The sequence below is a fragment of the Cervus canadensis genome, chromosome 24 (genome assembly GCF_019320065.1).
Source record: "Cervus canadensis isolate Bull #8, Minnesota chromosome 24, ASM1932006v1, whole genome shotgun sequence".
Classification (NCBI taxonomy): domain Eukaryota; kingdom Metazoa; phylum Chordata; class Mammalia; order Artiodactyla; family Cervidae; genus Cervus; species Cervus canadensis.
The window spans coordinates 24,453,052-24,597,230 of NC_057409.1; the positions used below are offsets into that span (position 1 = coordinate 24,453,052).

Below are 144,179 nucleotides of genomic sequence, written 5' to 3' on the forward strand. Positions count from 1 at the left end.
TAAGTCAATACTAAGTAAGGATGTGTGTGCTGTGTCTGGCACATAAAAGGATCATAACTTTTGTATTTTTCTTCCTAATGTCCTTTTCTTCCTCACAACCTTTTGTATCCTGTTGTCCCCTAGTATACAACTATCCCCCCCATCACATATTCTGCAACAGTGAAATGGGGATTCAGGTCACTTTTCCCAGCACAAATGTATCCTTCAAATCAGAAACAGTCATTCTGTGCTGTCTACTATGAGCCCACCTTGACTAATGTCAAAACTTTCAAAATCAGAAATATCTTATCATGTTTCTTCAGTATTTTGTCATTTTCTCTCCCTCTCCTCTTTTCAATCTTAAAGCAATTCTCTTCTCTTCCAGGACTTCTCAATTTCTTCTCTTTTGTCTGTCTCTGAGAACTTCGATTTTCAGGGTCCTTTCCTGCTTTTTGAGCTCAGAAATCTTCTTTGATTTCCCTTCCCAGAGTGACTTGCCAATCCCTCCAGAGTTTACAGTGCCCCCAGGATCTAGCTCCCACCCCCCTGGTCATCCTGCCCAATGAAACCACACTGTTTGCTCTTTGATACTGCAGCTTCCTCACCAATCAGAGGGGAAGAATGCGCTGCACACCTCCCCTACTTGGAAACCTGACCTTGTTCTGGGGGACATGTGATGATCGTTTCTATTACAAGGATGACTCTTATGATCTCATTACACAGGGCAGCAGCCCAGACTGTCTGAGAACCTCCTCAGCCTGCTGTGGAGATAGAAAACAGGTCTGAGATGCCCCAGGAATTCTCTTTCCACTTGGGCCTTCTTACCTCTGCTGCAAGTTCACACTGTTTCTGTTTTTCTCCCCTCTCAGTTCAGTTCAGTTCAGTCGCTCAGTCGTGTCCAACTCTCTGCGACCCCATTGACTGCAGCACACCAGGCCTCCCTGTCCATCACCAACTCCCGGAGTTTACTCAAACTCATGTCCATTGAGTCGGTGATGCCATCCAACCATCTCATCCTCTGTGGTTCCCTTCTCCTCCTGCTTTTAACCTTTCCCAGCATCAGGGTCTTTTCAAATGAGTCAGTTCTTTGCCTCAGGTGGCCGAAGTATTGATTGGAGTTTCAGCTTCAGCATCAGTCCTTTCAATGAATATTCAGGACTGATTTCCTTTAGGAGGGAGAGTGCTCCCCTATCAAGTAGCTCCAAAATCTAGTAAGACTTTGCTTTATCAATCGTTTTCTGACAAGTAAGAACTGCTCCTTTTTGTTGAGCAGTATGTCCACTACTGTTCTGAGAAAACCATGGCCCCCTTTCAGACCCCCATGGAGCACTACCTGCTGTCGCCTCTACTGCATCTGCTGGTTCCCTTGATCCCAGACCTTCACAGTGGGAGTGGTGGTTCAGTCGCTAAGTTGTATCCAACTCTTTGGAGCTTGCCGGGCTCCTCTGTCCATGGAATTCTCCTGGCAAGAATACTGGAATGGGTTACCATGAAGGAAGATCCTTCTCCAGGGGATCTTCCCGACCCAGGGATCAAACCCCATTCTCTTACATTGCAGGAGGATTCTTTACTGACTGAGCTACCGAGCCTTTCTATTAATAATGTATGAAGCCCTGTGAAGACATTCTCTCCTGTATGGTCCTGCTGGTTTTTTCCCATTTATCTCACAAGGCTGGGGAAGGATGACTGCTTTGCTAGGGTCTTGGGCTCCTCCTCCGGAGTCCTTCCTCTCCCCTTCTCCTCAGAGTGGTAGCAGATGTGGGAATCATTCAGGAGGGACACGCATACCTGCCGCGTGAAGCAGGGCATGTGTAGTCGGCCCAACTCTTTCCTGCCTGCAAGGAGTTTTCTCCTAGTTAGGGAGCAGGAATGACAGGTCCAGATGACTGGGGGGACCTGGACACCAAGCACCTGGGTCCCCATTTTCTTTCAAATAAAAATTCAATTTTCGGACCGTGGGCACCGAGAAGAAGATGCTCAAGCTCATGCTGGATTTTTGAGCCAGGGACACCTGGAAATCTCAATCTCCTGACCCCCAACAATGACATCTACCTTACTCTCAGAGGTGGGGTGAGGGCTGGCTCCAAGGAAACCTCCCTCTGTTGGTGGCAAGATTCAGTCCCCCTGTCACCCCTTCAATAGTTGGAATGAAGTATCTTCGGAAAGAGAACAATGGGAAACATCTGGAGGGACTTGCAGCCCCCAAAGTTTCCTCTTCTAGGTCAGATCACCTCTGCTGGTTCTGCTGCCCAGGCCCCGCCCCTAGTTCTCCAGGATGTCAGAACGCCCTGCCCACTGGCGGTAGTAGCTCCTCAAGCTGTTGTCCACCTACTGGGTTTTTTCACCTTCACCCTTTTCCTTCCTTTAGCAATCACTCCTCCCTACCCTAGTTCTCTGCAGAAACCTACCTCTACTGAGCCTGCCCAGACTTTATCTGTTGAAATAGCAATGCACCAACCCCATCTCACCCCAGGGTTGCATACCCCTTCTCCTCTCAAGTCCTCTGAGCTTCTTCAGAGCTGAGCTGCAAACTTATAGTCAATCTCCTGACAAGTTGCATCTATTTATTTTTTGGTTATTTTCCGGGACTTCACCTCTGCCATGATGACTCTGGTTTGTTTTCATCACAAGATTAGCCCTAGCCTTTGGAACTGCACGTAGTAGAAGCTCAGTAAGTATGTGTGTATTGAATGAAAAGTTCTGGGGCGGCTCTGGGAACTCAGCCAGAGGACAAGTCAACCATTCAGTGTGTAGAGTAAGATAATCAAAACTGCCCCAGGGAAAGGCTTCAAAGGCCAGGCTTGCGTGTGTCTCAGGCCCTAGGGGACCAGTGAGTAAAGGAACCCACACATTTTAATGAAAAAATTTTTGGAGGGGGGGAATGAATGACTGAGACAGTGTGGGACCTGGAGTGTGCACCCGCACATTTAATGAAAATTTTTTCAGAAAGGGGAAGGAATGATTGAGAGACTGTGGGACGTGGAGTGCACCCAGCCTCCACACAGAAGCAGCAGCAGGAAAGAAGGCAATGATGTTCCAGAGGGTGCAGCTTAAGCCAGGAGGCTGGTGCTCGCCAGCCACCACATCTCGAACCTCTTGGCCTGGCCAGCGCGGCCCAAAGCACGATAGCACATCCCCCTTCTCCTCAGGCCTTCGTGTCCCCAGGGCGAAGGCCAGGGCTTGGTAGCTTCGGGCACCGTAATCATGAGAAAAGCTGGGATTATGTGGAGAGACGATCGGCCTCCTGGGGAAGCTCCGAAAAGCCCGCTGGCCCTGGACGCTGAAGGATGCAAGGGTGGGTGGACCAGTACTTTAGGGCATAGTAGGCTGAGGGCCCAACCCCCGACACCAGGCTTGAGGTTGCAAAAACCAAGAGAGGCAGCTAGGAGTGCACCCTACGATCCCTGAGGTCGGATCCTCACTGTTCCAGCCCAGAGAGGCCACGAAGAGGGCTTGCATAGCACCCACCTCACCTGCTTTGGCCCTGGAAATAATTACCCTATTAGATTTGTGTCCTGAATTGCCCCCTCCCCTTTAATCAGGCAGAATCTCTTTAAGGGGCTCCAGTGGAAGAATCTTATCTCTGATGGTGCAGGTTCAAAGCGCAGAGAGGATGGGACCTGCTTAGCATAGTATTGGAGGGGTGAGGGTAGGGTTGAGAGAAGCTCAGACCAAGAGACCGGTCCTGACCAGGTTGAGGGGGATGGGCTACAGACATCCTATCCCAGGACTCTTTCCTGAATGAGCCCAAGGGTCTCTGCCCTCAGAGGACAGAGTGCTGTCAAGGGCTGCTCTGAAGGAACCTGAATTTGGCGACCCCCATCTCCAGCCAGCTTTCCCACAAGGGACCTGGAGGCTTGGAGTTTTCTATTTCTCAGCCAAGAAGTAGAGCCCCCTCCCCAATCCCCCCCCCCATGCAAAGCAAACGTCCTCTTGTTACTCCCCCCCCCACCCCGCAACTGGGGGAGTTGGCCTCCTGGAAGGCTTCTAGGGTCTTCCCGCCACGCTCTCCAGGGCACCTCTCTCGGGGAAGGGGGAACGTCCTTGGGGCCAATCGACAGGGTTTTCTGCTCTCCATCCCGGTCGCTTCACCCAGGAGTAAATGAACCCCACCCCCACCCCTGGAACACGGCTCAGCCAGTGTTCCGGGCTCCGCCGAGTGGATTTTAGTCCGGCTGCTCCTGGAAGTATCCGATGGAAGAGAAGGGCGGGCAGTTGTGTGGGGAGGCGGCGGCCAGAAGAAACGGGGGCCGTGCGATGTGTTCGAACGAGTCTGCTTGTGAGTTTGTGTGTGTGTAAATGAACGAGTGCCCAGATGCGAGGAGGACGGGAGCGGGGGACATCGGGGCTCTGTCGGGGCTCCATGAACCCGGCCCGCAGCCGGCTCTGGGCTCTGGGAGAGGCCTGGCGTAGCCCCGAGGGCTGCGTCTCCTCCGGCCGCCCCTGCAGCGCCAGCCGAGGAAGGGGAGCCCGCGGCGGGCAACGGCGGCTCCTTGGCTCGCTCCCCAGAGGCGCTGTGGGAAGAGATGAGGCATCCACAGTACTTTCGCTTCGGGCCTGATGGATGCGACCGCACACCGAGGGCTGCGTAATTAATAAAGATTACGACCGTTTTGTCCAAACATCCCTCTTAATTAATGGAAAGGAGGGAGCGAAGGGTGATTCATTGGCATTTGGAAAAGTCCCTCGGCGGCGCGGGCTTTGCGGTGTGGAGGGGGCCGCTGGTATCCAGGCCACCCCCGGACCGAGGCGTTCTCATTCCGGATCGAAGTGTCCCCCAGCCTGTACCGCCTCACCGCGTCGTCTCAGGGACGTGCTCCCCGGGACTCAACAGCCCCCTTCCGCAGGCTGCAGCCACTCTAGGTTGAGGTGGCCCTCCTCTCCCTCAAAGAACGCGTTGGGACCTCGCGGGCACGCCTCTCTCTCCTCCGAGTTCGCTCCCCGCGGCGCCGCCTCATCCGGTCCGGAGAGGACTTCCAGGAGCCGGGATCGCTGATCCCTGGGCTCGGCCGGAGCTGCCGTCGGTGCTCCGCAGGGAGAGGGCTGTGGGAAGGAAAGAAGCCAGTTCCGAATCCCTAAAGCCAAGTGCGCGCAGAAAATGCCGGGAATTCACCCCTGCATGGGAACGTGCGGGTATGAGTGTGTATCACCGTGTAAACACATCTAGAGATGGCTGTTTGTGTGTCTGTGTGGCTAGTATGCCCGTGTGTGGATTTCTATGTGTCTGTGCGTGTGCGAACCGGTGTGTGAACCTGTGACTGTGTGTGTCCTTGTGGGGGTCTTCTATGTCTGTTTCTAAGTATCTTAGCGGTGCGTTTTGCTAAAATACCGCCCTCCTCCCGGCCGACTCTACACCTGCTACAGCCCCGGAAAACAGTGCCGCCTCTCTCTCGAGCTTCGCTGCATTAAAACCCTCCAGCTTTAGCCGGAAACTTATTTCCTCCTGGGGGGAGGGGGTAGTGTTCCCTCCCAGCAGGGGCTGGGGGCCGGCAGGTGGGGGACGCCGAGTGGCCTCGTGGAGGGCCCAGGAGCCGGGAAGCGGCTTCAAAGGTTTGGGGAATGACTCTTCGGCCTTTATTTATGTCCCTATTAATATAATATCCATCATGTAGATATTGATCTTTATCCTTTAAACTGATACGCTGGGAATCAATTAGCCATGCAGATTACATTTCCTACATATCCAAATGTTAATCTTTCAGACTCTGGGCCAGTGATATATATTTTTGCAGCCAGATAGTATTAGATTTCGTTTAGAAATGAAAAGAAGAAGAAAGGCTTTCCGAAGCTCATTTCTCTTGGGGCTACTTGTCTTAACTCTTGGCCCCAGGCAGGGCGTTGGGGGTCTGGGGGCCAGCATGCCTCTTGCAGGATTTTCCGGGGGTGGGGTGGGGAAGAAAGGCCACTAGGGTGACCTGAGTGCGGGACCACTGAGGGGACCCAGGACAGTTTTCTGTGACAGGACTCTGGGCAGTCCATTAGCCCTGGATCTGCACTTCTATCGAACGCTCGCTCCAGCTCAAACTTCTCCTGGCTGCCTCCTTTCCATCACTTTCAGAGTATGAGATGATTAGCTTTCATCTTTTCAGAGATTCCCCTTAGGGTTCTTCTGACTCTAAACTTCTAAATCAAAGATTTTCTTCCATTCCTCGACCCCAAACCCAAGGCTAGATTAACGGTCTGTCTCCAGAAAGAGAAACTTTGTTTGGAAGAGGGAAATAGGTGTTTTCCTGAGGGGAAGGGAAATGGAGAGCAAGTTTAAGACCTAGAAAGGAACTTGGTGTCTGTCCTAGTATCTAGAGATCTGAAGGGCTGAGGTAACCAGTTTTGGTTGTGGTGAATTCCTTTTCTGTTTTTTTCTTCTTTCTTCCTCCCTCCTCCTTTCCTTCTCCTCTTCCTCCTCTCCTCCACCTTTGAAAGGAGGGGTGATCAGGCTGTACCCCAGCGTGAGGGATCCTTCCTCCCCTCATGCCAGGGGAGCATCCAAGGGGTGGGGGTGGTCGGGAGGCAGACTGCAAGCAACCCTCTTCCTAAGAATCTCCCTCTGATCCCCACCCGTGCTCCTCAGGGTTTTAGTCAAATCCCCGAGACTGGCCTCTTCCAGCTCCCTGACCTGTTGCGTTTTCTCTGCCGAGTTGGCAGCACTGTCCCCACCCCTCGACCGGCTTAGAAAACCCAGGGACCGCAGGTCCCAGACTCACTCACAGCGCCACTGCCCTAGGCTCCCGGTACCTCACTGTGGCTCAGCTGGAAACCCTGGGTTTGAACAGCCTGCCAGATCTCTCTTGCTCTCTGTGTCACCCACCTCCCTCTTCTCCCTGTGAAATCCCCCTGGGAGAGAAATTGCTTGTGGGCTTGGAAGGGATTCAGGTCGAGAGGCAGTCACCACTGCTCACCGCGCTGGTGCTGAGTCTGAGAGAGACCTGGCCTGATCAAAGCGAAAGGCCTGCTCCGTTCCTTCCCTGCCTGCCTGCCTGCCCCCTCTGCTCTGATCCTGCCCCTGGACCCCCCACTGACACTGCACACCCCCCCCCCACACCACACCATCCGAACTCACAGTCCAGGCACCCCCCCCTGGTGTGGTCATTTGCCTTTCTTTCTGCTCCCGATGTCAAGGAAACCCCAAGACCTCCTGCTTCCCTCAGCAGTCATGGGCACATTCCCAGCCCTGCTGTTGCACCCCACTTCAGACCCCCCACTTGGCCTGTGCACCTCCTCTCTTCCTCAAGACCCAGGCTGCTCCCAATAATACCCCCTTTCCAAGACCCCTCAATCTTTATGTCCACCCGCCAGGATCCCTTCACATGGGGTTTGCACCAGCAGAGCAGTTACTGGGACTTTCTCTTCTAAATTTCAACAACACCTCCCACCCAGCCCGCAACACACTCACTCTTTCCTAGTTGGGCAGGACATTTTTTGAAGGTTAAAGAGTAGTATTCTATGAGACTCTTCTCCTGAACTCCCCCCCCCACCCCACAACAGACTCTGGCATCCTGCCTTCCTTATTTGCATAAAAAATAATTTTTGCAGAACCAAATGAACATGGATAGGAGACCAGTTGCTGTGACATTCATTCTCTCCTTCCCTCACTGCCTTTCAAAAAATACTTTTTACATCTCTCTTCTTTTTCTCCCTTCTTTTTCCTTTCCTCCTTTTTTTCTTTTCTCACAAACCATATGTTCTTTATTGAGAACCCGTTCTGGGGCAGCTCCCCCAGCTACAGGGGCAAAACCACTGCAGCTGATCCACTCCACGTTTCAGTGAGACGCCCACATTTCCATCTAGTCCATAAATTCGACCCCATCCCAACTGATTTTCTGACAAGGGAGAAGAGAGGCGCCACAGCTTTTGACGAAAAACTGCAGGGAGCCTGATGCCAGTCGCTAAGTCCGGCTCTGAGATCGGCCTCAGGTTTATTCCTGCGCAATCACCAATCTGGTGTCCGGAAGAAATGTGTGGTCAGGATCTGGTGTTTTGATTTCTTCCTGTTGAACATTTCTCAAGAATTGATGGTTTCCCATTGCATTTTCTCAAGCCTTAGGACTACCTCCTGAAATGCCTGAGACCCGGCGGGAGGTCAGATGCCTTCCCCCAGAGGTTACTCCCTCCAGATAAGGCAAAAAAAAGATCTGGGTGGCAGGCACCCTCCAGTTCAGGCACATTATATAGATCATAATTTCCTCTTAAGGCCTGTGTCCAGATAGAATAAAGTCATCGTCTCTCAGAGGCCCAAGAAGTCCATGGGTCATGAAAGACTGTGGCCTGGGGCCCACAAGTGCGGGAGCTGTGTTCTGGGTGTCACCTGGCCTGGGGCAGACTTCACTTAACCTGACTGGACTGTGGACCCCTGCAGCCAATCCTGCCAGGAGGGAGAGCTTCCTAGGAACTGGGCATTGTCCTCCCCTCCTCTGGACCTGGGAGGGGAAGCTGCTGTCTATTTCACCTGAAGGGCTTCTGAAACTGGGGGTGCTGAAGGAAGCAGTGGTAAGTCATGATCTTGTTTTGGTTGAATTATCCTACCAAGGCTCCAGTTTCATCTTGCACATGCACAGATAGTGCGGGTGGATACCACCCTCCTTCACAAAACTGAGCTACAGACTTTCTGGCTGCTTTTTGGATAATTTGTCAGCAGAAATGATGCTGCTTCCCAAACCTGGACTCGGGGCTGCACGGCGCAGGCACTCGTCTTCCAAGCCCACTGCAGGGTCACTCTTTGCCAATGAGTAGAACGGGGACTCGGTGGTCTATAGGTTCCAGGCAGGGGTGGGGCCTGGTGGAGACTCCTTTCCTGCTGCAGGAGTCAGAGGATGGGCAAGTTTTGGCTTCCAGAGAGACTTTGGAAAGAAATAAGGGGAGGCCCAAGCTTTCGAAGACAGGGAAGTAGGGGCTGGAGTGTAGAATCAGGTGCCTTCTTGAGAAACCAGGTGGGAACCAGTAACCACTCTGCCCTCTGGTGACCAGCACTCAAGTGATGCGAGACAGCCTCCCTCCCCCTGTCCCCCTCCCCCATGTCTGACTTGACTGCAGTGGGCATCACTGGCTCGGGAGTCTCAACCAACACTGCTGTCCTGGCCCTCCCAAGTCAGACTTCAGGTCTACCAATCTCAGGGAATTTGGACTCTGGGGAATTTGGAAGTGATCCCGCAAGCTTATAGGCCCAAGCACCTGAGGGTGTCCTCCCACCCATCTCTCGGTCTTCAGGTTCCTCTAGCTGTTGCCAGGGTGGGGAAGAGTCGAGTTAGCTGGTGGCATCTAAACGCCAGAGCACTCTGGTGGGTGGGGGTGGGGGGAAGTCCGGGAAAGAGAGATTCCTGGGCCACAGGTCCCCACCCCACTCTCTCTGGTTTCCATTTGTACATTTTTATAGCAAGGGGTGGTCGGTTTATGGATGTGCGTGCTGGCCGGGCACCTATGGGCATTCGAAATCAATTTCAATCAGCAGTATCCCCATTCAAGGGTCCTGCCGGCTCTACGGTTGCAAGGAGGATGCAAAACCTGGGAGAGTGAGTCTTTGGCTTCGTGTCCCTTCACGGATCCGTGGGCCCTGGGAAGAGAGAACGTCCCAGGAGAGAGTGTTGGGTCCACGGGGAGAGCTTGAAGACCAAGCCCTCGGCTCCGCAGCAAATGAGACACAGCCCTGGCCGTTCTTTAAGTTTGTTACACCGTCATTGCCGGTGGTGGGGAGTGGTTCCCCGGTTCCTTTTAACTGCGAGTTGAGTTTGCATTTGCTCCCGTGAAACGCACTTTGGGTACCTCCCTCCTCCAACAAGAACCAGGGACCCTAGAAGGTGTTCTTGCTGCTCCGCTCAAGCTTTAGTGGCAGAAAACTTGGAAAAAGCCCAGCTCTTGAGAAGTAGCGTAGGAAACAGGACACAGGCTTTGGTGGCCCTCAAGTGTGCAAGAAGGAAGTGAGAACGTTTTCCCACTGACGAACTGAATCATTTTGTGTAAAACCAAGTTAAACAGGGCTGCATGCTAATCAGCATCCCTCCAGTGTAATGCGAATGCATGGGGCCTCCCCCCTTGGGTGGGTGAGGGGGTGTCCAGACTTTTTCTGGTGTCTCCATTGCCTGTCTCCCATTGCTCAGAGGGTCAACCAAACCTTTTGACTTTGGGCTGAGATGAAAGCTGCCGGCTTTTCCCACTTGCGAGTGGAGTTTTAAAGAGCCGGCTCCCACACAGTTGAGTAGCTCTACTCCCCCCAACCCCCCATCTTGCCTTCTTAGTTTGACTTAATTAGGGGGTGGAGAGTTGGGGTTGGGGGGGGGGTGCTGAGTTCACGTAAAAACTGTCAAATGAGTTGAGGGGGAAAAGGACAAGAGAGGGTGGAGAACTCCAACACAGAAAAAAAAATCAAAAATCGTAAAAGGAAAAAGGGGGAACTTGAAGCCCAGAAGTCATTGTTTCCTTTATTTCAAAGGGAAAAACCTGCCCGATTCTCATCCTTTTGATTGATTAAGGCCCTGAATACCTCGCAGGCCCAGAGTGACAGTCTCTGAATAGACTCGAGCGAATAAAGCGCAGTGCAGAGCGCGGGGCTGGCACTCGGGGGTGTGAAGGAGGCGAGTTCGCTGGCACTTACCAAGTTATAAATAAAAGCCTATGCACAATAGCACCTTCTCTAAGGACAGACAGTCTTTACAACACTCCTGGCGTCATATCCTGCTGGGGACACTTCAGCTCCTAGCCAAGACTTTGCTCCTTTTATTTTTCCAGCAGTTTAGTCTGAATACCATAATAAATTCCTGAGAACAAACGCTGCAGCCGGGCAAAACTTTAACATATAGATGAATCTCTGCCGGAGCATTGGGGGATCTGTACCTCTAGATTTAGAGCTGGGACTTCTGAGAGGGTTTTTTTTTTTTAATCAAAAAGAGGAGATAATTTTCTTTCTCTTCCCCTTCCCAGGCTTCGGGTAACCAGGACTGGGGCCTCCAGCCACTACCTAAGTAAGCTTCAGTGTCCCGGCTGCCAGACGGTGAAGACAAAAGAACTTATCAGCACATCCTGGACTCTTTCTGGGAGGAACCCCATAGGGAAGACCCTCATAATAAGCCTAGGCCAAGGGGCATGGGCCAGAGGAAGGAAGACTAAAGAGGTCTGGGGGCTCCAATGCCTTCTCAGTGGAACTGCGCCCCCTTCATTGGCAGTAATCGGAGAAAAATGGGCGAGAGGCAGAGCCACAGGTAGAAAACCAGAGACATAGAGACACACAGAGAGACAGAACGAGAGGACGAGTCAGAGACGGAGGCACAGAGATACAGAGAGATGAGGAGACGGAGAAAGAGAAAGTCAAGGAGAGACATACGTGGAGTGACAGACAGACAGGCACGGATCCCTCCTCAGTCTCGGCATCTCCTCCGTACTGTCTCTGCCGGTTTCCCTGGGTCTACCCTTCTTTCCCCAGGTTAGAGGCGCAGCGCGGGTCCCTCTCCGGGCCGGCCGAGGCTTGGGCACCGCCGGGGATGGGAAGAGAAAGTGGCCGCTGTCGCCCAATCAGCGCGTATCTCCGCCACCCGGGACGGTCTCCCCGTCGGCCAATCGCAGCTCAGGGCTCCTGACCAAGCTTTGGGTGAAAGAACTAATAAATGCTCCCGAGCCCAGATCCCCGCACTCGGTGTCACGACGGGAGGAGACTCAGGCCTGCCACGCTCCCGCCCCCGCCCCCCCTCCCCGGCTCGTTGCCGAGCTCCGAGCCCCCTCCCCAGCGCTCCCAGCCGCGGGGCCGCCGGCCCAGACTCGCACCAAACTTTTCCGCCCTGGGCTCGGGATCCTGGACTCCAGGGGCCTCCCTGCCCAACCCCTTTCCCCGGTTCCACCTCGAGCCTCTCTTTGGACGAAGAGCGAGCAGCCCCCCTTCCCCGGGTCCCTCCTTTCTCTCCAGCCTTTTTGGGGAGGGGCTCTCCACGCTCGGGGGAGTTGCCCGGGGTCGCCAACGCCTGTCTCGTCTATTTCGCCTTCACCTGGATATAATTTCCAAGCGAAGCTGCCCCCAGGATGACCACACTGGCCGGAGCTGTGCCCAGGATGATGCGGCCGGGCCCGGGGCAGAACTACCCGCGCAGCGGGTTCCCGCTGGAAGGTAAGAAAGGGCCTCAGCGCCGCCCAGATCGTGGGTCCGCGGCCAGGCTGCTCCACCCAGCCGGGGTCCCCGCGGGCCCCTTCGGCTCGTCCAGGAGCCCATTCCCGGGGTACCCCCATATCAGGAGGGAACAGTCGGGCGAGATCCCCTCTCGATTTTCTCTGGGTAAACGAAGCGTCCTCTCTCTGTAACTCCTGCCGGAGCTTGGCGGCTAGGCCTGCTCCTGGGCCGGTATGCTTTCGCCTGTTGTTTTGGAAATGCCTTGGTGGGGCAGGGATCAACCGGCTTTTGAGCACCAGCAAGCAACTTCTCAGCATTTTGTGCCCCCGAAGGCATCTCAAAACTACCCCGGCTGTTCCTGTATTCGCTAAACTCTTGTTAATTCTGGAAGGATTTTCTTAGGGGGTGCAAAGTTGTGGTGGCACATGCCCGTGCAGAATCGTGCTGGGAAATTTTTAGTATTAATTGATTCCTTAATTAGGGCCCCATTTATCTCCATCTTCATCTGGAAGTTTCCACAACTTGTTTGGGGGACTGCCTTTCAGTTAGTCTGAAGGTTCTGGACTCCAGGGAGGCAGAAGACCTTGCTAGTCCTTTTTAGGACTTTCTAGATAGTTTGCGAGGTTGGGGCGCCCGAGCCGGGATGCTGACTCTGCCGGCGCCTGGGCTTGGCCCTCAGTCTGAAATAGGATGTATTATTAATAATAATCAGAGCACCAGAGGAGGCGAGGGGCCTTGTGAGCAGACTGGACTGTTGTCTCTGGCCCGAGGTGTAACAGGTGACTCGAGCTGACACCTGCGGCTTGCTTTCACTTGCTTTCACCTTTGGCTGCGGCACTCCTAGGCCAAAACCCAAAGGGTTGTCAACTCCTCCAAGTCTCTTAGAAAGAAAGACACCCCAATTAGACAGGGTTTAATGCCAGCCGCAGAAGGCCTGGGTGAACTTCTCTCTGCAGGGAGGCTGTTCCTTCACCAGCCTCCAGGTCTCCCTCCCTCCCCCACCCCTGCAAATTGTCCCCTTTCTTGGGTCCAGAGGGAAGACAGGTTTACTAGAGCGAGTTTATTTTGCCCTGGTTGCTCCTCTCACACAAGATTACATGCCCTTGAACTGCTTAACAGTTTGAACAAGTCTGGTTGAAGTAGGGTCTCAGGTTGGGAGCCCGAATGTAGCAATTTCAGTGCTAAGGCTGTAACATGCGGATTGGCCAGAAGAGTGTGAAATTGGGGTTCCTCTTTTGGGCTGCTCTCCTCTCTCCCCAAATGATCTTTCATTTGTCTCTCTTTTTGCCTTCTGTTCCCAGTGTCCACTCCCCTCGGCCAGGGCCGGGTCAACCAGCTCGGAGGTGTTTTTATCAACGGCAGGCCACTACCCAACCACATCCGCCACAAGATTGTGGAGATGGCCCACCACGGCATCCGGCCCTGCGTCATCTCCCGCCAGCTGCGTGTGTCCCACGGCTGCGTCTCTAAGATCCTATGCAGGTATCAGGAGACCGGCTCCATCCGCCCTGGCGCTATTGGTGGCAGCAAGCCCAAGGTGAGCTTGGCCTGGCCCTGGGGGCCTCTTGCCTGTGGGGCCTGGGGGCCTCTTGCCTGTGGGGCGGGAAAGGACTGCCAGCTGGGACTTTCTAAGGTGTTTTTTTCCCAAGTCTGGGAAGGTGTGTGTGTATGTGTGTGTGTTGGGGGAGGGGGTGCCGGTGGAGAGAAGGGTCTACAATGCTGTTTGAGTTGGTACTCCTTGATAAATGCTAAGGAAAAACTCCAGCCTTTTTGCAAAGGAGATAAAGCATTTGTTTTTTATGCCTCAGAATCCTGAAATTCTCATCAAACTGTTTTACTAGGCAGACACCCAGAGCATGCAAGCTGTAGGTGCTCACCTGTTGCTGGTTTCTTCTCCCAAGTATCTCCCCAGCTCCCAGCGACTGCACTGCCCATTCCACATTTAATCCAAGGAGCCACTTTTGGTTTTTGAATGGTTTCGCTCCCAACTCTTCTCCCCAGTTGCCTCCAGTCCCAATTGTCTTCAAGGAATCAAAAGCTAGGGTGATTTGCTTTCTTTGTAATGAGCCGATGACTTGGCTTTTAAAAGGCAGTTTGGTGCTATCCTCAAATTATTTTGGTTCTCCTTACAAAGGGATAGAGAATCACACCGGCTATGGCTGAGTGGGAGGGGATTGCCTACAGCTGTCCTTTTTTCTGGATGTGGGGAAAATCCAATATAATTTTCTGGTTGCCACAGGGCAAAACCAAAAGGAGGGTTCTGGTAAACTGAAAATTTCCAGACAACTGCCTTTCCTTGCGTGCCAGCCCGCTTTGCAACCTCTCTAAGAATCTCTGGAAACTCTTTTTCTTGGGGGTGGGGGGGCGGGAATAAACAGCCTGTCTTTCCAATTATTCATATTTGCTACCACTCTGACTTTTAATGGACACTAACTTTTGTGTTTCATTTTGCTCTTCACTTGAGCTAAAACCTTGAATTCCTTTGGAAAGGCCCAAGTTACAGATCTAACCTGATTTTTTCTGCTCCTCTTTCAAGCCTTCCTTTTTTAGTTTCATTTTCATGTTGATTCAGAGTAAGGGGTTGCCTTTCTTTATTCCCAGGATCAGAAAGTACACCCCTTCCAAGAGGTCATACCTCTTCTTATTTTATCCCAACTGTGAGAGCTGATGTGCGGAGGAGAGGGTTGGGATGGTTTCCTCTGTGTCCCTTTCTAAAGTACACTGCTCAGAGAGTTGGGGTCCTTTTGCTAACCAGGGAAAACTTGCCATGGGGCGCAAGAAGGAGCATCCCGCCAGGCTCAGAGGCGGTGAGGCTGCCATATCGGGCCCAGAGGACTGGGTACCAACGCCGGTCTGCCGGTTCTCTTAAAGCAGGTGACAACGCCTGACGTGGAGAAGAAAATAGAGGAATACAAAAGAGAGAACCCCGGCATGTTCAGCTGGGAAATTCGAGACAAATTACTCAAGGACGCGGTCTGTGATCGAAACACCGTACCCTCAGGTACCAGGCGCATCTGCGTCTTCCCAAGGCGAGGCGTCAGTCGCTATTACGCGGGAGGGCCATCTGAACCATAATCACCCCCAGTGATCGATCGGGACGATCGGGAGGCGGTCCCTCCTGGGTCTCTGAGATATTTACGAACTAGACGTTTTATGAGGGAGTGATCACCTGCTTGTCCTGGGGTTGAGAGACCGCCGCTCAGGGCTCCCCAAAGAGGGTTTCTGTCGAAGGGGCAGGGCAGGAAACGCGAGGCGGAGGCCGAGCGTTTATTAATATTGATGTTCCCTTTTAAAGAGAAACAAATGTTTTGGTAACCCTAACCGAAGGGAGATGGGGCCGCGCCAGCCGAGGCTTCTCTGTGCGCGCACGGGAGGGGAGGCTTCGGCAACGGCCGGGAGATTTTTTTTTCCGGGAGAGTCCCAGGGACCATCCGGCGCCCCCGGCGGCCAGGGGGAGGCGAAGGAAGAAGAGGGGCGAGCGCAGGGCGAGCGCGAGGGCGCGCGGGTTTGTTTTTAATTAAAAGGAAACTCCCTCCCCCTCGCCCCCCCGCGAGAACGAGATATTTCAGAGGATGGATTTGTTTACCAGACTGGAATCTGGAAAAAATAAACCGGGAAGAGTACATTTTCTTTTGATTTTTACAATAGGAAACGATTCTGCAGTTGAAATTTAAACCCTTTATGGTCTCAAAAGAAAAGAAAAAAAGTCGAATTGCAGGGGACGGGTCCGCTCTTGTTCTTCCTGCCATACCGCGAACCGCGGGGCGCAATGCCTTCAGGTTGGGGTGGGGGTGTGCCGGGTGGGCTGGCGGGAGAATTTTCTGAGACTGGAGACCTAGAGACCTGACTGTGGAGTCAGGAGGGAGGCTTCCTACTGGGGAGAGAGGACCGGTACGGCTGTTCCCGGCCCCTAACCCGGAGGTACGAGCTGTCCAGGCTCCGGTCTCCGTGATCCTAGAAGACGATTATGCAATGAGGGGGTGGGGGGAGGTTGAGTGGGAGGGTGAGGAGGGGTGTAGAAGGACAAGGATGCCCAAAGATGCAGGAGGGGGCAGAAGCAAACGGTGCAGGGCAGGCGTTTTTCACCCCCACTCCCATTAGGGGCTGGGGAGCCCCTTCCACATGGTCCTGCAAATCTCAGTCGTTTGCGCCCCCTTCTTCCTCCCGCCTCCAGTGAGTTCCATCAGCCGCATCCTGAGGAGTAAATTCGGGAAAGGCGAAGAGGAGGAGGCCGACCTGGAGAGGAAGGAGGCAGAGGAGAGTGAGAAGAAAGCCAAACACAGCATCGACGGCATCCTGAGCGAGCGAGGTAAGCGGCGGCGCGCTGGGCGGCGCCCTGCGGGCCCGCGCCTCCCGGACTCCACGCTCTGACCTTGGAGGCTTCAGGGCTGCGCCTCGCCGGCTCACGTCACGGTCCCTCCTCGCTAGTATCTACCCGGGTAAGGGCACTGACGAGAAAGACCCGAGATGCACCTTCAATTGAATCCAAAAATCTTCTCTCTCTCTTTTCTGTTTTATAAATCTTTGTTCCGCACCACTCACAGCCCCTCGGAATCTAGAACTACAAATTGCGGTCTGGCTGAGGGACTACCCTCTTGCCCACAGGCTTGCAGGACTGAATCTGAGCAGTTTGGGGCCTGGGGGGCAGTCTTTGAGCCTCCCGAGGTTAAAGGAACTTTTTGTGCCCTTAGGAAAGGCCCCAGAGTCTCCAAAGAGCTTTCTTGATTGGGGACAGGGGGTAGGCAGGGGGGAGAGGAAGAGAGACTCAAAACTCTTGAAGGCAGTAGGTTCTCCAAGTTTCATCACACTGATTGCCTTATAAATGTATATGTGTACGTCGGTGGTTTTTCCTTTGTTTTAAATTGGTTTTCAAGTGCGGTAGGGTTTGAACTGTGTGTGTCTGGGAAGGAAAACAAGCCTAAGATCTCGGTTACAAGCTGAGGGGCTCTGGGATCTCGGGTTTGCAGTGTGGGCACACTTTGTCTTCCCAGGGGTGTCTTCTCCTTGACTGGGATCTGTCAGCCTCAAGAGAAAACCTCCCCTGTGGAGCCTTAAGTGTAGCTTTGGGGTTTTCTTCAGAGCCCCACGGAAAAAGTCAACCCCATGGGAGTTGAACGGGGAAGGGATCTCTGGCACAAGGAGAGTCTCCGCAGTTTTGCCTCTCAGCACTTTTGGCCTGGGGGACAGTTGCACCTCTTCCAAGGCCCAAAGAGTCGGGAGTTGCCCGGTGTCCCCACCCACGCATGGCCTTCCCTTGCTGGGGACTGAGACTCCTGAGGCTGAGTGGACTTTTGAGTTGACCTAGAAGGGCAGGCGGTGCTCCAGGTGGGCTTGGAGCGATCACCTACTTGGATCTGAGACCCCCGCTGGTGGTGTCCTGGGTAGTATTGTGGGTCAGGAAACTGGTTGCTTCTTTTACTTCCATTGCTCAACTCCAGCGCAGACCACTGGCCCTCTGGAGCCGGCAGCTTTACAAATCAATACAAAATCTGGACACAACCTTGAAGAGACACAGACTTAGACGTTACAAATCCAAACCACAGGGCTAAACTGATGCCTAGGTGCTCTGGCACACGCAGGCAATCAAGACATAAAAATCCAGGGCAGGGTGAGCAGAGAAGACACATACCCTGTGGCTTCCCTCCTTTGAAGCAGGGGTCTCACACAGACTCAGTGTAAGCCCTTCTTTTTGGAGGGGTGCCTTTCTGCCCTGGTCATTGAGAGGATGCCTGGCTTTTAGTCCTGGTCTAACTGCTGTATTGGAGGTGCTGGGGAGGGAGGAAGGGGAGAAGCCAGCCAACCCCAAACCCACCGGGACCCTGCAGGCAGTGAACCCAGAGGGAGGCTTGGGAAGGGGGGTGGAGGTGGCCAGGCTTTGCTACTTGTTGCTGGAGGCGCCTGCGCGGCAGCTCCACCGCTCCCTCACCACACCAGCAACCGAGGGCCCAGGAGACAAAACGCCCCAAATGAGCTGGTCAAACATTTGTACAACTTTTCCAGCTTTTACAAAGAAGGCCTTCTCTACACAATCTACACTTGGAGATGAACTTGGGAGACAAAGCCGGGAGAGTCCATTGAAACTCACACTTTAGCTCGGCCCAGACAAAGCTCCCGCTCGCAGCAGCTTGATGTGAACAAAGGAAGGCAACCTTTTTATAATTCAAGGAGAAAAGAAGAGAAAACAGCCCCACAAAGGGCCGAGAATAGACATTATGGGCTTGCAATGAGGGATGAATTATTCAATGAGCCCCAAGAGCTGCTGCGCCAGGAAGTTTTATGGACTCTCCAGCCGTGGAAAAAGTGGCCATTTCACCTACAAAATGTTTCTAGTCTTTCGCCCCGTCTAGCAGGGACTGCTGCCATTCAAGGGCAATTGCTACCATTTTTAAAAGCAGAGTATTCTCCCCAGCGGGGCTGAACCGTTGAAAACACACACATACACGCACCTCGGAGGCTGAAGTCTAATTTAATTTGGGGTTGTCAAGCAAGAGGCAGCGTCAGTCTCTTCAGCGCCTCTAGCTCCTTTTCCAGATGAGCCCTGGAGGGCAAGAGGGGCCCAGAGAAAGGACAGAGTGGAGTGGAGTTGGAAGGGAAGTTTAGAAATCTCAAAAAAAAAAAAAAAAGATTCCCTGTCGTTTGGGCAGCAAAAGTCCCACGCTGCCCGGCTCGGAAAGTAGAATGAATGTTCATAAAGGGGTCTGAGCTCCCAGGCGGGCTCAAGGAGGGCCGTTTGAGCGTCCTGAGCAGAGCGCCGCGCACTCTCTGAAGCTTCCAGATTCCTTTTCGGCCTGCCGGCTGTTGCTAACTGGCTTTTCTCGGGTCCATCTTTCTACTTGTCAGAGACTAGGATATAGGGTGAGAGGCACCCTGAAAGAGGTCAGAAGAGCTCTCGTTTTTCTCCTCAGGGTCGCGTTCTTGAGGGCCCCATTCACTTTCCCAACTTTGCCTTGTGCCTTGCCCCATCCAAGAAGAGCGTGGCGGACCGACCCGGTGCGCGCAGACCAGTGCGCCCTGGCACGCAGCAGTCTCTGCGCGCCCCTCCTTGGATCTGCACCTCCAGCTGTTTTGCCAGGGTGTAAGGAGAGGGTTAGGCGGCCAGGAATCCCGCACCCTTCCCAGGACCTTCTTCACTCCCCTTCCTTCCCCTCCCCAGTCTGCACCGAGAGCCGACCCGGCGCAGCCGGAGGAACCCAGCCCCGGTCGCGGCAACTGGGGGGCTGTGGGCACGGCCCGCGCCGCGGCCACTCAATGGGCGCCTCTGTTCCTCCCCCGGCGCGGCGGAGCGGGCCCGCGGGCGCCGACCACAATGGGCACGGCCCCCACTACTGCGCCCTGAGCCAAAGCGCCGCGCCGCGCCGCCCCCTCCCCTGCGCTCCGGCCGGCTCGAAGCTTAGCTCGACGGGCTGCAGCCGACTCAATTGCCTCCTTTATGTCCTCCTCACTTTCATCTAGACACAGCCCGCCTCCCCCTCCTTCTTCTCTTTTTTCCCCCTTCCTTGCCTGAGGCTCACATTAGTGAAATTTCTGCAACCTCCCCCCATTTTTTTTTTCTTCTTCTTATTTTAAAGAAAGCCCTTAACACAAAAGCGGTGACTAATCAATAGAAACTGCTCCTTCATCAGCTCCTCCCCCCAGCCTCCTCCTCCTCCTCCTCCACCAGCGGCAGGGTGACGCTTTTCCTGTTTGTGAGTTTTGGGAAACATTTTTGCTTTGTGCCGTAATGGAATTAGAGGACAGATGAGGACTGTAAATGGACACGCGACTGCAAGACTCGCGCTTAAATATTTAGATGCAAAGTTACAATTACTGACTTGTTGCAGCAGCTTTGAAGTGGCAGCTCGGGGGTGCAGGGGGAGAGAGGCCAGATTGCCAAATTGATGTTTTGATTGGGGCTGGAGATACACTTTCATAGGACCCTAACCCTTTTTAAGAATCACCAGTGAGCGTGGGAGGTTTGCAACAATTTCAAAGTTTGAGCCAAGAGACCCAAGCATAGGTCTGTTGGAGCTTACCCTTCTTTTATATCGATCCCTTTCAGTTTGACATTTATGAAAAGCACTGTTTTGTTTTGTTTGAGAAAGTAAAAGTGACAAGTTTTGCTCGAGTTTGCAAACTTGTGAGCTTTTCTAAAATTAACGAAGACGACGTCATCTTTTCAGCGGGGCATAGGATAAAACAATTCAACACGTACTGAAGTTTTAAAGGTTCTGGAACGATTTCGTTTCCTGTGGGATCATGAACATTTTATCATTAATGGGAGCATTACTGAAATCGAGGGGAACGGAAGGCAGTTTCGTGTCTCCCCCCCTCCACCCAACCCCACCAGTTAGCGGGGAAGGACTTTTTGGCGCGAGGCAAAGGGCGGGGGGCAGGCGGGGGCGGGGAGGGGGGAAAACTTTCCCACAGATTAAAATCATGAGCTATAAGATCTTAGGTTTGTGGCATCGGAACCTTTATTAAAGTGGACAGCCCGCTCTCCATTTGTCAGAATCACGAATTTGAACCCTATGTCGTCTCTTGTCTTTGGGGGGTAAATTTCATGTTTTTTGAAGCCCTTAAAATACTCAACAAGGAAATATCACCCATTTAAAAATCTATGGGAAATACCAGAACTTGAATTAAATTGAAACAGCACGCTGTGTTCTTTTCGAGGAGGTAACGGTAACAATTTTCCCGTTGGACCGATTTGAAAGGAAGCAACCGAGATCAGATTGTAGCTTTCTTTTTCGCTGGTTGGTTTTGTCTGGTTGACTGCTGTCGGCTTACTTTATAGCCTTATTGAAAACATGCAGATTTTCTAATTAATGCTTGAAATTGTATGTTTATTTTGAAGTTTGATTTGCTGGGTGATAGCACCGGAACGGAGACGTTGGGGCTTCAAGTGCGTAATAATTACTGAAGGGTCATTTAAGAGTCCCCAGGGCTATGCAATAAAACCCATCCGCGCGGCGAGGTGGAACCAGCAAGTGCGCCTGGGTTCAAGGGGTGGAATATGCGGAAATTCATCAGGTGAATAGCAGTGTCGCCACCGAACTCAGATTCAACGTTCATGAGTATATGTATTTTGAGAACAACAACAAAAATCCTTCGTAACCATGAGGTTAAATGTTAACGTACGCAGATAGTCAGTAAATGTTAAAAGCCTCAATAACAGCAACAAACAAATGGTGAGAGTTTCGTCAGGGTTGGGGGCAGAGTAGGGTCTGTTTGGTAGGGTCCTGCTCCCAGGTAATTTATTTATGCGGGTAAATAAAGATTAAAGAACCATTAAGAATGTACATATATAACTAACAAGACAGTAAAAGGCAATTAAGCAGTCAGTGTAATGCCTTATCTCACTGGCTGCTCTGGGGTTGTTTTACAACAAGGAATTAAAATCTGAAAAGGAAGTTTTCAGCAGCTCTGGCCAAATATTGATTAAGTAGCTGTTTGTTGATACCATTGTTACGCATTAAAAGGCCAGGATCGCGGCCTCTCAGTGGCCATCTTCCATTGTGAAGGATTCTTAACCACTGAGATCAAAGCGGGATCATTTCAACTTATCTGTCTTGGAAAATCCCCCTTTTCCTCTGAAACCTCTAAGGAGGATTGACCAAATTCTCTTTGAGAAATAGGAACCGAAACCAGTTACATGTCCTAGGTTTGTAGAGAAGAGATTCATGGGGTGTTTTTAATTATCCTATGGTGATTTCTTGTTTAAAACTTAAGCTAAGATGGTGAATTTATCATCAAATAGATTCTCCTTGGCGGGGAGGTGGTGGGAGGCATGGAAGCTAAGATTCCAGTGTCCACTAAATTTCTAAATATGGAAGTTTTACTGAAGTTGCCTTCCAAGCTGGAATGATGTAAAGGCAAGATGTCAGAGTTTTATGTAAAACTAGGTGGGGAATAATTAAATACACAGGAAACTGGGAGTTAGATTAACTGCATTTCCCTACATATGTTTCCACAATTTTTTCTGTTTATGGATGGTTAGATGAGTCCCATGTATATTTTTAAACCTCCTACAATGTAGGAGCAGATATGTGTTTGTTTGTGTGTGTAGTTTGTGCATCGTTAGAGTTTATTTATAAGTCGGTCACTATGAATTATGCTGGCAGTAAACTATACCCAGTTGCACACACACACAGAAAGGTTTATTTGTCCTGTGGCTTACACTTTCTAGAGTCATCAGAATTTGAAGTAACAGCACAGCTTCTCAATTCATACTCAGCACTGCTGTTGAATGCTAGGAAAAATATTTCCCTGAATAATTTTATTACTTTTTTGGACTGTTGATTTTTCGATGAACTGCTAGACTTTTTTTTTTTTTTTGGTTTAAGAATTCAATATATTTGGAAAGATTTTTCTTTTATTATGAGAGCTAAAATTCCTGCAAAGGCTCTTTTGGAAATACCATCTCTGTGCTTAATTTGCAAATTCCAACAAATCACTCTAACTGAGGTTGTGAAATTTATGCCAGATTCGGCTTTGGATATTCAAGTGAGCATCATGGATCTGCCTGTGGGAGGGGGGGCCAGTTTTCTGAAGCCCTTTCTCTGTGTTCATTTCATCATTACTAAATAATTGTGCTTAGAGACTGATTTTTATTTTATTTTATTTTATTTTACTATGTCATTCACTCTTGAGCAAGATGAATCTTGACATACAGAGTCAGAATCATTAGTGAGTATTTTCTAACATTTTCTATTATAATTCCCAATTAATTAATAATCTATCTGTGCTCAAATGTCCTTTGAAATAGTCCCAATCGTTGCGCATTGGGACAACTGCCTGAAATAGATTAAGCTGCAAGTTTGAGTCAGTGCAGATTGATTATGACTGCCTTGTCCTGGGTCCAGATGCAGTGCTAGAGAATTCTTTGCTTCATTTTTCACGTATATGTGTATTTCATGTTTCACGTACATGTGGAGTGAAAGTGACTGTCCCCTCTTGGATATCAGGCTATGTGTTCATACACTGCCAGGGGGACACAGAGTCATACTCTGAGTGGAGCCTGACCTCAGTACCAAGGCAGAATTACTGACTTTGACAGTGGGCTTATGTTAATTATATCTCAATAAGGTTAGAAAAAATATTTGATGTTATTGTTGAAATAAGAAAGTGCTGGCTGCCTTAGCTGGAGAATTGTGATTGAAGAAAGTGAGAGGGAATTTCAGAAGTTGCTATTCTCTTGGAAGATGCACACCAAAGTGGGGACAGAGGACCATCCTCTACTCTGCTGGGAATGGTTTCCTCACCCCATTCGTCCTGCTCTCGGGTGGAGAGTGGCACAGTTCTGCTTTCAGCTTTATGTTGTGGTATTGGGCCAAATGCTAACTCCAATAGTGTTGAACTTTTGCTGGATTTTGTCTCTTTCCTAAGAAAGCATCCTCTCACATTGTCTGTGATGGAATTATGCCCTCAAATGAACAGAATATACTTTCCAGTTTGTGTATGGAACATGCAGTTATCAAAATGCCCGTTAGGATTATAAAACCTTTATTTAAGACAGATGAGTTAGAAGTTTCACCAGTGTCAAAGGGAATTATGAAAACCATGGAAAAGAGTTGTTGAAGACAGTTGAGCAATAAAAGGCTTTACGAATTTTTATCGTCAAATTCAATTTTTCTTCCTTCCTGATAAAGACCAAGGAGACTGACATAATTTCTGCCACAGAAATGGCCACTTCTCTTTAAAGAAGTAATTGTATCTTAATAAAGGATAATGGTGTAAAATTTAGAATTTGATTTGGTATACATTTGTCCTAGAAAAAAATTCCTGAGGAAGAGTTTTACCTTAGATGTCGTATATAACAAAGTTCATAACATTTAAATTTTAGCTGCAGGATTTTAAGTAAAAAAAAAAAAAACCCAAACAACAAAGAACCCCTTCTGTCTGTGGTGAAGCAACTCAATCAAAGTAGGTACTCTGAGTTTTTACTGCAGTGGCTGGGAAACGAATCTTCCCCAGTAAAACAAATTGGAACTCATGACAGGCAATAATAAACCAGCTGTGTTTGTCTCCCTCCACCCAGTTAGTGATTTCTTGATTCTTATGTACTTTTATTTGGCCAGCTTTACTGTATCTACAATAGTATATTAATATAAACTTTTGATTCTAGGAACCAATTTCCCACTCGTTCTGGATCTGATTCCATTGGATCTGTTTTAAAATAGCTGATCAAAATGCTTTGTGACAAGAGTGGAAGACTCTTCTTGGCGGACTAACATAGGTTTGAGGGAGAGAGGAAATACCACTGACTTTCAGCATTAAAAATTTTAAGGATCATATTGGAATTCAAATCGCACAGCTAAGGAGGCTTAAGTGGAAATTTAAAAAGATTTTATAATCAGATGGTAGGCATATTTCTGGAAACAACTGCAGAATTCGGTGTGCTTGGCCTTATGTCATTAGATGGAAACAATAAGTATGTTAGGATAGAATAGCTAAGAAAGGAAAGTTAATGGCTTTGTGCAATTTACCTTACAACATGGAATTGGTTTTTGTATACTTTCACAGTCAACACTTACATGGTCATGTACAAATTTACATTTTTTACAGAAAGCCTGGCTTATGATTTTTACAAGTACACAGATAAAGGAGAAGTACAGCCACCATACTTATGTCTTTTTTTTTTTGGCAAGCTCTAATATGAACTTAAACTTACCCAGTCAATAGGCACTTAGGCATTGTCTGGGGGTATTAGCATAGTTTTTATTTCTTTTATAGGGTTTATCTTAAAATAAAAATCTTATTTTTAAACAGTTATAGACCCAGAGAGTCTATTTTCAAACACATATTAAAAAATTCTTCCAGTATTCAAATATATTATCATGATTGAGAAAATCTTGGCCTCAGGGTGTGTGTGTCTCCCAGTTACCACGGTTGAGCTTAACCTGAACTAAAGAAAATTAATTGGTCCAATTCATTTTATTATAAAAAAAAAAAAAAAGCAACAGGTTCCTTCTTTCTGAATCCCCACTTGGCTGGTTTCCTGACTGAGGTTCACTAATACAATTGAGTGTTTCTTGTCTGACTTAAACACACCCCAAAGTCCTTTTTCATGTCTTTGTTTGCCTTTAAAAGCATAGCACCCAAGGTAAAAGTAGTCTGTCTTACAGCACTAATTTTGCTCTAAAATTGAGACCAAGCACATTTTGGGTATGATCCCTTGAACTTCAGTTTCGACAGCTGGTAAGATGGGGGCATGTTATACCGTACCAATTTCCCAGAGTGATATGAGAATGAAACGAGAAGGTGTAAGTTATACCTATCTCATAGGACAACTCAAAACCTTGTAGGGGGAAAAAACTCTGAACTTGCAGAAAGTGACTAGTCTGCTGGCAGATGGGCTCTGCCCAAGGGCAGATAAAAGCTTAATTCAGGCTTAGGAGCAACAATGAAGACCAATACACATAAATGCACACACTCACGCACACCACAAAATCCACTTTCACTGGGTCAGAAAAAAATGAGTTTATAAGAAACTCTTTAATAGAATAGTCTGTATTGATTTAATAGATATGAAAAATAATAACATTCAAAAACCATTTGCTGGGATGTCAAAGATATTTCTTAATTACTTTCTTTCCTGATCTGAAAGTTTATTTTTCTCTCTTAGACTAACTTGGTTGTTGAAAACTCTTCCAAATCAAACTTTGTTTTCTTTGTGTATTTGCACAAGTCTTCCCCCACTCCCCTCATTAAACTGACAAATAAATTGCTTTTTGAAAATGGATCTCATCTCTACGTTCTTACTCCTGAAATCCTGGCGCAATCCTTTGTTTGTGTTTGTATAATTCCTCATCATGTCCCTTCTTCAGCCTGCTTCCTTGTTCTAAAATGTCTTTATGGCTCCGCACGTGAGATGGTGTGCGTTCTTAAAGCTTTCTGCATGATTCTTCTTAATCTCTCTCTTTTAAAATTTGAGTTCGAAATATTAAGGAAATTTTCCAAAATAGCATTTGTTAAGCTGGGGGCAGGGGATACATTTCAATGACCTTGCTATTCAGTTTTACTCTGTCTAGTCCCCAAAGCTGGGGACTTCTATGTGACTGGGGTGCCATGCAAGAATGAAAAGAAAGTAGCCTGGTTTGTAAGACTGGGCTGGGGGATGCGGCTGGAGAGCTCCTGCCCGTGCTTCCCCCGCTGGAGCAGCTTGCCAGTGCAGCCACTGGAGAGAAGGAAGGTTGTTTTCTTATCCCCGCATGCACTGGGCTGACCTGTCTCTGAAATAGGTCAGGCTGGGGCACCGCCAGTTTATGCAGCTGTCGCGGCTTAGGCGTCTCAGCGGGCAGCCCGGCTCCTTGGCCAGTCGGCCCCCAGTGAACTGATAAAAAATTCGCTGGCGAGCCCTGGGCCTTCCTTCTGGACCGTGCTGGCCCCCTGAAGGCTTTTAGAGGCAACAGGACTCCAGGATTATGGGGGCCAATGCTCAGCCTCAAAAGGGAAGCACTCTTTTATTCCAAGGATTGCCCTCTTGTCCATCCGAACACGCAAGTGAAAAATATATGCTTTGTCAGATGGCATTTTAATTTTTAATTGTTTATTTTTTGACTGTACCATGTGGCATGTGGGATCTTTGTTCCCTGACCAGGGATCGAACCCCCACCCCCTGCATCGGAAGCATGAAATCTTAACCGCTGGATTACCAGGGAAGTCTCCAGATTTTTAAATCACATTTATTTCTGATGGGGTAAACCCTTTACTCTGTACATAATTCAAAAGATAGAAATGGATATACAGGGACAAGTTTCCTCTCACCCAAGTCACTCAATAACTTGACTGTCTTTCTAGAGAGCCTGTATAAACAAGCAATTGTATTTCTTTCTCTCTTAAAAATATTCTCTCCTCCTTTGTTTGCACAAATGGTAGCCCACTGTAGAAACTTTTCTGTGCTTTGCTTTCCCGCACCCCCTCCCCCACCTTCAAATATATCTCTGCCATCACTCACATCAGAGGCTGAGGGTCTCTCCTTGGCCTGTTTGTATAGCTGCATAGTATTCCATCCTGTTGGCAAATGATGATTTATTTACCAGCATTTAGAGTATTTCCACACTCTATTTCCACAGCACCATTTGGCACCTGTGTGAGTTTATTTGTAATTCCTCTGTGATAGGGACAAAGGGAATGACATTAGTGATTTTGATAGCTTTAGTGGAATTTGGGTTCTGCGTTGAGAACAAATGGTGAAGGAATGTTTAGTCAACATGGAGTGTGTGTGGGTTTGCCTGTGGCCACTTGTACGAGAAAAAAGAGACACTTCCTTCTACCACTGTACACAGGTAGGAACATAAGTTTTGAAATTTCTGCTTGGGAAATTCCTCCAGTATTTTGGTATTTCTCCAAATGGAACATTCTCTAAATCCAAGGAAAGGTTTTGCTTTGACTTATTGGTGCCTCTTTTTATTCTATTTTTATCTACTGTTTATTTCACTTTGCCTCCATCGAAACTGGTACACATATGTTAAGCACTTATTTTTCTTTCTATACTGGAAAAATTATTTGTAGTTTTTAGAACAATTCAGAGACAACTTATTCTGATTGTTTAGTTACAAGAGAAATTGTCTCTCAGGGTTACCAAATTAGGTTTGAACTGGTAAGAGAGCAGGTTATGAATAATAAAACAGTCTTCTATTTCTCATTTTTGAAAAAGTGCTGGCCTGTTTCTCTAGGGTTTTCTTGAGTTTGGTAAAGGCTAGTTTTTAAGTCTACAAACTTTTAGGGGGTGTGTATTCATTCCCTTCTAGGCACAAAAGACTTTTTATATTTTTGCACATACCTTGCCTCCCTCAAATCATTTCAGCCTATTTTCCCTTAAATCTGATGCTCAGGAATTCAGTTGTTGATGCTGCTGAGTACCTGGCTTACCTAAGTTGGAAGTTCGAATCTGCAGAATGAGCCAGAAAGAACTGTGTTCCAACTACATGAGAAAAACATCCATCTCCAAAGCCCCCTGAGAAAGCTGGAGATGTGAATGCCAATAAATATTTTAAGGGCAATATTTCAAGTCATTCCTTCTTAGGACTGGGCCTTTCAGAAAAAGGAGAACAAGTTAAATGTTAAGGATTTATTTTTGAAAATCAAAATCTTGATTTGGTTTTTAAAAATAACAGAAAAACAAACACAGGTCTTCCTTCTTGACTGTTCCTGCATCAGCCCCACAGCATGTAGCAGTCTTCTGCCAGACACAAGGCAGGAAAGTGGGTTTTCCTAACGCTAGAACTTTTTGTTTGTGCTTCGATAGAAATGGCTATCTGGGTGCCTTGGTTCTCTTTCTGCTTCCCCTCCAACTGGCTTATGGAACTCCAAAAGAGTCAGTTGGGGATGTAAACAGGCCTGGCATTTAGAGCATCTGCAAAGAGCTGAGAAGAATCAAAAGCAGCTTTTTTCCCCTCTCCCAGCTCTGTGCATAATTTGGATTGAATCAGGCCCATAATTTGTGACATCTGATTACTACCTGCAAAAGTATGCAGCCCTCCATGTAGGAAGGAGGATCTTGGGAGGGTTAATCCCAACGAGGAAAATTGTTGACCTGTTTGTCAGCTTGCTGTGATGCTCTCAACAGAAACTTAGACCATATAAAATCAGTGGTTTTCGGGTCCATGTCAGCAGAGTAACCATACTTTAGATTCTTCACATATCCTCACGTTCTGATCACAGAGGTGAAGAGGGTAGCAGGCTGAGGTGTTCTCTGGGGAATTGGCTTAATATTAGGGAGCAGGGGTTTCGTTGGGAGAGCTGCCCCTTCTGAATTTTAGATTTAAAACTTTTTAAAAAGAGACCCATGAATTCATCTGGAGAAACACTTCAGCTTTCCATTGCAAGAGTCTCAAGTGACTGGGATCTCAGTGCCTGAAATAATTGGATATATTTTGGAAACTTTTAGAACTTATTACATCCTTTCAGACTATTTCTAAGGGGGTAATGATAGCCCATGTCAGGAAGTTGAGCAGATAAATGGGGTCTCTCCCAGTGCATCCTGGGAACTTGCAGTCCTGGATACACAGTACATCCGGGTCGCCTCATAATACATCCGGGGAACCTGCAAGATGCCAGGGCCGAATAGGATTTGGGAAGCTAACCGGGATGGAAACTTCCCAGGTAGTAGATTTGCCTAGCTTTTATTCCTACAGGACTGCATCTGGGGCTCGTGTGCCTGCAACACGTATTTATTAGTGGCCTGTAGAAAAGCAAATTGTGTAGTCTCTTACTAGAAGCCAATGTCTGCTTGTGGTGACTGGCTAGCCCTGCCAAGCTCAGAAATCTCGCTGAAGTTTTGTCTGAAAGAAGAAAGGAAATGAAGGACTGAGGACTTAGCATCAGGTCAGAAACTGTGAAGAACATGGCTGGCTAAGAGTGCAGGGGTGAGGTGGGATGCCTGGTTCGGGGAATTTCTTCCATTTTGTAGGGAATCAGTTCCAGGTAGAGGGCCTGGATGGTAACTCAAGCCCTGACTTATTTTGGATTTAGCTCCTGGGCTTTTTTTTTTTTTTTAATTGGAGAAGGAAATGGCAATCCACTCCAGTGCTCTTGCCTGGAGAATCCCAGGGACAGGGGAGCCTAGTGGTCTGCCATCTATGGGGTTGCACAGAGTCGGGCACGACTGAAGTGACTTAGCAGCAGCCTGGGCTTTTGTCTGAACTTTTTGAGCCTTAACCTCTGTCTTCATCCTGCCTGTGGATAGTGGGTTTTCTTGGGTCATCACGAACATAAAGCCCTTTGCGGGCTGGGAAGGCTGCCTCATTTTGTTTTCATCAGAGGTTCCGTAAGTGGATGTGGAAACAAACAAATTGTGTTCAGGTCAAGTACTCATTCCCTGGCACACCTTTGTGTCATGTGGTTTGTCTTTTTAGAAAAATTGAAACCAACAGCCACTGCACAAGCTTTTATTCCTAGTGGAGTCCTAGCAGATACCTTGGGCAGATAAGGAGAGGAACAATTTCCTTCTTACAAAATACAAATGACATAGAGAGCCGAATTTGGTCTTCATTTTGCTGGTTGGCGAACTTTCATCATTTTATTGAATTACTATAATTTAATGTTACTCGTTTAAAAGTAATGATTTTTTCCCTGAAATGAATCCTTTTTATTTATTTACTTTTAAAATTGAAAGCTCAAATTAAATTCATTTGGGAAGACAATGACTATCTTTCACATTGACATTTCTGGTTCCTGGAAAGTCCTTTCGGAAAAACTTTAGAAGATGGTCACTCAGACCATAGTTTAATAAGTGATGTTCCTGGAACAAGTTTTTTTTTGTTTTTTTTTTTAAGATCATTTATTTGGCTGCACCATTTCTCAGTTGTGGCATATGGAATCTAGTTGCTTGACCTGGGATCAAACCTGGATCCCCTGCATTGGGAGTTCAGAGTCTTAGCCACTGGACCACCAGGGAAGTCCCAAGTTTGGGTTTTTTACAGGGGTGTTTGATAATCTCCCTGCCCTCAATCCTCTGTTCCCAAACTCCTTGAAAATGTTTTTGTCACTTGCGTTTCACGAAGGGCTTTACGGGCTGACCTTGGGTAACAAGGGGGAGGTCAGTCTTGGCTGCTGTTCCCTCTGCTTTCCTGTTTCCCTGCCATCCTGCTTCTTTCTGCCTGGCTTACTCTCTGCTTGTGCACCCTGATTCCACACACACACCTACCATTGCTTCCGCTGAGCTTTATTTTACCTCATTCACATGAAGACTCAACTCTTACCCTTCCTAACGATGTTTGCAGTTTCTAAAAGGCCCCTGGGAGCTGGTCTCCTGGCATAGAGGAATGAACCCCCAATGGCAGAATTCCAGGTACCCATGTAGGACAGCTTTTTGGTGGAAGCAAGGGGCAGGTTTCTGATGCCCCTCAGATCACACCCCAGCAGATACCAGCTTCACTGTGAATGGGCAGGATTAGTTCTGCTTCGAGGAAGCTCTTTGCTGGTGAGTGTGGCTTTCCAGGGCATGGTACCCCACTGAGTACCCAGGGGGAGGCAGGGCCAGGTGGGGCTCAAGAGCATCCTCCCCTGCAGGTGGATTTCCGATGCATCCAGGATGCCAGGGAAGGGCCTTGGCTTGTGTCCTTTGGGCTTTCCAGCAAGAAGCAGGGCCAGAGGAAGGACATACAGCGTCTGTTCTGGCTTGGAGCCAGGGAGGGCACTTTGGGGCTCATCCTGCCTCTGTGCTCACAACCCTCTCCCAGGAAGCAGACATCTGATTTGGGTATCCGTGCTTCTAGTGGTGCCTGGATAGTTGTCGCTGGTCAGAGGAAGTGAGGTTCTCCTCAGAACAGGTAGGGCCCAAGTGGCATTTATGATGGATCCACTGGCTCGGAGAGCTTCTGGAAAGAGCTCTGAAGCACTTCCAGGAGTCTTCCGGAATGCAAGAGTCTCCTAAAGTCTCAGTGCTGGCATTCTGGAGAGCCTCAGAAACATGTGACTTTGGAGGATGTAAGCCACTAGGGTCCCAGGGGGACCCCTGGCATTTGGTCCACATGTGATATATGGGGTTCAGAAACAGCCTGCTGGGTTTGTTGACTCTGATGATCTTGGCTTACTGCTGAGCCCCCAAAGTTGACACTTAGACTTGATTAATGTTTTGCAAGTATTACCAACGGTGCATACGAGCACCTAGAAATAGCCCCCATCTCTCCCAGGCCCTCTCAAGTGGAGGATGAGAGAGGAGTCCTGGGCAGAGGTGGGTTCACCGTGGAGCTGATGAACCTTCAGTTCCAGAGCCCTGCACCTGTGTGCGTCGCTTCCAGGGGCTCTCTGAATTATAAAAGCTTTGGGGCCCATGAAACTGCATCTACTCTTGTCCTCGTTCAGTTTAGTGTGGGAAAGGTAGAGGCTACCTGTACATAGAGTATAGGCCTGGCACAGCTGTGTTTGAGAGCAACGTGATGGTAATAATAATTCTGATACTCAGTTACCCTCCACTTGTATCTTGGCCTTTAAAAGTTTCCAGGATGCTTCCTCATTTCTTATGCCTTGCCTTGTTTATTCATGGAGCCAAAGCCTGTGTCTAGCGATCCAGAGGCGCTGAGAATTTACCCACGCGGCACTCCTACTGTACAGTATTCCCAGTGCTTGCGTGGAGACCCTTACAGGGATCACAGACCAGCTCCATCAGTCTGGAGGAACCTCCATCCACTCACTGCCTATGGGTCGGTGGGAATGACTGTAATTCTGGGGGTGGGGGCTCGGTGCCCGCACCGAGCCAGCTGTAAAGGTGTATTTGGCAATTTTTAGACATTTCTTGTAGGTCTTTACAACTATCACTGTGAACAGGTCGTGTTCCCTCTCTGGACCTCCTTCTCCCTTGCTCTTAAAGATGGAAGCATAGGCTAGGTAAAGATGATGGTCTTTCCCACCCTGGCAGCTAGTGGCAGCTGCGGTCACGTGAAGCTCTCGATAGACTTTGGGAAGGCCCGGGCAGCTGTCTGGGAGACAGTGGGGCCTCAGGCAGTCAGGGAATCGGGGCAAGGATGGCCCCTCAGCGTCTTAGAAGGAGAAGCTCCAGCCTGTTTTCCGTCTCAGGGGAAGGGTAGTGGCGGTGGGCCTTGTTGTACTCTTCAGCTGGCGGCCACACTGGCTTTTCCCCATCCATGTGGGGAAACGCTTGCTTTCTTGGACCTCCTCTCATAGCTGCAGCTTCCAGATGAGGCTGGAAAGGCCTGGGGGTGTTGGCTAGAGAACTTTGCTTCAAGTTAGAGTTACTTAAGCAGGACGGTAACTTTCCTTCTTTCACATCATCTGTGCCTCGACATTTCCCCCGACACCCAGAGAGGGACACAGCTTTCTGGCAGCCGATGAGGTCAAAGCTAGAAACTGCCTGGGCTTGAGGAGAAAATCAAGACAACGGTGCATTCACTTCATCGAATTCTGCTGTCATTTCTTAAACTTAAATGAACAAATTAGCTTCCTCACTCGTAGTTCTCAGAAACTCAATCAGATAAACAAGATTTGTTTTTTTGTTTGAGTTATAATACACATCTATACACATGCAAATTTAAAAAAAAATCATATTTGAATCAATTAAAAATTTCTATACCAAACATTTGGTGAGGAAACTCAAGATTAAATGGGAGATGGTTCACATCTAAAAACTTCTATCGTTTTTTGAGAACTTTGCTATGAAGCATTTTAGAAACTTGGAGAGGATGTAAGAAGTATTTTTTGTTACATTGAAAACAGTTCAAAGCAAGATGTCCTAGCCTAACAAGGGAAGATTTCAATAAATTTTTCCCCCTCACTTTTTTACTTTTATTTTTGTGGAGGAAAATTATTTTAGAAGTCAACACATATTACTTATCAACTTTTAAATATATATTCTGAAAATAGACAATGGTTCATTCAAATGCTACAGTCCTTAATTACAAAGACCAAATTATAAAATTAAAAATGTAAAATGTGTTGTGAAAAGTTATTTTTTATTTGAGGAATTTTTAGAGTATATAAAATAGCCAATCTAATATTTGCACTTATAACTTTTCCTATGTATCTGAAATCTGTGGCTCTAATTTTGTAGTTTTCTTTATGTTAAGCAAATAGATTTTGTAAGTGATTACTGCTACAACGTATCTACCAATCTTTAAAAATAGAAGCAGAACATTATAAAATGAGAACATCAGGAAGAGAAACTGTACCCCTTTATACATTCAGAATAATAAGTACTACTGTTTACCATATGAAAAAGTTTGTTTCTGTTTTTCTTAGTGATTATCCCAGACTCAGATCAAATGTATTGCAATTTTGAACTTTGAATCACAAATTAAAATTTTTATTTGATAGGAGAGGAAGTCACTACTTGACCTATAGATTAAAGAAGAAATCTGATCTCAGCTACTTTTAGTCAACATTAGAATTTTTATTGAGTAACTCCATACAAATCAAAACAATTCAAATTATTGACTCCCATTTCTGTATCCATAAGCAAACTTCTGACTTACATTGCCACATGAATTCAGTTCCATCAGCTTTGAAGAAGTAGAATTTGTGAGAGTTATGGCATTCATTTGTTTAACATAGCTTGAATAGCCAGATAACTATAAGTTTTAAAATGGCAGGAATTTATAATGCCAAGTTTGGGGTGGTGAGCAGTATTTGATCTGAGTATTTGATTTCTTATACTTATTTTTTTTTCATGTTTTCTTAGGGAAGTGCTAGTTGAGCTTCGAAGAAGACTTGTTATTCTATTTAACTATATAAAAACATTAAAACATTTTAGGGAATGCAAAAATACATATGCTTCAGTTTAAAATATTGAGACATCTTGGATATTTTAATAACATTTCCACTATAAAGTAGCAAAAGCAGACTTTTTAAAACTTTGTACATGAGGTTACATTTGCTGATTAAAGTAATTTGAACACTTTGGAAGGACACTCAGCTTTCTAGTGGTAAGACTTTTTACTATTTTCCATGCTGCTATTTATTTCTAGATAGAGTACCATTATGATCATTTTTGTAACTGTTCAGAGGGACAATTCTTAAAAGTCAATGTGAATGCAAATGTATACGAATGAAAGAAAATGAAATCAACAAATGCTAAAACTAAACAGTAAGATGACATTCTATAAAGTAAATATATATGCCATATAATAATATATACATTAAGTATTTATATTAGTAATACTTAAAGACTGTTATACAATTCCATTTGAATGTTCGACAGGAAAAATAATCCTTTAGGATTTGGAGAAATTGAAACTGTTGATATTTGCAAGGAAAGGGACCCAGAGAGGAGAACACTTTCTAGGGAAGTGAAAGGCATACTTAAACTTCTTCTTCAGAGGCTAAGGATTTTCTGTCTTATATACAGAATGATGAGTACTTCCTGAAGTTGATTTCTCACATTAAGATTAAAAAGATAATTTCCTAGAAAGTGAAAAACAAAACAAAAGCCCACCAAACTCCAAATTCACTTGCAGGATGGATGACGGTTTAGATTTGCTTTTACTTGAATGATGGGAATTTTTTAATGAAGGAAAGTGAACTGAGGAACAAATTCAAGGAATTATAGCACCAACTTTGTTATATTGTGGTTGAATTTTTTTTACTCTATTATAGTCCCAAGAGCTGTCAAATTACCTAAAGAGAACAATGAATTTCTCAACAGAAAACAAAAAGGAAAAAGAAAAAGAAATTACCCAGAGATGCTGCAGCTTACAAAACAGTCACTCCTGCTAGGCTTCATATAGCTTTAAATGCAATTGACTATTAATTCTATCAGACCTAGTTGACTTAAAAGCTAGGATGGATCAGGAGCTGATTTTTGGCATTCCTTCATTTTCCCACTCTTTTGTTCACTTGACACGCAGCTTTTATACACTGGCTTTGCAAGAACCACTGGCATGATCTCTGAACAATCTGTCGGAGGAGGAAAGGGCTCCTCCAACCAGCAGCCAGAGTTTTAATTAAATACTGTGCATCCCGTCTATCTCAAACAGCTGAAGAAAATGCTGTTGGCATAAAGGTACTAATGAACTTATGTTCTCTGGGGTTAATACGGCAAGGAACCTTCTTGGTGGTTTAAAAAAACCACAAAAAACAGAACTCCAAGCTACCCTCAATCATATGATTATTATTTTTTAAGTTAAGAAGACCCACACTGAAGCAACAGTGCTGATCTGTGGAGCTCAAGTCAGTATCACGTTGAAAGGGATATGCAGGTTGGAGAAATGATTTTGTTTATTAATTCAGGTTACATGTCCTGCCAGGCTGGCTGGAAGAGAAGGGAAAGAGAGGTGTAACTTTTAAACACACACTGATTTGTTCTTATTACATAACAAAAGTCTATTTCTTTATCATGTTATCATTCAGTTAATAAAAATTAGCTACAATAACAGCATCAACTTAAAAACCCCTCAAAGTCCAGGGGATTTTCTTTCACAATGAACATGAATACTGTTCAGAAATACAAACAGTCAAAGGATAACTTTAGGTCTGAAAGAGAAACCTGGCAAGGGTAATTGAATAAGCCTGGGTCCCTTGACTGTGTCATGGTGAGGGCAGTCAACATGTCATAATTAGGTTTATTGAGGGCCATTCCAACAATCTGCTCCTATTCTTCCTGCCTTATTGTCCACAGCTAGGCAAATAGCCAAGGGACAAAAGGAATCAAGTGCTGACAAAACATGAAAGAGGAAAAAGATTTAGCTGCTTTTATCAAAGAAACTGAGAAGGACTTTGTGTAAATAAAATAAGTGACTGGCCATCCTGCATTTAGGCAATGCCGTTTTCATTAGAATTAATTCTTGACATATTGGAAGAGTTCCAAGGGAAGGATTTCTACTTCTGACAAGTTTAATTTGTAAATTAAAAACAGTTGGTTAAACATGAGCCTCCATCAACAAAACTTAACCAAAGCCATACACGGCAAAGGGCTAAGCAGGTGAAAAAGAGAATTACTTTGAAAACAAAGTCTTCCCCAAAATTATGCAAATTCTTATTACTTCATAACAAATGTTTCCCATTGAAGCCTACAGCAGGATGTCTGCTCAGGGAGGTTTGTTTAGATCACATTTTCTTCCTCTTTAAGCCTCTTTAGTTGACATAACACTTACTCCTTGCTTGGGCACCGTGCTGCTTCTTGGGAGAAGTGGCAACAAGAACAGAAGAGGTAGATTGACATTTTAAGAGAAGTCACGCTAATACTACTTTTGTAAGTCTCCAGATTTCAGGACAGCCTCCTCTGCTTTTTCTTCAAGGTGAGAGTCCTCTGAGTGTGCTTTCCATTGCTAATGGGGATAAACGGTGGAGGCCGCTGTGCGGTATTTCCTAAACTATTAATAGTCATCATCAGCTCTCCGGTCAACGCTGTCTGCCTAGAGGCTTGCGTGCAAAACCGGCAGCGCTGTTGGTTAAGACTTGGTGATGCAGAGAAAGTGGAAACCTTCGGGAGAGAGATGTAGCTTGCATCTGGACAAGGCTTTAAGTCTAGAAAGCCCCTTTAATACAATAGCTATTTGTGAAGTTGTAATACCTTTTCTGTTGCATTTTTTCAGCTTGCAAATTAAGCTTCAGATAGGGGTCTTTTCCATGAACCTGAATTTCAGAAGCTGCAAAAGAGAAGGTGCTGGAAAAGAGAACTCTATCGTGAACAATTTGTCCCTTGGGGATACAAATTTTACTTGGATACCAAGTCCCCCTTAGTTTTATTGAGAGCAACAGAGGTGATAAGAAACCTATGACTGGGGTCGCTTCAGTGACTAAGCTGTTTAGATTTAAAAACTTCACATTGCTTTAATTCACCTGACATATTAGAGACTTACATTACTGTATTCCTTGGCACTTGAAATGAGAGTGAAAAAAATTTTTTTTCTCATGTCAAAGAATTATTTAATTCCATCTGATAGTGGATATGAAAGAGTTAAAGCCCTGGCAGAATGCAAGACTTCGTGGTGATCATCAGTACCCTTATCATCAGTATCAGTACCAATGTTTGAATGGAGCCTCTCAATGGTTGTATTTGTATGACTGTAGCATCCTGAGGAAGTATTAAAATACATGGTCCCAACAATTTTCTTGTGGCTCATGAAGCTGGATCTGCAGTGTCTTGAAGTTTATTCCACTTGTGGATTTCGGTTAAAAAAAAACACAAAAAACCAAAAACCCACACAGTTGGACTGCTGATCTAGTTCTGCACCAGATGTAACTGTGGTTTTTATGAAGGATTTTTTGTTGTTGTTGTTAAAAGATTTTGCTTGAGGTCCCAGTTCAATCTCTAGCTAGCTGTGTGATGAAGGGAGACTCAGTAGCCATCCCGAGTTGGATTCCTCTGAAGTGAGGCGGACAGTAAGATGCTCTGCTGTCTCCAAGGATTGTTGTGATGTGTTAGTGGCCCTGAATGCATTTCAGGTTCTGAGCAAGTATAAATAATTATTTGTTTATAATCTACCCATCACTTTTGTATTCAGCGAAACAAGATTTGGTGGCCTGTTTGCCTTAATGTGCTTTCTTAGAGTACAGTTTAACAAGAATTAAGTGGGTCTTCCTGTGGTCAGTCCAGAATACCCAGAAATAATTCTGTATCCAGGACATGCGGGGCCTGGTTGCTGGGATGACAGCGCTTTATTGCAGAGAGGCACACTGGTGTACATCTAGTGGAAAAGTGGTATGGGAGAAGCTGCTTTAAAGGCTTGGATTTGTGCAAAATAAGTCTTTTTGATTTTCACATTGTTCCGATGCCTGTTGGCTCATGTCACAAAATTGGAAGGCCCAGCAGGCCAGGAAGGAGTCTCTCTGGAAGGAGTTGGAGATTTATGCAGATTGGCTGCCTCTCTGACATTTATTTGCTGCCCTTTTCTCACTCTGTTTTGGCAACTCTGAACCAGATGGACAAGCCCATGGAAATGAAGGCCAGTGAAGAGAAGATGCTTTTGATTTCTTCAAAGATAAGGGAGAACGCTTTCTTTCTCTCTTTCTTTTAACATAGCCATGGCAATTTTTTTTTTTTTTTTTTTTTGTGCACAGATCAAAACTGGCAAGTCACTTTTGGAGACTGATTGGAACATTTGAACAAGGACTTTCCTTGTTACGTCATTGAGAGTAACATAAACTCTGTTTACCAAGGCATCCACGGAAGAGAAATGTCCAGGCAATGGTCCAAATGTTATGTCTACCAGAAACAAGCCATGTACTTTGTAGCTGGGCACCAAGAATGTTGTCTGAGTTTCGGCTAGGATGATAATTCACCAGGACTGAAATCCTTCCTTAATCACCAAGCTCTCCAAAAGGAGAGTGATGACGAGGGGAAGCATGGCTTACTGTTTCACTCTGTAATCATTTATGATTTGAGCTGTATTTTACCTTACAATGACCTCTGGTGCTGTTAGTGGATCATTCTAGGCTTGCAGCTACAGTATTACAGGGGCCACCATGAAGACAATGGCCACTAAATGGTGATTTATCCGAGAGAGTTGGAAAATATGACCTTCGTGCATAAAAAGATGCACAGAGGTATTTTCCTATTTTAGATGCAAACGACAGTCTCTGTACTGAAAGTGTTCATGAAGAATCAATTATTTAAGCACAAATATTCACTTCGAAAGTAATTATGTCTTGAGCACTGGGACATATTTTTGAAAGATACTGTTTCTTTTTTGCATTTTAAAGTCATACGCTTGTCCCTCTGTGTTACCCATGGTGCAAAATTTCAGACTGAAAATATTTCATCTCAGGCATGTGACTGAACCTCGTCCTTGGAATTTCAGTGTTGAAATATGGGATTAAAAATGGTGAATGGATTTGCTAATTAGGTGCAGCTTTTTTTTTTTTAAGGGAAGTAAGGGGGGGTTGTGCAGCTCCTGATTTTCGTCTTATTATTTATTGTATGTTGTCGCTGTCTGTAGACTTTTTCTTTTATTTGTTTACTCTTGTTTGTTTGAACTAATCACTACTTAAGAAAAAGTCCTCTCAGGAGGGACAGCCTCCTCTTCCTGAAGCCTGTAGCTTCGGTGACCGTTCAGGCATAAAAACGTGCTTATCTGCAAATGAATGGTAGCTCTTTGCTTCATTAAAGCCCCTTTCTCTTTTGGCACTCGCATTGTGACCCTTTGATATTAATTCAAAGGGCAATTAAAGAATGCGGCCCATCTTTGAAGTAAGGCATTCAGGGCAGGGGTAGGGATGAACCTGGGCCTCTGATGGACTGTGTGTATTCAACAGGCCTTTTCAAGACAGTTTGAAGTGAGTCAAAGAAAATGGGCAGGAGAAGGTCAAAGAGAAAAAAAGGGCTAAAGAAACAGTCTGTATTTGTTCGGAGTATTAGCCAAGCAAACTGCAAATAGCAACAAAATGAAACAGTTAATAGAGCAGCCAGACAGAGCCATGTCAATCACTTAACTTGAACAGCGTTAGGCGATCGGCGCTGCCTCCACTGTGTTACCTAATTATCTTGGGAAAGGCAGTAACTGGAAGTAATGGTATTGTATTTCTTTCTGCTTACTGCCCAGAAAAGGTGATAAATACTCACTGCTTCATAATTATGCAACATATATACATAAAGGAGTAGGAGGGGGTGGGAGGAGGTGGAAGGGGGCTGCATGGGGGAGGAGGTCTCGTTGAAGTTGTGTTCCTAGTCAGAGGACCAAATATGGCACAAATATGGCATTTTCCAACATAAGCATGCTGGAGAATCACTTAACTCGTTTCATCTGGAGCTGTCTGAAATATGCATGATTTCTCCTTTCACAACCCTTAAAGACAAACACGTTGAGCCATTCGAGAAAAGTTCTTTCGCGGAAAAAAAAAAACTTAACCTGCAAAAGCTGTGCTCAAATAATATGAAGGATGGGGCTGAGCATTCCCGCTGCCTCCGTGGAGACTGAGTGAAGCCGCCCTGGGACCCTTGCTCTTCCCACCGTGCCTGGCTGTTGAGACACTTTCTTGCAAGAAAAGTCCAGAATAAGCCCCTAACCTTAGTAGACGGTCTAGGGGAGGAGGCAGAACTGGAGGACTGATTGAAGGCAGAATGGTTAGGAAGGATATTTTTGGATTCCACTTTTATGGGGTCATTTTAAAAAACGAAGAGCATCAACCACACGCTTCTTTGAATGGTGTGAGGAAACTGATTTTAGAAAGATTTCCAACTCCCTCAGGGGTGGGTGAGAGAGGGGGAAACCCCAAGCCCCCCATTGGAATGTCTGCAGATAGGTCGAACTGATTTCCGAATTGCAAAAACGTGACCACCTTTTAAAGGGGCCACTGAGAACTCTATTCGGATCCTTTGTAACGGGCTGTTGCGGATTGCTGTTTGATGTTGGCTTTGTGCATAATGGGTTTTGTTTGGAGGGACAGTAATAGATCTGAAGGGTCTGTTATGCAGCTTTTTGACATACTGTTCCAGAATGTATCTATTAATATAAAAGTTTCTGCCTTTGTAAAAAGTCCATTACTGAACTAAGTACTCAATTGCTCCGCATTTTAACATACCAGTCCTGGCACTTGAAAACTGCCTTCTTAAAATCTGGTTTGAAGGTCACCCAGGGTGAATTGTAAACAGAGCTAGGAAAACAAATTATATGGTCAGGTTTTGAATATATTAATAACTTCAGCTATTTAGTAGTGTCAACACATAAATTCTCTCTTGCCCTGTGTAATGCTACATAGGATGAAACAGTGTCTGGGGGCCTAAGGGGCATTTCTACTTGGAAACAAAGTTAAAATGGAAAGCAGTAGCTGCTTAAGAAACTGGAATTCGGTGAATTTACAAATTTCCTTAGGTGACCTGCTTGCAGATTCTTTACCCTCTGGCCCACCAGCGAAGCCCAAAGGTAGCACAAGATACCTTAAATAATAATAAAAACTTAGTTAAATAGTAATTGTCAAAAAAGGGGAGACTCAGGCAATAGAAATAGAATAATCTAGGACATTTTCACCAGTAAAAAACTGTGGAAACTTTTTCACTTAGAGAAATTTTTTTCAGAAAGATTTTGAAAAATTGTTTCATTTTAGTTTTAAAATTACTCAATTTAGAGCTCAATCTTATGTTTTTCAGGATGATTAAAAATCATGGTATTTGGAAATACTAGGAAATGTCCATCATCTTAGGATGCTGAAAAGCTGACATAACTTTTGGATCAAAATCAGCTCCAGGTGGGAAGAAAGACTCGGGGCAGCTTTGTTATTCTTTGTCTTCTTCCTAACCCTGGGTGATTTGTAGATTTTCACCAACTTTTACCCTTCTAGCCTCTTTCCCCCACACAAACCCCCAGTTTTGTTGCCAGAAGTGAAGGCTTGAGAATAGTGGTGAGGAAGAACAATTTGGGTTCCCCTTTGTCTCCTGTGTTAACCTTGCTCACCCTTCCTGAACTCAGAATCCTGTGCAGTCTTCTAGGAGACTGGTTTTGAAGACATGATACATTAAAAAAATTTTTTATTTTTAATTGGAGGATAATTGATTTACAATATTGTATTGGCTTCTGCCATATAGCACCGTGAATCAGCCATAAGTATACATATATTCCCTCCTTCCTGAACCTCCCCCCAAGCCCCCACCCCATCCTACCCCTCTGGGTTGTCACAGACACTGGATTGATCTCCCTGCATTATACAACAACTTCCTATTAGCTGTCTATTTTACATATGGTAATGTATACCTACATGTCCACTAACAGATGAATGGATAAAGAAGTTATGGTACATATATACAGTGAGATATTACTTAGCCATAAAAAGGAACACATTTGAGTCAGTTCTAGCGAGGTAGATGAACCTAGAACCTGTTACACAGAGTGAAGTAAGTCAGAAAAACAAATTTCATGTATTAATGCATATAAATGGAATCTAGAAAAATGGTACTGCTGAACCTGTTTATAGGACAGGAATAGAGACACGGAGACAGACATAGAGAACAGACTTTTGACACAGCGGGAGGAAGGAGAGGGTGGGAGGAATTGAGAGAAGTTATATTTTATCATTTGCTCTTTCTATACCATAGAGAATTTGAATTGAAATGGATGAGTCAAGCTTACAGAGCATCAGTTGCAGTTACTGCACTTATAGCCCCTGCTACATTCAGGTTCAATGCCATATCCTTTCATGGGTCTGTAATGCAAAGAACTCCATTCTGTCATCCCCTCGCTGCTTCCTGGAGATACACGAGGAATTCCTAGTATCTGTTTGATCTTTCTGATCTCATGGTTTTAATGATTTCCCCCAAATCAGAATTTATCCCTATCCTTGGATCAACAGTCAGTTCTCCAGGGGCCAGACAGGTAATAAGAAAGCAGCAATATAAATGTATTCCTATTTTATGTCTAAGGATACCGAAGTGGGAGACTAACACTGCTTGTAAAGGTGGAGCTGGGCTCGGGATCCAGGTTCAGTGGACTCCAGAATTGCCACACTGTGTAACTGGCTCGTGGCTTCTGGGAAGGCAGGTGATAATAAGAAAGTATTGAGAAGGGGGTCTGTTTTCAGGGAGCATGCCTAGGAACTCTGGCAGCTAGTAGGTCTATGAAATGCGGCCAGTAATAATATTTGCCTTACAAAATTGTGATAAAAACTATGTGAGAAAAAAAACTATGAGAGACTACACAGGGATACAAGTACCCCTCAAAATAAATGTCAAGTACTGTCTTTGTTAATCTCTTTTGTGGGGCGTGGCTCAGAAGTGAGTTCCCAGGAAGCAAATAAAGCTTCACGTATAGGGCTTTTAGGTTCATGAGCCCCTGAGGGTGCTGGGTGCTGCAGAGTCCTGGGTGGGGACAGGAAATCAGGATGACTTTTTGTGTAAGAATTCCTACTAAACTGCCTTGAGAGGTAAATACAACAGGTAACTCCAGTAATAACTTACTATAATTTTCCTCCCATTCAAAATAAATATTCACTTTGTATCTGGCTCTTGTAGTTGGTAAATTTATATTCTTCTTAAGAAGGTCCCCCCAAACCTAGATCAGCTACTGGGTGTTGCCACAGCCTCTCCAAGATTGGCCCTTGGAGAGATACCCTCTCCAGGCACCAGTGAGCCAGTTTATGGTGTGAGTGGGAAATGGTTACTTTCCTGATGGGTTAGTTAAGAGTTTGATTTATTCATAGGCATTAACTGAGAACTCTGTCTGTTCTGTCAGATTCTATGTGCATGCACTAAGTTGTCAAAACCACTGTCCTACTCTGGAATTGTCTGAAGTATAGTTAGCTTAATGTTCTAATTCCCAGTATCCTGAGAGAGATGGAGGAAAAATCTTGCTGTCAGTATGAAGACTCCATAGGAGGCTGACTCAAAACAACTGGGAAGGTATAGAACCTAGGGGATTAGAAGTCGTTTTTTTTTTTTTTTTTTTTTTTAAATTTAATGATAAATACATATTGACAGAAATTAATAAACTCTTGCATGAAGACAGCATCCAAGGAACCTCTCCATTTTCATGGCTCCCAGCCCTTCCCTCCAGGCTGCTGGGGCAACTTGAGACCCACTAAGCCAGCAGACTCCTCCACTGAGCGCTCACCCTTGCCATGAAATTCCTGATGAAGGGCCACGTGTTCTCGAATGCTGCGTAGCAGGCAGAGATAGGTGGCAGCTTGGAAATGAAGCTCATGCTGGGCTCTGCACAGTTTCTCACTGGTGACCCGATGTGCACGGAAAGCTTTGACGAGGTACCGATAGGCTGCGGTGTCGCGATAGGGTCGGCCTGTGGCCGCGTTCAAGTAGCGCAACTCCGGTAGAAGGCCTCGCCAAGTGCGCAGCGGTGACCCTAAAGCCGCCATTTTCCCGTCCTAGAAGTCGTTTTAAAGCAAGAGTAACAGATCTTGTATGAATAAGGAGATGCCAGCACTTGTTCAGAAACCAATTCCGACTGTTTTATGAGAAATATAGAACAATCAGCACCAACCAACTACACTTTTAAAGTCCAGGGCACCAAGGAAATGCAGGGAAGGTTCATCTGGCCATCTCCAGGTTCAGAGATGCTTCCCGGAAGAGAAGATATCGGAGCTGAGCATTAGAGGATGACCAGGAGTTGACCAGCACAAGAACTAGAGGAAAGGTGTTACAGGCAGAGGGAACAGCATGGGCGACAAAGGCATGGAGCAGTCAGACCCACAGTGAACCTGGGGACTGGCAAGCGGCTGAAGGCAACAAGGAGTCCTGTCACATTCACTCAGTCTTAAAAGGCAAAATAAGCACCCCCTTCCATCTTTCCGCTGTTGAAAGTGACCAAGTGATACTCTGTAACACAACCCCATTCTCAAAAGGCTAGATAGATTGCTTTCTCCCTACCCTCAGCTTTACTGAGATACAATTCACATATAACATGGTGTGAGTCTAAGATGTTCGGTGTGTTGATTTGATACACTTGTATGTTGCAGAGTGATTACCAGAACATACACTTGTAACTTCATGTTAGCTAATACCTGCATCATATCACACAATGAGTATTTCTTCTTTTGCAGTGAGAACATTGAAGATCTACTCTCTTAGCAACTTTCAAGTATATAGTTCAGTATGATTAACTATAATCACTGTGCTGGACATTAGGTTTCCAGAACTTATTCTTATAAATGGAAGTTTGTACCCTTTGACCAAGATCTCCCTTTTCCCCCCACATTACAGCCCCTGCTAACTACCATTTGGGTCTCTGTTTCTAGGAGTTTGCTTGTTTTAGATTCCACATATAAAGGAGAGATCACACAGCACTTGTCTTTCTCTACCTGACTTATTTCACTTAGCATGATGCTTTCAAGTGTCCATCCATATCAAAATATGTCTCTTTAACATTTATTGTTAAGTGTTGTTTGAAAAGAAAATGGATTTCATACACTTCAGTTCTTTTTTTTTTTAAACGGGACAAAAATTTTCTCACTATAAGTGACTACTTTGAGGAGCTTTTTTTCTTAATGGAACGAAAAAAGTCTCCCACTCTGAGTGACCACTTTGGCAAGCATTTTTGGGAAGAACAGAGCCTGCTGTATGGAAGTGAGGTCCTTGGGAATGTAACAGCCTAACTCAAACTCTTCCTTCACACTTGAACAATCAAGGAGGTGATCTGAGCTTGGAATTATAAACTCTATTTTTTTTTTCTAGAGTCCTTCTTTTTGTGACTTAAATTTATATTTTGAAACGGTCATATAGTAAAATAGACTTTAGCTTTTTTTTTGCACTGAGGTGAAATTCATACAAACCATTTTAAAGTGAACAATTCAGTAGCATTTAGTATGTTCACAATGTAATGCAACCACCAATTCTGCCTAGTTGTAAAACATTTCATCACCCCAAAAAGAGACCCTGTACCCAGTAAGTAGTTGCTCCCTGTTTCCTTCCTCCCCCAGCAACTTCCAGTGTGTTCTGTCTCTTTAGATTTAAATATTCTGATTATTTAATATAAACAGAATCATATGACCTTTTATGTCTGTCTTCTGTCACTTAGCATCATGTTTCAATGGTTCATTCACACTGTAGCCTGTGTCAGAACTTCATTCCTTTTTATGGCTGAATAATACTCCATTTGTATGCATGAACCACTGCTTGTTTATCTAATCACCCACTGGTGGGCCTTTGGGCTGTTCCCACCTCTTGGCTATTATGAATAGTACTTCTGTGAACTTGTATATACATACGTTTATTCTTTTTAAAAATTTTAACAGATGTATATATTCATGTAACAACCATCATAATCAGTATACAGTATAGTTCCGTCATCCCCCCAAATCCCTTCATGCTCTCCCTTTGAATGGACACCCTCCTCCCACTCCCAGCTCCTGGCAATCACTGGTACGTTCTCCAGTTCTGTCCTTTTAAGAGATATCTTATAAATGGAATCATACAGTATTTAACTATTTCAGACTGGTTTCTTTTACTCGGTATAATTATTCTGAGATTCATCCAAGCCATTGAATGTGTCAATATTTCATTTCTTTTTTAAAAATTGACATATTCATTTTATTTTAGTTTGGAATTAGTATTTAGTTTGAAGTATTTAGTTTATTTAGTTTGGAGTTGATTAACAGTGTTGTGTTAGTTTCAGGTATATAGCTAAAGTGATTCAGTTATACATGTATATATTCTTTTTAAAATTTTTTCCTGTTTAGGTTATTACAGAATATTGAGCAGAGTTCCCTGTGCCATACAGTGGGTCTTTGTTGGTTATTTTTATTATTTATTTTTGGTTATTTTTAATATAGCAGTGCATACATGTCCATTTCAAATTCCCAATTCATTCTTCCCCTTCCCCCCCTAGTACTCATGAGTTTGTTCTCTAAGTCTGTGAATCTGTTTCTGTTTTGTAAATAAGTTCATTCATATCATTTTTAAGATTCTGCATATAAGCAATATCATATGATATTTGTCTTTCTCTTTCTCTGTCTGGCTCTGATTTACTTCACTTATTATGGGTAACTGCCAGGTCCATCCACGGTGCTGCAAATGGCATTATTTCATTCTTTTTAATGGCTGAGTAGTACCCCATTGTACATATGTGCCACACCTTCTTTATCTATTCACTTGTCGATAGACATTGAGGCTGCTTTCATGCCTTGGCGACCACTGTAGCCAAGCACTGTAATGAACATGGGGATGCATATATCCTTTCAAACCATATTAATGAATACTATCCTACTGACTGGTTGTGCTACAGTTTATTTATTTACCTGTTGAGGAACATTTAGATTATGTCCAGTTTTTGTTCATTATGAATAGAGCTGGCATACATGTTTGTGTAAAAACTTTGTTCGAACACAAAATTTCATTTCTCTTGAGTAAATGCCTGGGAGTGGGATTGCTCGGTTATATATTAAATGTATGTTTAACTTTATAAGAAACTGCCAAACCGTTTTCTACAATGTCTATATCATTCTGCATTCTACCAGCAATGGATAAGAGGTCTGGCTGCTCTATGTTGGTGCTAGCCTTGATATTGTCAGTATTTAAAATTTTACCTATTCTGAATAGATGTCTAGAGATATCTAATCATGGTTTAATTCACATTTCCCTAATGACTAATGATACTGAACACCTTTGAATGTGTTTATTTATCATCCATATATTCTCTTGGGTGAAATATCTGTTTAAGTGTTTTGCTCATTTTAAAATTATATTGTTTTATTATTGTTAAATTTTGAGAGTTCTCGTTATTCTGGAATCAACGCCTTTGTCGAATATGTGATTTGCTCTCGATCTTAGCTTGTTTGTTCATTCTCCAACAGTGACTTTTGCGGAGCAGAATCCTTTGATTTCAGTGAAGTTGTTTGTCAATTTAAAATTTAATGGTTGTGCTTTTTAGTATGATGTGTAAGAATCTTGTGCATAGCCCTGGTTATGAAGATTTCCTCCTATAAATCAGATTTTGCATTTAGGCCTGTGGTCCACTTTCAGTTAATGTTTGCATGTGGTTTTATGTTTAGGGCAAGGGTTATTTGTTTTTGCACGCGGATGTCCAAATGTTTCAACACCATTTATTGAAAAGATTATTCTTTCTCTGTTGAATTGTGTTTGCACTTTTGTCAAACTCAACTGGTGGTGTTTGTGTGGGTCTCTTTCTGAACTCTCTATTCTGTTCCATTGACTTATAAGCCAGTTCCTTTGCCAGTACCACAATGTCTTCATCACTATAGCTTTGTAGTAATTCTTTAAATTCAGTGATATGATTCCTCCAAACTTCTTTTTCAAAATTGCTTTTAGCTATTCTAATGATTTTCTACATATACTTTCACTATAGCTAATCTTATAGCTATGAAAATTCCTCCTGGGAGCAAATTATCTTTTTGAAAGGCGTTTGTTTTGGTTTTGAATAGTTTTGGAAATGAGAGAGTGAAAATAAGTCTATTTCTGTTTTACGCAAAATTAATGAAATTATCAAATTGGAGATTTCATTCTGTTACAAATTCTTCCTCTATGTAAAGTGCTCAGTTTTAGTGAAATGGTTGGCTGTAAGTCAGAGAAATTGAGCAGAGTCATGTCTACATGAGAGATAAATTTTGAATCACCACATATGTTTAACCTGCTTTTTGAATTGGTCACGCAACACTCAGAATCAGTCTCAGTCTCAAGGAAGGCATACGTAAAACATTTAATGTATGTTCATGAAGAACAGGTCAACCTGCCCTTGGCTTGTGTATCATTTATTTAATTTATACAGTTTTAGGCCTTTGGGTCCTTTCAAAACATTTGCAAATGTGCAGCATTATAGGGTTTCCAGCCAAGTGTTCTTCCCATGAATTAAAAACTAGAACACGAGAAACTCAGGAAGGGACGTAGAAGGTAGGAAGTTTTGCTTTCTTTTTCTGCTTTGAAGGAAGAAAGAAATTCATCCCCTGCCCCACTTTAGAAGAGAATTCTTAGAAAGATGTCACAATCTTTTTGGCATCTTTTCCTTAGAGTCTAGAACTTCATTGCAAAATTCCAGTGAACTTTGACTGTCATGTCCTTCTGTTTTATACAGAATGACATGCATGCCAGGTATTAGTGTGTTTGTCCTATCCATTTTCTAACACTTAGAATAAAATGAACATTTAACACTTACAAAGTCAATGTGAGCATTATGAAAGTGAGCTTAAAATATAATTAAGGATTCAACAAATAAATGTCAAATTGGGCAGAGGTTGCCCTGATGCTGTTGGTTTTTTGAGGGATGCTGTTAAAATCAATTATCTTGAAACTCTTGGCAGCTCATTATATGCATACCAGGTCTGCCAAAATAGTTCAGTTTGTTGATCTAAATTTTGGAAGCTTTGGGTTAAAGTCTGCTTATTTCAAGTTACTCTTTAAAAACTGTATATTGAGATGAATATCCAAGGTTAAGGTTTATCAGTTAAGTAATTTTAGAAATTTTACATTGAGAAGTGAAGGATGTGACTACTTGAGTTCATTCTAATCATACCAAGTCTAGGTGGCTCTTGGTAATGCTCTCACATTGAGAGCATCATTTTTAAATTTTATGTTTCCAGAAATACTTTTATCATTCCTCAACCAAGACCTTATGGTGTTGAAACATAGCTACAGGTAAATGAACATTAGTTCTTTGATTTCTTAGTTAAAGAATAGATAGGCATGTAGTTCAGTGAAACTAATACAGTTCAGCAAATAATTATAATGCTTTATTTCTCTGCGGTTCTTTTACATGTAGTTTTTGTTTGCTACTTCATATTGTGATGTGCTGCAGAATGGCATGGCTTTCCCCACCTCAGAGATGAAAGTGAGCCTCAGAGAAGTAGTTGATCTGAAGTCACTGAGCTAGGAGTACATAGCAGAATCAGCCTGAGAACCTCATTCTCCTGAGGCCATTTTACTTTTAGGTAAAACAAATTCTTATATCTGTGAGAAAAAGGAGAGGATGACTCCAGAGTACTGCAGTTCAGATTCTGTGGCAAAAGCTATTTGATATTTTTTGAGTCTTTCCATTAAAACTGAAAGGACAAAAATGCTTAATTCTGTAGCACCAGCTCTGGCTTTGAAGTATTCTAAAAAACATAGGCATTTGTATTTTTCTTTCTCTAAACACAATCAGTGTTACTTCCCAGGGGAGTTTCTCTGTTTGGACTAGTAGTTATAAACCCTTGTATTTTGATATTCTTAATAGATGTTGATTGGTATAATGCTATGCCAGGTCTTTATATTTGATATATCACATAGTACCTGCAAAGTGCTTATTTGTTTTGTACAATCTTTTGGTCTTAACCTTTTGATCTAGATATAAAACAGGCAGAAGCAATGTAATTCCTGCCTTTAATGTAATATGATGCCAGGAATCAGGAATGTCCATTTTAGAATGTGTCAGGAAGTGGGGAGTGGGCTTATTCAACAATGATGTTGTGTTGGATACATTGTGTTGGTTGTGGCCTTGTTTGTCTGCTTGTGCACAAGTGTGAGTGTTCATTTAGAAGCAGTAAGAATAGATTCTTCCTTTCCCAATAAGCCATTCTTGGAAGGGAGATCTCAGCAGCTGTAGATGAGATAAAATATAGAATAAATTAGGTTTAGGAAAATTTAAAACTTGAAGATTAATTTTTTTTTAAAGAAGGAACCCATTGAGGTGCAAATCTGCAGGAAGAATTTTTCTCAATCTAGTTTCCTTGTTGAGGCCAGTTTAGTGGCTCACTTCACAGAATGCCTCAGGGTTTGAGATTTTTATAGTGTGTATAAAATCAGTGCCATGCACTCAATCCCAGATCTGACCCAAGAGAATAAGACCCAGGGGGAAAATATCTCAGCATTACCAATAAGAGAACTACTTTTTTTTTTTTTTTAAGAACTCAATTGCAGATCCACACTTCAGAAAGATATGGTCAGTACCCAGTAAAACTCAGATTAAAAAGAATCCTCCATCTGCCCCAAATATTCTCTAATTGCAAACAATATGCAAGGGTTAGGAATCAAGTCCAAAGGTTAAAGGTTCTTGCTGGCAAGTGAAAGAGGGAGGAAAGAGGTATATTGATGCATGTCAGTTTCCAGATTCTGGGGTCAAGCTATTGTGCCTAAAAGGAACAAGGCATCTTCAGAAAAAGTGTGATTATCAAACAACAGGTCAAAGTTTATCTCTAGGTCAATGAAAAGGGTTGGGGGAGTGTCACCATTCAGATTCTGAATATAAGCTTTGTATTTAAATTTGTGACAAGGTATTCAATATTTTACAAAATTAACCTATTTGGTTTATTAAATGTCATTTAATAATGAAATCAGAAAAATTGTTCTCACTTTTAATACATATGAAGTAATTATAATAATAAAGCCTCACATACCTTATATAATTTAATCCTCAAAAGAGTGCTGTGAGGTATATATAATTATTCCCACTTTGTAGATGAAATAATTGAAACACTTCTTCTAATGTCATTTATGTTAAGAGTCACTCAGTTGTGTCTGACTTTTTGCGGCCCCATGGACTATAGCCTGCCAGGTTCCTCTGCCTGTGGGGTTCTCCAGGCAAGAATACTGGAGTGGGTAACATTCCCTTCTCCAGGGGATCTTCCCAACTCAGGGATGGAACCCAGGTCTCCTGCATTGCAGGCGGACTCTTTACTGTCTGAGACACCAGGGAAACCCCAAGGTCATAGGGGCATGTAAATATACTGTTCTTTCCGCCACTGTAGTTCTCCCTGAAAAACTGAATGGTGTGATATGATTTAGTCCTAATTTGATTCATCATAAAATATAAATGTTCTTGAGTGCACTTGGTTTTAGGATGGGAAAATGTCTCTCAAATATTCCTCTTCCTTGAAGCAGTTCTTTTTTTCTTCTCATTTCCCCAGAAGGGTTTGCTGTCCATATCGGTCCAAAGCCCCTTTTGTCCTCTGCCTGGACATTGCCCGGCCAGTCCTGGTGGTGACTCTGAGCCGGGACCGTACAGGACACCGGCATAGCGGCGGCCGGCAACAGCGGTGAAAACGGCGCAGGGCCCCAAGGACAAAAGGCCTCCGGAGGCCCGGCCTCCCAACGTCTGCGCTGCTCTCAGATGCTAATGGCCCTTCGCTCCTCAGCAGCCCTTCTTGTTTGGGTTAGAAAAATATTTTGGGAGGGCATTGGACCAGTGATTACAGGCAATCTGATCAGCATTCAAAAAGATCAACCAAGACAGTTAGTGGATAACGATTATTTTTTTTCTTCACTAAAGGAAGGATGTGTTTGAACCAATATCTGGGAAATAGTTTCCTAGTGGAAGCTGCTGAGAGCAGGCATCTCCATAATTAGGGTAGTAAAACCTCCAATAGTAATTAAAACAATTCACAAACTAAGCTGGTTTTCATTTTTCTGGTAGCTGCAGAGGCAGAAAGCAATTGTTCTAGCAAATTACTAATGCTTAAAACATAAAAGCCTATTATTAATTGGCTGTTTAGTTATATCAGTAACAAGTAAAGGGAAACAGTGTACACCTTGAATTACCCTGACCTCATAGCATCAGTAGTCAGGCAGAGAGTGTAAGGAATTAGATATTATCTGAAGGTCTAAAAATGCTGAGCCCTTTAGTCAACAAACGTGTGTGTGTGTGTGTCCTTGTTAAGAAAGAGAAAGCACATGTAGACAAATGAAGCAAAATATATATCTACATGGAAGTTTTATTTTTCCCACCATTTGGTAGTTTTTCCTCACCAAAAAAAAAAAAAAAAAAAGAAGAGCCTGTGTTATGGTGTACCTGTGTGTGTCCATTCTGTGAATATTTTCTAGATTTAACCAGCAGGCCATACCTAATATTCAACTATCAGTAGTTATTTATACTGCTTCCAATTGGCCTCATTAAACGAAACTACCTCACAATTGCAGAGCCCACTTCCCTCTTGTAGACTGAACTGAAGTTTAGAGCTGTGTGGCCACATCTGTACCTTTCAAGGTGGAGTCCGTCTAGCGATCGTGCACCATTTCACAATGGAGAGAGAACCAATCCATCAAATTCCACGCCTGCTTTCCGAGGTGGCGTCAAGTTACATTCCCTGAAACAAGTTACCTCGTTGAAGCCCAACTTAAAGAGTTCCGTATTCATATTCACTTTCTGATTTTTTAGGAAAAGGAAATTTAAAAGATAATTCGTTTAAACAGCGCCATTGCATACAGTATTTAATTTTGTATTCATGAGAAAAATGAGACTTCCAGGGTACTAGTAAAGAAAAGTTAATTCCTTGCAGTAGAGAAATCAAAGCACAGTTTCCGAGTCTCCCGGGCGGAGGGCTTGGAGGAGGTTAGGGGGTCTTTGTGCCCGGGGGATTGTCTCAGTGGGAGTGGAGAGGGAGAGGGAGAGATCAGGAAGTGCCTGCCTCGGTCCGAGCCCGAGGGATCAAGGAGGGACCGCAGGGGGCTCTGAGAAGGAGGATGGCATTAGCTGCGCGAGGAGGTCCTGCTCGGATCAAGGCATCTTCCAGGCAACGGTGAGGGGGCTGGCTGGAGGGCGAGAATGGTTTTCTGTGAGCAGAGAAAAGTCCTTCGTGGAAACTCCGAAACCACTGAAGAGCACTGCCTCCTGGAATGTGATTGATTCCAGCACACTCCTAATCCCAGAAGGAAGGAAAAAAAAAAAGAAAGCCCAGGAGCTCAGAGGCTTCCCAGGACAGGGTCCGGCTCAAACCAGAGAAGAAGTTGCTCATTCTCAAGGTAGGATCTCACAACCACCAACAAAGAATGGGATCGACTGGCCTTGTCATTGCCGCTCAAGGCTGGAACTTTCCTTAAGGGTACTTGTGCGCCTTGTAAGACCCCAGGCTCCCGATCAGCTCTCAGCAGAGTTCTAGGGCGCTCCTGTTGGGTTCTTTATGTGTAATCAGAAATTCCATCATCACAACCCCATGCAAAATAGGAATTATTGCCCCTGTTTTACACTTGAGTTCCCTGGGGTGGCAGCAGGGGAGGTTAAATAATCACTGGCAGCCACACTGGCAGTTCCAGGATTTAACCCCATGCGCCTTTTACCCTGAAACCTAGCCCGGTGGTCCGACTTCACAGAAACTAAGGGTCATACATACAGAACATGAGTTAATACTTTAAAAAAAATTCTCAGAACTTTGACTAAGTGCTAGATAAGTGTTAATATTATTATAATTGATTTCTGGGCTTCTTGCATAAGAGAATATTTCTGGAACCATCTTCAAGTGATTTTGATTGTGCATATGTGGAGTGGAGCTCAGAAATCATCATTTTTAACAAACATCTCAGGTGATTCTGATGCTTATACTGGTAGATGACTTGCATGATGCTCCCACTTAATAGCAGTGCTAAGACTTTATCTGGAGTAAGAAGAGGCAACCCACTCCAGTATTCTTGCCTGGAAAATTCCATGGACAGAGGAGCCTGGTGGGCTACAGTCCATGGGGTTGCAGAGTCAGACACAACTGAGCGATTGAGCATTAAGGCTTAATTACCTAATGGGGCCTCTCCAGCTAGGAGGTCCTCCTCCTATCTTCCTTGACCATATTTAGGCAGGGCAGACACTTCCTATCTTATAACCTCAAGAGTAGGTTCCTATCACACAAGCTAACTCATTTTCAGTATTAAAATCAGATCCCATGACTTACATATTTGAACACCACACATTCCCTCTTTCCCCAGTGAAATTTGTGAGTTTGACCACTGAACAAAATCTCTAATTCTGTTATTGTTGCAACTTGCCCAGCTGGCTAAGTTGAGAAGAGGAAGTTTAACAGTAAATCTTAAGTATATGATAAACACATGTTGATATAAACTGAGATGTTTGACATGCATTCGCTGTAAAGTGACATGAAAATAATAAGAAAAAGATCTCAGATCTCCAAGTGGTCTCAGCCAGTCACAATGCTTTCTTACATCCTAAATAAACATGGCCTTGATGGAGACATAAGTTTGAGGGCAGACGCTGAGATGGGCCTCAGAGATACCTTCGTGATAAAATAATACTCTGAGACTATGGGAAACCCAGATTTCCAAAGGTCTTCCAGGATATCTAAGAGACCCTGATTTCAGACCTCTGAGTAACCATATATGTCTGAAGTATTGACAGTACTTATGGTGGGGGGGATGTATGTCAGAAGAGACAAACATATTTCAGTACAACAAAATTGAAATGTAAGGTGAGAAAAGACTGACAAAATATAAAGTGAAGAAACACTGTGATAGCTACTCACCATACACCACCCCCCAAACCAGGCAAATAATATATCCACCGAACACCAAGTGGGATTAGAAGTCCAACTATTATTTGGTAGAACATCTAATATGTCTGACTGAAAACTTAAAGTGAAACTCCAATAAAAAAATTTGCAATTGACATTTCCTGGAGGTTGGATGTCAGATTCTTAAAAATTTGCTATTTGCTAAACTCAGTTCTGTTCTGTTCACTTTTCTGCATGTACTGCTTTGCACAGACCTGGGCTTAGAGTAGGCACTAAATAAACATTTGGTGAATAAATAAATGAGGAATTAGAGAAAAATTTTGTGATGAGGTTATTTAAAATTTCAGTCTCTTTTTCCTGGAAAGGAAAACATTATGTCCAAACGTGTGTATGGGTAGATTATGTCCTGTTATCTGACTCTGGTTATATCTTTGCCAACTTGTTTTATCGCTATTTGTGGTGGTGCATCATTTAGGGTTATTTGTATAAATAAAGCCTTGATTAGCATTAAAATTTGGATCCTGAATCACAGCCTAGAATGTCTTTAATGTGTTTGAGAAAGTTAGCACACTAATGTAAACCAGGGTGCATAGTTTATACTTGAAAATGATAACTTGTATTTTACATTTCTACAGTCCTCTACATTTTTCAAGGTTTATTCACACTTCTGTAAATCTGTTCTTTACAATCACCTATGGATTTTTTATGACTCCTTAACAGATGGTATATCTAAGAATGATACAATTTAGGCAACCTTTAATCCAACTGAACGTCTGGGTTGAGAATATAATCCTAGAGGTAGAATGTTAGTTCTTTCTTTTATGTTATTTTTAACTTCCTTGTTTACCAAATAGGTAAATTTGCTGCCTTGGTAGTGGCCACTTTGATAAAAACTATGAGAGTGGTGTGTGGGGCATCAGGGCATAGGACTGGAGAGTCAGGCGACAAGTATGGTTCTAGCATTTCTGCAGGTGTAGATGGTGGCTTGTGTCAGAAGTCACTGAGTTCATGGCATGGAGCTCCAAGACAATCCGAGACTCTAAAGTCAAAGCCAAGGTGAATATTAAGCTAAAGTAACCATAGCAGCAAGACTTGAGACCACCTGGGAAACTGTTGTCCAATTAAAAACATTTCTCCGTTTTCTATCTCCTTGTAAACGGAGTAATAACTTTGGTTTTGGGTGTAATTAATTCATGAATTAGGTTTGGCACTCAACTCTGTCAAGCTGAGTAACATCACATGGACCTGGGCTCTTGTGGGAAAAAAAAGTGCTGCAACTCTGACTTCATTCATGCCTGGAGATGGGGGAACGACAGCAGTAGGAGACAGGATGAGGAGCCCTCCACCCACAGTGCGGAGGGAGTGGGACTTGAATCATGCTGTGGAAAAATGAGAGTGTGGGTTTTATATTTTGCCTACCCCTGGGTAATGAGAGTGGTGGTGGGCTTGGATGGTAATAGGGCATGTGAAGAAGAAATTTGGCACAGAATTCATAAACATGAGCATCTGTATGAGAAAATTATTATATTGAACTTGCTTCCACTCCGTACTACTTAAGTAACCCTTTTTGTGCCTCAGATTTTTCACCCATAAAGTGCAGAATAGTCTTAATTTGCAGATTAGATGAACAAAACAAAGTAAAAATGTTTCCCATAGTACTTGGAGCATAGTAAGTACTCATAAAATGTTGACTATTGCATAGATTAGGTACTGTTGTATAGACCTTTATCTAATAAAGGATTGTATAGTGAATATGTTTGGTTCTGCGGACTACTGGTCTCTGTCACAACTACTCTGTTTACCTCTGTAGCATATAGCCATGTGCTCTGTGCTGAGTCACTTACGTCATTTCTGACCCTTTGTGACCCCATTGTAGCCCTCCAGGCTCCTCTGTCCATGGGAGCCATTTTCTTCTCCAAGCACGTAGCCATAAAAATACATAAACGAATAGATGTGGGTATGTGCCAATAAACTTTATTTATGGACACTAATATTTCATTTATTTTCTTGGACTCCAAAATCACTGTAGATGGTGACTGCAGCCATGAAATTAAAAGATACTTGCTCCTTGGAAGAAAAGCTATGACAAACCTAGACAGCATATTAAAAAGCAGAGACCTTACTTTGCCGACAAGGTCCACATAGTCAAAGCTATGGTTTTTCCAGTGGTCATGTATGGATGTGAGTTGGACCATAAAGAAGGCTGAGCGCTGAAAAATTTATGCTTTTGAACTGTGGTATTGGAGAAGACTCTTGAGAGTCCCTTGGACTGCAAGGAGATCCAACCAGTCAATCCTAAAGGAAATCAATCCTGAATATTCATTGGAAGGACTGATGCTGAGGCTGAAGCTGTAATACTTTTGGCCACCTGATGGGGAAAACTGATTCTTTTTTTTTTTTTTTAAACTATCATTTTATTTTATTTTTTTTCTTTTTATTTATTTATTTATTTATTTTTTCATTTATTTTTATTAGTTGGAGGCTAATTACTTTACAATATTGTAGTGGTTTTTGTCATACATTGACTTGAATTAGCCATGGATTTACATGTATTCCCCATCCCAATCCCCCCTCCCACCTCCCTCTCTACCCGATCCCTCTGGGTCTTCCCAGTGCACCAGGCCTGAGCACTTGTCTCATGCATCCAGCCTGGGCTGGTGATCTGTTTCACCTAGATAATATACATGTTTCGATGCTGTTCTCTTTTGAAACATCCCACCCTCGCCTTCTCCCACAGAGCCCAAAAGTCTGTTCTCTACATCTGTGTCTCTTTTTTTCTGTTTTGCATATAGGGTTATCATTACCATCTTTCTAAATTCCATATATATGTGTTAGTATGCTGTAATGTTCTTTATCTTTCTGGCTTACTTCACTCTGTATAATGGGCTCCAGTTTCATCCATCTCATTAGAACTGATTCAAATGAATTCTTTTTTAATGGCTGAGTAATATTCCATGGTGTATATGTACCACAGCTTCCTTATCCATTCGTCTGCTGATGGGCATCTAGGTTGCTTCCATGTCCTGGCTATTATAAACAGTGCTGCGATGAACATTGGGGTGCACGTGTCTCTTTCAGATCTGGTTTCCTCGGTGTGTATGCCCAGAAGTGGGATTGCTGGGTCATATGGCAGTTCTATTTCCAGTTTTTTAAGAAATCTCCACACTGTTCTCCATAGTGGCTGTACTAGTTTGCATTCCCACCAACAGTGTAAGAGGGTTCCCTTTTCTCCACACCCTCTCCAGCATTTATTGCTTGTAGACTTTTGGATAGCAGCCATCCTGACTGGCGTGTAATGGTACCTCATTGTGGTTTTGATTTGCATTTCTCTGATAATGAGTGATGTTGAGCATCTTTTCATGTGTTTGTTAGCCATCTGTATGTCTTCTTTGGAGAAATGTCTGTTTAGTTCTTTGGCCCATTTTTTGATTGGGTCATTTATTTTTCTGAAATTGAGCTTCAGGAGTTGCTTGTATATTTTTGAGATTAATCCTTTGTCTGTTGCTTCATTTGCTATTATTTTCTCCCATTCTGAAGGCTGTCTTTTCACCTTGCTTATAGTTTCCTTTGTTGTGCAAAAGCTTTTAAGTTTCATTAGGTCCCATTTGTTTATTTTTGCTTTTGTTTCTAATATTCTGGGAGGTGGGTCATAGAGGATCCTGCTGTGATTTATGTCGGAGAGTGTTGGAAAACTGATTCTTTAGAAAAGACCCTGATGCTGGGAAACATTGAAGGCAGGAGGAGAAGGGTATGACAGAGAATGAGATGGTTGAATGGCATCACTAACTCGATGGACATGAGTTTGAGCAAGCTTCGGGAGTTGGTGATGGACACGGAAGGCTGGCGTGCTGCAGTCCATGGGGTCTCAAAGTGTCACACATGACTGAGCGACTGAACTGAATATTTCATTTAGTTTCCATGCACTAATGTTATTCATCTTATAATTTTTTTTCAACTATTTAAGAGTGTAAACACCACCCCTAGATCACAGGACATGCAAGGACAGGCAGTGGGTCATGTTTGTCTGACCTCTGCTGTAGACCTTCACATCTTCAGTTTGGAAGTCTTATTTGCCTAGTGAGCTTCCCTGGTGGCCCAGACGGTAAAGAATCTACTTGTGATGCGGGATACCTGGGTTTGATCCCTGGGTTGGGAAGATCCCTTAGAGGAGAGCATGGCAACTCCCTCCAGTATTCTTGCCTGGAGAATCCCCATGGACAGAGGAGCCTGGCAGACTACAGCCCATGGGTTGCACAGAGTTGGACATGAGTGAACAACTGAGCGCAGTACAGCACAGGGCCACGTCTGTGCTTGTGGAGATGCCCATTATTAGAGTTCTGTTGGCCACTTCTGGTTCTGCTGCAGAGCGTGTGACGGGGTGTCTGCAGTCCTTCCTCATTCCCCGGAGACTGGTTATATCCACCACGTGGAACACTTCTAGGAGACAGCTGAAGTGGTGGACTAAGTGGTCCTTTAAATGCAAACATGCATTTCTTGGGTAGGGACATGTCCCAGGTTCCCAAGATGTTTCTTTATGGTTTGGAAACAAAGCAGAATGGCTTTCTGTACTTGCCATGAGTTTCTCTGCACTCTCCATGACCTTATAACTCAGTTATCATAGTTTATAGAATGGGTTTTGCTCATAGGCGGAGGAAGTGGCTGCCCCTGAAGGGTGATTTTACTGGGATTGAGGAAGAAACCCTATGTCCCCATGAAAGACTCAAGGAAGTTCACAATCATGAATATTGGTTGACTTGTCTGTCCCTGCTGTTTGGGGGGTAAACTGGGCTTCATTGCTGTTGTTTAGGGATGTTTGCACTATGTTCATGGTAAGAAGTATAGAAAGAGAGTGTCTTTCTTTTGTTCACTGCACTTAAGGACTCTGGTGTTGTCAGGGGTTCATGAGCAAAAGTAGATTTACAGTGAAGCCAACTTCAGAACCCGTCTTCCAAATCCTTGCAAAGGCCCCCCAAACTGTGTCATGTGGTTTTGCAATTTTGTGAAATATGCAAGAATAACCTAGTTTTGTGCGTTATTTTTTAAAGAACTCTGCCCTTCTAAACTGTAAAAGCTTCAGACCCCACAAAACATGGATCTGCTTCAGGTTCTGTATTTGCAGTCTGGGACTGACTTACACCTTTTTGGAAGGTGAGAAGAAAAACATCTTTGTTGGTAGATAAGGAGGATTCTGGGATTTGTGAGTAAATCTTCCTTAAGGCCTCAGACTGAAGAAAATGTAAAAGATTTTCTTAGGGAAAGGGGCATGAAACTGAGAGAGGAATGACATTGTTGATATTTTCCTGTGTTCACCACCCCACCACCCTCAGAAAAAAAGAAAAATCAGGATGTTTGAGTAAAAGAAGGGCAGGTATCTTAAGCTGGTCAGAAAAGAACCTCATAGACTCACATTTTTGAATGCTTCATATATTGTCTAATTTGATACTGGCTGATATTGTTTAGTGCTGCATTATCTGCTATAATAATGATGATGATATGCTGGTAATGATGATGATAAAAACACATATGTTATATGACTGTTACCATTTACAAAACATTTTGACATACTTTCTCTCATTGGTAACCACTGAGGCCAAGAAAGCATCTCTTTATTTATGGTCTTTGGGTGCCTTCAGAATTAACTGGGATCCTGTGAAAGATTGAGATAGAATGGTCTCTATGCTCTTTTTAATTATCCTCTACTTGCGTGCATGTGTGCCCAGGTGCTCCGTCGTGTTTGTCTCTCTGCGACTCCATGGACTGCAGCCCACTGGGCTCCTGTCTCAGTGGAATTTCCCTGGTGAGACTACTGGAGCGGGTTGCCATTTCCTTCTCCAGGGATCTTCCTGACCCAGGGACTGAATCCACATCCCCTGCATTACAGGCAGATTCTTTACCACTGAGCCACTAGGGAAGAACCTGTTCTTTCCTTATTTTGTGATAAAAACCATGACACCCGTCAGTTTCTCTTCTTTTGTGAATTCTTCAGCATTGGGACAGTCACAAAGCTGTTTGCTTCTCTTCAAGTGGCTTCTAATTTTTGCTTGCAAAACTAAACTGGCAAGCAAAGAACTCAGTTCCCTCAAAACCTACTCTTAGCAAGGCAGTGTTTGCATTCATCAGCTTTGTCTGTAAAAACATACTGCTGACCTCTGACTGTTTGACCTTTTAAATGAAAAAGCACCACTGGGACACATAATTAAATTTATACACATTCAAGGATGTGCTCAATCAGAGAAATGTGTGGTTGTGAAAGAGTTGATCTGGAAGTTTAGTCAGTAGTTCAGTTAAGAAGGAAAAGCTCTGGCATAATGGAAAAGATGAAGTGCTTTTGAATGCAGAGAAAGGAGGGGTGTATAGGATTGGAAGGTTCAGGGAAGGTTTGTGGAATGGGGTTTTGAGTCCTTTGACATGGGCAGAAAGGGCATTCTAGGTAGAACAGATAGTGAGTTGAGGTGGAAAGGTCAAGATATGGCCAATCGTTGGTCCATTTTGGCAAGTACATGGGATTCAGGGAAGTAGGTTTGTTTCAGTCAAATGAAACCTTTAAACTCCATTCAGTGACTCTTTGCAGATACTCATGTACACATTCAATTTCATGTTAATGAATAGTTTTCAAGTTTTTAAAGCTGATTTACTCAGGAATATATGAATCATTATTTCTTATAAAAATTGGTTATTAGTGCTTGGTATTTGAATATTCACGTTACTTGAGCAAAGAAATTTGAGAATGATATGAAGAAATAGATGATCTAGAAATCATTTAATGCATTTTTAGAGAGAAGACTGGTGATTATCTTCTTAATTCTGACACTTCATTGGCTTCCTGAGACTTTGGGTCCTTTTAAACACTCTGAGTGTCATCTTCATTTGAAAAACAAGAATAATTTAGAATTTGAAGATCTAGATTTGAGATTTAACTCTGCCACTAAAAAGGCAGATGATGATAGATGGATCATTTCATCCATTTGAAGCTCAGTTATTATTTTATATGTAAGGTAAAGCATGGTCTGGTGATTTTTAAAGTGATTTCCAGCTTTTAAATTTCTGTTTTCAGCAGCACATTTTATACAAAACAGGAGCATCTCTGGGCTTCCCACGTGGCTCAGTGGTAAAGAATCCACCTGCCAAGCAGGAGATGCAGGTTTGATCCCTGAGTCGGGAAGATCCCCTGGAGAAGAAAATGGCAAACCACTCTAGTATCCTTGCCTGGAAAATCCCATGGACCATGGAGAGAGGAGCCTGGTGGGCTACAGTCCTTGAGGTCATAAATATTCAGACAGTGGTGACTGGGTGACTGAGCATGCACATACACATGAATGTCTCTAGCAAATAATTGAAAAAATATTTTAAACAATATTCCTGATTTTTTCCGCCTGTAGTTTACATGATTAGTTACTTGGAACATCACCTTCCTGTATCAGTTTGTTTTCTTCTGTAGCCACTGTCTCTCTTCATGCCCATCTTATACGCAGACATTCACACACGGATCATGCTCTGGCTTCTTCTACCAGGAAGAAGAAAGCATTTTAAGGGCAACCTCTTACTTAATTGAATCATGATTAGAAATGGGGATGAGGATTTGGGAGGATGGTTAGTAAGGACAACCATCTCTGATGTCTCAGACTTTCTTAAAACTGTGGTTTATTTATTATGAGTATGGAGAGATGTATGAGAGTGGCTCCTGTCCTTATTTGAATTAATTATGTCACTGCTTTATGTGACTGCAATGTGAGTCCATGTCATTTATCTCAATCTATATATATAGAATTGGGCAGATGCTTGTATTTGTACATTCAAATATATATACAAGTGTAGATGAGCAGATTGGAAGCTCCCTATGTAATCTCAGAACTGAATTGAAATTTTCATGTATCAGCAATACTGCCAAACAGTTTTGTTGTTATTAATAAAACAACAGAGACAAATTCATTTGAATACTTGCTGGAGGAAAGAATTTTATTTACTTTTTAATTGTGTAGCTAATCAAGAGAAAGGTTTTAAAGACTTATATTTTGTTAATAATATACACAGAACAAAAGAATGGAAAGAAACACCATAAAGAAGTTTGACTAATTCATCTCTCTCTTGATCCGTCTATCCATCCATGCATCCATCCATCCACCCACTCATTTATATAATCTATTCCCTAATTGAAAGTTAATAGTGATTATTTTGAATTCTGGAACTATAGTTGTTTTTTATTTTTATATACTGCTCAAATTTTAGTTTGTAATGTGTTTTTATAATGTAAAGACAAAAACACACAACAAAATAAGAAATGTATTTTGCCCAGGAAACACTTCTTAGGAATAAACTTAGAATTGGGTGATGAGGAGTAGGGCTTCAGTTTGAACTAAATTGGCAGCATAGTTTTTAGATGTTTGCATAATACTGACATGTCAATGGGATGATTTCCGGTTACATTATTGGTTGGTGTGGGTAGGAAGGATGAGTAGGACTATCTTTGGCCCATCCAGGTCATCCAGGATCCTTAATTTATTCAAACCTGCCAAAGATAAAGACACATATTTAGACCCTTAGCCCCCACCCCTCAGAGCAGGCATTCCTAACTCAACAACACTTGTCATCAGAGCTATTGGAGAAAGGAGTGCCTGGGGTCAACCCTCTAATTCTGAAATCACTTATTGTGTTATTACTCTTCTTTGTGAGAAAGGGGACCCTCTTCTCTTCTTTCCTCTTCTCTCCTCCCCTCCCTTACTCTGTCCTACCTAGTACTTCCATCCTTTCCCTTTCAGCTCTGCAAGATAATTCCTGGAAAGAAAATGTCCAGAGGAAATGCAGTTGCCCAACAATTCACCTGGAAGCCTGCTTTTAAAGGAGATCTTCATTTTATTTCTCATGGAGATGGAAGCCTGACCTATTCACATTGGCCAGGGGCACTAAAATGAGCAGATACAGACTTGCTCAAAGCTATACTTCATTTTACCTATGTAGATTCATATCAGTGGACAAAAATGAAGAAGAGAATTTGTCCGTGGAAATTCTTCCCCATGGAAACCAAAATAAATGTTGGCACAGAGTGGAGGCCATGTACTTCATTTATTTTAGGCTGTTTGTTGGATGTTTGTTAAGCTCAGCCCTCTTGCTTAAGCCCTGAGGTATTTGGGAGCACAGAATTTATTTACTGTCATAGCTACTTTAATCTTTGATTCTGCAGCACAGATGCATGTCTTGGGCCAGGAGGAGTAGAGTGCCCTGGGTTACATTTTAGATATTTTTAAAATTAATTTTTATCAGAGTACAGTTGCGTTACAGTGCTGTATTCGTTTCTACTGAATCGCAAAATGGATCCGCCATACCTATACATATATGCCCTCTCTTTTGGATTTCCATCCCATTCAGGTCCCTGTAGAGTTTTTGTGCTATATGGTAGGTTCTCATTCAGAGCTGAACATCCTTTTAAAGCAGATATATATATATACTAGCTGATTGCGGGCAGGATCTTCAGAAGAGAAAGCAGATGGGAGATTGGATGATGATCTTATTTCACAAACTCAGGAAATTCTACGAACATCTTCGAACTTTTGGTGATCATTTTTCTCCCTCAGTCTTAGAACATAGCATTTTTCTCAGGCTAAGTTTTTTTTCTTAATGCACGGCGGGGTTTGGATAATATGAAGGTGACGGTGTGCAGAGGGCTACCTGCTCGGAGGATCTGTTGTGCATTGGGAGCAGTTGTGTGCTTTGCACACTCTTCTTTCTTTAAACCAGTCTTTGAAGCAGGTGTTTAAAACCACATTTACTAATGAAAGAACTGAATCAGAGGCTTGAGCAGCTGGCCCCAAATCAGAGAGGAAGTGGCCAGGTGGGCGTTTGAAGTAGATTGACTTTTCTCTAGAACTGGAGGTCTTTTTCCATGGCTTTTTTTTTTTGCCCACTTTGTTTGCTCCAACCTTTGGTATCATCTCTTCTGAACTCAGTGGTGACTATTGCTTAGATGTAAAGAGAAACTTTCATAAACCAGCCATCCCTATCTAACTAAGGATAGTGATAAGTCATTCACATTATCTGCTTAATCATCTAGACTGGCTTGCCAGTTCCTCCTGGGGTTTTGGTGGGATAGGACACCAATCTGGAAACCAACCTTCCAAGCCTGAGCATCATACCTTTGCAGGATGAAGGAGAGAAACCCCACTCTCTTCTTCATTATCCCTTTCGTCCCAGCCTCTGGCAAAGTACTACTTGCACAGTAGGTTTCCCATGAATGCTTTCTGATGGTGACCTTGATGTTGCTACTAATGCTTTTGCCAGTGAGAATTAAGCTCAGCCTTCCTCTTTTGCCTCCAGGAAAAGTTTCCTCTTTCGTTTATATTCAGTTATTACCTCTTCCTATCTTCCAACAAGCAGTAATTGACCCAGATAAGATTTGGATTTTCAAAACAAGCTTCCTGCACTGTCTCTTTTCTTAGTTATGGAACCCGACAGAAAATGAAAAGCAAAAAAACAATCTTGAAATGCCATATGGGAGGTGTCACTTAAAGCATTTATGTATTAATTTGATCTTTATATTAAAGATCACAGGCGCACAGAATCTATGGCTCTGTTATTTAGTAAATAATGTATCTGGGTTTTTCAGTCTTGAGAGACCACTTAATCTTTCTGTTGCCTCGGGGCATGGCTGAATTACCTTCCTGAATTACTGATACAGGACTTGGATTCAGTGGAAAGAGCACTGGAGTGGGAGTTAAGTGATTGAAGTTTTACTTTCTGAGTTTAAGCACCATACTTGCATCCTCAGTGCCAAGGACAATATCAGCCAAATCTTAGGCTTTCAGTAAATGTTTACTGAAAGATGTGTGATTTGAGGCAACCGCCCTTGCTCTGTCTGAGCTTCAGCTGCAGAATGAAAGGATTGTCCTAAAGTTTCTTCCGATGATTCTGCAATTCTGTAAGTGTTTTGTTCTGTATTTTAAGTCTCTTAGTCATTTATCTTCTTACCTCCTTTGGTAGGTTTCTGGCACCAAAAGTGCAGTATTTAACTTTCTTCTTAAACCTGCCTTTCTTCTCTTTTCCAAACATCTCCAGTCATGCTAATCCTGACAAAGTTTGGTTGTTTAGGTTTTGTGTATCTCTAGGTTGTCTTGTCTTAATAAGGGTGGCAAAAGAGTTCTTTAGTTTTCTGCCCTCTGAAAGGCTCTCTGTGTAACTTGTCACCTCTTTTATATATTCAACCTTAGTTTATTTGTTGACTTTTAAATGACCAATGCACACAATAGCAAAAATATTCAGTCGTGGAAAATAAAGGCAGAGTGATTCTTTGTCAATTGTGTTTTATTTAAAGCTCTGTAAATATGGCTAAGGTTTGGGTTTCATAGGCAGAATTCTTTCTTAGTAACTGCACGTAACATAATTTCACATAGAGCAACCACCATGGAAAATATCACTCACCTTTTATGGTCATGTTTTCACAACGAATTTATAGGGTTGACTGTGACCAGGAAGAAAAAATGTGTCGATATCAGCCAGTCTTTTTCTCAGCCCACCTCACTGGTTGAACCAACTTACTCCTCAAAAGACAATGCTAATAAAAGCGTATATTTGATATATAAGATCTAATATTTAGACAGCTTCTCTTAGTTCTCATTGATCAGGTAGGTTACAGGACTCTTGAGATCTCCTTTTTTCTCATCTATAAGATGGGGATGACAGCACTCATATAGGGTTTCGGGAACTTGGAAAGAATATGCACACAAAGAATGCCAGAAGCAGAGGTTGGCTATCTTAAGCTGTCAGCAAATCAGTGAATTGCAGCTTTTTAAAAATATCCTTATTATTATTATTGAGTTGGTTTTGTCCAGAACGTTGAAGAAACGATCACAAGAAGGTCTTTGAGAGATCCATGTCCTGCCTCTAGTTAACCAGTTTACACAGAAATGATTTCAGAATTAAATTGTTCTACATAGCAGTGGATGAACCACATTTGGACCAAAAAATGTGGTTTCAATTCAGATGCAGGAACAGAAACATAAGCTAAATCTCCTCATAAAGCGAGTGTTTTGTGACATGGTTTTTCTTTCCCTATTAAAGAAATATTTTTCCATAGGAGGAAAGGAAGGTGAGTATGTTTGGGAGAGTGAAAGGGCTGGACACAATTATTTCTTAAACTGGTATCACTGGTGATATTAATGGTAAGCAACCCAGAATGAAAGCATTTCTAATATTCTACAATTCTGAATGAATAAGGTGTAAGTGGAAGAAAGAGATATAATTACCATAGGGAACACAATCTTCTGTTTCATTGGGTTTATTTATTTATTTTTTTCATTCATGACATCTTAGAAATGCATAGTTAACCCTGAGAGATGAAAAATGCCTATTCTTTCGAATTGTTTGCTGTGTCCTGCTTTTCTTTCCTGGCTCAATTCTGTTGAATACTTAAGAGTTGTCACATTTTTAGTAAGTAATAACTGTGTCAAGCTGTGATGACAAAATATCCCAACATAACTGTTAATAAGCATTGCCATTTTAAGCATGAAACAGTTTAGCCAATGATTTATCTCTTATAATGCAGCACTTGGGGCAGCTGTATGATTTGTCTCTTTAGCAAGTCAAGTAATTTCTTTAACAAAATGTTAAGCACAGATGGGCCATAAGCTGTCAGTTAACTATTATTGTGTCTGCATCTGCTTGCTTTGAATGCACTGTTTTATGTATTCAGTCAGTTACTTAGCTGCAGCTCGGTGAAAAGCTGAACCTACTCTGATTGGCAAATAAAATGTTCATTTGTCTCTTCTTCCTATTGTTTTGTTTTGGTAACACATGTCAGCAGCTCAATTACCCAGTTCATTAACAGCTCCCAAAGGACATGATGGCCAGCCCATGATAAGAGGGCAATTGTGGCACATATGGTCAATAATGGCCTCTCTCTTGGCAATTGTAAATAAAAGTCACTTGGCCCTTTTCCTTTCACCAGAACTACTGTTTTCCTGTTCCCCTTCACTGTGCAAATTACCTTTCTTTGCTCCCTGCAATCCAATCCCAGTAAAGCAAAACCCAGTTTACTGTTTTTTGAGACTCAGAGACTTCAGCAGAGAGGGAGCTCTGGTTCTTAATTTTAATTATGACTGACTTTTAAGCTCTTGAGGGAGGAAAGTTCTTATCAAGGGAGACTATTCTTAGAAAGCTGTTAGCTGATTAATTAGTTAACTAATCAGTTTTCTTAATTGAATAGCAACACATTTTCTTGGGGCTTTTATCTCTTTTCCTCTTTGAAATACTCTGGTGGCTGAAATACTCTGGTTACCACAGAATTTAAAGCAGCAATTTATTAATAAAACAAAAATGTGCCAGTAGAAATCATTTGCAGGGGGCAGATAGGTGTGACTTCATCTTTGCTCCATGAGAGAGATTCATTTCCTTACAGAATTCTTGTTCCAGGTAAGTCTCAAAATAAAGGGTTTAAGAAGCCACTGGGTTCATCTGAGTCACTGTCAGAGTCCCCCCAAACTAGTAAGGATTCCTTCTTCCTTTTTATACCTTTGGAAGGAGATGCCGAAACAGTTCCTTTGGGGTTTTTGTGGCTCCCTTAAGCAAAATGTTGCTTGTGTCAGGGGAAAAGAAAGGGCAGAAGCCTGTTTTTACTTAAACATATCAACGAATACAAAATAATCGTTTCTAAAGCTCCTAAAAATAATCACTAGCAGGGCTGAGATGGATGAGAGAGAAATAAACCTTTTTTTTCTAGCTGTGTTTTTACAAAAGAGGCCCTTAAGGCACTCATGGTCAGGTAGTGGCTATGAGAAGAGAGCTCCATCCCCAATACGCTTCCTTAGTGAAAAGCGGATGGAGACCTCACGCGCACGTGAAATTCTGTGTTATTGGAACCTCAGGATGGGGGTGGGGGGCGGTGGTCTCGGGGGCCATGCAGCTCAATGCTTCGGAGGCAACTCGGCTGTACCGCCAGCCTCTGCTTCGCAGCCCTTATCTTACACGAACACCCAATGGTGCACGCTGTCCTTTTCAAGTCACTCCCGGGGCCGGGGCACACGCGGCCCTCCTGGGCTGCCCCCGCGGCCGGCCATATTCATAACCAATCTGTACTCTCCTCCCAGGGCAGCGGGGACTCCGGGAGTTGTTGAGTGTCAGGGTTTATTTGTGCTATTTTGATTAGCACCAACCTGGCAGGAGCTTATTTTCCTTCTAATGACCCCGTGCTGTGAGGAGGCAGCTTCCGAGGGAAGGACTTGGGTCAGAGGGGAGGGGACCCGCATTACGTTTCTGCAGCCCCCAAGTGGGGGTGGGGGGCGCTGCTGGGCGGGAACGCGGGTAGGTGAAGGGCTGGAGGGTCTTAATTATATTGAGAGTTTCTGAAAGAACCTTTCCGAGAAAGCCCAGAATATTCTTCCCATAAACTGTCCTGCTTTTTTTTTTTTTTTCAATTGCTAAAGATTCTCGGGCTGGCTGGCACATTTTGCGGGAGAAATTGTAGTGGCTATAAAAGCAAAACAAGACCCCTACCCGCCCACCTCCCCCACGAGGCCGCTGATCAGGTTATAAACTAAACCATCTCTCCTAGTTTATCAACGAACAGAGAATTACTCAAATTCTAGTTCTGCATTAGGAATTCTGGAAAGTTTGAGAATTTCTTAGGCCACACACACTGGCTAGATCTAGATACCTTAGGATTTTGTTGTAAAACTTTGGTTTGTTCTTTTCAGCGGAATTTTTTTTTCTCTCGACGTATATACAATTTTAAACATTAAATAAAATCGCCGATTACTTTTTAGCTTGTGAATTAATGTGGAAGAGAAGCTTCCAGGTGCTGAAGTCTCTCAACTGGCTTGGATTAACCCCTACTGTGCGTCCATTTCAACCTCCCCCTCCTCCCGCCTCTGGAAAAAAAAAAAAAAAGTACCCAACCTCCCCTTTCTCATCCACTCCGGCTTTCTTTGTGTCTGCTGCTCCCTGCCAGGCAGGTGTCAGAGCCCTGAATGAGGGTAAACGCTCCGCTGATGGATTCCACAGATGGAGCGTGGAAATTGGTAGAATAGGCCTCGGCCACAGGCCATTTCTGGGGATCCAACAAAAGCCTCCAAATAAGTCAACAAAAATCCCAAAGATCACAAAGGGAAAATGTCATTTGTCATTTATTCTGGGGCTGTGAGGGAATATCAGACTCTTCCTGGCTTTCACCCGAGTAAACACGAGAGAGGTCATTCACATCTCTCTCAGTGTAAAAGGACCACTTCAGATCAGAAAACAGTTAGTTGTCCCATTGTCTCCTCCTATGTTGAATAGTGAAACTCACAAACACACGAGACATTCTACGATTGGATGCCGAGTAAGTGCATCCAACTTCAAGTTGACCCGTTGAGGACCTCATGGGATATACCTCTGAAGTACCGGTACAGTGTCGAACACAGGGCGAAACCACCTCGTGGGGCTCTCAGGAACCATTTTTATTTTTCTCTTGTTCTTTCATCAGTGAAACACAGATTTGAGGATCGGTGCTGACAGGTTTAACTCCAAAAGGTTAGTACAGACATGGGGACCGTGTGATTCAGCTGAGGCCGTCTTAGAAGAAATGACCGATGACCAAGGAAGTTCAGTCTCAAAACCTGCAGGGAGAGAGTCCCTCACCTCCTCCCATGTCTGTAAATCGCGTTGTATTATATCAGGGGCAAACATAGAGTTTAAATGGTTGTCATGTTTTGATTCTTTAATTATTCAAATGAAAGGTCTTGCTGAGAAGAAAGACAGTGTGCCAAATGCACTCTTGTGAGTTATTTTGTTTCTCCATTTTTTGCCTGTCTCCCATCTCTGAATTATACTGGTCTGGAAACCAGTAATTATAGAATCCCACGTGACTAAATCCCTATAAAATTGAGGTAAGATCTCATGTATAATAGCGTTAACTAGGATGAAATATTTCCTGAGGCTACAGAAGAGGTCACAAGGGGTTAAGGGACAAAGACATACTCTCTAATTCTGTAATTCCTTCTTTAATTAAACTTCATGGTCGGTCCGCTGGTGGTAAGACTTTTGCCTTCTCCTCCCAGTTTGTTTCTGAAGGAAGAATTTGTAATCCTGTGGGGTATGATTGTTGCCTATGCTTGACCTTTTTTATTTTTTTTAAGCTGAAAATATCCATTTTCCCAAGGTTGGTTTTGGGAGTTAGTGTGAGATCATTGGGATAACTAAAATTTTTGCTCCTAACACTTAGAATTAGCTTGACATAGAAAAAGAAGTGAAGTTCTTTCAAAATTAAGAATAAAACACTAGGTTGAAGTACTTAGGCATTTGGTGAAAGGTGACATTTTCCCAGCGATCACACTGAGGTTTCTGCTGAATAACTTGTGAATATCACAACAGATTTCAAATTTTTATTCCTGTCCTTTTTGTCTTAAAAGAATTTGAGGTTACCTTATAGCTCTTGATATCCTTTCATCAGGGTGCCTTTAATGTAAAAAAAGGAAGGCTTTAATACAGATATGAACTGAGTGATCAGTTCAACTGCTTGTGATCAATAATATTTTCCAGCTTGACCCTGGATCTTAGGACCAAGGGTCTCTGATGATTATTAATGGAGACTGCAAGTGATCAGACAATTTTAATTTCTTAAATTGATTCAATATCTTGGAAAATTGATTCATTTCCTAGTGCTTTATTTGAATATACAAAGAACTCTGAATATTTGTTGAATTAAATTCACTTGATTTATCAATTTCCCAATTGAATTTAATTCAACAAATATTTATCGAATTCTTTGTATATTCAAAGTATGGGGGCTTCCCTGGTAGCTCAGATGGTAAAGAATCTGCCTGCAGTGCAGGAGATCTGGGTTCAATCCCTGGGTTGGGAAGATCCCCTGGAGAAAGGAATGGCAACCCTCTCCAGTATTCTTCCCTGCAGAATTCCATGGACTGAGGAGCCTGGCAGGCTGTACATAGTCCATGGGGTCGCAAAGAGTCAGACATAACTGAATGACTAACATTTTCACACTTTCACTTTCAAACTGTTGTATTTCTGTCGATTTTTGCTTGAGTCTAAGTTTTGAATATTTGAAACAAATGAGAATAGTGGTGGCAATCAGCTAAATGATTTGTATTGGAATTCCTGATTTCGTGTGTTTCTGATTCCTTTTCAAAAGGACTGCGTGCGTGCGTGCGTGCGTGTGTGTGTGTGAGAGAGAGAGGAAAGAGAGAGAGATAAAGGAACCCAACACCTATTTAGGACGTTCCAGGCTAGAAGGGAGAGTTCTCTGAAGTCCTATAAACCTGGGTCAAATCCTAGTTTCCCAGCTGTGTGACCTGAATAACCTCTCTGAGTCTTTCCATTTCCTGTGCAATGGGGTGAGTATTTACTTTACAGGATTTTTGTTTAGTTGCATAAGGGAAGGAGAGAAATTCTCAACCTCTTGGTAAGATTTGTTCCAGGTTCATTGGTGACATTGAGTTAAACTAAGGCATAAATCAGAGAATGGATTGTGAAGAGGTTTTGGTAATAGGGTCAAAACTTTCAATGTCTGATAACATGGATTGGGATAAAATCTGAGAATTTTTATGCAATTTAAAATAATAAAATTTCCACTTAAAAAACTATATTATGTATCGATATGGATTTTCTTGTGAGAACCATTCTGGAATTTCAAACTGGGGGACAGTATCTCTAATGAATGATAAAACAAACTTTGTGAAGGCAGGTGTAGAATGTGATAGAGCAACTTAAATGTATGAACATCTCCCTTCAGTATTAAGGCCAGACAGTAGAAGTAGACTGAAAAAATTATATTTAATCTAGTTGCTATATCCTGGCAATTTACGAACATTTAGATAAACATCTTGTTAATGCTGCTTGTAGTTTCAAAGTCATAGCTTAAGTATTCTACACAGAAAAAAAATATATAATTTCTTTCTATCAAACTATCTGAAAAAAAGTCTTGTTTTTACTTTGCTGTAATATTTAGCAAGGTTAGAAACTTGGTGTCTAATATCTAATTTGTTCCAGTTTTGAACAAAGTTAAATATGTAAACTAGAACTTTAGTGGAATGATTTAATTTGTGCTATCAAAATGGGATTTAAGTTTTAGACTTGTTTTTGGTAAAACTGATTCAAGTTCAGGACATTATTGCAAACCATGTTCTGTGTGACTAATATATTTTAATTCTGTTGAGTGATACAAGAAATGGTAGTATTTCTGTCTTTAGAAAGAGCTAGTATTTCCTAGCTTGCAGATTAATCTAGGGTGGTTCTCTGAACATTTTTAAAAGCCCACATCCCTCTGGAATTCACAGATGGGGAGAAGTTAGAATTAGCTTGTAAGACTGTGGCTTCACAGTGTCAAAAATGATCAGTTTGTTCGGATAATTTTCCAGCAGAAAAATCAGGCAAATTGTTTCCTCAGTGCCTTTGAAATTATGCTGTTTGGAATTTTTCCTAGTTAGATGGAACCTTTGGATTGCTTTTGAGTAAATAGTCTAGAAATAAAAGTAGTAATTTGCTAACTTGTTAAAGAAAAATTTATTTTTGGTGGTGAAGTCTGTCCTATTGAACTCTTAGATATTCTGAGTCTTTTTCATCACTGGCTGTTGATAGTTCCTCACCTTTTTTTTTTTTTTAAATCACAATCCTCTTTGAATTGATAATTATTCCTCAGAAAAAAATTCAATTGCATTCAAATGCTTGCAACAATTTTCAAGTAATTTTTAAGGATTCAAAACCTCCACCCTCAAAGCTCATCTAAATGGTGGGTGACTCATAAGAGCAGAATTTCCATTTTAAAGATCTAAAATGATGGCAGAGAAGTCAATTTTAGTTCAAAACTTAATTTTTCTCCTGTACTTATAGCTATTCAGCATGTATTTATTGAGCACATATTATGTTTCAGCAATAGTTCTAGCAACGAACAAGGCAAAGGAAAGGACTTGAGCTCACAGAGTTTATATTCTGGGTGGATAGAGGTGGGCGGGTATTGTTAAGTTGAAACAGTGGTCTTCATCCTCAGAATTAACTCTGGCTGGTTCTTGTACATCTAAGCAGCCATTTTTCTCCAGAAACTAGCGATGATTTTGATTAATTGACCTGACAGTGCATGGCACATCATATTTACTTGGGAGGATTTAATAGCCCCAGAGACTCCCAAAGGAAACATGAAAATTTCCACATACTATTATCCTAATGGGATCAGAGTAAGAGAAAGTGCAAGCAAAGATTTAAAGTTCTCACAGGCAGAGGAGAGATTTAGGTCAGTTCTTAAATGCTGTTGAGTTTTTACCTGAATTCACATTAGACAAAAAAGTCAAGGCAACAAAAACTGAAAGCGTAGAAGGAATACATTTTATAAAAATTTATTTTCTTCTTAGGGGGATGAGTAATTTGTTTCTTGAGTATATTATTTGTAATTGAAAAAAGTACAAGCAGGGGCAAGTTTTTGGATAAATTGTGGTGGAAAATATTTTATATACTCGGGAATTTTACAGGGGAAGCAAATAACTAGTCTGGGATTTTCTGTAGAGATGGTTCTCGAAGTGTCAGTCCAGGATCAATAAAATCAGCATCAGCCACCAGGGAATGTCTTAGAAATGTGACTTCTCAGAGCCCATTCCGTACCAACGAAATCAGAGGAAGGGACAGCCATCTGAGTTTTAACAAGTTTATCCAGTGATTCTGATGCTCCAGAGGTTTGAGAACCACTGCCCTACAATTATGCACAAATTATCATCCTTTTAATTTGGTTCACATTTATTAAAGGTAGACACATGTAAGTTGTATTGGCTGCTTTTTAAGTTTAGCATGCAGTGCACAACATATTTCTTAGCAAGTTAATGTTGTTTGTTGTTCAGTTGCTAAGTTGAGTCCGACTCTTTGCGACCCCATGGACTGCAGCTTGCAGTCAGCATGTTAATACTCCTGTAAATATTCCCATACTTAAAAAAAGCCTATTTTCTTTCTTTCAGTTAGTGCTAAAATATCCTAAAATAAGATTTACATTAAATTAGACCATTTTATATTAAATTAGATAACATAATTGAAAAACCAAGCATAATAGCCAACATACAGTAGGGCATTATATAATTACCTTTTGCTTTTATGTACCAGAATTGGTTTTCTTTAATTTGTCATATATATTATTAACGTACTTTCTTCATTTCACAGTATTTGAATGTGAATAAAATGTAGAAGTATTAAAATAATAGAAAACTTAGAATTATATTTATGAGTTCTTTTGTATGGGTACTTTTTTGGGGCAAATTATAGCTTATTCTGAAGTTGAATGAAATTTAAAATTTCATTTAAATTTAAAATTTAAAATTTCCATGGGGCAGAATTAAGTTTGAGCTCAAGAGAGTAGAAAATTGGTATTGTAGGAGATACTGCATTTTAAGATCGCTTCTAGCGCCCCTTGCATTTCCCCAAGTCCTCCGGCCTGAGGGGGCAAGTGAATTACCTTGACACTGTCTATGTCTGCTCAGTCATGTCCAGCTGTTTGCAACTCCATGAACTGTAGCCTGCCAGGCTCCTCTGTCCATGGAATTTTCCAGTCTAGAATACTGGAGTGGGTTGCCATTTCCTCCTCCAGGGAATCTTCCTGACCCAGGAATCAATTCCACGTCTTTTTCATCTCCTGCATTGGCAGGTGGATTCTTTACCACTGTGCCACCTGGGAAGCCAATTAGTAATCTACAATTATCTGGCTGGCAGCATACATAGGCCGCTTCCCCAGAGGATCCCCCAGTTGTTTGGGGAGTTTTCTGAGTGCATTTGGATATGTTCCGGAGCACGGTGGCTCCAGCTCCTGCGCTGTGCTCAGAGTTTATGGCCTGACAGCCTCTGCCACTGCCTGGAGCTCCAGGCCTCTGAGAGAGGAGCTGCTCTCCTGCTGAGAGCCCTGTGTGATGCGTTCTCAAACTGCAGCACCTGCTGCTGGCCAACAGGTGCTTGGTTACAGTTACATCTCACACACACCAAACTGCATCACGAATACAAATTTCTACTTAATTTCCCAGCTCCCCCTCCTCTTCCTTAGGCACCTGCATGCTCAATTTGGAAGGTCTTCTTCCCTGAGCATGCTCATACACAGGCAAATTCAAGCTTTGTAGTGGGGGCTGCAGCAAGGCTGGCTCCAGGGCCATGTGACCTGTTCAGTCACCCAGGGCCCCCCGTGCAGAGAAGGGCCCTGTGCTTGGCTTTACACTCTGTTCTTGCCATCTTGAAATTCATGATTAACTTTCGAACGCAGGGTTCTGCATTTTCATTTTTGCACTGCATTCCTCAAGTTAGAGTACTGGTATCACTCTATTTTTTTTTTTTTTTTAACTTGGCTGGTGGATTGCTTACTGGTTTATCCACTAAGTCTCTCAGTCATATCTGATTTTTTGTGACCCCCATGGGCTGTATAGGCTGCCAGGCTTCTCTGTCCATGGGATTCCCCAGGCAAGAATACTGGACTGGGTTGCCATTCCCTCCTTCAGGGGATCTTCCTGACCCAGGGATCGAACCCATCTTCTGCACTACAGGCAGATTCTTTACCGTCAATTTATGCCTCAAATTAGGCAGCAGTTCTGAGCAGCTGCCTATCCATTCAGCAGAGATCCAGACTCTGAATCTCTGTTTAGAAACAATTCACTAGACTATGCCTGCTTCTTCCTGCGTCTGTTCTTGAGACTTGCATTAACAATATCTAAACTCCCCTTAAAGCACTTCCTAATATCTGATCATGAGATAGTAAATTTAACATGGTTTTTCTTATAAGGAGCGGTACAGTCCACAAATTTATAGGAATCCTGTGATAGTTTACCATTATTGCTTTTTTAGATACAAAGTCAGTTTTGGAATATTTATTTTTAAAAATCACTCTTTAACAAATTTTCTCCTGGTCTAAGAGCTGGTGAAAATTTATCAGGAACCAAATTAAATGTGATTCATTTATTGGACAAGAACCGAGTATCCATTAAATGCTAAGGGTGAGGGCCAGAAAAAATAGAGGAGGCCTATCCTTGCTTTTTGAGAGCTCGTAATGGACTTAGAATGACAGATTCAGAGAGCAATTATTTCTGCCTAGGGGAGCCTGGAAATGGGGTTGGGGAAGAGATTAAATACTATTTAATGTAATCCTGCTAGGAGGAACTTGGTGTCTATGGGAGGACTTTGGCAGTGTACTTTAGACTAGGATTTGAGTCATTATATCTTGGTCAGACTCCCCCTGCTGCTCCATGTGTTGGCCCCATCAAGCAGCTTTCAGGATCTCAGTTGCCTGACCAGGGATCAAACCCGGGCCCTGGCAGTGACCGTCCAGAATCCTAACCATTGGCTAGCAGGGAACTCCCCCGACTTGTTTGTTGACACACATTAGATCACTTCTTTTTTCCTGTGCTTTTTAGCCTCGGCACCGCAATCAGATGAAGGCTCTGACATCGACTCTGAACCAGACTTGCCCCTCAAGAGGAAACAGCGCCGGAGCCGCACCACCTTCACAGCCGAACAGCTTGAAGAGCTGGAGCGGGCTTTTGAGAGAACCCACTATCCTGACATTTACACCAGGGAGGAACTGGCCCAGAGGGCAAAGCTTACGGAGGCCCGAGTACAGGTACCGACATCCCAACATCCCGTCCTGTGTAAACCCAGACAGGGAACAAGAGCATCTTCTTCTCTAAGGCGTATTTCAAACCAAGAAGGTAAATATGTTAGGAATGGTCCTTCATGGTGAATGGTCGCCTCTCACATTATAAAGTTCTCCCTTTCTGATTTCTTTCCTTTACGTTTTGCCTTGTCATGATAGCAATATCATGACTTCTTTTTCTTTTTATTTGCACTTGTGTGGTCCAACCACCTCCGGCCACTGCTCCTCCCCTCCCCCCGCCCCCCTGCCCCCCTCGTCTCTGCCCCCTCACCCGCCCCTGCCCCCTTCCTCAAGGTATGTCTGTGGGATATACAGCAACCTTTTACTATGCTAACCAGTAAGTCAGAAAATGTCCTTTTTCCTCTTAATAGTTTGGTAAGTCCAATTATTGATATGATGGCTATATTTGGCTTCTTTTCTGTCACATTGTTTGATCCGAGTATTTTATATGTATAGGTTTAAAACTGTTTTAAACTATTTAATTAGCTTTCTTTCTATTCTTAGTATATTTTGTATTTATGAACATGTATGTTCTTATTTTAGACTTTGTCGTTATGAGGAGACTGTGTTAATAATTGTATCAAATGTAACAGAGAAGAATGTCAATTCGTGTTCCTCACACATCATTTCAGGGATCCTTGTTATGTACCAGGGAAGGCATAGATTTTGGGGGTGGTACATGGACAACAACGAAGTTTTGAGTGGTGGTTGTGTGCCAGGCACTGTTCTAGATGCTTTGTATGGATTAACTCATTTACTTATCATTAAAACCCTAGGTTGGTACTATGAATATCCCCAATTTATAGATGAGGAAACTGAGACTCAGAGCATTTAAGTAACTACCCAAAGTCATGTAGCTAGTAAGTGATCATGGTAATTGGATTCCATATATTTCCTCTCTGTAGCCATTCAAGCATGAAGAAGTGCAAAGTTGTATAAGGTAAAATCCTTTCCTTTAAGTCTAGAAGCTTTTCAAGTAGCTGTATTATTTTAAGAACATGTAAAATTACCTTTTGAACTTAGAAGTGTTCTGAACCCTGGAGAAAGGCTACTTTGGTGTAATTTGTTTCTATTGAGTGATAGAATAATGTTTCATTATGAATGATGAACAGTCTCCCCAAGGTAGAAAAGCACTGCTGGAAAGATTACAAGTGCCTCAGGGTATCCTGGAATTCCTTACTGGCCCAGGAGTTGAAGTCACTTTATCCGGAAATGTCATGTTATTCCCAGATACTTGACTTTCATAGTCAGAGTGAGACTGAGGACTCGGCAGCGAACTAGGCAGTTGATGTGGTCTCTAGATTGTTTGACACCTTCCCCTATGCATCTAACTATCTCTCCCATCACAGATTGTTCTGGAATAGCCTCTTATAGTCTGCAGAGCCAAGTCAGATTGCTTTTCTCAGCTTGACTTTCTATCTGATCGTCACAGTGCTAGGAAAGTCAAGGAACACTAAGATGAATGAAGACAAATTTCTCAAGGAACTAGTGTTAAATGGGGTAATAAAGTAAACACACAAATAATTTGAAAGCAAAGCTGATATGATAAGTGTATTAGAGAGAAATGAAGTGCAGTGAGAGCTGAGAGGAGGAAAGGTGTGAGATCTTGTTGGGGTAAACAAGGGGAGCTCATGAAGAAGGGAGGGTTCAGATGGACTTTTTTTTCAGATGGACTTCTGGGTCTAGATAGATATTCATTGGGCAGGCCGGGGGGAGAGCATTTTAGTAACAGAATAATGAGCAGAAGCACAGAGGGCTGGACGCACACGAGTTACATGTCAGATGAACTTTCATTTTCACTCTAGTCATGTTGAGGAAACAGTGAATAGTTCAATTTGGTTAAATAGAGGGAGTGGTAGGGTGGCAGGAAGGAAGCTGATTGGAAATGTTTGCTTTCTTTGTATGCTGTTTTTGTTCGGTCACTAAGTCTTGTCTGACTCTTTGCAACCCCATGAACTACAGCATGCCAGTTCTTCACTAGCTCCTGGACTTTGCTCAAATTCACTTTCATTGAATCAGAGATGCCATCCAACCATCTCATCCTCTGTCGCCCCCTTCTCCTCTTGCCTTCAAATTTTCCCAGCATCAGGGTCTTTTCTTAGTGTTTATTTTTGGTACTTAGAAAATGTGCATTCTTACCTTCAGTTGTCATTCTGGGTAGAATATGATTCTATCAGACATAACATATAGAGAGGTGTGTCAATTCTTGTTATTCACTCATCACTTCAGGGATCCTTGTTATGTACCAGGCACTCTGTGGACTGTAGGGGTGGTGCATAAACAATAGTGGAATTTTGAGTGCTTACATACATTTGGTGGAGAGCTTGGGTTTCAGGGAGGGCAGTTAAATTTGCTGCAAAGGGCACTGAAGGTGGTGGGCATGAAATAGGTCAGCAGCAATGGGAATGGAAAGGAGAGAACTGCTGTGGAAGGTGGAATGTAGGCATCTGATTGTGTGAGCTGGAGGTGCATGCAGCGAAGAGTCCCAGATATGCTGGGATTTATAGCACAAACGTTTTACAGCTGGACCTATTCAATCCCTGTATTTAGGACATTGGGGTATAGTGCTCCTTTCCAGAAATGACCACTTCTAACCACAAACTGGGCTTCCCTGGTGGCTCAGATGGTAAAGAATCCGCCTGCTATACAGGAGACCTGAGTTTGATTCCTGGGTTGGGAAGATCGCCTGGCGAAAGAAAGGAATGGTAACCCACTCCAGTACTCTTGCCTGGAGAATCCCATGGACAGAGGAGCCTGGCAGATTACAGTCCATGGTGTCTCAAAGGGTCATATATGACTGAATGACTAACACTTTTTCAATCACAAATCATGATATATATATATATCACATATTATTTATAGTAACATATACTCATATATCATATTTATATAGCATATATAATGTATAATATCATAATATATATTATTTATAGTAACATACAGTATGCATATTATAATTATATAACAATGCTATATGTATTATTTACATCAAATCTGTTTGCTTTTATTATAGTTCTGTGATCACCCAGTTTAAATGTGAAGTTGAGGTCCATTCATTCTTCCTTTCTTTCGGCAAACCTTTATTGAGTGCCCTCTATATCCCAGGGTCTGATCCCTGTCCCCCGAGGCTGGTCAAGCCCACATACTGGGTCTGCGTTTAAGACAGACTGGAGGTCAGTTCTGACCTCAGAATCAAAAAATAAACATTGGATTTAAAGGAATCAAACAAAGAGAGTGATGGAAAACTGAGAAGAGTGTTCCCTGTTCCTCTGCCTCCTTGTTGCAATTGCAAAAGACACGTATGTGGGGACAGAGTTCATCTCAACCGCATCCAGCTTGTACAGGGCCGGGCACTGCTTCAGGAAATGTGAAGGAGAGGAAGAGTGGCCCATTAACTTCCAGAGGACAAGGGATCAAACCGATAAAGAGTGGTTCATATTTTTCTGTACAGTGACCTCCTTTCCACAGCAGGGCCCTCATTAACCTAACAGCTGTCCTAATGTGGCTTTAACCCGGTGACTCTTTACATTCCTTATGGCTTCATTAGTTCCCTTGAGACGCATCATGTCTTGCACCACAGCTATGATCTACAGCCTAACAAATTCCCTACAACACCCGGCATATGGATCTTTTACTTAACCCAGCAGGAAAAAGAAGGGAGTAGTTAATCACTGATTAAAATGCCAGAACAAAATCCTTTAGTTTTTAGAAGGATCTGGGAAAGCAGTCGCAGCGTCAGTTTGGTTTGAGTGATAGCCAGAGAGTGTGTTAGTTTAATTTGGGGCACCTGGGAAAACCCAACACCAAACCAAAAAAAAAAAAAAAACCCAAATGTGTCTACATTCCCCTCCCTCCGTGGAAGAAAATTTCTAAGCTCTTGTGGATAAAGATGAGATTAAAGCTTTAATAACTTAGACCTTTATCAATATTTGAAAAAATTTATTTGGACAGTAACTATGTTATATTTATCAGGGCTGAATCTGAGTATACAGTCTAAGAATTACTGTACAGCAAAGACTTAATTTGCTTAATTCACTTTCCTGGTAGCTGTTATTATGAAAATAATGGCAAAAAACTACAATTTTGTAAGGAGTGACTTGCAAACACTTAGGATGTGTAAAAGTTTTAGTAAATATTCCATCTAAGAACTGTACAAAGCAGGCAAGTATTCTTGCCACCCATGTAATGGAAGACAGGAAAGAAAGCTGCTTGTGGAAAAAAGGATTTAGCTAGGAATCAGAAGATGTGGGTTTTGGTCTCAGCTTTACCCAAAGGGTTTTGTCGAGCAAGTCACTTAATTTTGCTCTAATCCTACTGGGCTTCATTTTTTCTAATTTTATTTTTAAAATATGGGATTTAGATCAGATGGTCTTAGGCTGAGTCCGTGAATGACTGGGATAATCACGAATGGACTTCAGGAGACCTGGGAAACTTGACATTTGTACACAGATGTTCTGCTTTTGCCTGTGTGTGTGTGCACACAAGTGTTAGATAGGGAGAGGGATGCTAGCTGTCCTCATATTCTTACAAATCACCACCCCTTGCTCATTTCATTAATTGAAACCCCCTAAGATGCGTGATCTCTCAGGACGCTTCTTGCATTGATAATTTGGGATTCTCATGGAAGCCCAATGATGGTTCATGTCAATGTATGACACAACCCACTACAATATTGTAAAGTAATTAGCCTCCAACTAATAAAAATAAATGAAAAAAAAAAAAAAGGCATTTCAAGCTAAAAAAAAAAAACCAATGATGGTTTAAAACCATCTAACAGATCTTTGTAGTTCAGAAGGTATGAAATATTTGGCCCTGAACTCCATAATGAAGCAAAAATGTGGTCATCCTACCAATCTGTGCCACAGTTTGCTCTTGTGATATATAAAGTTGTGTATGCCCTCATGTGTGATATTCACAGGAAGATGCCATTTGTTCTTGTCAGCCTGGCCCGTCCTCTCCCCATCCTGCTCTTCACACAGTGGTCTAGGCTGGGTAGCAGCCGTGGTAGGAGGGCTGGGCGAGTGGAGTGAGGGAACAAGCAGCTTGTTCTGAATTTACCTACTTGGAAAGTACTGTAATTGGCACTTTAGTATCAGCTCTGGTAGTTAATGAAACATTTTGTAATCTTGTTGTAAATTCTAAGGGTTAATGATTACACTCTCTTCCCATTTTTCAAACTGTATTTGAAATAACCCATCTGGAATAAAGTAGGTTAGATTGCTTTTGAGGACCACACCAAAAATGTGAACCAGTAATTTATTGAGAGCAAAATTAGGCTTACACCATGGGACAATTAGCACTAATCCATGAAACTTGGAAGCAATTTGGACCTAAGCCTCCGTTCAAGCCAGACTGGCTTTCAATTATTTGAGGTGTTATTTGGGCACTTTCCTGCTTGCTCAGGGGCATGAAAGGCTTTGGCTATAGACAGAACTCAGAAAACAAAGCTAGGCTTTAATTCTTGGATTTCTCAATGTGACATTTTTACTTAATAACTAACATTTACTGAACACACTATCCTTTTTTTATAGTATTCTTTTACCAGCTTTGTTTATATTGTCTCATTTAATTGTTTATGTTGTCTCATTTAATCCTGTGAAGGAGTTTTTTATTTCTCCCATTTAGTAGATGAGAAAGCAGAGGCCCACAGATGTTAAGCAAATTTTTCAAGGTTACAGAGGTAGTAAGGGACAGGAAAAGCTGGGATTCAACTCTTGCCTGCATTGCTCGCATGTGAATGAAAAGCATGACTGTATTTTTAAAAATCCTGAGTTTTTTTTTCCAGCTTTTATTGCTGAGAATAAATTGGTGACTTATTTTATTCAGGAAGAGGAAAATTTATAAAAACCTATTCTTTTGTGATTGTCTTTTTTCCCTAGTTATTGTGATATTATAGGGATCTTTCAATCAATTTCAATTTTGCTTCAAAAAAATCATTGGATGTTATATTACTCCAGAATGGACCTGAAGATCATTTCCAAAAGCATGAAGAGAGACATACAGGCAGGGAAAGACTGAGGGAGCAGGTGAAATTGAACCAGGTTCAGTTCATCAAATGAAATAAAAACCTGCTGCAAGGGAAGGTTCTGCTGTTGTGTGATATTGCACAGGCAATTATAAGCAACTGTGCCTGATAGGAGTTATCCACTGATATATGCCTCCTGCCCCACTTCCTTACTATGCAAAAAGTGATGTGAAAGGCCAGGTAATGCCGGGGAGAGTGAAATCGCACTGAATTAGAGATTGTAAAGTGACATTTAACAGGAAGGTAGCAGACATTGAGATGGAAAAGACTGAAGGCAAAAGGAGAAGGGGGCAGCAGAGGATGAGATTGTTAGATAGCATCACCAACTCAATGGACATAAATCTGAGCAAACTCTGGGAGATAGTAAAGGACAGAGGAGCCTGGCAGGCTACAGTCCATGGAGTCTCAAAGAGTCAGACATGACTTACTGACTGAACAGCCATAACCACAAGCTGACTTTGTAAACTCGTTCTTTCTGCTCTACTGGCTAAGAAATTGGTAGAACACTCATGTTCTCCTCTAGAACCTCAAAGGCCAGTTTGTTGCTATTGCTACTCTTTTCAAAATGAAGAAAAGTTTCTGGTCATTGTGAAAACCGAATCATAAATACCTTCTACCGATTTTGGGACTTCCCTGGTAGCTCAGGTGGTAAAGAATCTCCCTGCGATGCAGGAGACCTGGGTTCGATCCCTGGGTTGGGAAGATCCCCTGGAGAAGGGAATGGCAACCCACTCCAGTATTCCTGCCTGGAGAATTCCATGGACAGAGCACCCCGGTGTGCTAAAGTCCATGGGGTTGCAAAAAGTCAGACATGACTGAACGACTCACACTTTTACTTTCCACCCATTTTAAGTTATTTTATTCAGCCTTATGCACTTACACGTGTCATCCAGTAGATTATTCCTTGATTGTCTACTAGGAATTAGGTGATATAATATTGGAAGAGTTAGGTAGGACTTCTGAGTGCCAGGGGAATGTCTTTCAGTCACAGATGGGGTAATAACAGCACCCCAGAATCATTGTGCTTAAAATGAAGCACTTGGGTACTTAAAGTGAAGGTGATTTCAAGGGCACCTTTTTTCTATTAAAAATAGATGTGTGTTTTATGAGTTTCAAAGCCTAAAGAAGGCAAGGACCATTTCCCAGTTTGCAGCTTCAGTGTATTTTTACTTCAGCACCACTTCTGGCAGTTTCGCTGCTTCTTGGAGATGCAGAGGCTGCCGGGGCAAGATGATAGAAAACTCTGGTTAGCTGGCCAGAGATATGCAGCTCAGTCCTCAAGAAGCCCTGGTTCTCTCAGAAATAGCCGTCTGGATTTTTTTAGCCTGAATTTAAACAACATTTAAATTCCTTCCTTTGGGAAACTCTTAAACCTCCTGTTAAAGGTTTGTTTTTCAGTAAAGATTTGCTTTCCAACTATTCCTCGTCTTTTACAGTAGTTATAATATATACTGTATGGTAAATATAAGAACTTATAAATCCACCTCCTGGTGGGTTTATTCCATGTCATCAATGTTTACTTGTATCATTGTGGAAAAATGAAACAAAACCAAACAACCTTGTACCCCTAGCCTTTTGGGTTTAATCTTTTGAAGGGATTTGTAGAAAGTCATGATGTTCCTTCTAATTTATTATCTGAATGAAGACATTTTTGATTTTAAAAAATCGGGTTATGGAGGAGTTAGCATGAACATAAATCAAAAGTAGGTTGGGATTGATGGAGTAACCAGGCAGAGCCCACCCACTGGATAAATCAAGTTTGGTTTACTTATCTAAAGGTTACAGCAGGAAGTTGGCCCAGAGAGATTGGAGACACGCTCTGATAATGTCAGAAGGGCAAGCTTCTGAGATCTTCATAATGAGTCTCACCAGTAGGTTTGGTGACAGTAAGTCTGAAGGAGTGAAGTCACATCATAACTTTTGGAAATTCAACTCTCCTCCCTGCCTAAGCAGCTGAAGATGCACGGCACATGGGTTGGTCAAGATGGGTGTGGGGACCCTTCACTTGAGCCAGATGTGCCTCGTTGATCTTGAGGTTATATACTATAAAATATGACCACAGTGCATGGGATAGTACAGTACACTCTGGCATGAATACAACCCTCATTCCTTACCCTCAGCCTCCTCAGGCTAACCAGCTTGTTACAAGCACTCCTGAAAACAGTTTTTTTGCCCTGATGCCTCTGGGAGTCATGGTAACAGACACTTCGACTTTCAGTGAGAAAACACAATTGATCCAGAACCGAAATTGAATGCCATTCCTGGTTCTATTATCCCAGGTGGCAATTTATTAAGTTAAGTAAAACTCTAATTCAATTATATATCAACTTGAGAAAATATTGACTTACCTTCTTTTCCTGTTGGATACTTAAGGAGTATTAAATGTTAGTGTTCTGAGGAAGTTCAAACAGCTTTCCTTACTAGTATCTTGCAGCATGGCTAGAGAAGACCAGACTCCTTTTCAGACAGATGCTTGAGTGAATAGCAAAAGTTGTTTAAGCAGATGCCTTGGTGAAGTATTTATTAAACTCGGCTCTCTTGTTTAAGAAAGGAGGGAGGGAGACATTCCTCCCTCCATTCTTAAAAATTTTGTGACTTGAGGTTTACAATTAAGTTGCTTAAGTGTTAACTTTGTTCTGTGGGGAAATCAAGTCATCTTTTCTAAAGCATGCTGGTCTCTTGTATCATCTTTTCCGTCTGGATTGACCACTTTTTGAAATCACATCCAAGCTTAAAACGAGTTGACATTCTGTCTCTCACAAAAGTTTTCCTGATTCTCTGCATTTCCAAACATGGAACTTCTACCTCTAGTGAGCAATTAGTTTGGTGCCCTTGACCGCTCTGTGAATTCCTTGAAGACAAGACAGTAAGCTCCTTGAGCTCAGGGATCCTACCTTATCTACTCCTTTTTCCCTCTGATAAAAAGATAGGTGCTTACAGCTGTTAGGGAAAGAAATAATAAAACAAACTCATTTTGTAAGGAATCTTCATAGATAAAATGCTTTCTTTTCTTGAAGTACCTCGTCAACATTTATTTCTATTAAGATCAGTATAATGTCTCACATTTTGGAAGAGACAGTAAACAATAGCTCCACTTATCCTTCTGGTCAATTTATAAGACTTTTCAGGAGCTGTGCACATAATGTTCATAGAAATACAGAGACATTGATAAGACTATGGAATACAAGGGTTAGTGCAGTAGGCAAGGCCAAATGAGGACACATGTCATGGAGGGGGCCATAGAGACTCCTGGATCCTCCCTAAAGTGCTGTAGTACATGATGGTGGGGGGGTGCTGAGGGTGATGGCACCCCTGCTCAGCCATCCCCCCATAGTCACCCCAGAGTTCATGGGGGCTCTTGCCAGACCTCGAAAAGCCCTTGAAGTTCCTCTACTGACCCCTGACATCTAGCTCTGCTTTCTCCCCTGACAATACAAGCCAGAAGATAGAGGACTCTTGTGTCCATTTGCCCTGTCAGTAAGGGGCCTTTAATCTGTTTTAGCATGAAAAATTCAAGAATGTACTGTTATTTCATCAGTGAAATTCTCAAATTTTAAATTAAATCCATAGGTCTGGTTTAGCAACCGCCGTGCAAGATGGAGGAAGCAGGCTGGGGCCAATCAACTGATGGCTTTCAACCATCTCATTCCGGGGGGATTCCCTCCCACAGCCATGCCGACCCTACCAACGTACCAGCTGTCGGAGACCTCTTACCAGCCCACAGCTATTCCACAAGGTATGGAGGAAGGGAGTCAAGGGGTTAAAACGTAATTCCCGGTCTTGTTCCCTGCTGCTTACTTTATATGGTGAAATCTTCTGTGATGTCCCTGTGGCTGTTTGTATGTTTGTTACATTATATCAGGTTGTCCTGAAAGTACCTGTCACCTTTCAGAAACATAGTTTGTTCTATGACATGTCTGAATCTCTCTAGTTAAACTGTGTTGTAATATAGTATTGTTTCAGGATTTTAAAACAAAACCAAATAATGAACCAAAACCAAAACAATCTCCCAAAATAAGCATGCAATTGGCTTTTCCTTTGTTAAAACCTCTATGTTTGTACTCCAGTCTGCAATTAACTGAAGTTCTGATGGCTCCTCACTGGGGTAGGAATTGAGGGTAGGTAAACTTTGATAAAGTCCTTCTATGTTAGAGCATGGGCTTCCCAGGTGGCTCAGTGCTAAAGAATCTGCCTGCCACTCATGAGACATGGGTTCGATTCCTGGGTCAGGAAGATCCCCTGGAGAAGGAAGTGGCAACCCACTCCAGTAGTCTTGCCTGGGAAATCCCATGGACAGAAAAGCCTGGCAGGCTATGGTCCACAGGGTTGCAAAGAGTCAGACACAGCTTAGCAACAGCAACAAAATGTTAGTGTATAGAGGTGAATGGGATAAATAAGAAGACTAAATCATTTTGGATTACAAAAGGTAGCATTGCGGGCATTTGAAACTATACCATCACACTAATGTTTAGGTGTTTTGGAAGTTTATTTGATAAGAAATTTAAGACGCAATTCTTACGTTGGTTAATCTTTATGTTGATTAGTAACATTTACTACTAGTATGGGTGTGTTCTCACTGTTAATGTGATTTCTGAATTCCTGTTCTGGTTAAGTGTTCCTTGGAAGTCTATAAATAAACTATGTACTTGTACATAGGTGCGGAAGAGATGTGGCTCTATTTGTATGTGGTTCTATATTTACGTATCAAGAAGTGCAGTATGAAATTTACATTTATTTGACCAGTGGATATGCTGATGGCTCGGAGACTGCGAGCTTTTGCACTGAACCTTCTCTGCCGGCCTCCAAAGGAGATTTATGGCCGATAACCTTCTTCCTTGCAGCCGTGTCGGACCCCAGCAGCACCGTCCACAGACCTCAGCCGCTTCCTCCGAGCACTGTACACCAAAGCACTCTTCCTTCCAATCCGGACAGCAGCTCTGCCTACTGCCTTCCCAGCACCAGGCATGGATTTTCCAGCTATACAGACAGCTTCGTGCCTCCATCCGGGCCCTCCAACCCCATGAACCCCGCCATTGGCAATGGCCTTTCACCTCAGGTCAGTCCCGTGTTTCCAGACAGACGAGCTGCTGTATACCAGAACCAAATAGTCAATTCCCCGAGGCAGTCATATAATGAATTGCCAGATTTAAACCATAATATATTCTTTATACAAGCCACATGATTTCAGTTTTCTGGTTTCCTTTCTCTCCACCCTTCTTACGGCCTATATCAAAAGTTAGAGCTTAGACTTAAAATTCAAGCGACTTTTTTCATAATCGGGGAGATTTTCTGTTTATACTTAGTTGTCAAGGCGTCATCTTCTCCACATGCAGTAGCTCTGGGTTTTGGCTAAGAAGTTCACACACATTTTTTAAAATGGTATTTGGTCAGCTGGTAGGGTTGTAGCAAGAACGCTTAATAAGAAATCACCACAGCTTTCCTATAATTTCAGAGAGAAGGTTAACAAGTTGTGTGGAGAATGACCCATCTGATGGCTGCAGAACTCTGGGATAAATGAGTTATAAATGCAAAAATTAGGAGAATTACTCCTCCTTGGGAATATATAGAAATTTGAATGTTGTAATTGTTTTTCTAATTTGCATTGGACTATGAGCTTTTCTTGAGAGATTATATTAATAAATTGCCTTGATAATTGCATGTCAGAGGGTTGGTTAAATTTCCTACATGTGGCATCTGTCTGGGGTTGACATTATTAGCAGTTGTTTAAATACAGATCACTTGATTTTATTAGAGAGCACTTGGCCCAGGTGGCGAGGAGAGCTGCCCGCTAAATTTGGAGAAATGTCACGAAGGGGTTGCAATCTATAATTGCAATCAAGAATCTCTTCAGGGCTGAGAGTGAGAGTTTTAACAGCTTTATCTTTTCTTAACCCCCTTTTTCCTCTTGGTGGTTAGAAAAACAGAGAGAAGCTCAGAATGACACAAATGAAAAGTGAAAAGACAATTATACTCAATTACACACTAATCGCTGACTATCACCACTGCCTAAACACCAAGAGGGCATTCTAATAGGCAGAAAATGAGATTTTAATGGCACAAAGGGTGGCCAAAAGAAGGACTCATATATCTTTGCCTTCTTCGTTTTCTTCAACTTGTGGTTTGCGTCTTGGGAGTGGAGTTCCTGGGCTCTGCACAACGGTGATAACTCTGAGCAGCTGAAAAGTTCAAAGCCGTTGCAGTTGAAAAGAATGAATAGCAAAGGCAATGAAATAAACATTTCTGCCTAAAGGCAAAAGTTCATAAATCCTTTTTTGTAACAGTAAATGTAATTAAGTTTCATAGATTCCTATAGCACATCCTGGGATAAAAACTAAGAGGTGGCTTTAAACCTCCGCTGCAAAATAGCAACATGAAAACAATAGACGTGCTTCCCACAGGACTTTAATAGACTTAATTTCAAGTACTGGCATTTGTGACTGTGGTTTTGCATGAAAATCATGGACTTATATTAATAGATTCATGTTTAAAGGCCTGCATTTAAAGCATAGAAGCTTCTCCCACAGTTTACAAGTAACATCAGAAGTAGTTGTTGTCTCTGCAGTTTAAAAAGTAGGTAGTTTGGGGCCATAGAAAAGTTTTTTGTGAACATGATTCGGTTGAGAGTTTGCATAAAAGTAAACTTCAACTCTGTAAGGTAAGACCCAGGATTCTCTTGGCATTTGTCAGTGGTTGAGTATAATAAAAATGACATGAATCTGTATTCTCAAGACACTGAAGCTGCTAGTGTCTTGTATTATAGATGTCTACTTTTGTATGTTATAACACGTGTATTATACTGTTATTTAAGTGGAGGTACTAGCACTTGACTTTGAAACTGTTAGTCCTTGATTTCAAGAAGACTGGCTGTGATTCTAGAGTTGGCAGTAGGGCAGGAATGATTCCATTATCAAGCAATGGAAAATTCCACAGGCAACTTCTCCTGTGTTTCTTTACAATACTCTTATACATTATGTTAACTCCTTACTTATTATATTGCAGATATCCAGAGTATTTTGCATTTCTACCATACATTTCCTCCTCAAACCACCACTTGTGTTAGTTACTGTAGCATCTCTAGTGAGTTAGAAGAGAGATGAATAATATGAAGTTCCTCCTTATTTCCTCAGGCAAAAATTGGAGAAAAATAGCTGAGTGAATCAACATCTTGCCAGATGTATCTACAAAATAGATGGAATAGGAGCATTAGGAGAATTGGGAATTAGGACTCAGATTTCTATAGCCTTTGAGACTGATCACTTCTCAGGAATGCCTCTATTTAAGCAAAGAGGGATGTGTCCACTGTTTTTGGTTGTCTGTCTGTCTTTATTAAAAATATCATAGGGATTTCCCTGGCAGTCCAGTGGTTAAGACTCTGCCTTCCAATGCTAGGGGGTGTGAGTTTGATCCCTGGCCAGGGAACTAGATCCGCCATGACATGGGGTGTGGCCAAAGAACCAAGAGGGAGGGGATGTGTGTATCCATAGAGCCAGTTCACTTTGTAGTACAGTGGAAACTAACACAACATTGTAATGCAATTATACCCCAATAAAAAAGTTAAAAAAATATTGTAAAGAAAATTGAAGAAAAGAGTCCACATTTAACAGCTGGTTTACCTGTTATCTAAAGAAAAGGGTAAAGAATGGTGATGGCCAAGTCTTTTTGCTTGTTATAGGGAAGTGCTTATTAATATATTGGATCATATAATATTAAATATGGGGAACTTCCCTGGTGGTGCAGTGGTTAAGACTTTGCCTTCCATTGCAGGACATGCATTTTAATCCCTGGTTGCTAAGATCCCACATGCCTCAGGGCCAAAAAATCAAAACAGAAGCAATATTGTAACAAATTCAATATTGTAACAAATTCACTAAAAATAGTCTACATCAAAAAAAAAAAATCTTAAAGGAACTAATCCTATAACTGCCATTTTTCCTCTTCTCCAACTCTTGCACTTCCTATCTCTGTCTGGAAGTCTGATATGCAGACAAATCAACTGAGGCTCAGAGAACTTGTGGCCATAGCGCTGATAGTGAGAGAGCTGGGACTAGACAGAATTCCTGGCTCCTCTTCTAGAACCTCCTTACTTGCAGCACCCAGTTGGGTGGAGAGAAGACAGATTAAAAAAAATAAATAAAGATGGGGGCTTTATTCATATTTTAAAATCATTTTATAGAAGCTAGTTTTCTAAACTTTTGGATTGGGGTTAATTAACACTGTTTGCTAATGCACTCTTTACATGTTTTTTTGCTTTATGCATTTTTCTTATCAATGTTTTAACTTCCCCTAGTAATTAAAAGTACTTTATGGTTATTGTAGAAAATGGGAAAAAATTTTTTTTTTTTAAGATTTCCTTCCTCTGGAGTAGGAAAAATCCCCCTGGGCAGCCACTGCTAATATTTTTGCATTTTGCCTTCCAGCTTTTTTTGGGTGTTATGCTTTAAAAATACATATGTAATTGAGATAGTATGTATGTACTATATCATAAAATATGTAAGCTTCCATTTTGCCTTTTCCCTGCCTTTACACTTCATCATAGATCTTTTCTTATCTATTAATTTAAATGAAATTGGATCTAAAGTTTTTTGAGTCATTATCATCAGTTCATTGCAGATCTCTTTAGTAGATGCCATTTTATTTGTGCATTTTATTTGATTTTTTTCCTCGTGGCATTGATGTTGATGTATCATTTGCCCTTCAGACTTGGAAATCATGCGTTAGAATGTGTGTGAACTATTGTAAAGTCAGCTTTCTAGTTAATGGAATTAATAGACACCTTTATGATAAGCAAATTATTCCTTACAGTTTGTGTGTGGGATTTAGTTGATTTTCCTCTGGGGCCTTTAACATATCTATCTACTCCCTCAAACAAAGGTTCTTTTAAGGCTTGGCATCAGAGCCATGAGTCAAAGGGTGTTTCTTAGATGCCTTCAGTGCTTTTCTCTGAGAAATTCTCAGCTTTAGGAGGGATGGATGTGAAGCAGTGACTCAGGAAAAGGTCACAGTCCAGTTGGTCAGATGAGAGTAGCAACAGATTGACAAACATGTGTGACATTCTGAATCTCAGAATTCTGATCAAAACTTTTAGAGACATTGGTCATATCCTTCCTCAAGTTGCTGAAAGTGCCTGTGCATTACTGAATTGTTGGCAAGTGTATTTTGTTCGAGGGACTCCATAACTGTATCCATTTTATTTATGGAAAAGCTGAGGCCAGTGTAACACAGTCAGAGTCACGGGCAGAGGTAAAAGCCAAGTCTGTCTCCCTTCCAGGCTTTTTTGGCTGTGCTGGGTCTTCATTACGGCACACGGGCTTTCCTAGTTGCGGTGTGTGGGCTTCACTAGTTTCAGTGCGTGGCGTGCCGTTGTGGCATGCAGGCTTCTCTGGTTATGGCTCACGGTGTTAGTTGCCCTGTGGTACAGGATATTAGTTTCCTGAACAGTGATCGAACCCACGTCCCCTGCATTGGATGGCAGATTCTTTACCACTGGACCACCAGAGAAATCTCTCTTCCAGTTTTACTAGTTCTTTAATAAGCCAAATTACACATTTAATTTGCCAAAGAGGCATGATGTCATAGAAAGTTTTTCATGGGGTCCAGCACAGATTTTCCAGCGGGGAGAATGGAAAGGCTTCACAGATGAATGACTGGGCTTCACGCTCCCTCCAAAGCTGGATTTGTTAAGACACCTTGAGATTCTCAGTGCTGGGTGGAAGGAGAATAGGATAATTCCCTTGAAATTTTCTTCTGTCTTGGAATTTCTACGTAACCATTCTAGAAGATGAGGCTTTTATAACAAATGACAAAATACCCCCTGAGAAGAAAACTGTTCAACTCACTGTACCCTGCAGTAGCGCCCTCTTTTGAAAAGTTATGTGTTCTTGGTGTGGGGACACCACAGAAAGAAAACAGGGAAATAGAGACCATGTATTTTCCCTCCAAACCCAGCTGGTGTGTTCCCAGCACCTTCCTGCATGTGCAGCGGAGAAAAAGGAACGCCGACTTGGAATATGGAGCCAAGCAAATACAACCAGATGCTTGAGACGTGAGACTAATTAACATTTGGCCCATGTTCTTCTAATTAACTTTTCTTTGCAAGAAATACTACCCTGACTGCTCCCCCACCTCCAAAACACACATAGCCAAACCTCCAAGACAAGGCCAATAAAATGAACAAACTTATATCATTTCAAACCACCCCCCCTCCCCGACCCAAATCCTACAAAACTCCACAGTTTTTGGTGACAGCTTCTAATGATTTCTTGAGTGAAATACAGTATCAGTGGGTTACAGGTTTCTAGGAAGCTTTTTTTGTTGTTGTTGTTGTTATGTAGTATACAAAAATGGGCCAACTTGGCTGCATTTAGAGTTCATCAACCATTGCAAATGATTCTTCAAATGTTTTGGGTTTGGTAAAACCTAAAACACATTTTGCCAAGCACTTTTCCTCCTTAATTTTTCAAACTGTGTATTTTAGGGAAAATTTGATCCATATGGTTTTGATTCATTTACTCTTATATCATTGACATTTTTTTTTTCCTGTGGAGCCATTTGATATCCAAGAAGCTTTCTGAGCCTTTGCTGTGTTCATTTTAAGCATTTTCTTCCTTAAAAAGAGGAAGTCCTCTTTGCAACCTCAGAGGCTATAAATTTTGAGTACTGTCTCAATTCAGCAATACTTAAAAATACATTTGGTATAAATCTGTATTATTATGAACATATTTTATGTTAGAACAGATGGAGTGATTTTTGTTTCTGGTTTTATGAGTGAAACCAATGATAAAATAAGAAAATAGGCTTAAATTACAAAAAAAGTTTTGTTTTAGACAACGTTTAACTGTTATTAATAAATCCCCATGGTAAGATCTACGCTCACAGACCTCACTGCAAATTTTGTCCAGGTCTTGGGTAAGATGTAATTGAATAACCAGTACACCTGTCCTATTTCATGGATAATCTACTGAGGAAAGAAAAAATTTCTCATAAAGGTTTGTGTACCAGGCTTCAACATGCTTGAATGTTTGCTCACCACTCAGCACCTCAGGAACAAAGAGTAGGTCTGCAGATCTCATCAAGTTTATGGACTGTTCCTCTGTTAAGTCTGGTTGAATCATCACAGCTTTGTGGGGATGAGATGCTGTCTCTGAAACAGAACCAAGAAAGAGCCGATAGATCTTTATACTAACGAGATTGCGGTTAATGGCAGAAGACGCCAGGATCAACTTTTGTTCTTGTTCACATTTTACAAAAGGAACCCTTTAACTTCACCACCCATCCAGTTGCTTTTAAAGAATAATATTAAAATTGAGATTATTAGTGTGTAATGTATGTAAATTGCATATTTGGTGTCAGCTACGCCTGTTAGGCAGCTTCTCCATTTCATGCATATATGTATTAGACTGTCGTGGTCCCATTTCAAATCAGATTTCAATTGCTCAGCACAGTTTCTTTTGACAAACATTTGTTAATCCTGAAACTTATTAGGGAGATGCATTTAAGTGTTAATATGTATACACCAAACTCAAGACTGCTTTTGATTTTGCTTGTCATTTCTTGGACCACAGTGTTCCTAATTATCTCAAATTCCTTAGCTGCAAGGCAAGATGAAGGATCTGTATCTGTCGAAGGTGTAAGGGTTTACTACAGATCAGTTTGTTATGTGAATGGGGTACTGTCCTTAAGAATGGTTGTGATGGGTACTCTTCTGTTTCCTATAGAAAGAATATCCCTTTCATTGTGGCATGGCAATTCCTTGACCTTCTTTTGTACTGTTGATGCATGTGAAAGCAGTAAGACTCACCCTCGTGGCAGCTCCTGTTTCAGGAGAGCTATTTTTCTGGACATTTTGGGCACACATCCAGAAGCTACTTGATGCCAGGCCATTTGTTCTGTCCATTTCACACACGAGTTTGCAGATCCTCTGCCCTCAACTTACCTTTATCATCGTGAAGGAGCAGGCAAGCAGGTGGCCTGCCACCAACTCATTTCCCAACAGAGGCACTTCTTTTCTTTTCTTTCTTTCTTTCTTTCTTTTTTTTTTTTTTTTACAATTTCCAGAGAGTCATCTCTGGACAGAAAAGAGTGCTTTTGATTAAACAGATTGGTTGGGTGTCAAACAAAGCCTGGAGAGAGAAAGTGGCAGCTCTCTCTGAAGCTTCAGCCTCTTTCTGTTTCATTTCTAAAGCAATTCATGAGGTGCAGAAGCCTTACATGTTTATGAAGGCTCAAGGATGTTTATGATCATCAATAAGCCCATTTCAGCTACACCAGAGTAGCCGCTGACCATTTGCAGGTTTCCATTTTGCCATATTAGGTTTTCAAGATGTCCTGCTTGGTGGTGAAAACATTGCTGCTAATCCATTTGTTGAATGAAGGCAGGCTGTAACTGACAGGGTGCCTTTGGTTTTTCTCCGAAGGCTGTGGTTGCTACCCTTAAAGAGTACGGGGAGAGCGCTGGTTTATATCAGTTCTGGCCATGGCCTCTTGCGCTAGTTATACAGAGCTGAAGAATTGTGAGAGAAACAAGTCCTTGGCCAAAGTCTCCTTTTTTAAGAAAGGAAAGGAGCAGCAGCCTCCAATGACTGAATCTCAACTCATGTCACTGAAATGAGCCACGAGAAAACCTTTCTTGCTGAATTAAAATTTTGTGTGTGTGTGACTTATATTGATTTAAATAGAAATACTGTCAGCTACTTTATCTTGTACATTGAACAAATCAAATGTAACAACCGCATGGTTTTTAGGCCCATTTGAATTCCGTTAGCCATTGAGGAGGAAAAAATTGAGTGTGATTGCTTGGTCTGTAACTAAGCTACTAGAATAAAAAGTTTTTCTTTGTAATCAGTAAAACATAGGAGAGCCGCGCTGGATTCTAGTGTGAGGCCAATGGTCTGAATCAACCCTTTATATGTGGTTGGAATGCAATGTAAAGCTTTTAATTTATTACTGCATTCGCAAAACAGCAATATCTACAGAAATCTGAATACTTGCATATTTATTCAATTAGAGGCTGAATGTATGCTTTGTACTGCAGACGCAGAAGACTGGATTCAGTCATTAGTTGTGTACTATTTTTTGTTGTTTTTTCTTTTTTTTTTTTTTTAAAGAATCTATTTCTGCAAAACAGTCTGGGTTTCATCAGAGGTGTATATTTTTCAATGTGTAGTATAATGTTTAAAAATTACTCTTGACATTTAGCTAGAGTTCAGTGAACTAGAGTTTCTGAGATTAGTGATTGTATTGTCTCCACTGATCAATGGAAAAGATGATAAATTTGGGAGACCCTTTGAAACAGTGCATTTTATAGAATCAAAGGGTTGTTCCTACTTTGTAGGGAATATTTCTTAGCTGCGAGAGGACTGGGCGGGCAGGCAGTCCTCAGCACCAAACTAATGAAGGATGCAGGCATTATTTAAAGAAATAACCATCTTCCACCCCCCCACCCCCATGAAATACTGATGTCTCATTTTGCACTGCTTGCAGTAAAAAATCTAATTAGATAGTTACAGATTAAAGAAACACTCTGTATCACTTTTTGGCCTTTTGGCTAAGATGAAGTGTTAAAATCCTCAAAAGCAATGACCCTCTATATGTACAATTCCACAGGAAAATTTCTAGTTCGATGTCAACCCTTTTGTGATGCTTCTAGGCAGAATTTCTTTAGTCTCTGTTGATGCCACAGTAGTGTGTTTATACCTTGTTAAAACACATACCACACTGTATTATGATATATCCATCCCCCCTCAGACCATGAGCTTCTAGAGGCATGATACTAGGTTGTAATCATCTTTGAATGCCTAGAAACCAAACAGTGTCTCATAATAAAGGCTTGTTCCCAAAGTGGGCTCTGTGGAATGGTGGTTTGGGGAAAAAAGATTTTGAATCACAAATCTGGTAAAATATTTCAAATTATATCCCTTTATCTTTCAGAGTCCCAGTGCATATTAGCCTACTAAAGGCTCTGACAAATCTTGCAGTATAAAAACATGTTTAACTTGGCATTCTCTGATTTGACTATGGATCCCTTTTGTTGAGTATCAGACCACTAAATTTTGAGGAACATTTTCTAGGAAGTGCTGAACTAAAGCAGTGGAGAGTAGAGACCCAACTCATGATTTGTCCATTTCTAGAATTGTTCTTTACATCTTTTCACTAGTGACTGTTTCTTCTGTTAGCGTCTGATATTATCTTCTGCTTGAATATATTGTCATCCTTTGTAGGTGACCTGAGGGAGAAATGGGGTAGTTTTTAGAAAAGAAGCTATAAACTGCTTAATAATATCAATAAGTATGAAAAGGAGTAAAAACAGAGAATTCCTGTTTAGCGAATTGACGGCCACATGGGTGTAACTCATTGATCTAAGCAGGAACGCCAAAGTCAAAAGCACTAGATTGCAATACTTGACAGCCAGTTACTAGCTGTGTGTCTTGGGGCCAGCTGCTTAAATTATCTCATCTTCTGTTCCATTCTCTTGTTAAACTTGAAAGGCATTGAAAAAGAATCACCCTATAGAGCTATGCTGAGAAGCATAGTACTTAAAAGAACTAAATGCATTTTGGTAAAGAGATAATACTGTTTGTTGCAACAGAGCTTTCATTATTGTTTACTTAAAAAAAAATCGTGTGGGCCTCTGACAAAAAAACATACTTTTGTTTGTCTCTGATGAAGAAGGCAAATGTGGAAGCTGAATACCATCAAAGGAAAAGCAGTTTCTTGGTGACTGGGGTATTTTCGGTTATTCTACTTAGACATTTTAAAGGCCCTAGGACTCATAGTGGTGTCCATTCAGAATGCAGTCATTGTAATTAATATACCTGGGATATGATACTGCCCCAAAATACATTGTACAAAAATTGGTTTTGTTTGAGTAATTCAGATCACCTGTGGCTTCCCAGGTGGCTCAGTGGTAAAGAATCCGCCTGAATGCAGGAGACTCAGAAGATGTGGATTCGATCCCTGGGTTGGGAAGATCCCCTGGAGGAGGAAATGGCACCCCACTCCAGTATTCTTGTCAGGAATTCCATGGACAGAGGAGCCTGGCAGGCTATAGTCCATGGGGTCTCAAAGAGTTGGATGTGACTCAGTGACTGAGCTTGCACTATAATGAAAACAAGAGGCAACCGTCTTTCATTACATGGGGCTAAGAGTAGGGATGGGCCAAAGTTCTCTTACTGTTTCCTATTCTTATTCTTGTTTTGATTTATTGAAATGTAATACTGACATTCCCAGGTGGCGCTAGTGGTAAAGAACCTGCCTGCAAATGTAGGAGACCCAAGAGACGCAGGTTTAATCCCTGGGTGGGAAAGAATCCCTGGAGAAGGAAATGGCAATCCACTCTAGTATTCTTGCCTTGAGACTCCCATGAACAGAGGAGCCTGGTGGGCTATAGTCCATAGGGTTGCAAAGAGTTGGATACAACTGAAGTGACTTAGCAAGCAAGCAATAATGACATAAACTCATTTTTAAAAAAATCAGTGGTTCTGCTTCTGTGATACCTCAAAGGCAGGAGAATCTGATGAACTATACTTCTCTCTCACCAGCAAAGGAGAAAGTTAGCTAAAACAACAGGTACAATGGAAAGGTTTTAGAAAGTAAGGGACAACCTTAAGTAATTTTGAGTTAACTGACGGGGGAGTATTCTTTCTGTCGCTAAATCACAAAGATTCTATTTTGTCAGGATCTGTAGGAGCAGAGTTCATTTCTGTAGATAAAAGAACTATCTATGTACATGGGCTCTGAATCTTTCCAGCTACTTCAGGTTGCCTGGGCAATAGGAGACATAGCCCCTGCCTATTATGATCAAGGACACAAATAAGTTTAGAGGTGAAAGGTGGAAAAGCATCACTATGTCTTCACTGGTCATGTGTCTGGCATTGTGAAGGTGGGGGAATTAAAGTAGGTAGAATTTTAGCTTACTGGAAGCTTCTGGTTCTTAGAAGACTGTGTTCTCAGATGTTGTCCCATATGTATACATTTGTTACAAGTTTCCAAGCATTTTAAATGAAAGTTTATTCTGCCTTAACACAAAAACCTGTGAAACAGGCCAGAAAACTCTTCCGAAGCCTCAGTTCATTCTCAGACTTTTATGAGCTCTGCTTTCCCATGGTTAATAGAGATAGTTTCCCTGATAACTACTTGTTAAATCAGTATCACTTGATCTTTTCAGTTGGCTCTTTTCTCTGCCATTGAGGACATATCTTCCTTCACAGGAAGAGAAAGTAGGAAGGTCCTTTTCTGTAGTCTTCAAGCATTTAGTAGATGGAGTCTTATGACATGGGCTTTGGGCAACCACAAAAATATTTGCCTACATCACACATGGTCTGGAAGAAAGAAGAAATTTCGTTGTTGAGCTGGGCAACTTTTTCCTCCCTTGGTAGCCTGGAACAACTGCCTTCCAAGTTTGTGGGGGTACTGGAGATGTAGTATAACCGAGCATCCTTCTGCTTCAGAGGGGGCAGTGTGAGGCCCTTCTTTCTAAAAGGTAATGTGGATGCTAGGTTATTGTAAGGTTGTATGCGAATCTCAAACAGAACTGGGCAGTTAGGATTCAGTAAGGTGTGCATTTACGAATGGTTATTAGGGTGAATCAGCCCTGCATGTCCTTGAATGCAGGCATAGTTTATAGGCAATTAGAATTTTAAACGCCATTTCATTGAAGGACTGTGGAATGCCCAGGTGTAGAGCTTCTCCCTGTCTATATTTGGTGTCTTAAGTCTCAAAAGGTCAATTAATATTTAGCAAACGTGTCCAGAAGTAGTCATGAAATTAAACCAAGATATATGCTTGATTTTCCACAGTCATGTTTTTTAGACAGGTTTTTGAAACAGTGATCGGTTTGAGTACTTACTCTTCAGAGAGCTACTGTGGTTGGTGAGAAATTTCCTGAAAGGAGAAAAGTTAACAGCAGGTAATGTCATTCCTCCGAGAAAGAGTTGGAGACTCTCTGTGCTAAGTGATGAATGGGGGTATCTGACCCACATGTGTTTTACATTAGAATGGAACATTGCCCTGACATCGTTAGGAGCATTTGTCAAGATTCCCTGGACAGAGCTTCTGTAAATTACATGCTGCAAATGTGTCAGGGTCAGATAAGAGGATATCATTAACTCCCTCAAGTTTACTCAGGGCTCTGTCAGTCCATCTTAATATGCTAACGGCCCACAATTTTCCTTGAGCCGTTTTGCTGTATTTTTCATTCATAGAAGAAAAAATATGTATGCTACACCCTCCCCCCCCCCAATATCACACATGTTCTTTTCTCATAAATCATATTAATTGTAGACATGGTCACAAAGCATATTAAATGCAGGCATGCGTAAATGAATTAAAACATATGAGAATTTTATTACAGCCCATGGTGGGTCTAACATAGTCAAATAGCAATTGTATTAACCGTAAGTGTTCATTTAGGTGAAATGAGCTTTTTCTTAATGGGCTTTATTTTATTGATAATAGATGGACATGATATGATTGTCCATCATTGTCTGGAAATACACTCTATGTGTGTGTGTGTGTGTATATATGTCTCTTGCAAGCCATTTCTATGTTAATTTTCTGCCTAGATTTATATTTGAGTCATCAGTGTCTAAAGAAGTCTCTGTTGCTATTCATTTGACGGCGTAGGTCTGTTGAGAAAGAAGTATTCTAAAGAACTGATGAAGGAAAAATCATTCTGTAACTGGTCACAGAGTTGGAGATTGAAGCACATGTAACACTTAAAGGTTTAGCTTATACAGTACTTACAGTGCTCTTTTCAAATAAATCTTGGAAATGTATGCACCATATGAACCACACTTGTCTGGCGCTCATATTTTTTCATCATGCATGAAACAGAGCTACTTAAAAATGTTAGTTAAGGATTAACATTAAAGAAAAATATTGAATTGGCCAAAAATTTCATTCGCGTTTTTCTGTTTGGGTTTTTAAGTGTACAGAAAAACCCAGACAAACTTTTTGTCCGACGCAATAAGTATGTATTTGGCTGGACATTTTACATGCACTGGTTTTCTTTCTGGTTAGGCAGAGGTCAGCCATGCCCTTCCCTAACTCTGGGTGGGTGAGAAGGTCACCATCCTTACCTTAAGAGAAACTTCTGCCTTAAGGCAACTTCCTTCTTACAGCTTTCAAACAGAGAGGGCAAAAAAAATCTAATTATTTAGATGCTAATCAACTGCAGGATAATTCCTAAGGCATTTGGATCTGAAGACAACATTTTCAGGAAAGTCTCCACTGTTCAAGTTTAGGTTTAGGTATAGCCTTAAAAATACAGTTGCTGAAATTTAACCATCAGATAACTTCAGTAGCACTCATATTGGAAAATACACTTGCATAAACATTTGGATTTTTTGTTTGGTTCTGGAAATAAATTATACCCAGATTTTAAAAGTTTAAAATCATTAGATTTTTAAGAAAAGTGTAGAAGTTATTTTTAAAAAAAAAAACCTCTTTGTATTATACAAAGTTGTAACTCACAGTGGTTTTCTAAAATGCAACTAAATGTGTATTACACTAAATGTGTATTAGTAAATGTTAAATCAGAAAAGCATCTGATTACTTAAGAGCAGAAAAGAAAATAAAGACATGAATCAGGATTCCTGCTAAGGAAAAAAGAAGTGCCTGGACTACACCATAATATGCTAAATCATTTTAGATTTCTGATAAGCTCTAAGCACTTTTAACTGATGGCAAAATCATAACACGTAAGCCAAGACAAATATTTTCCAGACACATTGTTCTAAATGTAAATCTTAATTTGGCTCATAGTTTTTTTTTATCTTTTATATTTAATCTTACAATAGGAAAATTAATTCAAGAAATATGGCATGAAGCAATTGTGAAGTTAGTTTTTCCTGAACCATATAATCTTCCAATCAAGATATAAACAACCTATTTGGAATTCTGAAACTTGAGAATGAGTTTAAAAGGATCTTCAAAAAAGCCTCTAATAATGGGAATGACTAAGGAACCGGCAGAAATCCCGGTTCACGATTCTAAGGTTTGAATTTATTTTTAAAGGTAGTCCATAAAACAATTTAGAAATGACATCTGGGAAATATTTACCAATATATTTAATAGATTTTTTTTTAGATGCTTCACCTTAGAGTTGTACTCAACTAAAAGTTAAAAAAAAAAAAAAAAATCCTCCTCCTATCTCCCTTCCCAAGGAGACAGACAGATATCTTTATAAAAGGAATAATTTTCTTGTTCATTGCAGTTCCTGGACTTATCTGACATTTAATTAAAATATGACTGGTGTTCAGTTGACAGAACTGAGTAGCCTTTTTTTTTTTTTCCTTTTGAAATTATTTGTGAAAACCAGGCAATTGTGTTTCTCCTATCTCAAATTAAAAAATAAAATCAGGCAAAAATGGCCTGTAGTAGAAATAACTTACTGATAGCTTATGAGGAAAAAACCCCACTTTGCAACCAGTGAAGATTTTATTTTAGACTTGAATTACAATTCGCTGTAGGAAAAGCATATATGAAAAGAGATCCTGACAATATTCTTTAAAATATGACTGGAAGACATTCTGTGACCATATTGGGGGAATTCTAAGAAATTCGTTTACCAACTTTGTGCAGCAAAAAGAAATTTCCATGGCTTCCCTTGAACCACATGGAATAGCAAAATTGCTTTCAAAGAACATACATAAAAATGTAATGGGACCCTTCCATAGAGACTTGAGGTTTTAAATTATGTTAGGGGAAAGTAATACATTTTGTATTGATATAGTTATTTTTCTTTCCTAACACAGGTTTCCTTTTTTATTTTTAAATAAGAAGTTATTAAAATGATGTATATACATCTCACGTTTTCTCAGCATGAAACACTGAAATTAATTGTGTTAGTTATCATCATTCATTAGCTTCCATTTCAGAGCAAATGTAGGGTCGTATTAGTGCTTCTTTCTCCATCCTTATACTATTCCTGAGAAAGAAGTCATGGTTACAATGTGTGACTATCTCAGTGGAAAGAAAAACTCATGGGAGACTGTCTGTCTCTTGGGCTTGCTCAGGGAAGTCAAAGGGATAACGGGTCTCCGGTCCTCTTTATTTCCTCACATTAGCCTCTGCAAGTATTGGGCTGCTGAGCTAAGGGCAGCTGCTGATACAGGAGCTGTCACTAGCTTCCAGTGTGTGACGTTGGTGATAGCCACAGAAAGACCTAACAAGCATCCTTCCTGTTCCGTTCACACAGCAGCCTCGCCTCCTGATTGGATCAGGACCCAGGATGTCTTCAGGATACTGGGCCCTGGCACCTTTAAGGGGCTCTCTTTCTCTTGCCCTAGAATACGGCCTTGGAGATAGTACTGTATCTTCTCCATCCATCAATAGATAATGTTTCAAGGTCTTCCTGTCCTAAGGTATTTTCTAATTCAGCAACTGCAAGAAGTTGCTACATAAACAGCATTAGCTGAATTTTGCTTATCGGAAGGACTCATTTCTTCTCTTTTAGGGTCTTCATGTATTTTTCCCCATGGACAAAGTTATTGCTGCCTTCAAAGTTTTGCAAACAGGAAATATATGGCAGAGGATTAAAAAAGTTTATCACAAAAATGTACATATAGCTCATGGGAGAGTGGGCATGTTTTGAATAAAATTCTGCTCTTACTCTTCAACTGTAATGGTACATATAGTATTCCATTTCTTCCTTAAAGTGATATACCACTACCAGAATTTCAAATAGTAGCTTCAAGAACACTATTAAAAATATACTTCTTTTTTACCCAGTAACACTGTATATTTTTCTTCTCTGATTTGATATAGTTACAAGGTTGCTTTTCCTAAGTGCTTTTTGAAAAAAACTTAGCACAGATTATTTACACAGTAAAATATTTGTGCCCTGTGTGAAAATCCCCTTTCATTAAAAATGTCATACTCTAAAAATTTTTTTTATTTTTTATTGGGGTATAGTTGATTAACAATGTTGTGTTAGTTTCAGATGTATAGCAAAATTATTCAGGTATACCTATAGCTATATTTATTCTTTTAAAAATTCTTTTCCTGTTTAGGTTATTACAGTGTATTGATCTCTACAGCAGGTCTGTGTTGGTTATATGTTTGAAATATAGCAGTGTGTATATATCAATCCCAAACTTTCAGTCTATCCCTCCCTGCCCACACTTCCCTTCTAGTAACTGTAAGTTAATTCTCTAAGTCTGCAAGTCTATTTCTATTTTGTAAATAAGTTCACTGTATCATTTTTTAAGATTCTTCATATCATCTGATACGTGTCTTTCTCTGACTTACTTCACTTAGTATGAAAATCTCCAGCTCTATCCATGTTGCTGCAAATGGCATTATTTCATTCTTTTTAATGGTTGAGTAATATTCCTCTGTATATATGTACCACATTTTCTTTATCTGTTCATCTGTCCATGCACATTTAGGTTGCTTCCATACCTTGGCTATTGTAAATAGTGCTGCAATGAACACTGGGGTGCATGTATCTTCTTGAACTATGGTTTTCTCTGGATATATGTCCAGGAGTGGGATTGCTGTTTTTTATTTTATTTTATTTTTTTGGATTGCTGCTTTTTAAAGAAATCTCCATACTGTTCTCCATAGTGGCTGCACCGGTTTACATCCCCATCCACAGTGTAGGAGGGTTCCCCCAAAATGGTACCTTTTTAATATTTTTATTTTCCTTATCCACTGTTGTCCATTAGGCTGGTATACAGAGAGGTACTTCTGATTTGAAAGGAGTGTGTTTGGTACCGAGCAACTTCTATTTTAAAGACTTTTTTCTTCTAATAGACATTAGTAATTTGGGCTGAAAAAAAAATTTAATAAATTAGTATATCAACTGACTTTTACAAATTTTCCTAATATATACCATGAAATCACCTACATGAGCTCAAAGAAAGGCAAAAAAAAAGTATAGGTGGAAGAACATTCAGGAAATAAATGCATTTTGCATTATGTTTAGGTTTTTTTAAATGAGAAAGTGAAGTAATCAACTTACTGTAAATACCATTATATGAGAGCCCAAGTTCTGGTGACTTTCATCCTCATAGAGCTGGGAATCCTGTTGATTCTTTCTTTACTGTGTGACTCTCACTTTCCATAATTCCCAAGAAAATAGAACTATGCTCTGAAACATATAATTATTCTTTTGAATATAATTTTAGAGATTTTGAAAAATCTCAAGCTCAAGGAAATTTAGATCCCTTGGAATGTCTTTTAAAATTTGGGAACAACTGTGTTGCTTGCTGTACACTGGCCTCCCTTCCCATCTGCTCACACATCTTACCCAAGAACTCAGGTGAAGGGAGACAAGGAAATGGAGAACAGAGACTTGGGTGTGTGGGGAAGGGGGAGGTGAGGAGGATCATGACTTGTTAAAATGGAGGAAGAAAGAGTAATCCATAGAAGGTGGTGAACAGATTCTCTTTTGTTTTCTTACCCATCCCCCCTTTTTTTGGTCTTTTGGGGCTAATTGAAGATGGATCAGTTTAAAGCTTTGTTTCAAGAAGATTTTGTTTAGCTATGAGGATTATGCAAACCCTTCCCAAAGGGGATTGTGGCCTCACCGGTTTTGGAATCTAATTTAGGAAGCTTTCTGGAATGCAAGATTCACCCCTCCCTCCTGCCTCACTGGTGCACCTCCATCCAGGATTCTGTGACCTGAATTACCTTAGTGGGTAACAGAGGCCTCCAGTCAAGGTTGAGTTCCATTACTGCCCTCTCGTCTTGGTTTTATTTCTGCATTTTCATCTCCATATGCCTCAGACTTCCTAAAATATAGCGGGACTAGGATGGAAGTATTGTGCCGTGGTGGGCCCCTGCATTGAAATACTTTGTGAGCAGGTGAAGCTCTTTACCCAGCCATCTATTTCTTCTGCAATTGCTTTTTGAGCCCTGCCACCGACTTGTACGAAGTTGAGAAAAATCACTTCCTCTCTTGGGTGGCAGTTTTCCAGCTGCAAAATTAATTATCCACTTGCTTCCATCAAAGGGTGTTGTAAGGGTCAGCGAGCCTGAGTTTGTGAAACTCGTCACCGTGCTAATCAGAAAGTTGTTCTGTTATTACAGTTTTGTTTTTTTAAAAGTTCGCTTGCTCTCCAAGGTTATTTAAAAAGCCAAACAGACTTCTTATAATATGTTTGCATTTCAGACTTTTTTTTTTTGACACTTCTTATGAAAATGTTAGTTTGTAGAAGAAAGGATTAGGTAATGGAGGAAGTTATTTGAAGCATGATTTGCCAGATAACCTGCTAAGAACTCTGTTAGAGGCTGAGAATATAAGAATCAGTAGTTCACTCCTCTCAGAACACTCACAATTCAAAGTAGGTGACCAAGTACGAATTTCACAGTAAGAAGGATGGGGAAAATACAAGGGAATGTCAGAGAAGGAGTACTTTATTTCTAACTACTGAAGGATGGCCAACATAGAGTAATTTTCCTGAGAGGGAACTCTATGAAAAAAGACAGAGATCTCAAAATACACAAAAAGAATTTGATTTAGATTCACTTAAAAATAGTACAAGCAAATACCTGTTTGAAATGACACGTGACACTCCCAGTTGTAACATGGTTAAACATTATTCAAAATGAACAGTTACAATTTCTCCCTCCTTCCATCCTTCTGTCCCTTTGTCCTTCCTTCCTTGAATTTCCAGCCTGATCTTATCACTAGGGACGTGGTATCCGCTCTCACCCACCCTCTCTCCTTCTTTCTGAAACTGCAGTCTGATGTTATCACTGGGCATGACGTAATAGCTCTGCCACTTTGAATCGAGGTTACCCTCTTCGGGACGGCTCTCTCACAGCAGATTTCCAAAGAAATCAAACTTGGCCTCTTCCAGTTATCCCTTCAGCTACAGGCTAGGGTCTGGTCCTCCCTGCATTCTTACTTCTTCCTCATCTGCCTGTTTATTTTAGGTAATGGGACTTCTGACCAACCACGGCGGGGTACCCCATCAACCCCAGACTGACTACGCGCTCTCGCCTCTCACTGGGGGCCTGGAACCTACCACCACGGTGTCGGCCAGCTGCAGTCAGAGACTAGACCATATGAAGAGCTTGGACAGTCTGCCGACCTCTCAGTCTTATTGTCCACCCACCTATAGCACCACGGGCTACAGTATGGACCCTGTCACGGGCTATCAATATGGGCAGTATGGACAAAGTAAGCCTTGGACTTTCTAGGGAGTGATTATTCCTGGAAGAGTGAAACACTAACTCTTCCTGGAGAAAGGGGAGCTGCCAACATGATTAAGCCTTCCATCCCGGTATCAATTTTGTGGCAAAGCCAGCAGGTTGTTCCAGCAAGGGCTTCCTTGTATAATTATTTTCTTAACTGATGTCAACAACCTCTTGTGGTTATTAATTGCTGAGACGTGAAAGCTGATTGCCACTAGGTAAAACACAAGTGTTGGCCCAAATGAAATAACCCCTGGCATTAGAAACACATGTTTTTAATGAGGTCAGCTCAAGGATCATATGGGGTATAATCCCCAGGACACAGAGTTCTGTCAAACTTGTCTCAGGAATAAAAATATTAGTCTCAATCCTTTGATACCCCGGTATTAAATATGACATTGTCAGCCTGTAGCTGATTTTGCCCCTTGCTGTGAATTGTCCCAGCCTGACCTGAAAAGCTGCATGTGTTTCCTTACAGGTGCCTTTCATTATCTCAAGCCAGATATCGCATAAGTGAACTGTCCACTTGGAGTGTAAACTGGCCCTGTTTCCGGTCTCCACAGCCTAGACATGAAGAATCTTCTCAGAAAAAAAAAAAAATTACCCTCTTGGGGGGTCAGTCTCGACAGGAGACAAAGGAGAATGATTGATTTTCTTTCTCCAGTAGTTGGTTTCAAATTCTTTTGAACGTGTCGAACAAAAGCAGTGGAGAAAAGGAAGATCCGGAACAATAAAAGACAAATGCAACATTTTAAGGCAATGATTTAACATGGCTATATATCAGATATCCCAACTCTAGTGCAGATGATCAAGGAGCTAAAACATTCCATTTGTGTGTGTGTGTGTGTGTGTGTGTGTGTGTGTGTGTGATTTATTTCAACTGGTTTGGGTAAGCAGAACGTTCTGAAAACATAGTCGGAGAAGAAAGTAGAACAAGTTGGACGTCCGATGTTGACACTTCTGCAACTTTAAAACTGCTCGCTCCATGAAGCAGGAACGGAGGGGTCTTTGACACACTGGAAATGGATATAAAAATAATGCCACCGTTTTTAGGAAGTTAGACTAGATGTAAAGATCTCCCCAATAAATTATTTGTTATCTTACCCTCATCTCTAATTCGGTTGTCGACACATGTCCTGGGTGGACACATCTTGCTAACAGGATGGGGCGGGGGGGACGGGAATCCAGGAGAAAAGCTTGTTTTCTTTCTCAGTGTGGAAGAGGTGTGTGACATTTGCCCATTTTATTTTCGTTCAGACGCTAACCTGGGGTGGGGGGTGGGGTGAAGAAGTGGTGCGCATTCCCCCAGCTGCTTATCAGAGTGCAATACTGTGTACCTCACGGATGCTTTGGCAAAGGCCAGGGCCCTAGAAACAGAAGCAGAATTCTATTTTTGCAGGTGCTTTATTTTTTGCAGCCCATGATTCATTGTGGTAGAATGCAGTGACTTTTGCCATTTGCTGGACGACCAACACCCGGCTTGCTCCTTTTGATGAGAGAACATGTTCGAGAGTAATCCTTTTTAAATGACTACGTTTATATTCTTCTCTTTTCTATGAAAGGCAGGGCAGCAATACCGATGTCTGTGTTGGCTGTCATGTACTTTTAAATTATACAATAATATCCAATATGGAAAGGTGATAGGAAATGAGGTTTACATATGTTTGTGTGGTGACATTTTAGAATGTCAATAAATTTGTTTTTTGAGGTGTTCAGAGGAACAGGACGGTGGAAGGCAGTGTTATTTATTTCTTTCTATTCTTGGAACCATGAATGAGGTAGGCACAAATACATTCCTATTAGAATTAAGAACTATGATGTAGTGAGTTAGTGAGATTAGACATAGTACTGAGTTTAGTTCCTATGTTGGTCTTAGAGGGTGATGGATCGAGAGAAGAGCTATCTTCGTGTTGCAGCCTCAACCAACAACGATGTGTTGTAAAAATGTCTTTCCTGTAAAAAAGTGCAGTAAATATTTACTATTTATAATGAATAAACAGTTATGAAAACTTGCCCAACACTGATTTTTTTGGGGGAACTGGTGAATGCAGTATTAATAACAACATGGAAATGTAGAACCATCAAAGTTTATGCTTCACTTCTATTCTAATGCCTTTTAGATTAAACCAGCAGTCCCCACACTTTTGGGGACCAGGGATTGGTTTCATGGAAGACAAGTTTTTCATGGGCCGGGTAGGCAGAGGGCATGGTTTTGGGATGATTCTCTTAAGGAGCGCACAACCTACATACCTTGCTTGCTCAGTTCACTGTTGGGTCCCTGCTCCTATGAGAATCTAATGCCATCACTGATCTGAAAGGAGGTGGAACTTAGACAGTCATGTGAGCCATGGGGAGTGGCTGTGATACAGAGAAGCTTTGCTTGCTAGTCTTTCACTCACCTCCCACCATGAGGCCTGGATCTTAACAGTCCATGGTCTGGGGGTTAGGGACCCCTGGATTAGACTATCACATGGACATATAAGGTCACACAACCCACACCTGTGTTTTCTTGATGAAGCTTGGTTGAAAATACTTTTAAGGACTGAAGTTTGTATTTTAATAGGTGTGGAATCTCTTCGTAGACAATCCCTTCGAGGCCAGCTTCCTATCCCCCTGGTTCTCTCAGAGCTGTCAGCTCCCTTCATAGTCACTTGGAAGCGTGTTTTCCCTCAGAGAATGTCGTTCCATCTTCATTGTCAGCAGTCATGTCCACTGAGATTTTTATTGAAAGCTCTCATATTTTGTTCTTCTGTTTTGGAAGCTTGTTTTACTCTTCATGAGAAAGCATTACTGCCTATGTTAGTCATTCTTCTTCCCTCCCTCCCTCCCTCCTCTTCTGCTGCTCTCCCCTCTCCCTTTCCTCTTCTTTTCCCTCTCTCTGTTCCTTCGACATTTTATTTAAACACTTATTTAACGAGAGTCTAAATGTGCCAGGCATGTACTTGGCCTTGGTGTTACAGCAGTAATTATAACCTCGTGGGTGAGACAGATAAGCAAATACATGGCTGTAGTAAAGCATGAGGACTCTCTATTGGTGAAATGATCATAATACTCTTTGAAGCTCTTATTTGTGTTTATTCCTCCCAACATCTTATTTGAGGCAGGCGATGTCATTAGCATTCTTCTTTTAGGTAAGGTCACCCAATGGCAGAGCTGGATGTAAACCCAGGCAATCCAACTTCAGAGCCTGTGAGCTTCAACTCATTCTCTCCGCTTCCCCAAGGCTAGACCGGTGTGAGAGAACCTTATAATAAAGGAATACCATCACATTTGGTCTCCTGCATTGCAGGCAGATTCTTTACCTCTGAGTCACCAGAGAAGCTACAACAAACCGTGTATGGCTATTTAAACAAGTCATTGAAAGTAAATAAAATTCAGATTCCAGTTGCACTAGCCACATCCCCAGTGTGCCAAGGCCACGTGTGGCCAGAAGCTTCCGCATTGGGTGATAATAAAGAGCATCCCGCCATCATAGAAAGTTCCGCTGTTCAGCACTGATCTAAAACCACCTGCGTGGGTGCTAAGTTGCTTCAGTCACGTCCAACTGTAGCCCACTAGTCTCCACTGTCCACAGTATTCTCCAGGCAGGAATACTGGAGAAGGTTGCTGTGTTCTTCTCCAGGGAATCTTCCTGACCTAGGGATTGAACCCACGTCTCGTACATCCCCTGCATTGACAGGCAGGTTCTTTACCACTAGTGCCACCTGAGAACAACGCACCGGAGCTCATTGTTAAAAACCCCAAGGACTCACAGTACTGTAAAGATGCCCAAGTTCTTTAAATGCCTTAAGGTCTTTTAAGCACGGACACTCATCCTTCCAAGTCAATATGTTTCCCCTTTTCTGACAATCATTTATTCCAAAAATAATACAAGGAGAGGAAGGTAATCCTTAATGAATGCCTACTCTTGTAATCTAGCTTAATCTTCACAAAATCCTGTGAGATGGCCATTATAAGCCCCAATTTATAGATAAACAGACTGAGGTCCAGAATTGTTCATTAGTTTGGGTGAGGTCACACATCATCAGAAATAGCAGAAGCAGACTTTGACTTCCATTCAATCTGGTGGTGGAACTCTTTATTACTATATCTCTGCAAATCCTGCTTGTGGTACTCCCTTCATTATGTCAATCTATCCTCATGCCAAACTCAAGTTGAAAACAAAGTATTTAAAGGAAAAATCATTCACTCCCAACACACGAGAGAAATGCTACCAGGCTGTGGGATTACTCAATAGAAACTGATCTTACATATCACTTTCCCTTCCCTCCTGATCTCAGAACTTGCCATATGTCGCTCATACCTCTTTTTGATACTTCTTTATGCCCTTCTCTTATTTCTACATGTCTCTGAGATCTGTTACTCTGCTTGTATTTCTTATGTTGAAAGTCTCTATAGATCATTTTCCCCTGACTTCTTTTGGTATCTAATCCATCTCCAGGGTATTGGGGCTCTGACTTCCCCCAGTCCTAAACCCTAGTTGGGGTCTCTACTCTCACCCTCTGGGACAGGCAGCCCTCAGGACTTTGAACTCTCAGCATTCAGCTGAGTTCAAACTTGACTTTGTATGAAGGGCTTCCCCTTTGTCCGTGTAGTTATACGCTTTGATCTAAAAACCTTAAATGTAAAAACTGAAATTTAGAGCTTGAAATTATTAAATAGTGGAATATGAATGTTAACTGCTGAGTCTTTTCTTGACAGCAATTTTCCTAGAAACTGACACATTTTGCGCCTGCTATGGAAACAAACATATTGCTTTAGGCTTTTAATTAGCCCAATTTGAAAATGCATGTTCACACACACTTAGATATTTGGAGAACATCCTTTGTTAGAAGGGATCTTCATTAGTGTTGGCATACAGAACCAGTGTAATTGACCAGGTCACTGGTTGTGAATTTGGAAAGAGACTTAAATGGGGGTGGGATGGATTAATTAATGCCCTTTGTGTACATGCCATGGATGAATCACTCCTCAAAGTATATAATTGCTGCATGGAACCAGAACCGAGATCTCTTTGGAAGGAAATCCATTTTGGGGGTGAAGATTTGGGCCTCAACCATTCTAAGAATCTGGTTTTTTGGTGGTTTAATCATTTATGAGTAAGGAGCATGCTAAGTCGCTTCAGTTGTGTCCGATTCTTTGAGACCCTATAGGCTGTAGCCCACCAGGTTCCTCTGCCCATGGGGTTCCTCAGGCAAGAATACTAGAGAGGGTTGCCATCCCCTCCTCCAGGGAATCTTTCTGACCCAGAGATACAACATGCATCTCTTGGGTCTTCTGCATTGGCAAGCAAGTTCTTTACTACTAGCGCCACCTGGGAGTATGGAGAGCTGGCATCAAACATCAACAAGTGACAAGTGGCGATATTTATGCAAGGAGATCCAGAGGCCTTGGACAAGCACTCATGAATCTTCAATCAGTGTTAGATGATATATATGAGAAGACAGGAATAAAGAACTTGATTTAGGGTTCTTGCCAAATGCCAGTGATATAAGCTAGTTCTCTTTTTCATAGACCCACTCCTTGGTATTTCTGATAGGTACCCAAATACCTAGTCTCACGTGTGACCCCAAATGAGTACTCAGGGCCTGCCTGTTGAATAAATAAATGAACGAAGAGTGTCTCAAAGTATCCCCACGTGATCTTCTGAAGAAGGATCTCCACCTCAAGGGTGTGTGAATTATAGCAGGAATGGAATCAGTTAGGGACAGGCTTTATTCAGGACAAAGAGCACCTTCTAAAACACTTTCTACTTAAATAAGGAAAGTAAGGAAGAATATAGACATATTGGTGGGAGGATGAGGAGACCACGAAGTTGCAGGAGTTCACCTCTGCCACTTCTGTGTTCTCTGAAGCTGAGCACAGCGGGAGGAGGCAAACATTTAAAACAGCCTCAGTGGAGCAGTGAGTGACCTGTCATGGGACACAGACAGGATGCGGAGCCACCTTGAGCACCCAGGAGAGGGCAGGATGACTTTGTTCAGCTGCGCTTGGTGGCTCACTTACGGGGACTGAGTGGACTGGAGACTGGACTGGTTCTTTTAGGGGGATTTGCAGCATCGCCAGTTAGGAATGAGTGGTGGAAAGGTTGCTGGAGACGATGGAAGAGGCTAAGTCTTGCAGGGCCTTGAAGGCTGTTGTAAGAGCTTCCTGCTTAGTACTTCTGAGACTGCTAGACTAGGATTTTTTTTTTTAAATTGAGGTATAATTGCTTTGCAGCTGTGTTAGTTTCTGCTGTACAATGAAGTAAATCCCCATATGTATATTTATCTCCCCTCCCTCCGGAACCTCCCTCCCCTAGGTCATCACAGAGCCCCGAGCTGAGCTCCCTGCGCAAGTTCCCTGTCAAATAGCTGTTTTACAGGTGGTGGTATTTTAAAGCAGGGGGAAATATAACCAGACATACATTGTTGGAAAGATCATTTTGGAAAGCTGCCTTTTGGTGCCGGGGATGAGAACTGAAATGGGATCCACTGCACACCAGAGAAGAGATGACATCTCTGCCTAGAGATTTCAGAGATACATAGAAAAGGCACCCTAAGCTCCTAGACTTGACAGGGTTACAAAGTATAGGGGACAGTCTTCTGAGAAAACTGTTCTTCCATGCCTTTGCATCCTCACATCTTTAAGAATGACATACTGCTCTAAAAGTAGTTTTCTGAAGGCAGTGTAGCCTAATGCTATAGATTTTAAGAACGCTAGACCTAGGTTTTAAAATCTCCATGGGCAATTAAAAAATTTGTGCTACTAATAAGTCATCTAGTTTCTCTAAACTAATTTAAATTACTCTAAAGAACAAAAAATGGTGATGATTTCTTTATTGGACTCTATAGAGGGTTAAATGGTATCTTGAATATGCCTGGCAGATGGTGGGCAATGAATAAATCTTAGCTATTGATATTATTAGTTAATCACCTTGGTCATAATATGCAGATTATAAAATGTGCTCCTGGACTTTTAACTTGCACAATAACCTAGCCAAGTTGCTAAAATAATGAGGGATTATTTTTAATGACTATGAATAAAGAAGTCAGAAAATAGCTCTTTTATGTGAATATAACTTATTGAGCAGATATATTCATAGTTTCTTTTTTTCTTTGCCATATATGGTCATGGTTTTTAAATGATTCTCTCTTCCCACTGAGAGTTCCGCAATTAATGGGACTGAGGTCACAAACAAGAAAATAATAAGCTGACCTCTGCTCCAAAGAATTCTTAGCTCATTTATCAGGGCAATTTTTGTCATGGTAAAACAGGTCCGTTTCTAAGATGCAGAGGAAGTACAGTAAAGGTCAGTCAGAGACAGTGGTCTCCAATACATGTTTATACACAGAGGGCTATCTCATTGCAAGATTGACACCTAACAGTGTATGATGGCAGTGGGGAGCAGTTATTGGGGATATCAGGGTTTTTGGGGGAGAAGCATTTCTAGTTCTTTTGGGTCTGGATTTCACAGGAATGTGTATCTGTCAGGGGAGAAAGTGTGAGTAGATTTTTGCAGGCACAAGTCTGAGGACTTTTAACCTCATGATCCGGGGCAGGAGGTGGATTACTGTTTGACTGCCTAAGTGGTGGTTCCCATCTGTCTTCTTTGCTGAAAGAGCCCCAGCTTCGTTCAGTTGTGCTGCAGTCAGGTACTGGGCTCAGTAGAACCCAGTGAAATCCAGGGCATAGATGGAGAGGGAAGAATCACTGGGTTCTAGTAATAACCACTGACACACTCTTGAGATGAGAGTAAGGCAAATGCTCAATTAGAATGTGAACTGGGAGCTATTGAGATCTGAGTTCTAACCCTTTTATTCATTTATTTGGTAAACACTTTTTGAGAGTCTTCTGCCAGCCAGGAATTGTTCTATTGTCTGTGATGTTTTGTTCAACAAATAGTGACTCCTGACTTCAGAAGCTCATGTAGGGAAGGTAGATCTACAGGAATAAAGAAGTAAACATATAGGGCTTCCCTTGTAGTCCGGTGGTTAAGAATCCATTTCTGTCAATGCAGGGGACACTGGTCGGGGAAGATCCCACACACCACGAGCAATGGAGCCCAATCGCTGCAACTACTGAAGCCCACGCACCCTAGATCCCACGCTCTGAAACAAGAGACGCCGCCACAATGAGAAGCCCGCACACCACAACTAGAGAGTAGCCCCCTCTCGCCACAACTAGAGAAAGCCCACACGCAGCAAGAGACCAAGTGCAGCCAAAATAAATAAATAAATGAAAGAAGAAGCAAACATATAATTAGAAATCGTGCTGAGTGTTGGGAAGGAAAAGGATAAGATGCAAAGAGAGATTAACGGGACCAACTTAGACTGAGCCTTTAGGGAAGGCCTGGCAGAAAATAAGAAACAGTGACTCTTGGGAAGGGAACAGTGAAATTTTCTAAATAGAGGGAACAGCAATTGTGATGGCCTGGGTTTGAGAACCAACTTTGCTTGTTTGAGGTACTGAAATTAGGTCCTTGCATCTGGTATGCAGAGCAGAAAAATGAGGCTGGCCTGGGCTGGGTCATGCTAGGGCCCCTATAGGGCACAGTAAGGGGCTTGGATTTAATTCTGTATGCAATGAAGGGCCTGAGGACTTTCAAGCAGAGGAAGGACATTATCTAATTTTCATCCTTCATGGAGGATGTGTTGGAGGGATGCAGGACTGGAGATCCTGGGAGGTAACACAGTGAGACTTGACCTGCACGTGTTGTCCTGGAAAGAGTATGGCTGTGAATACTTAGATGTGGATTTGAATACTGATTCAATCTCTTATGATTATTTACTTATTCCCTCCAAGCAATAACTTCTCTGAGCTGCCATTTTCAAGCTTATGTGAATAAGAATTCATAGGATAGTGAGATTAATTGAGTTAATTCTATGTGTTTCAACACAGACTGTTACATAGAGTGAACTTCCAAGAAATATTAATTCTCTTTCTGTCCCCACTGGGAGTAGATAAAGGACCTGATACTCTACTTCTTTGTGAAGGTGTGTGTGTGTGTGTGTGTGTGTGTCATTGAGACCAATGGGTTGATGAAAGTAAAACAGGGAAAAGATATTACTGCTTTCCTTACTTGATCTATTATACACATGTGTGCTCAGTCGCTCAGCTGTGTCCAACATTTTTGTGGCCCATGGGCTAAAGCCCACCAGGCTTCTCTATCCATGGAATTTTCCAGGCAAGAATACTGGAGTGGGTTGCCATTTTCTCCTCCAGGGGACCTTCCCAACCCAGAGATCAAACCTGTGTCTCTTGGGTCTCCTATATTGGCAGGTGGATTCTTTACCACTGTGCCACCTGGGAAGCCCCTGGTCTACTATAGGGGTAGCAATGTCTGTTAGTATTCACAACATTAAAAATTATTTTTTCATTGTAAAAATACTAGTGGCCCATTAAAAAAATTAGAAACCATAGAAAAGTAGAAAGATTAAAAAATAAAGCAAAAAAAAATAAATAAAGCTCATCTAAATTAACAGAAAGTAAAAGTTGCTTAGCTGTGTCTGACTCTGCAACCCCACAGACTATACAGTCAATGGTATTCTCCAGGCCAGAATACTGGAGTAGGTAGTCGTTCCCTTCTCCAGGGGATCTTCCCAACCCAGGCATTGAACCCAAGTCTCCCACGTTGTAGGCAGATTGTTTACCAGATGAGCTCCCAGGGAAGCCTGAAGCCCAAAGAATTGATGCTTTTGAACTGTGATGTTGGAGAGCACTCTTGAGAGTCCCTTGGACTGCAAGGAGATCCAACCAGTCCATCCTAAAGGAGATCAGTCCTGAATATCCATTGGAAGGACTAACGCTGAAGCTGAAGCTCCAATACTTTGGCCACCTGATGTGAAGAACTGACTCATTTAAAAAGATCCTGATGCTGGGAAAGATTTTGAAGGCAGGAGGAGAAGGGGACAACAGAGGATGAGATGGTTGGATGGCATCACCGGCTCAATGGACATAAGTTTGAGCAAGCTTTGGGAGCTGGTGATGGACAGGGACTGGCGTGCTGCAGTCCATGGGGTCACAGAGAGTTGGGCATGACTGAGCAAGTCAACTGAACTGAACTAAGAGAAACAGAAGCCAAACATAACCACTGGTAATATTTTGGTTTTATTAGCCTCTTTGCACTGAGGATAATATGGCAGACAGTGTTTACTTGTTAGGGAGGCTGAAAGAAAATTGAGATACTTGTGAAAGTTTTAAAAATTTTGGATGAAAGATTGTACACAAATATAATGCCCTGCAGTTTCATTGCCACTTTCAGAATTATTGTAAAGATTTAAATTTTGGGGTTCTCTTTTGGACTGGTCAGTATTTCAGGGCCTCAAGCCTTGTTTCAATATTAGGGAAAGCAGACATCTTGAGGAAGAGAACTCTGGTATCTCATAAATTATTATATAGCAGCTAAATGGATATTATGCCTTGTAAATCATTTATTTCATTTAAGAAAAAATGTTAACTATGGCAACCTGAGGATCTGATGCCCTACTGCTGCAGAGGTGAATTGGAATTAATTCATTTTTATAATGATAAGCAGTTAAATTGTATTTCTGACAGCTGGTAACTGGAAGATTTTCAAGCACAAAAAAGGAATTGGCTGAGTTACTACACACACACAGCATTGCATAAAACCCCATTGTCTAAGTGACCAATATCACACCACAGGAAATCAGCACTTGGGCGTAAATGTCTTCCAGTCTTTGGAAATACAGTGTATATTATCCCGTTACTCAGTCTGTGTCATGAAATATGAAAATAGTTCAGCAAAGACACATCCCACTTGACCTTTGCAGAATGATTTAATAAAGTTAGCTTGATACAAAAATATGAAAGAGGAATTGCTGATAAAAGCAGACTTGTGGCTTCCTTCTTTCAGATCCTCCTTTCTTTGGAAACACTTCACAGGCTTTATTAACTCTTTAATGTTGTTGTAATTGGTGGCATTTGTCCCTGAGGCCATGTTACCAGCCCTGGAGTTGGCTTCCATTAGAGCAGAGATTCTGCATCTCCTACGTTTTCATCCCCTTTCAGCACTCATCTTGATATCTTTGTCTACATAATTAGGCAAATATGTTTTCAATTGTTTTTACGTGTGTACACATTTCACCCCTTTTACTGCTATCTTGATTGGTGTTTTATGGGATACATTTTCATTGGTGGCCTCCTCTGCTTCAAGAGGTGCCAACGTTGACTTCTGCATCCACTTAGGACTCTATCGCTTCCATCTGCAGGTGTAACTGAATCTGGTCCTTCACTTTCCCAATAAGGGCTGTCCTTCCCAGGCTTTCTCACTGACGTCTCTATCACCCCATCTTTCCATTTCCTGTTATTTATTTATTTTATGGTGTTATTCTGATTTGAAATGAAATGCAGAGAAAATTTGGAGACTACAAAGACATTGAAAAGAAAACTTCCTTGTGGATTTAGAACTGTCATCACAACGGCAACCATCAGCTGACGTGGTTTCTTCCCAGAGGCCTCTGAGACCTCCCAGTAACACTGTGCAGTTTATTTTCATCCAAGGGTACCCATTACCTGATATTTTCTTGCTCACTCATTTGTTTGTGTAAATTGTGACAGTAGGGATTTTGTCTCTCCTACATAATGGTACTTCTCCTGTGCCTATGATGGCCTGGGATATATTTGGTCCTCAATAAATATTTGCCTAGTTTAGTAAATGAACTGATTTATACTTTCAAACACGTCTTTTTTTTGTCTCTCTTAAACATCTAAAAGTACTAAAAAGAACTAATGTAATTATTAGGTTTACATCAGCATTTCTTTCTGATGTTGTATCAGCCAGGAGAAGCTGGACAATGCTGCCCATAACAATCTCAAATCTTCATGACTGAAGAAAATGAAGATTTATTTCTAACTTTCTCTACATGTCCAATGAGCTCTGCCCATTGTGGTCACTCGGGAGCCCTGACTGATGGAAGTTTTATCTTTGCACATGCTTTCTACAAACCTGGGGCAGGAGAAAGGCCAGGATAAGTTGAACATTGGCTGTTACAACTTCTGCTCCGTTGAGACACGTTTTATATCTGCTCACATTTAATTGACCAAAGCAAGCCATGCAGCCTAACCTCAAAAAAGGTGGAGGAAAGAAATTACTCTAACTAGAGCTCTTGTGATGATAATGTGGGTTAATATCACATTTGGTAGATGATGAAAAGTAATTCCGTGTCTTACCCTAGACTCCCAATCCTTCATTCCAGCCTCTCCACTATTTACAGGCTCTGGTATATCACGCTCAAAAGTTTTCTCTTCATATGAAAATAAATGTAATGTGTATATAGATGTATGCATGCATCCTTTTTTGGGTACTCAAGAATATTCAATAAACGCTGTTCTGTCTTTTCTTGGTCATTGGATTGTTTTATTTCTATATATTTTTAAAGATCTTTCTCTATATTTCATATAGTTCTCTTGCATTAACGGCCATTGCTGTATGTACCATACTTCACTTAGTTCACTTCAGTTCAGTTGCTCAGTCCTGTCCGACTCTTTGCGACCCCATGGACCGCAGCACACCAGGCTTCCCTGTCCATCACCAACTCCTGGAGCTTGCTCAAACTCATTTCATTTAACCACTTCCCTTTTGATGGTAGGAGGTTTCAAAAAAAAAAAAAAAATCGCCTCCTTTGACAACGGTGCTAACAGGGCACTTTGATGAAGCTACTGTGATGTAGTGTAATAAGAACAAGCCTGTCTTGGCTTTAGAAAGATCTTGTTCGCAACCCCAAATCCCATTGATTACCTGGATAGGCAACTCATCAAGCCTCATGCATCTTGGTTTTTTCAGTTATGAAAAGGAGATATTAATGCATCCTTTACAGTGCTCTTGTGAGAAGTAAATGGGATAATTTCTTGTAACCTTTCAATATTGAAGCCTTTCAATAAAAATTTTGTGTGACTGTTTCATCGTTGAACTTGAATTTAAAGGATTATTCATACGGAATCTTACTATAATAGTAGGTAGCAGTTAGTAAGCACTCAAATGTATAAATACCATGGAGGTTTTCTCATTCACTTTTTCTATTTTATTGTATAAACCCTGAATTTTTTTGCCCAATCTTAAATAGTTTTCATTTATTTTATTAAAAATGTATCTATTAAGTCCATTTCTGATCAAGAACAGACAGAATTGCATAGCTTGTTACATGAACTCATAATTATCTAGCACGTCCATGCTATGTAATCTGGGGTTTCAGTCCATTAGTAAGTATGTCTTATAACTGTGCAGTCCACGTGGTTTCAATAGAAATGTACATTAATTTTATGCCCCCAATGAACAATTCAGAAAATCCTGCCCTCAAAGTCTTCCTTCTGTTTCATAGCATTACTATTAGCATGGGGTCACAAAGAGTCAGACACAACTGAGCGACTAATGCACACACTACCAACCATCTAAATTGTGGTTCCACCTGAATTTACACACTCACCAGAGTGACGCACTTCACTTCTGGTCATATTTCATTAGCCAAAGCAAATCCTTTGGTCCTTCTCACTTCAAACATAACGTATCTGAAGGCGAACTCTTTATTCTCCTTTGGCTACAGGCTGAGTCTATCTACAGTAGAATAGATTCTATCTATTCTGCTCCTCATCTAAGTAAACAGCATCACTATTCACCTGGTTCATCATGCCCCCAAATTGGGAGTCATTTTGACTTCTCTTTTTCTCTCATGCTGCACGTCCAAATTATCAGTACATTGTAGTAGCTTTAAAAGTATATCTCAAATCTAATCACCTCTTAATATTTCTGTTGTTAACAATTTACTGTAGTCATTGGTTTCTCTCAGTACCTGGACCACTACCTCAATACCTTCCAAATGTGATCTTTGTTTCCACTCTTAGCACTCTGCCCTAGTCTGTTTTCCAAACAGCAGCCACAGTGATTATTTTAAATGCAGGTCAACTCTAGTGACATTCTCTCAACCTAGACATTGTTCTCAACCTAGAACAAAGTTCAGTGCTTCTCAAACTGGTTTGTAATCTCTGTGTGTGTGTCTGTTTCTGTATGATACATATATCTAAACCTATGCTATTTTTTTGATGCAGATGCTTTTTTCTTACTTTGAGTTGCAATAGAAAAAAAAAAACCCATAAACTCAATTTTATAAGTGGCTTCTGGATCTCTTTGCAACCTCTTGTTCTAATTCTCCCATTAATTCAGCCCTAATCACACCGTCCTTACTGCTGTTTCTTAGCACTCCAAGCACCCATTACCTCAGGACCTCTGCACTTGCTGTTTATTTGTGTTGGATCATTAATCATCCAGATATTCAGCAGCTTTAGTTTCCTTTACTTACTTAGAAACCCTCCTTCCATTTTCTTTGTCATTTTCAGAAGCCTAAAGACTGGTTCAAAAAGTTAGATTCTAGGAGAAAGGATCTAAAAAAATGGATAAGGAGCAAAGCTAATATATTTTTCTTATGATCATCTATTAGTATATGTATATAAGATTCTATACTTTTTATAACCAAACTAGAAAGAGGCACCTCTATAAAAAGTCTAGAATCTGCCTACCTCCCTCCAGCTCCCCAAATTAACAGTATCTTTCCACTTATTCCTTCAGTTCAGTTCAGTTCAACTGCTCAGTCGTGTCTGAACCGCAGCACACCAGGCCTCCCTGTCCATCACCAACTCCCGGAGTCCACCCAAACCCATGTCCCTTGAGTCGGTGATGCCATCCAACCATCTCATCCTCTGTCGTCCCCTTCTCCTCCTGCCCTCAATCTTTCCCAGCATCAGGGTCTTTTCAAATGAGTCAGTTCTTCGCATCAGATGGCCAAAGTATTGGAGTTGCAGCTTCAACATCAGCCCTTCCAATGAACACCCAGGCCTGATCTCCTTATTTTCTTTTCTTAGCTTGGTCATGGCTCCCACCCCAACGGCCCCACCGAAGTGCGCAGGACAGAGGGTGACAGCGGGAGGTAAAGTAGCTATTGTGGCTCCTGACCTAAGCTGTTTGTTTATAGTGACCCCACCTCAGAAGCAGAGTGCTCCTTTGACCACTGACAAAGAGGGCAATTATATAAAACTCATGTGCTTTTCTGGATTGTAATTCTGTACTACCTGCCTTTAAGAGAACTTTGAATAAAATTAAACATATGGGGGAGTTTGGAAAATTTTTACATAGTTCATTCATAAAAGAGAAGGGGAAAGTGCTCCTGCTTTAAGTCCCATTCAGTTGTGTTGCTGGAATATATGCCTCCAAGTGTTTGAGAAAGAATATATGAAATACATCATTAGAGCACCTAAATGCCATAAACAGTTGTTTAAATAATTCCACCAAATGATTATAATTTAAATCTGTATTTTTATGGGAATTCAGTTGGCATTGGGGTAATAGAACACCTTTTCAATTTTGTCTTTTCATCCTGGCTTCTCTTTCATGATTTACTAGTTCTCTGTTTTATCTTCTAGAGCTTCTAAATTACTTAGTTGTTGTATTTTTCAAGCAAGTAGTATTTGGCAATTAGGATTTGGTGGTTAAGAAATCTTTAGTTTTGGGTTAACAGAAGTTAAAGGAGCAGCAACAACAACCACCAAAAAAGTCAAAGGAAATATGTGGACCAGAAAAACATAATGAAAAAACTTCCAATGAATTCACCAGAACTAAAATCAACTAGTCTAATACCTACACATATTTAATGATAAACTAAATACTCCATTTTAAGAAGTTCAAATCAATTTGATAAAATTGATTAATACAATCTGAAATACTTTCTATATTTTAAAGTAAATTTAAGTGATTAACTCCTTATATCAAAATGACAGAATAAAAAAGCCAAAAGGTAATAATATACAAAGACCACTATTAAATGACTCTGCATGACAGTGTTGGCTACCTGGTTTCACTGTATCAGAGATTTCAACTCAGAACCTAGGGCACTGATCAAATAAAAATCAAGAAACGAAAGGGGATTTCATGACATTATTGTTGACTATGTTCTCTTTGCCTGAGATTTTTTGTTTGTTTGTTTGTTTGATGAGAAAATGAAGAATTTGATTCTCGAAGGCAGTGGGGGTGTTGCACAAAGCATGGAACTACAATGCTATCACTTCTATTCTGATCTTGCTCAAGTTCATCAGGGAAATTAACCTTGGCAGCTTATTCAGTGACTAAATCTTGATATTTTTCTGGCTTAATTCATAACATAACTGTAAGCTATTGCTCCATGTTTATATTTCCCATCCATTTCTCACATTTCCAAAGCATGCTGATATGTGATCCAGGCAGTTTAGCTACCATAATTGGCATTTTTCTTGGGCCAAAAGGAAACAAATTCCTTATCCTCCATACTTTTTTAATTTCTGAAAAACAACAAGTAACATGGTTAATCCTCTTTTTGATCTTTTTTCCTTTTGAATTTTCCTTATATTCTTTCTCTCTTTTAATCTTTTACTCTCTTTTTAATCTTCTCATTTTGCCCCACCCCTTTTATTTGACTTCTCGTTATGTACTCCTTTAAAAGAATCGGTCCAGTCTATGGAAATGGGTCTTCAGAGGCTGTTCAAAGAGCTATTATCCACAGTTAGAGGCCCTACTATTTCTCTAAAGAATTTCATTGCAACACTTGCCAAGATGTCTCAACAGACTATCTTTCACAGTATTAATAGCACATAAATCTTGTGTACAAAATGATGCTTAATGAAATTATTTTCTTGTGATGAAACCATTAAAATATATTCGATTTTCACCTTCCGAATATACATGTAAGACAAAAGGTTATCCTAACTTCTCAGAAAAATTGGTCATTCACAAGTCACTTAGCTTTTTCAATCAGGAACATCCATATACATCTTTAATTTCTGTTAGACCACTTTGGTGACAACAAATGGTGCAGAAGGGCAGTTTAGTTTCAAATGCAAGCACTATTGTATTAACTTTACTTTCTTACACAATTTTGAAACTCACATAGCAGTGACATTGTTTATGCATAAGGTGCACTTTTAACAGTAGCCAAGAGTTCGGAAAGAAAGGAATGAAAGTTTGGGAACTTAAAAATATGTAGGCCTTCCTCCTAACTTGAAAGACATATTTAGAATGAGTTGCCTATTTCTCTTATAAGTCACATTTTCAAAACACACTCATAAGATGTTTGGCTGCTAGTCTAATATTACACCTTTCCCTTTCATCTTTCTTTTCACTACAAACCCTTAATGACAAATGCAGGCAGACCAGTGATACTGATATACCGCGAGCTTAGCATGTGAATTAGTCATCAGACAATCAGTTCAGGGGTCAGGCTTAGAGAAACAGTGCAAAGTTTGCAAAATGCAGGTCAGCAGAGGTGCTCTCCACTTCAAAGGGGGCGTGCTTGGCCACGAGAACTCGGATCCCAGGCAGAAACAGCTGGGATTGTCGTTTGTCCAGAGATGGAAGGCTTGTGTGTGTTTGAGCGTGTTTGTGGCCAAGATTGGGTTTCACTACTTTGTAGAACAACAATTTACTTTAGGAGGCTGTGCTGATAAAACACAATAGGAAGCTGGTGTCCACAGAAGCCCAGGTCACTAATATCAAGCAAGGGGACTGATCTGGGGCAAACCACACAAAAAGATATCTGAAACGTCCCCATGTGGGACTTGCTCAAGATTTCAGTTTCCGAGAAATTTATAAAAGCATTTCCTTTTCTCGGAAGTAAAGTGAGAACCCCGTTTTGTTTGTATAGGAATTGAAGAGAAAACATGAAAATTTGAACCTATTCTGAAGATTTTAGAATTTGCTTTTTCTACCTTATTTTGTTCATGGGTAAATAAAAGAAAAAGTTTGATTCAGACTTTTGTTTGAAGAAAATATATAGGAAAACCAATTTGTCCTTTTCCACTTCAGTTTATTTTTCTTAGGAAAAATAAAAAAAAGGAAGTCAAGTCTGCATGTTACCCTAATGTTAAAACTTATTTTAATTAAAGTTGTAATGAATTTGTATTTAATCTGTGAGTGCATTTTAGTTTCAGTTTTAAAAAAGATTTCTTCTCAGTGTCCTTATGGTTTTAGGGCAGCTCATCCAGAACTCAGCAAGTAGAGAAGTCACTAACTTCAGAGGAGGAAATGTACAGGATGCTAGTTTGACCTCAAGCTGATGTTACCGTTTTTCATTTTTGAGAAAAACTACAGCGTGAATCAAGAGAACTGGATTCTTGCATCTCTCAGGGTTTTTCAACTACTGGAAAGAAAACTGGAAAGCGAAGTAAAAAATGCTACAGAAGAGAAAAAAAAAAATCCAAAATCCAAACCATATGACAATGCCTATTTCTTCATTTTCTTTGTCATGTTGGTTTACTCTTTCTTGGCATTAACTGTCTTGTTGGGTTATGGTTGCTCCAAGAAAGCCATTTCAAAGAAAGATCTTTACCAGGAGTTCAATGAGAGTGAGCCCTGAAACAAGAATGTGACCCGTCAATGGTGGAGAAGCATTACTTTGAAGACGAAAAGTCTTCTTTGAACACTGAAACCAGGATACTGTGCTAAATACTCGTAGAAGGTTCCTATCGTAGGGGGGCTGTAGACACCTTATTCAGCTAATTCCAGCTTGATAAGCCAAATTATTGCCTGAATGCGGAATAAAACTGACTTTCTAAAAAATACAGCAGCAACAACAAAAAACCACCCCCCAAAAGCCCCTGATTTATTTGCAAAAGAATTTTCAAGAGGAGGTATAACTTATAAAGCTTTTCTGTCTTTTTATAAATCAGTATTATCATGCCACTAATTCATCACGGCACATCAGTAATGGAATGTTTTGGACTGTATTGTTTTAAGTTATAGGCAGAAAAAGAAGAAAAAACCAGCTCGACTCAAGTATGGTGAATAGTTTGAAGGAATTTGTTACTTATGATATTATCTCGTGATAAAGCCCATGAATTTCTGGTTTCATTGGAAATTAACTCTGGGAGTACAAGCAGTATAGCAGAACATGCTTTACCCTTCTTTATGAACTAATACCACTGAATATGGGAATATATCAATTTCCTCCATGCCCCCACCCCCACTCACTACTCAGCTGAGTTCATATGCAATGGGAAAATTATTAGCACAACATCTGCAGAACATAATTACACTGCTGCTTTATATCCTTTTACTGGAAAGCTAGGAGTTGAAAGCTGACATTTTTTCTTTCCATGACTTGAAAACATTCATAAATCTTATAACACAAGTGTGCCTCTGATTTTCATTGGTGGCCACTAATGGTCATTTATTTCTGCAGGGCTATTTCCATGAATATTTTTCTTAAGTATATTTTTAATACAGATTAAATTAATGCAAAAGTACAGTGTATTTAATATGCATTTATTTTCAATGTATCAGATTATCTAACTCTTTTTGTCAATTTCTTTGACATTGTAGATTGATTTATAAACCTTTTGTATTTGTTTTGAACATCTGAAATTTCGGGTTTCCCAGCTAGAACAGGGGTAAAGAAACGGCCTGCCAATGCAGGTGATGCAGGAGATTCCTGGGTTGGTCAGGGGATGGCACTCTGGAGAGGATTATAAGAATAGTAATAATATCATCTATATTAACAAACATTATGTTGCGAACATTGTAAGTAAATAAGGATGGTTGCCATTGTCTACAAGTGCATCACAATGATTGCGTTGTGGCCAACTGAGTGTTTCCTATGTGACAGACACACATCTAGGAGCTGGGGATGTAGGGAGGGGCAAAGCAAAGTACTTACCTTCATGGAGGTTACCTTTTAGGAGACGAGACAGACAAAAAATAAATGAGAGGTTAAGTAAACATGGAAAGGAGAAAAATAAAGCAAGATAAGTGATTAAGGTTGGGGGTGCTGTTTTAGGGAAGGGGTTAGACCCAGTATGTCTGAACGGGTGATTTAAGCTTTGGTGATACTGAGATTTGAATGACAAGAAAGAGTTAGCTATGTGATGATCTGGGGGAAGAAGATTCTAGGCAAAGGGACCAGAAAGTGTGAAGGCAATGTTAAGAGGAAGAGCTGGGCATGTTGTTTTAGTTTTGTTTTGTTTAAATGTTTTTATTAAAAAAAAATTAGAGATCTTCCTGTCACCACTTCTTCCCAGCACAGTTAAGTTTTATTTATACCAATTACAATACAATTACAACCAATAAATCAAGAAGGGTTGGGGGGGTACTTATGGCTTCAAATTTAAAAGGGGAGGAGGGGGCACTTCAAACAAAGTAAAAAACTACCTAAATTTTAAGAGTAATTGCCAGCACAACTGTCAGATTGGCATTCTATTTCCTGCCATCTAATCAGTAATCAGTGCAGACACAGGTGATGAAGGGTCCCAAAACAAGGTATAGAGAGGAAGTAATTTACAACCACAGAAGTTGTTACTCTGTAAACCCCTGCCCCTCACCCAACTAGGTCTTTTTTAAAAGACTTTTTTTTATATGGACCATTTTTAAAGCCTTTATTGAACTTGTTACAATATCGCTCCTGTTTTTTTGTTTGTTTTTTTCTGGCCACAAGGCATGCAGATCTTAGCGTCCTGACCAGGGATGGAACCCACACCCCTATCATTGGAAGGTGAAGTGTTAACCATGGTCTGCTAGGGAAGTCCTGGGTCTTTTTTCTTTCATGCTTTTGCAGTGACTCCTTATGTAGCATTTAAAAAACTTCTATTTCTTTTTAAAGGCTTTTGGGTGGTTTCAAAGTCTTCTGCATTCACCTTCAGTTTCTTGCAAGGTCTGATGTGTGTTAGGAGGTTCAGCTGTTTGCAGCTTCCCACATCAGCCTCAACTACACCTAGGTTCTCTGAGCTACATGGGTGGGATGTGAAGTCTTGATTTACAATCCTCCTCACCATCTCAAAAGAAAGAATACATTTGTCATAAGTGGCCTGTTCAAATCCCAACCAATGCAAAAATAATCACAGATTGTGTCTCTGGCACATCCGGTGCTTAGAGCTTCTGCACAGATTCAACATGGTAACCTCCTCCCCTGCAGCATTCTAGGGCATGAAAGGGTCAAGAAAGATAAATACCCTCTGGAAGTGGTCACAAAAAGGCAAGATGGTTGTCTGAGGAGACCTTACAAATAGCTGAGAAAAGAAGAGAAGCGAAAGGCAAAGGAGAAAAGGAAAGATATACCCATTTGAATACAGAGTGCCTAAGAATAGCAAGGAGCAATAAGAAATCCTTCCTCGGTGATCAATGCAAAGAAATAGAGGAAAACAACAGAATGGGAAAGACTAGAGATCTCTTCAAGAAAATTAGAGATACCAAGGGAACACTTCATGCAAAGATGGGCACAATAAAGGACAGAAATGGTATGGACTTAACAGAAGCAGAAGATATGAAGAAGAGGTGGCAAGAATACAAAGAAGAACTAGACAAAAAAGATCTTCATGACCCATATAACCACAATGGTGTGATCACTCACCTAGAGGCAGACATCCTAGAATGTGAAGTCAAGTGGGCCTTAGGAAGCATCACTATGAACAAAGCTAGTGGAGGTGATGGAATTCCAGTTGAGTTATCTCAAATCCTAAAAGATGATGCTGTGAAAGTGCTGCACTCAATATGCCAGCAAATTTGGAAAACTCAGCAGTGGCCACAGGACTGGAAAAGGTCAGTTTTCATTCCAATCCTAAAGAAAAGCAATGCCAAAGAATGCTCAAACTACCACACAATTGCCCTCATATCACACTCTAGCAAAGTAATGTTCAAAATTCTCCAAGCCAGGCTTCAACAGTACGTGAACTGTGAACTTCCAGATGTTCAATATAGATTTAGAAAAGGCAGAGGAACCAGAGATCAAATTTCCAACATCTGTTGGATCATTGAAAAAGCAAGAGAGTTCCAGAAAAACATCTACTTCTGCTTTATTGACTACGCCAAAGCCTTTGACTGTGTGGATCACAAAAAATTGTGGAACATTTTTAAAGAGATGGAAATATCAGGCCACCTTACCTGCCTCCTGAGAAATCTGTATGTAGGTCAAGAAACAACAGTTAGAATTGGACATGGAACAACAGACTGGTTCCAAATTGGGAAAGGAGTACGTCAAGGCTGTATATTGTCACTCTGCTTATTTAACTTATATGCAGAGTACATTATGAGAAATGCCGGGCTGAATGAAGCACAACCTGGAATCAAGATTGCCAGGAGAAATATCAATAACCTCAGATATGCAGATGACACCACCCTTATGGCTGAAAGTGAAGAACTAAAGAGCCTCTTGATGAAAGTGAAAGAGGAGAGTGGAAAATGTTGGCTTAAAACTCAACATTCAAAAAACTAAGATTATGGCATCCGGTCCCATCACTTCATGCAAATAGATGAGGAAACAACAGAAACAGTGAGAGACTTTATTTTTTTGGGCTCCAAAATCACTGCAGATGGTGACTGCAGCCATGAAATTAAAAGATGCTTGTTCCTTGGAAGAAAAGCTGTGACCAACCTAGACAGCATATTAAAAAGCAGAGCCATTACTTTGCTAACAAAGGTCTGTCTAGTCAAGGCTATAGTTTTTCCAGTAGCCATGAAAGGATATGAGAGTTGGACTATAAAGAAAGCTGAGCACTGAAGAACTGATGCTTTTGAACTGTGGTGTTGGAGAAGACTCTTGAGAGTCCCTTGAACTGCAGGAGATCCAACCAGTCCATCCTAAAGGAGATCAGTCCTGAATATTCATTGGAAGGACTGATGCTGAAGCTGTAACTCCAATACTTTGGCCACCTGATGTGAAGAGCTGACTCATTGGAAAATACCCTGATGCTGGGGAAGATTGAAGGCAGGAGGAGACGGGTACAACAGAGGATGAGATGGTTGGATGGCATCACCGACTCGATGGACTTGAGTTTGAACAAGCTTCAGGAGGTGGTGATGGACAGGGAGGCCTGGTGTGCTGCAGTCCATGGTGTTGCAAAGAGTCGGACACGACTGAGTGAACTGAAGTAGTCACAGAAGAAAATCACCCCGCCACACAGTCAGCATGTTTTCCCTGTGGTTGAGAAGCATTATAAAAGGAGGCTTTAGCTTCCTCTAAACTTTATCATTATATTCACTAAAACCACCACTCTGCATCAGGTGGCCAAAGTATTAGAGCTTCAGCATCAGTCCTTCCAACAAATATTCAGGGTTGATTTCCTTTAGGATTCACTGGTTTGATCTCTTTGCTTCAGAGTCCAAGGGACTCTGAAGAGTCTTCTCCAGCACCACAGTTCAAAAGTATGCACAAAAGGGATGGCAGTGAGACAGGCTGGGACCTGGGACCTCCAGCTTCAGTGCTGCAACGCTTCTACCTGGACACACCTTTTCTCCAGCAACAAAACACAAAGAAACTATATGGAACTAAAAAGAACTGCGTGCATGTGCAGTTGGGGCAAATTCTGGACAAAAGATAGAAAAACACTGAAAAACCCCTACCGCCACTTCGGAAGAGCCAGGAGCACAAACAAGGTGTTGGGAGCAAAAGCAGGGTACTATGCATGTCACCTGCACTCAACAACACCAGAGGGTTGGGCAAACCACTTACGCCACCCCTCCTCCGGAGCCCTGGACACACCCCTACCCTCATCCCATATAAGGACATCCCACAAGCTCACCCCCTCCTCAGTGAGCAAGGGAACCTATAGTTTGTTCTCCCTTTCCTCTGCTGTAGCAGGAACCCCACTAAAGCCTTGTCTGAATTTCTTGTCTGGTTTCTAGTCAATTTCTATTTTTTTTTTTTTTTGGGGGTGTGTGTGTGTGTGTTTGTGTGTGTGTGCGAGTCAATTTCTATTGATTGGGGAAGGCAAAGAACCCTGGATGGTATCAGCAGGGCTGTAACAAGACAGTTTCATTTTCCTACAAAATGAAGTGAAAGTGAAAGTCGCTCAGTCATGTCCGACTCTTTGCGACCCCATAGACTGTAGCTTGCCAGGCTCCTCTGTCCATGGAGTTCTCCAGACAGGAATACTGGATTGGGTAGCCATTCCCTTTTCTAGGGGATCTTCCTGACCCAGGGATGGAACCCAGGTCGCCTCCATTGCAGCCAGATTCTTTTAATGTCTGAGCCACCAGGGAACCCCTCCCCAGGTGGCACAAGTGGCAAAGAATCTGCCTGTCCATGCAGCTTTCCTGGACTTTAGACAGAAACTGGGTTCAGAAAGCTTTTCAACTTCACAGAATGCCTTCTCCTTTCGTTTTCCACATGTTCAATAAAATGGCAGTTTGTTTTCTGAGATTTCCTGGCTGTTCTTCCTTGCATCCCTTTTCATCTGAACCATCTCTTTTCTTCATCTCCATTGTCCCAGTTCTATTCAATTTTGTTTTTCTTCTAGTAGTTTCTCTTCAGGCTGGACCTCTGCTCTGGAAGTTAGCCCGAGGGCCAGTCGTGTGAGTTCACAGGGGCTACCCTGCCCCAGCCTCTTCAAGACTCCTTGGGAAAACTCCTTCTTTGAATCCACTGCTGGGGTAGCCATGACCCTTTCAAGCTGTGGACTTCAAATGGACCCTTCACATTTCCCAGGGAAATCTGTCTACTTTTGTGTTATTTTCTTCCTCTTCTCAGATTTATCAGATGCCCTGATGCTTCCCTGTGCTTACATCTATTCAGAACCAATAACATACAGATCTAGACTAGGCCTTTGGCAATTTGGCCCCATCCACTTATATTTTGGGGTATAAGACTGCCTTTTCACATAATTTAGTTTTTCTCTTGTTTCTTTTCTTTTTAAAAAATGTTTATTTATTTAGTGCATTGGCTGGGAATGTTTTGTTTTTAACTGAGGTGAAATTCATGTAACATAAAATTAACTACTTGAAAGTAAGTGTACAGTCCAATGTCATTTAGTACACTCACCGTGTTGGGCAACGATAACTGCTATCTACTTCCAAGACATTTTCATCACTCCAAAAGAAAATCCCATAGCCATGAAGCAATCTTTCCCTGTTCTCCCAGGGCCCCAACCTCTGGCAACCACCAATTTGCCTTCTATCTCTGTAAGTTTACCTATTTTGGACATTTCATATGAATGGAATCATACACTATGTGACCTTTCATGCCTGGCTTCTTTCACCGAGCATAATGTTTTCAAGGTTCATCCACTTTGTAGCATGCACTCTTACTGCATTTCTTTTCATGGAATATGACAATATTCCAATGCAGATACATATCATGATTTATTTACTCATTCATCCTTGTCACTTAGTTTTATTGAAATGTCTGTGAAGTTTTGATTTTGCTTTCTAGTTGCTCTGTAGTTTTTGTGTAGGGATTCAGGAAGATCCCCAAACTGCTGCTGTTATTTCAGCCATTTCTCTAGAATCCTATGGGGTTTTACTTGAGGTTTTAAATGCCTGCATCTGATATTATTAAAAATAAAAGGAATAGCATTTGGTGGCACAGGAAAGGAAAAGTTCACGAAATCCTGCCGAGGTCCTGGTGCTCTCCTTTTCTTTATTCTTTTTGAGGCTGATTGTCAAGCTTTCCTTTGAATTTCATAAGTCTGTATCTTTATTTCCACCACCACCACTTCCATTAGTTTTAACCAGTTTGGGTGGGTATCTGTCATTTGCAGCCCAGCAGGCCATGACCATCACCCCTTACCCCAATCTAGGATTTGTGCTTCTGCAATTTTCCCGGGGTCAATTCCTTCTTGGGAACAATAGCAGCAATACCTCTCAGTGCGTGATTCTTCTCCAGCTGACATGTTCTTTAGCAACCTTCTAAAGTAACAGATGACTTTCATACATGCTTTGTATGTATGAACATACATATCTTTCTTCTGATTTTATGTTTGGTTGTTTCCTCTGCTGCTCCCTGGCTTTGATTGGATTTGTTAGATGCCAAACCAGAGACAGTAATTCTTGAGCAACTAATTTATTGAGGCAGTGCTTTCAAGTGGACACTGGCAGGGAGTAAGTGTAGCAGACTGAGATGGGAGACAGGCGGAATGTGACTTTAGCTGAAGCCCAGCCTCAGTTTGACCCCACATGGACCTCTGGGGCATGAAAGACACCAAGAGTTGTTCCACCTTGAGAAAGGGAGACGGACCTTTGGTTTGGGATTCTACCAACTTAACATATTCTTTGTGACCGCACGGACAGAAACCTGCCAGGCTCCTCTGTCTGTGGAATTCTCCAGGCAAGAATACTGGAGTGGGTTGCCATTCCCTTTTTCAGAGGATCTTCCCAACCCAGGGGTCGAACCCTGGTCTCCTGCATTGCAGGCAGACTCTTTACCATCTAAGCCACCAGGGAAGCTGCCTCTTCTCTAGTTAGGGGTAATTTGATGGAGAAGGGTACAGCACTGAACTGTTAGCCCTCATCTCAACTAGTTGGGGAGCACCACTTCAGTAATGAGGATCTTGGTGGAGGACCAGTTGTGTCTACTACACTTTTGTCTAGCTTGACACATCAAGAAATTTTTCTTTCCTCTACATATGTTTATCTGTATCTATACATTCCATGTGCATGTAACACATGTGAAGATATACCTATGAATCTTTGTATTTATGTATATGTTGTGCACTTGTATATTTGTATGGTTATAAATACATGCCTTTTAATTTTGGTGCTTTTCCCATTCTCCTTTCAGTCTATTTAGACAAACTTGTAGTACAGAAGTGTCATCAGATAAAGGCTTGAAGAAGGTGTGAGGCAGAGATTTGTCCACCGGGAATAGGGTCTGGCAACTCCAGTGACTTCTAAGAAGGTGCTGCCATGAGAACTGGTACATAAATGGCTGAGGGAGGGCAGTGGGATGGGGGGAGGTCTTCCCAGGAAGGGTGAGGGGTTGAGAGGTTCCTTAGGAAGGTTTAGCACTGCTACCTGTGAGTGTGGAATCAAAAGGGAACAGGAAGTGGCCATTTATATACATAGGTCACTTGTAAGTTGAATTTTCTATATGAGGCAGTTGCGTGTTTTGGAAATTTGTGGTATCTCATATTCTGAGGCTTAAACAGAAAGATATTCTTTGGGTTGTGGTGTGGGGGCAGGAGGAGCAGGGAGGGAGGGAGTAATTAATGTCTCAAGGTCAATTTCGTCTTTACAATTTGTGGTTCTGTGGCTTCTCTTTGATTTTGTTTCTTTCTGTAGTAAAACTTGTTATAGAAGCAATGGAGTTATGGAGACCCTTTTATGAGAACTTCAAGTCAGTGTAAGGCACCATTAAAGGTCTTTTGACAGTTTACATTATTTAGTTCAAATGTGTCTTTTGAATTTTTGTGGTGAGAAATTACACATACTTACCTTTTTAAAGAGATGTATGGGTTGCTTATGACATGTTAAGCCCCCCAAAACTGTTTAAACACTTGGATGTATTAATAAATTATCTGTAACTATCTACATATAGAATTGAACATTCCCTATCCAAATGGGTGAAAAGGAGGGGGGGCGGGGAAGGCAAAGACATTGCTGTTTTTCGTTTTCTACTTTTTAAGAATTATCAAAACCTCTTTGTTTCTTTTCCCAGCATGGACCCCGCAGGCAGAAGTGGAGGGTAATTTTAGGACTGGATGATACATAAGGGGGCCAAAACCCCGGAGGTCATGACCTATGGTTTCTATAAGTGAAGAGTTTCTATTTTGGGAGAGCAGTGTTTGCAATGTTCTCTTATTATCTGCAGATCTCACAGTGAGGAGTGTCAAAATTGGCATTCAACCTCATTTTCCCACTGACTTTCTGAGGAACACAAGACAAGCCCATCTGGTATAACCTTTCTCTTTCTACACTTCTGCACTCCTGCTTCTCTCATATTCTGACCTATTTTAGGATATTTTGCTAATATATATTAATATAATGTATATATACATTATACATAATATAATGTGTGTGTGTATATATATATATGTACGTGTGTGTGTATATAAGCAAATGGTATGTGTATATACATACCATTTCACTGGAGACTGCTACAAATTTCTAGCTCATTTTGGTGGTCCCTTTTTTTCCCCACTTGGTGTGGATCCTGACTTTTGAATTTCCAGCAAGAACCTTGTTTGGATTATAAGGATCTTGATAAAGGACTTTGTCTCTGTAATTACTCTTCAGTTCAGGCCTCAGAGCTCCAAAATTGTAACTTTCTGGCTATTGGGCAAGAGCTGTCTTCCCTCACAGAAGATTCAGCTCATGTTTTTCTTTAATAGACTTTTAATGTTTCAAGCTGGTTGAAATAAAGAGCTTTCATCATTTAAGAAATGTCAACAGTCCAAATGTCTTAATCCAGCATGACACTGAAGTAGAGTGTACTTTTTAAGTGCTCTTGGGAAAAGGTGACATTTGAAATAAATAAGTGAAATAAATTAGAGGATGATGGCCTCCTGAGCCTCAATAGAGGTTCCTGGAAGTTAACTTTTAACCATGTGATATGAGATAACTTCTTTCCAAAGAATGGGTCCATTTAGGCAACAAGGCGACCCTGTTTCCCACGACTAGAAAACACTACGCAATATTTTTGATCACATGGTTTCATAAATATGTTTCACGCCTAAGTGCGTGGGACTGAAATTGGGTGTTTAAAGTTTCCTTAGTTTAAAACTACCAAGGCATCAGTTCAGTTCAGTCGCTCAGTCGTGTCCTACTCTTTGCGACCCCGTGGACTGCAGCACGCCTGGCCTCCCTGTCCATCACCAACTCCTGGAGTTTACCCAAACTCATCTCCATTAAGTCGGTGATACCAAGTCATAGAACTTGTTTTTTCCTGTGGTTTAAGAAGTGCTCTGAAGCCCCCTTATACTCTCCCATTGCAAAGCAGACGTGCTCCTCAGTGAGAAGCTTGTAGTTCATGGTAACCACCTGTTGGGGACAGAAAGTCACAAGGCAGATTCTCTGACAGCAGATTTTTTTCTATGAAGGGGTGGAGAATAAACATTTTAATTTTTTCAGGCTAGCAGGCAAAATAAGGGATATTATGTAGGTACCAATGTCACAAGACAGAAACATTTTCCATAGATTTTTTTAACTGGCAAGATTAAAAATATAATAATCATAATACTCACTGTGTATAATTTTTGTAATGCAGGCCCACTAATGAGAAGAATGTATTTTTTTGGGGGGAGAGCATTTCATTTGTGGGCTTCCCTGGTGGATCAGTTGGTAAAGAATCTGCTTGCAATGCAGCAGACCGTCTGCAATGCAGGAGATGTGGGTTCTATCCCTGGATTGAGAAGATGCCCTGGAGAAAAAAATGGCAATCCACTCCAGTGTTCTTGCCTGAAAAATTCCATGGAGAGATGAGCCTGGCAAGCTACAGTTCATGGGGTTCCAAGGGTTGGATACAACTTAGCAACTAAACCACCACTACTGCTGCTGCTGCTGCTAAGTCGCTTCAGTCGTGTCCGACTCTGTGCGACCCCGTAGACGGCAGCCCACCAGGCTCCTCTGTCCCTGGGATTCTCCAGGCAAGAACATTGGAGTGGGTTGCCATTTCCTTCTCCAGTGCATGAAAATGAAAAGTGAAAGTGAAGTCACAGTCGTGCCCGACTCTTAGCGACCCCATGGACTACAGCCTACCAGGCTCCTCCATCCATGAGATTTTCCAGGCAAGAGTACTGGAGTGGGGTGCCATTGCCTTCTCCGAAACCACCACTACTACTCAACATTTCATTTAATTGGGGCTCAAAGTTAGCGGTTCATCATCAAATCATTTGTAAATGTTCATTTGTAGGACTTCTTCTTGACTGAGGGGGTCATATGAAAACAGGTGGCGGTGGGATTTGGTCCTCTGGTGTTTCACCAAGGAACCCATCCTAGGCACTTCTTTCTAAGTGCTGTGTTTGTTTGTTTCTGCTTTCTGAAGAGGCATAACAAAAGTAGAGAAATATACATGTTTAAAAATGTGTATGTATGAAGGAAAATTATAAATCGTCTCCAATTCCTTTTTGTTTTTTAATTGAAAACACACAGTTCCCTGTGTATTTGCTCACAGTGATACATTCTAGCCCCCCTTTTTTTCCAGTGAGTGTTAATCCCAGTTCACTCTTCGGCTATGTGTGGCCTTCGGTTGCAGATAATATTAAGTGTCTTTCTCAACGTTTCCAATTGCCTGACCCACATCAGGTGTTGGGGATACAGTGGCAAGCAGGGGTGACACGTCCTTACTCTTAGGAACTTGCGTTTCAGTGGACAACTGGCCAGTCAATGTTGGCTGTTGGCGTCTACCGGCGAGCCATGACTAGGTTCAGCACTCTGTTCTCAACATCATATTTAGTTCCTACAATAACCCCTTGATGTCCTATTTTCATTCTCATTTTACAGACTGGAAGTAGAACTTTAAGGTAATGGCTAATGATAACTGGGTACTTGGTCTGTGTAAGACTTGGATCTAAGTGCCTCACATACATTTTCTCATTAAAACCCAACTCTTATGTGGTTGGTGGTCTTCCCAGGTGGCACTAGTGGTAAAGAATTCACCTGTCAATACAGGAGACCGAGAGACGTGGGTTTGATCCCTGGGTCAGGAAGATCCCCTGGAGGAGAGCATGGCAACCCACTCCAGTGTGGAGAATCCCATGGATAGACGAGACTGGTGAACTATGGTCCATAGGGTCACAAACAGTCCAAAATGACTGAACATGCATGCAAGGCATGTGATTGGTATTACTGTCCTCATTTTATAGACAAAAAGAGGCAAAAAGAAGTAGGGAGCTGCCCAGAGTTGCTCAGCTGATCAGAGGTAGAGCTGGGATCAAACCCAGGCAGTCTGTGCTCTAGCATCTAAGCACTCAACATCCTGTTTTTTCAATCTTAGAAAGATTCTGTTACTTGCCCAGGATCACACAAGTAGTATGGCAAAACTGAACTTTGAGCTAGAGGAGACTGACTCCAGAATTTTTTCAATCACTCCCTGTATGCAATGATTCCCATTTTCCAGTTTGTCACTGGGATTGATCCTTCATTCATGAACGAGTTCCTTCCAAGGTAAAGGGAGGGAGTGGGTCTAACTCACTAGGAGATAAACACAGGCAGCAAGGTTGACAGAGTCCCTTTCCTACAGTTTCCGTATCGACAGAGAGAGAACCACAAAAAATGGATGCTCCATGGATCCTGAGCTTGACTCAGGGAAGCTTGACTGACCTGTTTATTCTTTCCATTTGTTGTTGATCTTGGACAAATCATTTAACTTCTCTGATTTTCAATGTCTTTACCTCTAAAATGCTGCTAATAGAACATTCGTGAAAAGGAATGTAATGAGAAGTGTTTAAAACATTCTCATCTTCTGTGATGCTTCGTTTTCTATGTCAGCTTATCTAGGCTGTTACCCTGAGATTTTTTTTTTTTGTTGTTGTTGGAGTTTAATTGCTTTATAATGTGTTAGTTTCTACTGTACAACAAAGTGAATTAGCTCGATATATACACATATCCCCTCGCTCTTGGACCTCCCAAGCTGAGCTCCCTTTGGTAAAGAGCAGCTTCCCGCTATCTTTTTTTATTAGGTTGGGGTAAATGTGGTTTTACATTGTTGAACTTTGCTGTTTGATACTGGAATGCATTCTTAAATAAATGTGGTTATGTTATACACCATTTTAATGTGCATTTCTCCTTTTATTTTCTTTGTTAATGACTTATTACTTGCTGTGTATTTTATATTTATTTTAGACTATGGAAATCATGTTAAATAAGAAGCAAATTTAAGCAATCATCTTATTCAAGTTTAAAATGGGTCGTAAAGCAGTGGAGATAACTCACACCATCAACAATGCATTTGGCCCAGGGACTGCTAATGAATATCCAGTGTAGCGGTGGTTCAAGGGGTTTTGCAATGGAGACGAGAGGCTTGAAGATGAGGTAGATGATGGCAGGCCACTGGAAGTTGTTAGCTGAGAGCTTCATCAGAAGAACTCAGTGTTGACCATTTTATGGTCCTTAGGCATTTGAAGCAAGTTGGAATGGTGAAAAAAGCTTGATGAGTGGGTGCCTCATGAGTGAGTGAAAGTTGCTCAGTCATGTCCAACTCTTTGCGAACTTATGGACTGTAGTCCGCCAGGCTCCTCTGTTCATGGGATTCTCCAGGCAAGATGCCCATCAACCTAGATGCCCATCAGCAGATGAATGGATAAGGAAGCTGTGGTACATATACACCATGGAATATTACTCAGCCATTAAAAAGAATTCATTTGAATCAGTCCTAATGAGATGGATGAAACTGGAGCCCCTTATACAGAGTGAAGTAAGCCAGAAAGATAAAGAACATTACAGCATACTAACACATATATATGGAATTTAGAAAGATGGTAACGATAACCCTATATGCAAAACAGAAAAAGAGACACAGAAATACAGAACAGACTTTTGAACTCTGTGGGAGAAGGTGAGGGTGGGATATTTCAAAAGAACAGCATGTATACTATCTATGGTGAAACAGATCACCAGCCCAGGTGGGATGCATGAGACAAGTGCTCGGGCCTGGTGCACTGGGAAGACCCAGAGGAATCGGGTGGACAGGGAGGTGGGAGGGGGGATCGGGATGGGGAATACGTGTAAATCTATGGCTGATTCATATCAATGTATGACAAAACCCACTGAAATGTTGTGAAGTAATTAGCCTCCAACTAATAAAAAAAAAACAAAAAACAAAAAAAAAGAAACAGCTGGTCCAGGCAAGAATACTGGAGCGGGACCCCATTCTATTCTCCAGTGGATCTTCCTGACCCAGGGTTTGAAACCAGGTATCCTGCATTGCAGGCCAATTCTTTACTATCTGAGCCACCAGGGAAGCCCTAGAGTGCCTCATAAGTCGACCAAAAAAAAACAACACCCATCATTTTGAAGTGTCATTATCTCAGTCTACGCAACAACAAAGAACCATTTCTTGATTCGATTGTGATGTGTGACAAAAAGTGTATTTTATGTGACAACCAACAATGACCAGCTCAGTGGCTGGACTAAGAAGTTCTAAAGCACTTCCCAAAGCCAAACTTGCACCAAAAATGGTCATGGTCACTGTTTGGTGGTCTGCTGCCTTTCTGATCCACTACAGCTTTCTGAATCCTCGAAAAAGCATTACATCTGAGAAGTATACTCAGCAAATCGATAAGATGCACCAAAAACTGCAAGGCCTGCAGCCAGCATCGGTCAACAGAAAGGGCCCAATTCGTTTCCACGACAATGCCCTACTGCACATCACACAATCAATGCTTCAAAAACTGAATGAAATGGGCTACGAAGCTTCAGCCATCATATTCACCTTAGCTCTCGTCAACCGACTACCACTTCTTCAAGCATCTCAACAACTTTTTGCAGGGAAAACGCTTCCACAACCAGCAGGAGGCAGAGCATCCTTTCTGAGAGTTCGCCAAATCCCAAGGCACAGATTTTTATGCTACAGGAATAAACAAATTTATTTCTCATTGACCTTTGTAAAGGAGACCACCTTTGATAATGTATGCAGGCTTCTTTAAATGAGTTGAAGGCCTTAAAGGCAAAAACTGAGGTTTCCTGGAGAAGGAGAAATTCTCTTAGCAGCATCGACTCCTGCCTGAATTTCCAGCTTGCCTATCTGTTCTACTAAGCTACCTCTCAGAAGGACCTTGTACGTGGTCACTAGGTAACTACAGCTATCAATGTCCTCAGGCCTGCAGAAAATCTTTGAATCTCAGAGATATAAATACTTGAAATATCCGCATTGTATTTTATGTATTGACACATTTCAGGCCTGTAAAATAAAAGCACTCCTACCTTTGAATTTCATTCCAATTATAACTTGTATTCACAACACAATTTTCTTTGAGCTGTACCGCTATGGCAAAATACAGATAGACTTCCATCATCATAAAGCCCGGCTGATGTGCTGATTAAAGGAAAATGGCATGGTGAATTGAAAGATGTTTTAACTACTGTATCTAATTACAAAGAAGAACATGTTACTTACCAAAATTCAAATGTGTTCTATAATAAAAACAAGAGCAATTAACAATCAAACAGGCAACTGCTTTCTTGACAGGCAGATGACACAGAACAGGACTAAGAAAATGCAGAAAGTCTTTGCTTGAAGAGGAAAACTGAGATTTTCCTTCAAATTGTAAGGTAAGATCCCAAAAGCAGATGACTTTGTGGTTATAAGGCCAGGAAGGCTCTCAGGAAGCATTGGAATTGCTATGTTTGGTTCTGCGTTCCTGAAGCAAAGTCCAATTTATTTCTAAAATGGGGGGAAATATGTATTTACAAGTTTCTCAAGATATTGGATGCAAAAGACACTTTATTTCCTTGTAATTTTGCTTGGAGATAAACTAGTATAAATGCCTATTTTAATATATATATTTCTTTATGGTATTATCCTTTAGATAGATTAAGTTCAGAATTTCATAGTCTTGCCTTCTGACAAGCCCATAGGATTCTGTCCGGTTAAAGAAGTTAACATCCATGAATTAACATGAAAGCTAAGAATGATAAGTTTTAGAAAAGTTAAAAATTTCCTAATAAAGCCAATTCTTTTCTTTTTCAGGTGAGTATATGTGATGTGATCTCTTTTTCCTGGATGTATAGCTGCTACTTACCCTGACAACTAATCTTAGTAAGTCTGAGAATGGGCTAATGGGTTTATTATTGTCAACCAAGGGGCTGGATCTTTTATACTCAATCTTTGGTCTCGGGCACAAGGAGTGCATATGATAGCTTAGAGATAGGCATATTTTCTGGCCCAGAGGCTCTGGTTTTCAAGCTGTCACATGCACAAGAATCACCTGAAGAGCTTGCTAGAAATGCAAAATCTTGAGCTGCACCTTTAGAGATTATGAATCAGCAGTTCTGGGGTGAAATTCAGGAATTTTAATTTTTAACAAGCACCCTAGGTGACCCAGAGGCAGGTAGGTCATGGACTACATTTTAAGAAATATTCATTGGAGTGGGTTATCTACCTCTCCTTTTTTTTAAAAAACTAAACTCCTAGTAGTAATATTATTTGTAACTTTATTTACAAATAATTTTATTTTTAAATAAAATAACTATTCATAAATTACCTAAAATTACATATTGCTTTTTTATGTACACACTTTCTGTTCATCATAAAACATTTATAATAATGGAAGTTAAACATTTTAGGATGCTCTCAAGGTGAAACAAATTATATTTTATAGATTTTTGAGCCTTATCTTATTCATTATTCTATATAGTTTACTCTTTTTGCTCTCACTAGCATTATTATTAACATATTTAATTCAGTTAATACTAATTATGTTTTAATGAGAGCCATGTGATCACACATTCTCTATTATTTTGAAAATATGGTAACTATATCATGAAACAGTTATCTAAAAATCATCTCAAAGTCCAGTTCATTTTGACCCTTGGTTATAACAGATTTCATAGTTGGAAGAAAAACCTTTCAAAGATGCACAGATTCAAATGAAAACAACGTCTATGGCTGGGCTTTCTAAACTATGATATTCATTTTTAAATTCCATCCATCCATCATGTAATATTTTTGTTGAAATTTGGCTGATAAATATTTGTATTCTCTGATGTCATTTATTGTTTTTAAATTAATTAAAAAATTGCTGAATTTTTACATTTTAAACAAACTTTTAAAAAACTCTGAAGTTTCTCATTTGGAAGATTTCAAATCAGGTTAGAAAGTTCTCTTCCAGGTCTGAGTACATAAATCTTAATTTTCTTAGTGACATATTTTTTTTCCTTCCACAAGTCATGTAACAATGAAAACATTTTTAAACTTTTGCTTTCAAATGCTTAAAATTCATAGCTTGAATTATTGTCTAAAAGCAACAGCATTACCCAGTTATTATTGAACTGTCACCTTCACTTTGAGAGAACAGATGAAATTTAAATATGTACATTTACATTCTCCAGGGGATCTTCCTGACCCAGGGATCAAACTCAGGCCTTCTGCTTTGTAGGCAGATTCTTTACCATCTGAGCCAGCTGCGAAGTCCATGCATATAGACAGGTAGACAGAAATACATAAAGATAATATGATATAAATCCACTAGGTAACATGCAACTGAGAATTACTGGTTATCACAGACAATGTTGACAAATTTGGAACATTCGTGTTGTAGTAAAATATATATATAACTTTTTTTAAACTGAGAAACTCAAAATTACTTAATTAAGGGACAACGAGGAAACCTCTGTGGTACCAAAGCTTTTCACTGTTACTCTGTCTCATGAAAAGCAGGATGAACATTCTGTTACAGGAAAGTGCTAATTTTTGGAAAAGAAGGCGCTTGAAAGGCTTCCTCGGGGACTTGGTGTGCATCTGACTTTCACTTTGTTGCAATAGTTCTGAGTGGGGTGGGGTCTGAGTTTCAAGCGTACTAATATCCCTGTAATCTTGGTCCAAAATGATGTGTTTGTGCCAGAAAAGCATTCTTCTCTTTCATTATCATACAAGAAACCTCAAAAATGACTTCAAAACCTTTCCCACTAAGTTTCAGAGACATTTTGTAAAGCCCCGATTGAGTATTATGTGTCTTTAAAAATTGTCGAAAAAAAGTCACAGTTTGGATTTCATGTTCTTGATGCTTAGGTTTTAAATTGCCTTCTTAATCAT

General features: G+C 41.7%; 2 protein-coding genes across 2 annotated transcripts; one reads left to right on the forward strand and one right to left on the reverse strand.

Annotated features, from left to right (window-relative positions):
* Window positions 1–11,589: 11,589 nt before the first annotated feature.
* On the forward strand, window positions 11,590–109,785 carry PAX3 (paired box 3). Its single transcript, XM_043445949.1, has 9 exons — window positions 11,590–12,061; window positions 13,363–13,598; window positions 14,933–15,062; window positions 16,236–16,370; window positions 77,368–77,573; window positions 87,202–87,367; window positions 88,473–88,687; window positions 107,512–107,758; window positions 108,251–109,785. Exons 1-9 carry the CDS (start codon window positions 11,977–11,979, stop codon window positions 108,283–108,285), a joined length of 1,455 nt encoding a protein of 484 aa, XP_043301884.1. The 5' UTR covers window positions 11,590–11,976; the 3' UTR covers window positions 108,286–109,785.
* LOC122426793 (protein FMC1 homolog) lies at window positions 43,814–44,238 on the reverse strand. Its single transcript, XM_043445950.1, has one exon. The coding sequence runs from the start codon at window positions 44,231–44,233 to the stop codon at window positions 43,892–43,894; it is 342 nt and encodes a 113-aa protein (XP_043301885.1). The 5' UTR covers window positions 44,234–44,238; the 3' UTR covers window positions 43,814–43,891.
* Window positions 109,786–144,179: the final 34,394 nt, after the last annotated feature.

Bases quoted from the DNA above. Each gene is read 5' to 3' on its own strand.
- PAX3 (XM_043445949.1), top strand. From the start codon at position 11,977: ATGACCACACTGGCCGGAGCTGTGCCCAGGATGATGCGGCCGGGCCCG. The intron at 87,368-88,472 runs GTATGGAGGAAG...TCTTCCTTGCAG, and splicing joins GCCCACAGCTATTCCACAAG to CCGTGTCGGACCCCAGCAGC. The intron at 88,688-107,511 runs GTCAGTCCCGTG...TGTTTATTTTAG, and splicing joins GCAATGGCCTTTCACCTCAG to GTAATGGGACTTCTGACCAA.
- LOC122426793 (XM_043445950.1), bottom strand. From the start codon at position 44,233: ATGGCGGCTTTAGGGTCACCGCTGCGCACTTGGCGAGGCCTTCTACCG.